Source organism: Chamaea fasciata, unplaced genomic scaffold (assembly GCF_029207755.1).
Source record: "Chamaea fasciata isolate MVZ Bird 193981 ecotype frontalis unplaced genomic scaffold, bChaFas1.0.hap1 SCAF_17, whole genome shotgun sequence".
NCBI classification, from domain to species: Eukaryota; Metazoa; Chordata; class Aves; order Passeriformes; family Sylviidae; genus Chamaea; species Chamaea fasciata.
Window position 1 is genome coordinate 1,126,583 of NW_027094102.1, and position 127,041 is coordinate 1,253,623.

The 127,041-nt window shown below is 50.1% G+C and overlaps 4 protein-coding genes across 9 annotated transcripts; 1 reads left to right on the plus strand and 3 right to left on the minus strand.

Moving 5' to 3' along the window:
- Positions 1-9,482: 9,482 nt before the first annotated feature.
- ADNP (activity dependent neuroprotector homeobox) lies at positions 9,483-26,992 on the minus strand. 4 transcript variants are annotated; one of them, XM_066198599.1, is made up of 7 exons: positions 26,888-26,992; positions 21,725-21,878; positions 20,411-20,456; positions 19,084-19,390; positions 16,452-16,564; positions 15,438-15,530; positions 9,483-13,569 (listed from the first exon to the last, which is right to left on the minus strand). In XM_066198599.1, the coding sequence occupies exons 3-7, from the start codon at positions 20,447-20,449 to the stop codon at positions 10,441-10,443; spliced, it is 3,681 nt and encodes a 1,226-aa protein (XP_066054696.1). In that variant the 5' UTR covers positions 20,450-20,456; positions 21,725-21,878; positions 26,888-26,992; the 3' UTR covers positions 9,483-10,440. The 4 variants fall into 4 exon arrangements, with proteins under 4 accessions (XP_066054696.1, XP_066054697.1, XP_066054698.1 ...); XM_066198600.1 differs by having other exon boundaries at positions 21,725-21,881; positions 26,888-26,985; XM_066198601.1 differs by lacking the exon at positions 20,411-20,456.
- Positions 26,993-39,134: 12,142 nt separating this feature from the next.
- Positions 39,135-45,189, minus strand: DPM1 (dolichyl-phosphate mannosyltransferase subunit 1, catalytic). Its single transcript, XM_066198826.1, has 9 exons — positions 44,990-45,189; positions 44,365-44,464; positions 43,696-43,729; positions 43,212-43,288; positions 43,072-43,097; positions 42,672-42,767; positions 42,097-42,165; positions 41,695-41,809; positions 39,135-39,601 (listed from the first exon to the last, which is right to left on the minus strand). The coding sequence occupies exons 1-9, from the start codon at positions 45,172-45,174 to the stop codon at positions 39,497-39,499; spliced, it is 807 nt and encodes a 268-aa protein (XP_066054923.1). The 5' UTR covers positions 45,175-45,189; the 3' UTR covers positions 39,135-39,496.
- On the plus strand, positions 45,173-47,194 carry MOCS3 (molybdenum cofactor synthesis 3). Its single transcript, XM_066198825.1, has one exon. The coding sequence runs from the start codon at positions 45,173-45,175 to the stop codon at positions 46,775-46,777; it is 1,605 nt and encodes a 534-aa protein (XP_066054922.1). The 3' UTR covers positions 46,778-47,194.
- Positions 47,195-55,413: 8,219 nt separating this feature from the next.
- On the minus strand, positions 55,414-64,616 carry KCNG1 (potassium voltage-gated channel modifier subfamily G member 1). Of its 3 annotated transcripts, XM_066199051.1 has the most exons (5): positions 64,292-64,616; positions 61,092-61,205; positions 60,030-60,170; positions 59,036-59,840; positions 55,414-58,552 (listed from the first exon to the last, which is right to left on the minus strand). In XM_066199051.1, the coding sequence occupies exons 3-5, from the start codon at positions 60,065-60,067 to the stop codon at positions 57,782-57,784; spliced, it is 1,614 nt and encodes a 537-aa protein (XP_066055148.1). In that variant the 5' UTR covers positions 60,068-60,170; positions 61,092-61,205; positions 64,292-64,616; the 3' UTR covers positions 55,414-57,781. The 3 variants fall into 3 exon arrangements, with proteins under 3 accessions (XP_066055148.1, XP_066055151.1, XP_066055150.1); XM_066199054.1 differs by lacking the exon at positions 60,030-60,170; XM_066199053.1 differs by lacking the exons at positions 61,092-61,205; positions 64,292-64,616 and having other exon boundaries at positions 60,030-60,251.
- Between the last annotated feature and the right edge of the window lie 62,425 nt (positions 64,617-127,041).

A 127,041-nucleotide genomic window follows, 5' to 3' on the forward strand; every position in this document is an offset into this window, starting at 1 on the left:
CAGCTGCTGGGAAAGGGCAAACTCCTCGCTCCGAATGTGCACGAGTGTGTCTTTAACACCCGCACGCCGATTTACTGCGCCCTTTAGGGAGGCTTCTCTCCGAGTAAAGCGCTGTCCTGTGCCTTGGGATGGGGCTGTGAGCACAGCGGGGCCTGGGGGAAGTGCGGGTCTGTGGGGTGGTGATGGGGCAGTGAATGCGTGGTTACACCATGGTTACACTGCGGTTACAGTGGGGTTACACTGCGGTTACACCATGGTTACAGTGAGGTTGCACTGTGGTTACACCATGGTTACACTGCGGTTACAGTGGGGTTGCAGTATGGTTACAGTGGGGTTATAGTGGGGTTACAGTGCAGTTACACTGCGGTTACACCATGGTTACAGTGGGGTTACACTGCGGTTACACCATGGTTACAGTGAGGTTGCACTGTGGTTACACCATGGTTACACTGTGGTTACACTGCGGTTACAGTGGGGTTGCAGTATGGTTACAGTGGGGTTATAGTGGGGTTACAGTGCAGTTACACTGCTGTTACACCATGGTTACAGTGGGGTTACACTGCGGTTACAGTGAGGTTACACTGCGGTTAAGGTAGGGTTACAGTGCGGTTACACTGTGCAGTTACACCATGGTCACAGAGGGGGTCCACGGTGCGGTCACACTATGCGGTTACACCGGGCTTACACCGCGGTTACACCGTGTTTGTCCCCGTGTGCGCCGCCGCTGCCGGCGCTCCGAGCGGAGCGTCCCCAGCCCCGCGCCCCGCCGGGCTCCGGGGCTGTGTGACATCACCGGCGGCCAATCGCCCAGTGCTTCAGGGCACAGCTTAAAGCTCTTTCATAATATATTTATAGCCCGTGCAGATATTTTGGGGCTTCGGTAGCATTCATTTCGTCACAGAGTCCGTGTGTCAGTGTGGCTGGGGGGAAAAGAAAGGAGAGGACAGGTATGAGCGTGTTGGGTTTGCACTTGAGCCGGGCCCAGGCACGCCGGGGGAGCCGGCTCTGCTGGGAACGATCCGGCACTTGCGCTGGGGCTGCGCCCGCCCGGGCACGGCTGCAAGGGCTGCCCCGCGCTCTGGCAGGAACAGCCGTGCAGGACACGTGTGTGTCCGTGTGTGTGTCCGTGTGTGTGTGTCCGTCCGTCTGTGTCCATGCATGTGTGCATGTGTGTCCGTGTGTCTGTCCATGTGTCCGTGTTTCCATATGTGTGTCCATGCCTGTGTCCGTGTGTGTCCATGTGTGTGTCTGTGTGTCCATGTCTGTGTGTTCCTGTCCATCCACGTGTGTCCGTGTGTCCGTGTGTGTCTGTGTGTCCGTGTCTGTGTGTTCCTGTCCACCCACGTGTGTCTGTGCATCCGTGCGTGTCCATGTGTGTGTCTGTGTGTCCGTGTCTGTGTGTTCCTGTCCATCCACGTGTGTCCGTGTCTGTGTGTTCCTGTCCATCCACGTGTGTCCGTGTGTCTGTGCATCCGTGCGTGTCCATGTGTGTGTCTGTGTGTCCGTGTCTGTGTGTTCCTGTCCATCCACGTGTGTCCGTGTGTCCGTGTGTCCGTGTGTGTCCATGTGTGTGTCTGTGTGTCCGTGTCTGTGTGTTCCTGTCCATCCACGTGTGTCCGTGTGTCTGTGCATCCGTGCGTGTCCATGTGTGTGTCTGTGTGTCCATGTCTGTGTGTTCCTGTCCATCCACGTGTGTCCGTGTGTCCGTGCGCAGCAGCCCGACGCCCTCAGCCGGGCTCCAAATGAACTAGGGGAGGGATTTTTGACACGTGGTGTCTTACTGAAGTTTGCAACTCGCTGTTGCAGTCGTAACTGAAAGAAGATTTATATATGTTAAAAATCATCAAAGTTGTTCAGCAAAGTTTTCTATTTCTAGGAACTCTTATGCTGCAAACTCCTATAGGTAAGGGGGGTATTTCGGACAGGAATTCTGCATTCTTGCCCTGTTTTCACACTCTGAGCATCAGCTCTTGGTCTCAGCTGGAAACAGGCTCCTCAGCGTTGTTGGACAGTGCAGGCGTGCTGGCTGTCCCTGTGTTTGTGGGCAAATCTCTGCTCTACCACCACGGAGCAGCATCCCAGCTGCTCACTGGAGGCTGACATCCAAGCCAGCCCTCACTGATCTTGATTTCCTGCTGTATTACTCCTGGAAAATGAGAGTAATTTTCCATCTCCTGTGACCTGTGGGAGGGCCAGTCTCTGGTTGTCTGAATGCCTTCCCAACGAGCATTAGAATATTGAGTATTTTGCCAGGCTAAATCTGCCACTTGCAGTTTTCCCACACTTGCAGGATCTGCTGGAGTGTCCAAGGTGCTTCCCGTCCCCATTCCTCGTGTTCCTCAGCTGAGGGAGCAGCTCAGGCTCTGCTCATGACGAGTGTGCCCAGTGCTGGGCCTGCTCCAAGGGTGCCAGCCCAGCCCACCCTGCTGGCCTGGGAGCCGCAGACCAAAAATCAAAGTGAGTAATTGTTGATACCACAGTCTCAGTGGTCACCCCTCATCCTGGCTGTGCCCGTCCCCATCCCGTGTCCCCTCTCCCTGCCAGAGGCTGGACGTGGCAGCTGCTGCTGTCTGAGGGGCACCAGCCCTGCCGGCAGAGCTGCCCCTTGCAGCTGGAATTGGGGTCCCTGAGCCCTGCTCACCCTTGCAGAGCTCTGCTGACTCCTCCTGATCCCCTCCTTTCCTTTGGAGTGCTGGGGATGGATTCCAAAAGGTTTTGCTCCATGTTTTTGTTGGGACTGGGGTTAGGCTGAACATCCTGTAGCTCTTCCTCCTCAGCCTTGTGGAAGCTGAACGTGACATTTGGCTTTTTTCCAGTCATCAAGAAGCTGCTCTGATTGCCCTGACATTTTCAGCTGATTGACAGCAGCCTCCCAGTGTTGTGAACCAGCAGCTTTAGCATCCCCAAACGCACTGCCTGCTCCCAAAGGTTTTGTTAGTGTTTGTTGCTCTTTATTCCTCTTTGTTTCCCAGCTTGCTGCAATAGTCCCTCTCCGGATCTGCCAGTCTTAGGCACTTGCTTAGATTGTCCCACTGGACAGCGACCTGGAAGCTGAGAGCAGAGCTGGCAGCAAAAGCCAGGGCAAAGAATGCAGGGAGTTACCTGATAAAAGTTTACTGATAAAAGGAGAGCATTTGTGGCAGAGGGGTGTTGTGAAGGTCTCTGCCTGTGCTGCTCCTGAAGGTTGAAATGCTCAGAACGCTGGTCTTTCTTTGCCTTGGTCTGTCTCACTCCTTGTTTCCCTTTTGGCTTTCCCGAAGCCGAGCACGAGGCAGTTGGGAGCCTGGGCAGGCCACAGGCTGGGCTGGCTGCCCGAGGAAACCTCCCAGACACAGATTGTCACACCGGCCACGAAGGGCAGCAAAACTCACCAGACCTTCTGTGGGAAAGGACTTCTCCTCCTGGCATCAGCATCTTGGGGAGATGATTCTGTTAGGGAGGAGCTGAAGCCCTCCCCTGGCGCGCAGCAAACACCAAACCCGGGGCTGTGCTCTCAGAGCTCGTTGGGGGGAGCTCCTGGCAGCTGCCCCACCTCTGCTGCACCCCACACGCCTGTGAGCATCCTTGTCCCCCGTCTCCTTCCCAAGCAGCCAGTGAACCGAGTTCCCAAGGCTTCGGCAAGATTATTGATCCGTGCAGATCGTTATTGCAGCTGTTGAACGGCTCTGAGCAGATTGAGGGTGGAAAAGTGGGACGTGGCTGTTGGATTTTTTCTCCCGTGTTTTTTTCTGAATTCTCTTGACTTCGTGTATCTCATTATTATTTATGAAATACAAATAACTCTTTGGCAGATTTATTTTTTTATTTTGTATTCTCATGGTATTGTACTTCACAAGGGAAGCTTGATTTACACTTGCCTTGAGGAAATTACATGTTGTAAGTGAAAGGTTGTCATTAATGACCAGTTTCAGTCCACAGGATCCATGTGATGCTTTCTGGAGCTTGCATGGGATTGACTTTGCTCCAAAGTGCTTGCACAGAACAACAGGAAGGAAAGGACTTCTGTGTTTCTCCAGGAAGAAAACTGTGCACCTTGTGCTCCTCATTGAGTCATTTTGGGCTTGCAGAGCAGAGGTTTGATTCCTTTAGGCTGTGACTGTGAAGGTGCTCCACGTGGGGAATGAATCCAGCTCCTGCAAGGAATGCTGGATGAAGGATATGTAGTGTGGGAGGAAAGCACAAATTGGGCTCCAAGGCTTGTGCTCTGAAAGTTGGAGTGGTTTGACATTGCTGTGTTTGCCTTAGGGCAGAAACTGCTCCTGTCCTGAAGAGAATTTCCGCCTGGATGTGAAGTGATCACTCTGAGAGCCAGCTTTGCAGTTCTGATGCTGGGCTGTGCTAGTCAGAGTGACCATCCTGCCCTGAAATGGGTCATTTTCTCCCGCCCCTCGTGTTTGCTGTGTCACCTGGGGCCTGGGGGATTTCTCCAGGGTGCTTTCAGTGCTCCCTGTGTGTCACACCATTTGTCTCCCTGCATAACCTGGCCGCCGGTTAAAATGCAGCTGACTGAAGTCTCTGGAGCTGCCACCAGAAGTTTTATTCTTCCAGGCATGATTCTACATGCCAGTGCTTGTATTTGCCTGCAAGTGCAGAGTTGTGTGTACTTGATTTTTCAAAAGCTCTCGCAAATTTTTTAATCCTTTCATTACTATCATTTGATCAGGCCTCATCTGAACACGCCGAGCTGCCTTCCGAACGCTAAATTCCTCTGTAATTCCTCTAATCTTTATTTTCTCAGTTTATTCCCTCATTGTTGGATCTTTAATAGAATGCAGGGGCAGATCAAGAGAGATCTGCTTCCAGCAGCAGTGATCTGGGCACACACAGCAATCAGTGATCTGGAGGCAAAAAGCTCTTTGCCTCTACTTCAAACCTTTCTCTTTTGATCACTTCAACAGCCTTTGGAATTTCAAGACATTTCCTCCCTCGTCCCCACATCCCCCTCCCGCTTAGCAGGCAACCACCTCACTTCTCCTTTGAGTTTCCCAGCAGCCTGACCACAAAGGAATTATTTCATCTCAGCCTGTGATTCCTCCTGCCCATTTGTCCCACTGTGGAAAAGCTTCCCTTGGGCCCCTCTCTGGAAAACGCTGGTTTCCAAACTGGGACCTTTGCCCCTCGTTTCCCAGTGATTCAGCAGCTGAGCAGATGAGGGTGAAGTATTGATTTCCTTTATCTCACGCTGGTGACTCCTCCATCAGTCTGGTGGGTGCCACCAGAGGAGGAGTGGGTTTGGAAGTGGTTATGGCACAGCTCTGGGAAGTCACCCCCGAAACGCCCCATGGCCGGGGGTACAGAGAGAGCACGTGGTACCTGCAGGTCAGAGGGGAAGGTGGGAGTCAAAACAGCTGTAATATCATAGAAATAATAACGGCTTAGACATCAAAGCATCAGATTTACTACCCCAGGAATCTAAAAAAAAAAAATCCTCATTGCAACCGTGGCATCATCTGTTTGGAGGAATTTTGGACAGTAAGCGCTCTCAGTAACTCAGGTGGCTGGTGACAAACCGAGTGGGACGGGGTTTTGGAAAGCCAGAGGCTGATTTAAGGCTGGGAGAGGCTGTGCCCGTGGTCGGGCTGGGCTGCTCGGGCCAGTCCTTCCTGCAAACAGATCTGCACCCAGCTCGTTAAGCCTAATTACTGTAATTAACAGCCCTACTTCTGCCCCTCTGCTCCCGGTGTGACCACTGGCAGTGCTGCCCCAGAAATGAGGGACAGATTATTTTATTTGGAAAGCCGGATCTGTGATCTGTAACTTTGCCTTTATTTTGGGGAAGACAATGAAGGGTTCATATTCCACCGTGAATTATTACAGCTGGATATTCTCACAGCCTCTTTGCTTCAGGCTTTTTGTCCTTTCCGTTCCACATCCAGGACATGACCAGTAGCACCTCCAGGGTCAGTTCAGATCCTCCAGCTCGTCTCACCCAGTGCTTGTGAAGGCTGAGTCGGAGAAGAACTTTGGGGTTGTGTTACATTAAAAGTTGTCTGGAAGGAGGTGATGGAACACAGGGAGGAGAATTGCACACAAATACATGGGAGGGTTTAATCTGAATAGCAAACTGGCCTCTGGAAACAGGTGAAGTTTAGAGCCTGGAGAGCATCAGCCTCAGGGGAAAGACAGGCTCCTCTCCCACCGAGGCTGGGATTTTAGCTAGAGGTTTGGATGGCTGCACTACAGAAAGAAATCATTTTATCTCCTCAATTCATGATTAATCAATTATTTGAGTTCTTAAAAAACCCCAGAAGCAAACCCAAATCCCTTTCTGTGTTTCTTCTGTAGTCAGTATTTTCAAGTGGTACTAATTCATTTGCATTTCTCTGTGCCTTAAAAACTAATTTCCCCCGCGTGTTCTACTCTATTTTTGTCTGTTCAATATTAACCCAGCTGATTTCGAAGTCTGTAGAATCAGGTGTGAGAGTAAACAAATGCACATTTTCAGCACTGCTTACAAAGTCAATTATTGGAGAGCAACTTCAGTTCTGAGATGATAATTCCACCCCGTCTCCCTTAGCAGACAATTCCCTCAAGTCTTATTCCCTGTTCTCGAGCAAGCAAGCAGCCGAATTTCTGCCCTGTCCCTGTTTCAGAGACTCCCCCTGCAGCACCTCGGCCCTGACCTCCCCAGCTGGAGGTTTTCTCCCTGAACTGTGTAGGCACCAAAAATCAAAGTGATTCGTGATAACCAAGAGGTTTCTAGGAAAGGTGCCCGAGTTTATTTATCCTTAATGGTTCATACTTTAGGACATCCTGACTCTGCCACATCTCAGGGCTTGGGAAAGCCCAGATTTCTGACCCTGTTGGAGCTCTGTGGAAAGATTTATTCCAGGATTTGATCCCAGGAGCTTCCAAACTCCCTGAAGACAATGTCTCAAAGTTCACTTTGTTTTACCTTCCTGTTTTATATTTGAAATGACCAGGGGGTTGCAGGGTGCTCTCTGCAGTCCTGTGCCAACGCTGCCAGCTCCACACACACTCAAGATTTTGCAAGAGAATGTGAAGTCAATGGCAGAATTTTAAAATGCCATAAATTCCATGTGGCTGAAGCTTCCAGCACACTCTGCAGCACCACCAGCAGCAGGGTTTTACAAGCTGCTGTGTGATACAACCTGAACGACAGAAATAAACTTTCTGTGCAGCTGCTCTGGAGCTCTGGATGTGCCACTCTGCAGTGTGGGTGTGACTGAGCCAGGAGCACCAGCAGCACAGCCCATCCCTGCACCTGTAGCGTTTTTAAGGTTTTTACTTCAAAACAGGCCCAGGAAAACCAAACCCCCTTCGTTCTCTGAACAGGGAGCACAGGAGGGGACGAACCTTTCAGATGATTGGCTTTGCATCAAGTACAATATGGAGAAATGGGGGAAAAAAAGCTTGTTTTGAAAATGCCTGTGGAAAAGCTCAAGATGGAGAACCCAGTGCAAAGTCTGTAAAGGGGAAAAAAAAAGCACCAAGCTAATGGTGAAAGTAAAGCTGCATGGCTGTAACCATGGAGACCAAAGCTCTTCTGATGCAGAAATAAACGAACACAACCTTTTCATATTTATTAGTGGGACTGATGGTGAAAGATAAAGTCAAATTAAAATCTAAAGCAATGGAGAAGAGCGAGTGGCTGCCTCTGCCCCTGCAATGCAGGTTCTCGTAATGGATCATCACCTGTGAGCCGGGGTTACAGAGGCAAATCAGTTGTAAAAGGAACAAAATACTCCTGCTTACACCAACCTGCTTATGCAGATATCAGCTTCTTTATTAACAAAACTGGAGAGACAAAGCACATGACACATTCCTGAAATCTTCTGCTTCTGACTAAAATGGAAATGGATTTGTTTTCCTGCTGTAGCTGCGTGTGAAATGCGTGCTCTGCACAACGGGAAACTTTCCTGTAACTGCCCTAAGGAGTATTTGAAACCTGCTGATTTCTCAGTGGCAAGAGCGACAGAATTTCCCTATAAAACCACCGGGTGAATATTCAGGTTTGCCACGAAAATACGAGTCAAAGGGGTCAAGTATTGACTGGTGAGCTGCTGGGAGGGAGCTGTGCTGTGGGACACAGGGACAGCGGCAGCAGATGGCACCAGAGCTGATTTCAGCCAGAGCGAGGAACATCAGAAACGTTTCGATTGAGCAGAAATCCCAGAGCAGGGGAAGGATTCCGCCACGGCCCCACAGGGGCAAGGGCGGCTGTGGGGTGTGAAGCAGGGACAGAGCTGGGAAATCCCTGCTCAGGGCTGAGCCTCGGGGAGGAGGGAGGAGCGCACGGAGAGCAGGAGGAAAAGCCAGGGAAGTGCTGGACCACAGCATCCCAGGGCAGCCTGACGCCCCGGGGCCCAGCCCAGGGTCAGGCTCAGCCCGACCCCCTCCCCTGCGAGCACCGAGGGACGGGCTGGGGCTGTGGGCTTGTGCTCCAGGAGTGCAGAGGGGCTGTGAAATGCGGGTAATTTCCAGCCCCTGCAGCTCATTGTACCATATCCTGAATTACACACATCGGGTCAAGGTTCTTCCAGTTTTACTGAGCGATTTTCTTCCCCTTTCTGACTTCCCCAAAAGTGTGGTTAGCCTCAGAGCTGGAGAGGAATCCGTACCCAGCCTCAAAGCCAGATCTGAAGAGTAACTGGTCTGAAATACTAAAGTTTATGCCAAGGCTTAAAATAACCACCCTCCTTCCTTCTTGATATCCCGGTGAGAGAATGGTTGTGTGCAAGACCTTTAATTTAATCACTGTATAAAATGGCATTTCCTGGAATCTTCTGGCAAATGAAACACTCCTAAAGAGTTCACATTTCAGTCTCACTCTCCCCTGACTACACCCAGGAGTTCAGAACACTGTTAACTGTAGAGCTTGCTAATATTAAGATTACCTTGCCAGGTACATTGATAAAAAGATACCAAATTTTTCAGGTCAGTGCTGAACAGATAAAGGCTGCTGCACTTCCCCACTGCACTAAGTTTTTTTCTCAGCACAGCAGAGTCCCCTCAGTGAATCCCCTCCTCAGGTCCTGGCCTGGCCAAACCAAGCCCAGCTTTGAACAAACTGTTTCAGTTTTTCTGGTGTTTAATTTACTTTACCTGCCAGGCTGGCCCAGGCTCGTGCTCCTCCCTGCAGGAAGGGTCAGAATTCCAAAGCACTCTCCTGGCCCCAGGCTCCGGACACACAGGAAGGACTTTCCAGGTGAAAAGCAGATCTCTGTTCCTCGAGGATTTCCCAGACCTCCTTTCCCCAGGAGGCAGAACAAGCAAAGCAGTACAATGCTATTTATAACTGTGTTCTACAGCACTGAACAGGAACAACACATTTCAGCCCGAGTTATCCTGGAGATTCTCAGTAACCTGGAGGGAGATAAGTATTCAGTAAGAACTAAACAGAGAGGCCCCAGCAGGGCTGGGGAGCACTTGGAAGAACAGAGGTAAAAAAGAAGGAATGAATATTGTGAGGTGGGATTTACCAACCAGGAATGGAGCACTTGCATGTAATAAAGCAAATATTTACATTAAGCACAATACAGCAATTTATTTAGATGCTTAAATGAAGAATACAAAGGGAAATAAAGATCACAAAATTATACATACTACAACAGTGTGTCATATATTAGATGGTATAAATGAATACAACACCTTGCTGGTGTTAACTAAAGATAAAACTAAATATCCAAACCCAGCACTTTGTCTCAGTGTGCTGCTTCAACACAATACACTTTTATACAGATCTAAAAGGTGTCAAAATTAGTAGCTGCAAACTTGTTTCTTGCATGTGATTTTTCTTTTTTAGCTTAAAAGATTTCAGAAAATGGCTCTGAAATATGTTTGTCATCAGTTGTCATGTCAAGGATATTCAGAACAAGAAAATTCTATAATACAACAGAGCCCAGATATATTTTTATGTTGCTGGCCTCTGGTTGGAGATTGTACAAGGTTATGTGCAAAAACTAAGTCTGTCAAAATTGATACTAGAGCAGTCTCAAGCTTTGCTAGGGAAACTAGATACAGCATTTATTACACAGCAGGGCAACACTAAAAAAGAGAAACAGATCTATGATGGGTACACAAGAACAGTTCCATAAGCTTCACTTGAATAGGTCTAAAAGACTGTACAAATATACATTTCAACTATTCAGAATGATACATGAAAACTCCATTTCCCCAGAGTCTGCTATACAGGGCGCCGCGGCGCTGCCGGAGAGGGGCCTCTTGGAAAGACACAACTCAACATGGACAAGGTGAAAAGGAGGGTTGAAAACGCAGATAAAACAATCCTCTGCTTTTCTCTGTGTGCATTCTGGAGCCGCCAGCCTATCCGTTTTTTCACATGAAGTCACTGTGCTCATGCCCCTGGGCCGGCAGATGGGTAGGTGCCCCCAGGGCAGGGCAGGGCAGGGCAGGGCAGGGCAGGGCAGGGCAGGGCAGCAGGGCCCTCCTGGCAGTGCCCCCGCGGGGCAGAGCCTCTCATGCCTGCTGGCTGCTGAGCTCCACCCCGGGCAGGCTGCCGTGCATGGGCTCGGCCCCCACGGCCCCGAAGCCGTCGCCGTCCTCGCTGTCCATCGTGCTGCTCTGCCACTCCATCTGCTCGCTGGCCAGGCTCTCCTCCAGCTCCGAGGAGTTCTTCCATTGCGACTGGTCCTTGGACCAAAACCCTTCTACTTTTCCATAGGAACGATTCTTCCACTTTGACTGTTCTTCATCGCTTTCGGATCCACCCCCCTTGGCCTCCGCGGTGGGTTTACTGCTCCCGGCATCTTCGCTCTGGGAGGATTCATCTGTCCACACTTCTGGTTTTACCTCCAAGGCGTTATCTTCGAAATCCGAAACCTGCTGGGAACCAGGCCCGCTTTCAGACTGGGAAGCTCCGTCTTTCCACTCCACTGCGTCATCCTGGTCATCCTGGTCACCCTCACTGTCTGAAACGTCACCCACCAGTTTTGTTGGCTCTTCAGCAGCAATCATCTCTTCGTATTTAGAGCTCTCCTCTTGCTTTTGCTCAGCCTTCTCTGGAGACTGTAACGTGTTTTCCTCCATGATTTCCTTGGCTATGCTGTCCTGGGGGTTCTGCACTGTGCTGTCAGACGAGGCTTTCCCACCCATGTCAGAGACGTGCTGCCCGAAGGGACTGCGGCTCTCGTGGTACTCCTCCTCTAGGTTCTCGTAGCTGTCTGAGGAACTGTCATTGTCTTTTTCTAAGCTGATTTTTTTATCAACAGTCTTACTGGCATTGACTCTGGAATTCTTCTCGTCGTGGTTTTCAAACAGCCATTCAGCATCAAAATCCATCTCGTGCTTGACTTTGTTCAGCTCTTTCATGTTGAAGCCCAGCAGCACCCCGGGTTTGTATTTCTCACAATCCCTAACACACTTCTTCCTTTTGTTGCTGAAGTGAGATGCGATATCAGATTTCCAGAGCCACAAACTGGCCGCCAGCTTTTCGATCTCTCTCCGAGTGGGGTAGGGCTGCTTATTGAAATACTTGGTAAGAAACGTTTTCCTGGCTTCGTACGAATCGTCTTCGTGACCCTTGGGGTCCAGTGCTAGAACTACAGGTTCTTCAGGCTTCTCCTCAAAGGCAGAGGGGGAGTCATCGTCGTCCATCTTCCTCTTCTTCATCATGGGGAACTCCATGTGCTCGTAGGAGCGTTTCATGGGCGCGGCGGCGGGGGACTGGCCCAGCCGGGACGACGTCCCTTTGTCCTGCCCGTTCTGGGTCTTGCCCACGCCCCTGCAGTGCACCAGGTGCAGCGTTATGGTGGAGGCCGTCATGTTGCTCGTGTACACGCCCAGGCAGTGGATGCACTTGTAGGTCAGCTTCTTCTCCACGGGGTGAACCGTCTGAATCACCTGGTGCCTCTCCCGGAGGTGATGCGCCAGCGCGTCGGAGATGGGGCCTTTGAGGATCGAAAAGCACAGAGGACACAGAGTTTTCCCCACGTCTTTTTTGTAGGGCACTGCTGCTTGTGGAGAACTCTTGACGGGCACGTCAGATTTCTCCTGGATTTTGGGCTGCGGCTTTGGCGGGACCGGGGGCGTGTTCTGAGCGTGGTAAGCTACGGACTCGGCGGGAGCGTCGCGCAGGTTGTAGGTGGTGACGAGGAGGTGGATGTTCGTGTGGCTGCCCTGCTGCAACGTCAGGTCAAAGGTCAGCGTGGAGTCAGTTTTAGGTCCCATCTCCTCGTCCACGTGCACCATGCGCATGTGGGCGGCCATCTTCTCCACGTCGTTGAAGGTGGAGCGGCAGTAGGGGCAGGACAGCCCGTGGATCAGCATGTGATTGAGCAGCGTGTCCGTGGGCAGGTAGCGGTTGCAGTAGAGACATTTGCTCGTGAAGTTGTGGATTTTCATGATGTAGTTGGCCACCGCTGGCACCTTCTCGGCCTTGTGCTCCTTCTCAAAGTGGACGCTGTACACGTTTTCGGGGAACAGCTCGTTGCAGATTGTACAGATTTTCCACTTCTGCGTGGACGAGGTGTTGACAGCGGAGGGACCCGTAGCAGCCACGGGGGATTTGGAGCCAGACTGGCCCAGAGCTCTGGACGCTGCCTGGGACTGCGACAGCGACGTCTGTTTGAGCTGCGCCGACGACAGCGAGGAGGAGTTGGCAGACTGCAGCGAGTACCTGCCCGAGGCCTGGGACCTCTGCTCCCCTCCCAGGGTGTAAGGCCTTCCATTGCCACTCGCTGAAAACTGTTTCATGCTTTGTGATTGTTGGGAAAGAGAAACGGGCGCGTTGCCACTGAGGCTGAGCCTCCCCCCTGGCTGACCCACGTAACTGGGGGGCACCGATTTAACCCCGTAATTGTTCTGCTGTAGGTGAACGTTTGACATCATATTGACTCCTGCAGAATTTAACGTGGGCTTTGGTATAGTGAGTCTGTTCATCATCTGCTGCGACGAGAGCGAGCGGACGCTGCCGGCAGAGAGGGCTCCCATCCTCTGAGGGAGTCCCATAGGCTTTTTATCCTGGGGTTTGGGAGCTATGAGCATCAGAGGTTTAGACCTCGGGACCACCACGTTGGTGTGGCCTATCATTGCCGTGACCTGGTATCCGATCCGCTCGTGGTCTTCGATCACGTGCTGGACTAAAGCTTCGTAGGATTTCGGCATGAAAAGGCATCGTTTGCAGTGGATACCCCCCTCCTCTCGGGCACTGGAGCTCAATGGAACTGCCCCATTGAGGGACTTTTCACCTCCCTTGGCTATGTAAGGAGCAGCAACGTGCTGAAAATGTTCCCTGTAAATGTGCTTTCGAACGATTTCGTAGAGCGGGTCACGGTAAGTGCACTTCTTACAGTAATAAACAGCTTGTTCCACACTGTCAGCCTGCTTGGGTTTAAGGCTCTCGTGTTTGTTTTTATCTTTGAAAGTGCTGATGCCTCCACTCGGTGTATTGGCATTGGGAGCATGGAATATTTTAATGTGCGTTTCCAAAGTCTTTTTGTCGGCGTTGAAGGTACAGTAGGGGCAGTTGAGCAGGATCCTGTTCTCAAAGTCTTCGCTGTGAACATTCCGGAAGTGGCTCTTGTAGGCTGAAAAGAACTTCGAGGAGAAGGGACATGCACTGCAGCAAAAGGGCTTTGTCCGATAGTCCTTGAACAGAGAACAGAGCACAGACTAAATATCCAACAGCGATTCCCAGCAAAGTTACACCCAAGATAATCTCCACACACCCTTTCTAAACAATTCTCACGAGCCCCCCTGCAGCCGCCTCACACCTTCAATTCACTTCTCTCCCAGTTGTGGCCTGCAGACCAGGCCCTGAAAAGCTGATCACGTGAACACACACACGATGTGGTCAGTGCCAAGGGGTTCCTGCGGGGTTTATCCAGGACCTTGGCAGGTGAGGCTGAGTCAGAAGTGTCTTTCCCTATCAGTCACAAAGAGCCTCCTCCCTGCAGCTGGGCTGCAAGAAAAGGTCCCTCTCCTTTCTGGGGGAAAGCCCAGCAGGACTGTTTGAGGAAATGAGACTGTATCCAGATGAGATACTGCCCACCTGAATCTGCCAAACTTTGTAAATGCAATATGGATCTGTAACTGGAGCTATTTCAGCGTCTTTATCCATTACACACTTTAACAGCAAAGATGGAATTCCAGACTTTTTTTTGGTGAACAAAAGGATTTAAGCTTACCAGGACACAGGCTATACAAGCCCTTAAATCCACCAAGCCTCTTCCCTGTGATCAAAGCACAAACCTGATTTTTCAATCAATCTCAAATGAGGAACAAAAAGGAATTTGGGAATTCCACCCTTGCAGTTTGCCTGCAGCTTTTGTCTCATGTAACACGGTGCCAATGCAGCTCTTGTCAACTGCTACAGCACAGTCTGAAGTGCCACTGGCCTTGGGGACAGCCACAAGCAGCCTGGCACTTCAGGTGGGATACACAGGGAACTCAGAGTTACAGAGATTCCTCCTGAGTGTCAGAACGAGCCCTGTGCACCGAGCTACACACAGGTCACAGGTGAGGGAGCTGGAGGGCTGCACTCCCCCTCTGCAGAACAAAGCTGGAATATCTGCTCTGGCCACCTGCTGAAGCCTCACACTCCTGGTGGACAGGCCCCAACAAACTAACCAACCAACCAAGAGCTGTCTCCGTTTGTATCACAATTTTTATTCTGGGTTACCTAGGAAAAGGGACATCAGGGCATTTTAGGCAAGACAGTGCTAAGTGGTCATTTTCAGATTAACAGGAGGAATCCATCCCAGGATGGGTCACAGTCCCCTCTGAGAGCAGTCCCTGAGCTCCGAGGTGCTCACACAGGGATTCCTTTGCAGAGAGGTCTCTGACCTGTCACTGCTGGGGTGACCCTGCCCTGCAGCCCCAGCAGAGGCTGCTGCAGCTCACACCACCTGCTGGAACCACCAGCATCATTTCCTCCCTCCACTGCTGGCTCAGCTCAGAATTCCTTTATTCCTGCCTCAGAAACACCACACCAGCAGGACTTCCAGTGCCCCTGAGCTGCTGTGCAGAACTAGAAATGCCCAAAGCAGATGTGGGGCACGGGCTGTGGGACCCAGGGCTGCACTGACAGTGACCCTGCCCTGAGCAGCAGAGCATCCAGTGACACAGCTTTGGAAGGGATGGAAACCAGGAATAAAACATTTAAGGAAAGGTAAAAGACTCATTGCCAGTTGTATAAAGTTGCTGATCCTTTGGCCGGAAGGCCGGTGAACTGTGCTAGGCTTGGGAACAGGTGGGAATGGGCTCCTAACGTGCAGCTGTTTGACTTGAGCAAGGAGCCATCAGCTCTGCAGTTCTGCCCACCCAGGCTCTGACAAACACACCAGGAACAACTGAACAGGACTAAGAAAACAGCACGCAGCTTTTTGCTGTCCCTTGAGCTGCCAACACCTGAAAATCCCTGAGGAAAACTGCAGGAAAAGCTCTTGGAATGTGTGGGAAATGCCCTTCAGCACGACCCATCTCCAGCCTCAGTGTGAACCGAAACTCTTACCAACCTGGTTTTTTGTAAGCGATGGGTCCCACAGTCCCACATCCTCCCATGTAGTGTTTTTCAAATAAAAGTCATTAGGTTCAAACTGCTTAAAATCCTGGAGAAGGGAAGATGGGAAGAGAGGACAGAGAGTCAGAAGCAAGGCCCAAGGGCTCCCTGAAGCAATCCCTGAGCACCCCTGCACCCTTCCAGGGCTGCTGGCCAAGGCAGAGCCCATCACTGGGGGAGTCTGGGGGCACCTCCTGGCAGGGGGACAGCTCTGAATATTCTCCACATCACAAAACACCTGCAGAATGTCTTCACCACCCATCCTCCTGACCAAGCCAACGCTGTAGTTACAAACTCATCTCATTCCAAAAGCAATCCTCGGGAGAAGTGTTCCCAAACCGGTGTGTGGCTTTGGGGTTTTCTGGCTGCTTTTTCTGGGGCTGGTGGTGTGGTATTCATTTTGTTTGATTGGTTGGCTTTTAATTAATTTCATACAGGAAGCTTTTCGAGTTGGACACGTGTGGTGTCCAAGACATCCAATTCTTATTTAAAAAACTATCTTATGAAACATTTCTTTAGCATTTCACCTTTGGCATGAAGTCAGCAGCACATAAAGACTCAAAAATAACACTTCCACTGAAATGAATACTGCAAGTAACACTGTCCCAGCTCAGAATTCTCCTCTTAAACGTGAGACTTGCTCCACAAATCCTGCAAGCAGGAACTGACCCAGGCACAGAGATGATTCTGTAACTTCAGCACCTGCTGCAGCACAAAGACCATCTCAAGACCCATTTCTGCCCCAACATCTCACACCTTTCCTGAGTTCTTCCAGCATTCCTGGATTTCAGTAGCCACTAATATTTCCAGAAGTGTTTACATGTACATTCTATCTCACATTTCTAATGAACTACTTTGTGTGGAACCTAAACAGGACTAAAAATAAATCATGGCATACACAACACGTATATGAACTGTCCCCTGAACTCTGCAGCATTTTAGCTCCAACCCTTGGAGGTGCCATACTTACTTCTATATGTTCTTTACAGTATTCCAAACCAATGTCACTAAGTATTTTTTTCACAGTTTTCCGGGCCTTTCTTAAACTGCCAAGGTTGTTGACAGGAAGTTGGAACATAGTTTCTATTGGAAAAGAAGAGTAAGAGAAAAGGTTTAAGTCAAATGTGGTTTGTCTGATAGTGCTGCACTTTAATTATCAGTAATTCTGCCTCATTCCCCCACAGAACTGGTGAACACTGTTCCATTCTCTGGCTTGTTCCTTGCTGAGGCTGCCCATGCACAGGGCACCTCTGAAACAGCAACAAATTGATCAAAATACTGCTTGATATCAAACAGCTGATCTCAAAATGCCACTGAACTTCTTCACCAAAGAAACCAAATGCTTTCTCTTAATTCCTGTGTCTAATACGGCTGCACATGCCACAGGTACCATGATATACAGAAACTCAAAGAAAGCCAATTATTTACAACTACCTGAAAACAACATCTCTGCTCTATCTGCAGCATCTTCCTGCCTCTGCCCTTTGCCTCAGTCCAGTTTTAAAGACATGAAATTCCCTGGATCTTCCTATCACCACCCATCCTAACAGGATAGAGTTAGACCCTCACACCTGAAATGTGAACTTTTAAATGTCAGCTTTTAACATCAACCTTGCTTTGGCAATTCTGCTGGATAGCCTAATCCAGCTCACCTAATGTAACAAACCCCCTCACCCTTAGGCAAATACAGTTCATTTTATTTAGGAAATCTCTGGCTATTTGATCATAGTGAGTGGAGAGCCAGATACAGTCTGGTATTATTACAGGCTGTGACTACAACAAAAGCTTTTAGCATCTCCATCCATTTCTATTTACAGCAAGTAACTCCAATTGTAACGTAAACATCACTCTGCTGGCACCTCCTTGGATGGGGACATAAAAGCAGTTGGGATTAAGCAGCCTCTCAATAATCATCTAGGCATTAATGCTGCTCTGGAAATGAGGCATCCTTTATCTGACCAAAAGCTGATGTCTAAGGGAAGACACCTGGAGCATGTCTGACCACATCAATCCACACTGAAGTGCTGGGTGGAATGAGTAAATGACTGCTTAAAACCAACCCCAACAGCACCCCGACAGAAACATCCAGGCTGGATCTCCAGGTGCCTCAGAAGGCAGATCCCAGAGCTCTCCCTCATGTCCAGTGTGTGTGTACACAAACTGACTGCACCAGTCCCAAGGGAATGGCAAAGGAAGCACAGAGTGACTGTGAGCAGTGTCTGGAACCTTCCTTTGCTGTGTTTGTGCAGTTCCCAGCATAAAGGTCTTCCCACAGCCAGGTACTGACTCCTAGAACGCAGACTTCTAGAATTCAATAGCCAAAAGGAAGCAGAAAAGACAAGCTATGAAAGAGCAGAGGATGACTAACTTAGAAGCACCAAAGTTGTCATTTCACATTTGCAACAGTGAACGTTTCCTTCACTCCATTCCTGTGCCAGTGCAGAGATCCCTCCTCTGATCTCAGCCCCAGCAGCGCACTCTGACCCCACAGGAGCTGTGCCCTCAGAGACAGAAACACCAAACCCCCAGCAGTCACATCACCAGAGGGGACAGAAAGCCTGCACCTGTCTCTACACTGCAAAAGCTGTTTCAATTTAGTGTAACTGAAATCTTAATTCCCCGGTGGGTCCTTTGCACTTTGGCCCTGCTCAGGACCCCCAGTGATGCCCCAGGGAAGAGGTGCTGGGCTGTTCCTGCTCTGACCCAGGACACGGGGGATCTGCCCACAGCAGCCACACGGAACAAGGCTGTTGTGACTCTGGGAAAGGTGCACCACCTTCACACCAGCCTTTTTCTCTGCACTGAAATCTTCAGCCAATATTCCAGATGTGCCCCACTGTGTTACTTTCATGCCTGGACATCATTCAGGCTGCTCCCTGTGCTTGGTTGATGCCTCAGCTTTGGTACACAACAACCAAGCACAATGGATTTTCACTGTCACAGGCTGGAAGGTAAAACAATGGTTTTCAACCACAAGTAAAGACCTGAAGAAATCATCTGCAGGAAGATGCTGCTGTGTAAAGGAACCATGACAGACCTCAGAATAAAACTGTGGATGTGACTACAAGCCTCTTAGGAACATTATTAAAAAGAATGAAATAAAGCATCAGTTTTACCTTCTCTTATGGGCACATGAGGCTGACCCTTCCCTTCCTAATGCTCTCATTTATTCCTGTTATGAAGACTGAGAAAACCTGAGCTTTTCGGTGATCTGACAAGCAGAATAACCAGCTACAGTGTTGAACAAATCATGAGGTGTGAACAAGTGTGCAAAACAGATATTTGTATAAACAAGGTGCAAACCCAGCCTGTTCTGTCCCATCGTGACTGTGAGTTCAGACACACTCAGCTCAACCTTGCCTTATTAAAACAATCAGCAGTGTAAGAACCCTAGCCCATTAAAGCAGATTTTAAATCAATTTTAAACTCAAAGATACCATTAGCTGTTATTTCTGTGCATGCTTATAAAACACAACTGCTCTTCCTCTCTGTCTTCCCCTCTCCCCCTCACCATCCTCTGCTGCTTCACCAGGCCCATCCTTTCCGTGCTCTTTCCCCCTCTCCTCCTTCCTTTGCTGGTTCTGGGCCTCCTTGGTCCTTACCTCGCTCATTTTCCCTCTTCTCCTCTTCCCTGTGCCAATTCATAGCGTCCACATTCTTTCGTCGTTCTCTCTCATCCTGTCTCCACCGCTTCTTGATCTCTTTGTCCTTAACTTGCTCATTTTCTCTCCTCTTCTCATCATCCCTGTGCCACTTTATTGTTTCTGCATTTTTCTGCGGCTCCACGCTTCTCTTGAGATAGTCTTGTCGCCTCCTCCTCTTTTTTAACATATCCCTTTCCCTGGCACGAGCCTGCTTTTCTTTCTGGGAAAGAAAAGCTTTACGGGGCATCATGAGCTGCTGCTGTACCTGCAATAACATCGGATCCATGGGATAATGCACTCTGCACATGCACAACACCTCCTTTGGAGTTCCACACTTCACACACTCAGCCAAGGCAATGCCCTGCTCCTCCTGTGCCCTCCTGAGCAGTGGCATTTCTGTCCCCTCCCTGCAGCTCCTCCTCCCCCAGAGCCTTTGGCAGCCCCTGGCACTGCTGCCCCTGCTGAGGAACGGGCTGTGTGTGGACAGAGGTGTGAAGGGAACTTGGGGACCTTCGATCCTGTCTCCTCTCTTCCTGGAGAGATACATTTAATCCAACTTAAAGGTGCTCGTTTTTCTTTCCAGACCTCCACCTCCACTCAATTCGGGTGAAAACGGCTCTCCTGGCTGGGAGGGGGCATTAGGAGACAAGCCACAATCTGAAAAATTGTGTAAGCCTTGTTTCCTGGGGAAACCTGGCCAAAACATTTAACTGCAGTTAATGAAATAAGTCCTGACTCATCTACCCAGACTTCCTCCAAGTGTGTTGTGTCTTGCTATTCACAGGAACAAAGGGGAAAAAAAAGACTTTTTACTTGGAGTTTCTGCTGACAGCATTCCTGGGGTGGGGCTTCTTGGGGTTGGTGTTTTGAGGCTTGGGGCTTTTAGTTTCTAAAGAGGAGACTAAATTTAAATTTCTAAATGGACACTACATTGTAACAAACTGGTTTTACTTTTGGTCATTTCCCTGTAGTCACCCGACACATTCACATTTTCAAATGTAACAGTGTTAGTACCTGCAATTTTGAAATCATGGAAGAATTTATACCATTATTGATAGCCTTTAAATATTTTTCTGTACGCACTCAGCAATGTTTCAAAAATGGCAAACTGCAGTTTTGGGCCAGGTTTGAGGTTTTTTGGTTGAGTTTTTGTTATGTTTTGAAGAAAGATTTGCAGAGGGTCTAATCAAAATGAAAACTGCAGAAAGGACAAAATTACTAGATAACAATACTTAAGCAAAGCCTAAAACAAAATGAAACAAATGTACTTTTAAAATTTAGCTACCTTATGGAAAGCACTTGTTCCCAGCATGCAATACTCCATCTTTTTCCTACAGAAAAAGCAATGTTTCAAACCCTTATTCTAAAAGCTGTTCCTTTCCCCTACAATACATCCCACCCCACACACTTACACCCTCTACTCTGGTCCATTGCCTTTGTTAGGGCTGTATCATGATCCCATGGCTTTCATTCCAATAATTCAACCCCAAATTTCTTAATATCCATAATAATGCTAAAAGGGAAGGGCTGCAGCAGAGTCAAACACCATAATCAAAAAAAATCATGCAGCGTGGTAACACATTAGTACATAAAATTCAGATTATGCTAAAGATTACTTCATTAAAAGGGCAGCTCTCTACCAGACAGCCTGGGTTTGGGTATTAAATATTTCCCAGTAACAGTTGGCATTAAAATCAAAAAGCAACGGGAACCCAGGCTCAGCATCCTCAGCACAGCCCAGACACTGCAAATCTGTACCACAGTCTCAGTGCTCTGTGGGCCGGGTGCCAGGACATTACTGCTGTTTACTAGAGCAAATTTAACTCATTAACTTTGCAAATGTACATTATCATTACAATTTTATCAGTAACCTGGTTCAATTTCAATAACAATAACGTGAAGTCAATTGCAGGTGAAACACATCATGCAAGTGCTTCTTCCCTCCCCCAGCCAAGGCAAGTACCAACATCTCAGCCTGTCATTGCAGTATTTTCTTTCATTTGTTTTTGAATTGTTTGTTGTTGGGGTTTTCCCCCCTTTGGTTTTACCTTTTCCCAGGATTCTTCCCTCCCCTCCCTTTATACAGCCCACTTTGACTGATCAGTTTATAGACAAATGATAGAAAATACCTTAAACAGGAACATTTCAGCTAAATTTCCAAAACTAAACATTTCACTTGAGATTCAAATAAGTAATGACATATTCCAAGGAATAACTTAAAGGGACACCCAACTTAAATTGCAGATCTCTGAACTTCCTGTCCCAAGTCAGAGGGTTTCCCCCAGTTTGTTCAGAGTCATCTCTCCTGCAATCTAAACCAGCTTTCACTTTTACTTCTGATGGTTTTAAACCCACAGAGGAGGGAAAATTTTAAACCAGGAAACCAATTAATCTGCAGTGAAGCTGCTAGACTGATTGAACCCAAAGCCCCCCAACCTCTCAATTTTTCTGGAGTCCAAGCTGGTGTTCCTTTAAGTTCAAAATGTCCAAACCTCAGAAGTGAACGGCCAAAACTACCCTTGCAACTTTTTGCCCACAGTTAGCCAAATGCAAATCTTTCCTCTCCCCGTGCCTGCAGTACTTCTGATGAGGCATTTACCTCCGAAATGAATGGTGCTTGGGCGTCTCACACTCATTGGACAAGTTTGAAGCACAAGCCTCCACAGCCAATTCTCCTTGCAGAACGGCCCCTCAGGGCTCCGTCACAGCCCCCGGGGCAGCCCAAAGCCCGGGCTCGGAGCAAGGCTCATATCCTGCTGAGAAAACAGAGATGAGAGAGAAGAGCTGTGATAAGGGCAGTCTCACATTGATAGACCATGCACCTCACCTGAGCTACCAGCACCACAGCACAGCGCACCTGGGAACCTCAGGGACACTGCCACCATCCTTGAACACTTCCTTGGATGTTCCCACACAAACAGGTCCCGCCTTACAGGACAATGGGACATCAAACAGGTGACAAGGCCTCCAGCCACAGCCCCGGGGACACACAGTTCTCTGGGAAGCACTCAGTAAAACTGGCACAGAAATGATGACACTTTGGTGGAAGGCTGATCCATCACCCACGGACAGAAAAGCCAGTCTTGCACAGACTGGAAACGCAACACGGAACATGAAATCTGAAACCACCAAATCTAAAGTTTATAAAAGCAAAACTTGTTGAGTCATTAATAATTACTCTGCCAGGGAATAAGGCAATATGAATTGTTAGATTTTAATTTCTTGATTATTCACATAGAACATCCACAGCCTGAAGTACAGAGTGCTTTTCTTTGGCAAATACGCTTCCAGCACAAGACACTACAACATTTGAAGAAATTAAAAGAGACAACATTCTTAAAATACTTCATGTGGCAGCAGAACTGAATATTGCACGTGCTCTAACAAGAGCATCACCCACACCTTCAGCCATGCGAGGATGGGTTGTTTCACACGGGATCATTTCTGAGTGTGTCCCTGTGTGTCTACAAGTCCAAATGAACTCTCTCCCAGGGAGTCCTCCCCGCAGCAAACACACTTCTGGGTGAGGACCCATCAGCCTCGAGAGCAGATCAGTGGCAATTACTGCATCAGGTTGATGATACTGAGCTCAGGGAAGTACTTCATCCCATGCTGGGTCTCCCAAACGCTGAGGATCATTTCCCTGTGCTGCTGACAAGGATCCCCAAGCACCTGGCATGCTTCTTACTTCATCATCTGAATTCCTTTGATTTTAGCCAGTATTCTGCCAGCATTTCAAGCTGAAGAAGTCACCGGTTTATACCTAACAGCCCAACACAGAATCATACATCAGAGCTGGCAGCAGCTCTCCGCTCCTGGGCAGGATGAAACAAGACTTGGTTTCTTGATACTTTTATTCCCCTACTCCAGCTGCTTTTGAAACAAGGTAACTTTTAACAATTTGCCCAGCAAACTGCCTTTCATAGCATGCTCTAAAAGCCAGCCATGAAACAAGACTTGCAGAGAAGGCTGACAGTGCACCACTGAGTGAAATCTCCTGAAACACAGGGAAAATATGCAAGGAAATGAACCTGTGGTTCCCACAGCAACAGAAAGCCGCCTCTGGGTGTACGCAGGTTAAATGGTGCCCCGTGGAGTGCTGGTGTAGAATATTCTATATTCACATGAGGACAGCGATGGCCTGTCCCTGGGACTCTGGGACCTGACAATCCCAGGGCAGGTGAGTGAGGAACAGCCAGGGAGCACAAGGGTTATCTCAGGGAAGAGTGAGCAAGTGAGACAAAAAAGGAGTAGAAGTATGAGAGGGAAGAGAGAATTTGGGAGAAGAGAAACTACTGAGAGCTTCCTTGAAAGTAAGAGTGGCAATTAATTCCCTCTCCTCCCTGTAACGAGTGATTGAAGAGTCTGTTCCAACACACCTCTCACTGGCTGGCACTGAGCATTTTCACTCTCTTCCATTGGACTCTCCTCTTTCCTCCTCATTTCAGCATTTCTGGCCTAGTTTTGCGAGGGCTGTGCACCCACCCTCCTGTGAAGGTAATGAGATTTGCAGTTCAGCAGCACATCTGAAATGCCAGACAACTGAGGGCTCCCTCTGCAATCCACCGTAATCCTGGAGGGAGCCTGTTTTGTAACAGTGCCATTTCCAGCTGAGAGCACCTCCCCAGCCCGGCCCCCGGGCCACCTGCAGCAGGAGCTCCTGCCCAGAGCAGGGCGGGCCCTCAGCTGCCCACAGCTCAGCCCCAGAGGGGATTTGGGCTCTGAGTGAGCCCCAGCCCTCCTGCTCGGGTCTGGACCCAAAGCACAAGCCACAAAAGAGGAATCAACACGACCCCCCTGGAAACCTCAGCTCTAAAACTGAGATTACCGAACTGATGGAAATCCTCAGCTGCAAGTTGCTACCCGGACAAAGCACTGGAAGACCTGAGCCACGCTGTGCACGCTCCAGCTCTCCCTCACAGGCAAACAGGCAATTTGTTAACAGCCCCTCTGTCAAAAAGCCAAGGATTTAAAAATATTAAAAACCACTTCAGAGATTAGATCAGCAACTTCCAAAACCAGTTTCAAGTGGAGTGTCAAAACAAAAGGACCATTTCACACCACCTCACAGGGCACCCTACACAACCATGGCCTCAGGAGAGAAGTCCATCTAAAATGTGGTACTAGAGAAAACCACCTTAATCCTTGGGAGGAAATTCTGAGCCTAAAAACTTCTAACACCCTGTTTCAGTGGTTACAGGCAATTTTCAGCAAAGGCTTGTGAAACCCTGGTTTATATCAAGCCCTGTTTGGGCTTGCTGCCTAGCCTCAGCTTGACTCTTGCATTAAGAACTCCCAACTTCCCATCCAAGGAAGAACTATGGAAGGCAGCTGTAGTGAAAGGAATCAGTAAGGCTGATACACCTCAGTCTCCATTCATTCTTTATTTAAAGGCTAAAAAAGCACCTTGTGCAGCCCAGCAGACAGGCATCTCCTAAGTCATTCACACACTTCTCATTCTTGCTCAATTTCTGGAATTTTCCACTGGAGCCCGAAGCTCCATCTGGTGGGTGTGGACACTCACTGCAAAACTGAGCAGGAATTAACTGTTTCCTCATCAACTTCACCTCAGCAGGAGGAGTCCTGGGCTCTGAGGCATCTCTGCCCCGATGTCAAACACAAAATGATCACATTTTGACTGCTCTGGGAACCACAACTCCTTATTTCTGTTCTGATGAACAACCTGCCTTCCCGGGCTCTGCTGGGAACTCCTGGTGAGTCTTGAGATTTTGCTGATGTAGGCTGAGGTAGGTTAAAGAATGCTGGTAGCTGCAGTTCAATGTTTTCTGAGGGATCTTTCCAACACACATGATAAAGGCCACATCAACTCTGGCAACCTCTACTGCATTCTGAAAAGCACTTTGAAATCATGTCCATTCTCTAGGGCATAGGAAAAGGAGAATTAGAGGCACCAACAGCTCCAGAATTAGGCTTGCACACCTCCTGACATCTCAGAGAGAATGTCTTTTGTGACTGTTCAAGACCTCCACAGATAAATGTTTATATGCACACAACATGGGCAGTTAAATCAATATTCAATACACATCCTCAGTGTGAGAGCCAGGCTTGTTCAGGGCTATTTCTAAGAGATTTTGGTGTGAAATGCAATAAAGGCTGCACATCTTGCAGAAATTTGAAATCGAGACTGGAGATCATTGAAGCACAAAGGATATTATTTGCTTACACCAAGATATCCACACTTCAGTGATCAGGAAAAAAGGCTGCATGAATATGCTCTACAATTCCAAAATAGTCCTCATCTAGATTGGAGCTAAGCATGAACAATCCCAGAGTAAAGATAATTTTGGAAATGGAAGCGTGATTAACGAATGAGCAGTTACCATTTAAATTAAATCAAGAATCATCCTAAAATTTTCAACCCAAAGCTGACAAAAACATTTGTGTAATTAAACAAAGCAGCACAGTAGTCGCTGTATAACGTGCAGGAACAAAGCAAATAATCAATACACACCTAATTTATGATTGGATTACACTGACTGGGAAAGTGCAGCCAGATTAGACTGCAAGTGAAGAGGGTCCCCTGCCCCGTGTGTGTTCCCTGACACCAGCACTGTGCCCCCAGCCAGAGCAGAGCCCTGCAGCAGCCACAGCAGCGCTGTGGGGCAGGGCAGCTCCTTCCCTCACCCAAACAGCTGCTGGGCCCCGGCCAAGCCCCCGGGCTGCAGGAAACAGCTCCAGCCCTGCCCTGGCTGCTCCCACACACACACGGGCCACAGACACAGAGTCACACAGCCACACAGAGCCACACAGAGTCACACAGAGCCACACAGAGCCACAGAGCCACAGAGCCACAGAGCCACATAGAGTCACACAGACACACAGAGTCACACAGGCCACAGACACACAGAGTCACACAGACACACAGAGCCACAGAGTCACACAGAGCCACAGGCAGGCACACTCACAGACAGGCACAGAGTCACACACAACACACACACAGACAGGCACAGATACACAACACACACAGAGGCACACAGACAGGCACAGATACACACACACAACACAGACAGGGTCAGATGCACACTCACACACTCACAGGCACAGATAGACACACACAACACAAATACACTGAGACAGGCACAGATAAACACAACACACTCAGATACACACACGACACACACACACTCAGACAGACAGATACAACATAGATGCACACTCAGACACAGGCACAGATGCACACTCACAGCCACAGATACACACACAGACACAGGCACAGAGGCACACACACACAGGCACAGATGCACAGATACACACAACACAGACACTCACAGATACACACACGACACACACACACACTCAGACAGGGACAGACACTCACAGATACACACGACACACACACACAGACAGGCACAGACACACACAGACACACTCACACACACACACTCAGGTATTCACAGCCACAGCAGCCCTGCCGTGCCCTCAGCAGCCCCAGCCAGGGCTGTGTGCGAGGGGCAGCACAACCCAGCATACAAAAGAGCACACCAACACTTTCCCCAGCTCATCCAAAGCCCGCCAATCCAGGCTGTCTCAGACAGCAGATCCATCAGATACTGGAGGGATTTTGCCAACTGGCTGCATCTGAGTTTTCTGAGGGTAAAAATAGGCACTGAAGGAGGCTGGTGCTGCTTGTTTTCCCTTGCCTTACGCTCCACACACGCGAGGCACAAACGCTGCCATTACAACACGGGGGAAAGGCTGTAAACAAGAGCTCCAGATCAGTCTCACACTGCACATTTCTTACCTCTCTCCCTTTCTGTCTAAGCACAGCTCCCAAGGGCTCCAATCCCTGCCTACATCCCAGCGTTAGGCCACCTCAGCTACTGCTGTCCTCCTCAGGAACCTTCCACAGGCAAAGGGCTTCACAGCAGCAGCAACGGGGAAACAAAACAAAAGAGAAGATCACAAACTTGAGCTTGACTATTTAGGTGAAAAAAAGAAAAGAAAAAGCATTTTAAGCCCACTGATCTTGCCCACTTAGATTTCCAGAGCCATTTTGTCCCCTTACTGTTGCTGCTGTGAAGCTGCATCACCAGCAGCTTCCTTGGCCCAGCTGCAGCATGAGCACAAAGTGAGATCCAGAGTCCCATCAGAAATCTCTGCACACCACAGGGACAACAGGGGGCAAGAAGCATTGGCTGAGACCTGAGAGGAGCTGGGGCAGGGAGGAAACAGCCAGCAGTGAAGGCAGGCTCCAGAGCAGGCCCTTTCCTCCACCTGCAGGGCTGGAGGAGTTGGAGTGCTCCCTCAGGGAACAGCTGCTCCACAGTCGCTTTATTTTTGTTTCTTGTAAACTGTTTTAGATACTACTTGAGAAATAGGTGTTAAATGAAAGGGTTTTGCCATGGGATCTGCATCTATCTGCAGGTGAGATGTGTCCACTGGGTCAACTACACAGGCCTTGGACTCACCAGTCACTCTCAGTTTTCTGCTAAATAATCTTTAATGCCACCTTAAAAAAAAACCCAACAAAACCGTAAGGATATAAATGGCGTAACTGAAAGTGACTCACTGCAGAAAAAATGGTATTTACTCCATTCTTACTCCAAACCATCAACCCTCATTCACATTCAAGAGCACTAGAGAGAAATCAGAGCCACTAAGCACAAGTTCCTGTTTGCCTTTTGACACCAGAGCTGCACTGAAGCTCTGAACAATGCAGTTCTTGCCTTGAGGCACACGGCCCCCAGGTAGATAAAGAGGAGTTACACCCTCTCCCTCCCGAAGAGGTCTTTATTCGAATCTGGAACACCCATCTGATTCTGAAACCACACCTAAGCTCTTCCTGAAAGCTCCAAAGGAACAGGCCAGCTCGGCCATGCTGCCCAGGAAAGGGAGGGCATTCCTCCCAAATGTGTCAGGTGAGGAAAAATAAACCTCCCTGAGGTACAGGATTTCTTTTTAATAAAACTAAATTAACATCAGCAAGGGTTTTTTTTTTCTTCCGATGCACAGAGACTCAGAGCAGCACCTGTGTCATCTCCATCTCTTACATTATCAAGAAACACCTCTAGCAACAGACTTATTTATATGAGCAGAACTATCTCCCCATTAGAATCATCCTGTTACAATTATGTTCATAGGAACCATACCCGATATATATATATGTGTGTATATATAAATCTGGGCACAGAGCAGCTCTTGACTCAATATAACAAAAAAAAAAAAGGTGTGATGCTTGTTTAGATACAGGCCAGCATAGGCAGCTGTGGCATTTTTAAACAAGCATGGTGCATGGATCTCAAAGAAAAACATCTCACTAAATGTAGCATTACTAATATACAAACCCAGCTGAAATAATGACTTTTAAGAGCTCCTCAGTTTTGCCCATGCAGGCAGAGCGGCTCCAGTGACACCTGTGAAAACGCCCCAGAGCTATTCCCTGCCTCTCCTGGCACCTCTCCTCCAGGCTTTAAACTGCTCCTCCTCAGATCTGACACTGCTTTGTTCATTCCCAACGGAATTCTGTCTCCCTCAAAGACCTCAAGTAGTGGAGCAAAGATAACTTTCCCTTTCTGAAACAAAACCCCACAAAACCCACCCCAATACATTTCCTCTTAAGCTGCTAAATCTTCTTTGCAGCCACCTCAAAAGAAACACATTAACCCAGGAGCACCGTCTTTATTTCCACAAAATCACTTGTTTCTTTCTTTGCACCAATGAAATCAGCTGCCATCTTAATAACAAGCCATAAAATATACATTCGGACTGTGTGACTTACAACTACTGATAAGACTCTGATATGTTTCCGTATTCCAGGAATTCTACTGTAAACTTCAGTGTTTACTTTCAGTATTTATGTTATTACAGAGCGGTAAAGCTGAGCTGGGATGATCAGCCTTTATTGAGCCTGCAGTGTGTGAGCAGCACACCTCACCTGGCCCAGCGCATTTCCCCACAGCTCACAGCCAGCTCACAACAGCACAGGGACACAACAAATGAGTTTACACTTCACCCGCACGCCGTGGCAACAACAGGGACCTGTGTCAGTGACAGGGACCACCGGAAACTTCTGCCCTACACACACAGAAAACACATCAAGCTCCTCCTGTCAGCCCGAGCAGCACACAAACCTTCCCGGGTGCTGCGTTTGTGCAGCTGATGCTTCACACCGCAGGGCATGAACTTCCCAAAGCAGTCAGGAAGCTCCTCTCCTGTGAGGACTTTTCATTCCCAGGCTGACACCTGTCTGTCTCACCCTCCAGGCACAGGAGTCACCTCTCACCTTCCTGCACACCCAACAGCACCCACCTCCCACAGCCTGACACCAGGGAACTTCAGGCTGGCCATGACAACACACCCTGAAGCAGAAATAATGTTTAACATACAGAGATGCCTTCTCCAGACCGGCCTGATGGACCAGCGCTTCAATTGTAAACAAACAAAAAAAATCTTTTTAGGAACGGGGCACTAAAACTGTATCAGCTTTCAGTGATCTCAGAGATGTCCCCCGGGAGCACCTCATGTCTATTTGGATACCAAAAAGTCACTCTTGAATGCTAACTTAGAGATAATACTAAGTTGAGCAAAGGGCAGCTAACCACCAAAAATAGTGCCAAAACATCGAGCCTAGTGTCACTTCTGGAGAACAAGTTATCTGTTGTGTGCCAAAAAGGACATCTCTGTTTAAGTGAAGTTGGAAGTATTTGCTGTAATAATCTTCAGAAAAGGTGACCATTATATTACAACCCATCAGCATCTGGTGCAATTCCCTTAACAACAGGGTGTTTCTCTTCTGTTGTTTCATAAAGATTTCAGCACATATCATGGTAGATGTCCACCTCCTGATATCAAATTACTGCCCAACATCTGCAACCACACATCTGCAAAGGAACCAAGCTTTGGTTTGGTATTAAGAGCAGAAAAAAAAAAAGGCTTTTCTGTTTCTTAAGCAGACTGATCCATCTTTCTCACCTAGCACGATGACAACTTGTGATTATGAGCTCGCAGAGTCCTGAAGTGAAAGTTTTCCCGAGCAGGAGACCCTGCGGGAGGGAGCCCGGCTGGGGCACACAGGGCTCAGCTGCACAGCAGCCAGCTAAGGTCGCTCCATGCTACCCTGACAGGCGGGAATCCTCTGCCTCCGTTCCCTCACACCTCCAAACAGAAACAGAAGACAGCAGCAAAAATAAATAAAAACACGGCTAGGGAAAGAACCCCACAAGTTGAGAAAAAGGGGGATTTCTTTACAAGGAACGCAAACCTCTTTGACACCTACCAAACGGCTTAAACACACCCAACAAACAACGACCACCAACACCCGGGAGCGCCCAGATGGGAGGGCTCCAGACAAAGCCCCCCGAGGCCGGCCCCACACCGGGGGGGTTTGGGGGCTGCAGCCACGTGCCCAGAGCTGGGACAGCCACCGGCCCGAGCGGTGACACGACCCCGGGCCTGGTGGTGAGCCAGCCCGGGCCGAGCCGCCCGGTGCCCCCGGTCCGTGCCCCTCCCGGGCCGTGCCACCCCCCCGGTCCCTGTCCCCCGGTCCATGCTCCCCCCCCCCCGGTCCGTGTCCGTGCCCCCCCGGTCCATGTGCCCCCGGGTCCGTGTCCCCTCGGTGTCCTCGGTCTGTTCCCCCCCCGGTCCGTGTCCCCCCCGGTGTGTGCCCCCCCCCGCCGCCGCAGCGGTGCCCGCCGCGCAGGGCGCCCCCTGGCGGTTGCCGCCGCGCAGCGCCCCGGCCGGCCTGCGGTGGATTTCGGGGGGGCCGGGGGTGTCACGCCCGCGGCCGCTGCCGGGGAAGGCACCGGGGCTGCGCGGACACCCCGGCACCGAGCACGCACTGCCACTTGTGCCGGAACCCCCGCCCGGGCTGCGGCCGCCGCGGGAAGGGGGTGCGCGGCACCGGGGGTGTCTGTCCGGTGCGGCTGCAAGGCTCCGGGTTTGCTGTCCCCCCCGCCTTTGTCTGAGAAACCGGTGTCGGTAACGGCAGCCCGGGGCAGGGATGGGTGAGGCGGCGGCGCTCCATCCCGCAGATGCGGCTCGGGATGGCAGCGGCGGATCCCGCCTTTTCCCGCGGGCAGGGACCCCTCGGCTGCTCCCTCCCATTCATCGCATCCCCGGCGCCGCTCCGAGCACCAACTCCGCCGGCGGGGCCCGCTGCGGCCGCACACCGGGATGCCGGAGCCGGCCGGCGGTGCCGCTCTCCCGGGCTGCCGGGACACGTCCGTGCGGGAAAGGGAGGCGGCCGGGGAGGGAGCAGCGCCGCGGTCCTGAATTCAGTCCCCGTAGCCGCCGGGGCTCCTCAACATGTGTGCGGGCGGGGAGGGGCCGCCGCCAGCTCCGCACGCCCGGTGCGGCGGGCAGGGCGGCGGGCACGGCGCGGGATGCCCGGGGGAGGGAGGGAGGGGGCGGTCGGGCGCTGTCCCCGCCCGGGTCGCACCGCGGAGCCGCGCTCGCACCTACCTGACCGGGCTCTCCTCGCAGCGAGGGCGGGCTGGGGCGGGGGGGGGGGGGGCGCCGGACCCTCCCCGGCGCCGCCCGGTCCCGGGGCGGGCGGGCGGAGCGGAGCCGCCGGCGGCGCGGGGGAGACAAAGGGGGAAATGACGGGGGGGAGAGCGCAGTGTGCGGGGCGGGCGGTGCGGAGCGGCCCCGGGGGCGGGGGCGGCGGTCACTGGGCCGGGTGCCCGGGGCGGGGGCGCGGGCGGGGGCAGCGCCCGGGCCCCTCAGACAATACAGCCGGGTCCCGCTGCCCACAGCCTGCCCGGGCCAAGATGGCGGCCGAGAAAGAGCGGAAGTGACGCCAGACCCTCATTAGCATACGGGACTCATTGTCCGGCGGGAGGGGAGGGGGCCGCGCCCCGGGGGGGCGGGGGAGCCCCGGGGGTCCCGGCGGCACCGGCCCCGCCGCGCCCGCCGCACCGGGCGGTGACGCGGCCCCGCCGCGGGGGGGCCCCCGCGGGGCGCACCGGGCCGGCCGCGGCCATGGCGGCGGCGGCGGCGGCGGCGGCGGGATCTACCCCGGCCCCGCTAGGAGGCGCCGCGCCCTGCGGCTGGGTCCGGCGCGGGGATCCCTCCGCCGCGCCCCCGGCCGGGACTACATCCCGTCCTGAGGGGCCGCCGCCGCCGGGGCGGGGGCGCGAGCGGCTCGGGCCACGTGACCGCGGGGGGCGCGCACGTGACCGCGGGGCGGCCCCGGGAGCGCGCGCGGGCCTCGTGCGGCGGCGGCGGCGCCTCGGGGACGCGCCCGGGCCGACCCCGCGGGCCCCGGGGCCGCTCGGCCCGGCCCGGCCCTCAGGCCTGCCCCGGGCCGCCTTCCCACCCCGGCCACACCGGCCTTCCAGCCGCCCTCGAGGCCGCCCGCGCCTGCCGTGCCCGCCCGTCGGAGGTTGCGAGGATGCTGAGGGGCCTGGAGCATCTCGGCGCCCAGGAAAGGCTGAGGGAGCTGGGGCGGCTCAGCCGGGAGGGGAGCCCTCGGCCCTGCGTGTCCCTGTGTGCAGCGAGGGCAGAGCAGGGCCAGGCTCTGCTCCGGGCCCAGCAATGGCACCAGAGCAACTGAGCCCAGCAATTCCCTCGCACGAGAGGCACAGCTTCTGCCCTGGGCAGTGCCCAGCCCTCAACAGAGCCCAGAGAGGCTGGGGAGTCTCGTTCCAGAAGAGTCTGGACACAATCCTGTGCCTTGTGCTCTGGGGTGGGGCAGGGAGGTGGCACCGGCTGGGCCATGGAGCCCTCCCAGCCCGAGTGGCTCCAGGACTGTGCCCATCCCAGCCCGAGTGGCTCTGGAATTGTGTCCATCCCAGGATTGTGCCCATCCCAGCCCGAGTGGCTCCAGGACTGTGTCCATCCCAGGATTGTGCCCATCCCAGCCCGAGCGGCTCTGGAATTGTGCCCATCCCAGGACTGTGCCCATCCCAGCCTGGCCCCAGCCCAGGGAGGGAAGGAGGAGTCCTGTGAGGCCGTGGCTGTGTGAGATCCTCGCTGGGACACCACGGCCAAACCTGCCACAGTGACATTGATCAGGGAGTTCTGTCAGGTGACACAGGAACTGTGTGATTTAAGCACTGCTACGCTCTGAAATCCAAATCCATCACACATCCACGGAATATGCTGAGCTGGAAGGCACCAGGACCATCGAGTCCAGCTCCTGGCCCTGCACAGGATGGCCACAAGAATCCCTCTGTGTGCCCTCACAGTTTGGGTTAACACCCTGGAACAAGCCAGCAATCAAAGGCAGAGCTGTGATCTTTCTGGTGAGCCCTGTGCAGTGTGCTCACACACACACCTGTGCAGAGACACTGCCTGCCCCATTTCACAGCAGGAACATTGATCAGGACAAGACCCCACATGTGGTTCTTCCTGGTGGATCATGGCACTGCTCAAGATCTCTTCAACAAACGAGGACAAATTCTGTAGCGCAGTAAAAAAAGCCCTCTAGGAGTGAAAGGGATGGATGGCTTTTGTTACTTCAGAAAGACACAAGCTCTTGGAGGATGAAGTGAAGTGTCGTTCCCTCCATCCTCAGCATTCACACCCTTTCTGGCTCAGTGGCTCACTGGAGTTCAGCCTGACAGTGCTGGAAAGGAAAGTCCATTTCATTCCTTGCCTGAAGTATAGAAGCAGAGAAAAGTTGTCACCAATTCTTTAGACTTCGTGTAACTTAAGGATCTCAAGTGACTGGTGTCCTGACAATCTGTACATGCTGTTTGTCACAATTCACTGAAATAGCGTTTATGAAGAATTCAGTGACATTTTATTGTCACTCTGAGAGTGCTTTGAGACTTTCTGGCTCAATGGGACATGGAAATCTCCTGCTTGTCCCTGCAAGTCACACCTGGGTGTCACTGGGTGCTTCCATGGCATCTTCACATCTGTGCTCATAAGTCAAGAAGTCACAGAGTCTTTTTACATGAAAATGTAAATTTAAACCCCAGGAAATACACAAAACTTTGAAACCCAAGCTGGTGCTTTGGTGTTAAAGAGAACTGAGGTACTTTGAGAGTTCTCTGAGACGTGTGGAATCTGTCTCAAGGAAGAAAAGCAAAGAGACCTGGTTGGGTTTTCCAAAAACATCAGAAGTTTGCCTTCCAAGAGTAGATATTTTGTCTCTGATGGGACAATTATTGAAGTTGGTTGGGAAACATTTTGAAATGTTGCTAAGTCAGGACCATGTTCAGAAATTATTCTCGATTAACTTCATGGCTGCTTGAACCACTCTGCTCCTGCCTAAAATACACAGCCCCAAACCTGAGCACCTTCCTATTTCAACACTGTTTTATTTGTGCTGTACCACTGACCACATTTTAGCCATCACTTGGTACAAAAAATGCAACAGCTCCAGAAAAACAACCCACAGACCTGCCCTAAAGGCTGGATTTGAGTAAGCAGAAGGTTGGAGGAACTGAGTGCGGTGGGACATTTTGATGCAGCTGGAGATAGAAATGATATCTGATAGATACCTGAGGGGATGAACACAACACGAAGATCTGTGCAAAGGACACAACAGCTCAAACACTGAGAGTTGGAATCCAGACAGGAGAGCTGAACAGGCTGATGGGCATCATTCCCTGCCCTGAATTCTGGGAGCAAGTGAAGGTATCTGAGTAAATTTGTATCTTGCTGTGTCTACTTATCAGAAGACAAGATAAGGGAAGGTTGGGATGGAGATAGAGGTGGATAGAGAGTTCCCCAAGAGCAGCAATATCCAGGAGTTTCCAGCTGGGAACATTCCCAGCCGTGATGTTGGTACTCAGTCCATGGTTACTGTATGGACAACCATTGGTGAAGAGTTTAGAAACTGGAATTTGGCAAGGGAGGGGATGGATTAGACCCAGCTAGAAAGAAGAGTGCCGAGAGGCAGAAACACTCAGTGCACAAGAGGGGTGGTGGAGGCAGAGGTTTGTAGGGTAGGGGAGAGAACAGGAGGGAAAGGTGATGTGGCAGCAGAAGCTGGAGCAGATTGGAGCCACTGCCTGCCTCGGGGTAAAATCTGCAGTGACAGGGCTGAGAAAACGGGGGGAAGGATGAGAGTGGGTGTGAAAGCTGTCCTCAGTGATGGACAAGATCTTGTTCTCATTCAGCTCAGGGGGGCTCTCGTGGTGGTTTGCACAGTGTGACAGCTGTCAACAGAGAGCTGGGGAAGAGAGATGGGAGTTTACTAAGTTTGTGTGGCAAAATTGATGGTAAAGCTGAAATTCAAGCAGTGGGGAAGAAGGAGAAAAGGAGCCTTGGCATCATTTTTCTCGTGTGTGTACAGAGTGAACAAAATGAAACAGGAGTTGATGCTAATTGTCCTAATCTACTTTTTCTATTACAGAAGTGGGTATTGTTGCTCACAATACAGCCACTGGAAAAATCAGTAAAATCAGTGCATTGTAAGAGACTGAACACTTCAGACCAGAGGGGAGACAATTAGCACTCCCAAGCTGAAGAGGTTTAATTGCACATGCCTTGTGCTGCTGCCTCAGGTCAAAACTGTGCCCACATTCATCCTGGTACTAGTTCAGGGGCAGCATCATGCTCGGGTTTTATTCAAACACAAAATAATTAAGACAACTACCGATGGTTTTACACACAACATAATTAATTATATAATAAATAGAAGTAAGCTAATGAGCATTAAGACCACTGATCTCACAGTGATCCTTAAGACCCACAAATCCACCCAGCTCCTGTGCTGATCAGACACTTCCTCACCTGCCAGCATTGGTGCCAGGGAACAGGCAGTGCCACCACCTTGCAGGGAGAACTTCCCATTTTTATGCTCTCTGCTTTGTTGAAATCCCTCTCAGTGGCTGAGTTTTCACACCTAGTTTTGGATTAAAAGGTGCAGTTTGGTTTTCCCTCTCCAGTCCCAATATATTTCCCCCTGAACAGTACCAACCAGTCTACCAGAAGTTTTTGATTGCCACAAAGCCTGGACAGAGAGGGTAAAACGTTGCAGGAACAGAGGAGGAAATGATGATGCCCAAAGTTTCTGTGCTTGGCACTGGTTCCCTTTGCCCACGTCTCCTGCAGCATGGCCCAGGGGAGGTAGTAAGTGTGTTCTAAACCAGGGAAGAGTTTGCTAAGCAGTCCTGCCCCTGCACAGCCCCTGCTCCTGCTGCTCCTGGGATTGGCATTTCCCTCCCTCTGGAATGGCAGCCACCGAAATCTGTCGCTGAAGTCATCCCTGCACTGAACTCAGCAGGCAATCTGTCCCTGAATCCATTCCTGCCAAGATTTCAATCCAGGCTTCTGCTTGGGATCCTGATAGACCCTCAGATAAATATTATTCATTAGTCATCAGTATTTTTTGCTGTTGATATGCAGAAGGTTGTGGAGCCCTGCAGTTGGATTTCTACACAGTCCACTGGAAAATCTGTTTATTTATACTGGCAGCGAGGTTCATCTTTAATGCAGGCTGGGGTTAAACTCTCAGATTTTGTCAAAAAACCCAAAGCAAAAGTGAAGCTGACTCCCCTGAACCTCAGAGCAGACAAATCCTCACCAAAGGGAGCAGCTAGGGATGTGGGGCTGACTCTGGATTCACATGCCAGAAGATAAATACGCCAGGCTTTGGGGTCAGGGTGGTTTTCTGAGCTTCAGCACCCTCCTGCCTCAGAGGGACTGAACTGCTGGGCCTTGTGCACCCTAAATCTGTTAGGAACAGGGAAAGCTCTGGTGCCAAACGTGAGTTCCCTTCTCCCCCCTGCACTAAATGTGCCCAAGCAGCTCCAGCCCTGCTCTGAACCGATGGCAGCCAGGAAGCAATTAAAGCTCCTGCCAGATGATTGAGTGCTTGCAGACACAGATTCCTGAGAAAGTATAATAGAGAAAGTGCATTAGCAGAGTATTTGTGCCTTCGTAGGAAATGAATATGGATGTAATTAAGAAAAGCTGATTTATGGGGAACTGTAAAGCCAAGGACACGAAATGAAAAAATCCTCAGTAAATGTCAAGTCAGTGTTTTGTGGTGGCCACAACAAGGCAAGGAGAGGATTGCAATGGTATTAAGGAACTGAGAATTAAAATGCCACTGTATAAATCCCTAGTACATGAATATTTAAGACATTATATGGAGTTGCAAGCACCTGATCTCCAAAGATTATACAAGTGCTGTTCCACTATAGTTTGTTTCTAACATTTTGAGAACAGCAAAATCACAAGACTTTATTTTACTGGGAAAAGCCAAATGGTTTCCATGGCGTGTGGGGTGAAATGTTTGTTTGTGTATCCCACTAAGGCAGGAAGGCCTGGATGTTCCTGATGTTCCCCTGTCCATGGGATCCAGGCATTAGTTCCTTTCAGAGGGGCAGGTGGGTGCAGGTTGAGATAATTTTCCTTCTTTCAGGCACTTTTGTGGTCTCTGCTCCTGTCCTGACGCCATGGAGCTCTTGGGTTTGTTCCTTTATAGCACTTTTTTCCCCTCACAAATCCATCACCTTTAAGCACAGTGAGGAATTTCACCTATTTACCTAAAACCTGACTGTTGCCCTGTCACATTTCAAACCTCCACACACTGCAGCACACAAACCACTCCTGAGTTGTGACCCTAACTGATGTGTGAAGGCACCTTCCTCCAAACATGACCTCATCAATAAATGAAGGAATTTTACCAGGTAATTTTCATAATTAAAAAAAGGAGCCATGGACCTTCTAAAAGCTGAGCCCTAATTCACAGCAGTCAGACGATGAATAATTCATACACTGGACTTCAGGTACATATCCCTACATAAAAATGAGGAAAAGATGAACTTCATCAGGCTTAGTTTGCATTCCAGCAAATAATCAGCATTATGTAAATTTCAATAAACATCTAAACCCGAATTATTTGGTCATTAAAAACTTTGTAACTGTTTTTAACTTCAAATAATGCTTTTTGCTATTGAACCTCTAAATGAGACATAAATGGATAAAACCTATTTACTGCAGATTTCACTGGCCCCTAAATCCAGAGATGTCTCTCTGTGTGTATTATTGCTCTGATTAGTCTGCAGCAAATGAAATTATATGTAATTTTCTGAAGAAGTACAGGCAAATGTCACAGAATGTACAGTTCAGTCACTGTGATGCAGTTACATGTGGATTCAAAACCTGCAGCTACACCTTTTATTATTTTAAAGCAAATGATATCTGGAGCATTTGCTTTGGACAGTCAGCAAAGGAGAAACTATCAGAACCTGCCCAACCCCACTAGAGAACAGAGGACTAGCTCTAAAGCAGTCCACTAGAAAATAACCTTTATTGCAAGTTTTACTGAATTATTTTTATCAATGTGATGGCTCTGAAGTATAAACTCATTATTTATCTACAGACTTAAATTTTTTTCTGACATTGACAGCTGCATCTAGCATGCTGAAGGAATGCAGACAAACATGAGCCGAACAGGCAGCATTTGTAAAACACTTGTTGCTTCTCCTGTCACACCATTAATTTTCTGATCCAGGTGACCACAAACTCCACAGGTATCCACAAAAAAAAAAAAAAGGGACATATTTTTAATATAGATCTATAAAGCCATTATCAGAATGATCTCACCCTCCTCCCAAATGCACATTTGATTGCAAGAGCTTCATAATTTCTGAGTTCTGGCTCTATCAGGCCGTGAAACAAAACCCTGCACTGCTCTGTTTGTTCTTCCTTCCTCAGGATCTGGAGCAAATACAGACTTGACTCTGCAAACTGGTGCTCAACCTAAGGAAAAAAATCTGCAGTATCTTCCCTGAGGTGGAGGGGGTTTCTGTTCCCCTAAACCTGGGGAGGTCCCATTTCACAGACTCTAAATGTGCTTAATTTCTGGGGAAGGGAAGGAAAGGGACTCATCTCCTTCTGGACAAACACACAGAATCCAAAATTATCCCACACATATGGTTCCCTTTCCTATCCAAATAATATTCCTTCTTTCCAGTCTGGGCACAAAGCACTGAACTCTGATTTCCTCTTGAACTGCCCCAGCCATGAGCAGTTCTTTGGAGCTGCTCCATAACAATGTGAACATGTGCTGAGGGAAAGAAAGGACACTAATTAATATCTATTTAAATTAATATCTACAAACCACAGGACAAAGACAGGACACATTCCAGGGTTTTTGCTTTTGTCCTTGCTCATCTTTATTTCAAAATTATCCTTAGCTTCATGATTCATCTCCAAATGCAAAAGATCATTTAGCTTTGTGTTCTTTATTAAGACTTAATTATTTTTACAAAAATAGAACAGCATTAGCCTTTATTAATTTTTAGTTCAACATACAGTCCGTTTCTGTAGGAAGGAGCATTCTGGGCTGTGGAATGTTTGATTTATTGTTCATGGCTGTTTAATTGCTGGGTCACAGCAGGTCTTGTGGCCAGCACACAAATTATCAAGCTTTTGCTATTATATGTTAAAAACTACACAGATGTCAGAAAAGGTTTGTCAAGAGAAATGACTTTAGGATGAACTCTCAGGTCGTAGCAAACAAGGTCAGGAGCCCCTTTAGGAAGGAGACAATTTCATTGCCTCCCAGTTTGGATTCTCCATAGACACGGTCCACAAACGAGATGGGAACCTGTTGAAACAAGAATTGTTTTGGAGGCTCAAAACCGAAAGCATCAGAAATTCTGTGAACAAAAGAAGGGCTCCTGGCTGGAGCTTGTTGAGGCACGGGGAGGAGGCAAGCACCAGGCTGGCTCCAGCTCTCCCCAGAGCCTCTCGTGGTGCCCCAGAGCTGGGCAAGGACTTGGTTTATCGCCTTTAAAGCTGATCCAAAGACATTACTCATGGCTGGATGATCCACTCAGGCAGAGCAAACAGCTCCCAAAGCCTCCAGCATTTCCTTGTCAGCCAAACTCGGAGCCTTGGAGTCAGTCAGTGCCTCAGGCAGCACCAATCTGCCCCCAGCATGAACAGCTCACCCTGGCTGGGAGATGGCCTCGGAACATGACAGTGCCTCTCGTACACGACCTGTTTTTATCAGTCTTTGGCCATTTTATGGATTATTGGCAGGATTTATGGGCATGTAACACATTAATTTTGGTCTCCTTTCCAAAGTGACACTGTCCAGGTGAACTCACTCCTCGTGAGGTGTTGGGAACGTTCTGCTCTCACTCCTCTGAGCACACACAGGGGACACGTGACAGGACATTCTCCCAGCCCTGTGTTAGAATATTCAACCATTCCATCATGCTTGTCTGCAAAACTGAAATACTTCAGGAACTGAAAGAAAGAACTGCAATTGCAAAAAGCACAAAACAATTTGTGCTTTGCTGGCAGTGACAACCAGAAATCGTCTGGCAAGAGGAACACACAAATCCCCACGTGTGCCAGAGGGTCTCACAATTCCAGCAGGTCAGGCCAGGACAGAAGAGAGCCCAGGACAAGAAAGTGGGAAGAAGATGCCCAGAAAGGCAGGCAGAGAGACTCAGCAGTGACTCTGCTCTCTTAGCACTGTCACCTTGATGATCCCAGTGACAATCCTGGCAACTCCACACAGCTGGTTCAATGGACAGAAATCACAGAGTATGCAGCCAGGGCAGGATTGCACAGGCGGCATTTCCTGACCAGGATGAAGAATAATTAATATCTCATCTCATGAGGGGGCTGCAGTGTTACCCTTGAGCACAAGAATTAAGCACTGAGCTGTTTCTGGACTTCCTGCCTTCCTTGCACAGGAGGTTCTATCATTTCTCTCCCAGGCAGCATTTTCCAAGGCTCCACTCCGTGTGCTGGGGGACACTGCACACCTGGTGGAGCACAGCAGAACAGGAGAGATGTGCATGCAACCCTCCAGGTACAGCCTGTGTCAGCTCCCACCAGCCATTTATTCCTTTGAAACTGGCAGAGCTCAGTCTCAATCCTCAACTTTGCTGAAGAAATACTTTTTCCCTAGGATGCTGCTCCACAAGCAAAAAAGGTTTGAAGAGCAGAGCTGCTTTGTTGTGCTCTACCCTGTGTCGATGGAGAAATGCCACACGTGAAGTTTAGAGAGAGAAGCACAAGCACCAGAATTCTCTGACAATTCACAGTCCTGGAAATGAGGATGAAGAACTGGCTCTGAGATTCTCCTGCAGAGAGATTCCCAGTGAATCATCTTTAAAGAGACCAGCAAGAGCAATTCAATGAAATAAAAAAAGGCAGCAGACTGCTGGAGATAGAGAATCTAACAATTGCATGGAGTTTTTTCATTGACTGCACTTTCAAAGAGTTTAGAAGCAGAAAGTGGTGAGAGCTGAAAACTTGGCAAATAACAAGGCAATAATTGACAGTGAACGAATCTGAAATAGAAACTGGCTGCTGGAGAAAATGAAATGATTTGTAAAGACTGGAGCAGAGATGTCCGTACAACAGGAAGCAGGGAAGAAAAGGCTCTGAGCAGCTTTGTGGCATATTTTGATTCTTTCCCTCCTTTGAAGAACCGTGTAAAATTGTGTGCTGCTGAAGGAATGGCAACAGGAAGAGGGGAAGGATCTGAGAAGCCAGGGGAGTAAATAACTGCAGCTTGAGGTCTGGCATTCACCTGGCAAAGCTGGAAAAACAGAACTCGACACATGCAGTTTCTTTGTAGTAATCTAAAAATCTTGGCTGCTTCTTGGGAGAACCCAGGAGTCAGCAATGTGTGTGTCCCTTGGAAGGGAAGGACACTTCTCCCAGGCTGCCCCATACCTCTCCAATGGTGAATCCCATCTGCCTGGCCCGGACAATCATCTCCATCTGGAAGACGTATCCTTTGGACACACACTTCTCCATCAGCTTCTGTAGGACTTCTTTCCTGTACAACCTGCAAACAATTCCAAAGGAAATGAAACCTGAAGCCCCATTTCTGGAATTCAGAAATCCAGACAGTGTGTAGGAATCTGAACTGCAATCACTCAGCTCATTACTATTTATAAAACTCTCTAATGAGGTCATGGGAGCAGCAGTTCTTGCAATCTAATCCGCTGTTTCTTCCACCCTTTCCAAACAGATTTCACAGTCCACAGTTAAAGAAGGTCTGTCCTTACTCCAGTTCCTTGTCCAGCAGTTTATTTCCCAATATATTTTAGGAATTGCAAACCAGACTCCTACCTGAAACTCCCTGTTAGATCTGATGCCCCTGGCCTCAGCAAGACCTGAGTCAGAAAATTGGCTCCACGACTGTGAAAGAAAACATCAGTGTCAGAGTTGTTCAGTACAAAAGGACGGGCACTTACTCCAGCCACTAAAACCCAGGAACAATCCTGACCCATCCCTGTGACACCACCTCCAGATCAGACTGTAACACAGCTTGTGCTCCAGATTCTTTGCAGGATAAATGAATCAATATTAACTTGTGCCCATTTTCTGGGAGGGACAGGAGCATTCCAGCTGTGACACTGAGAGAGTCCCTCAGTGCTGCCAGGTCTCAGTCCCAGCTTTGTCCCTGGATGTCTGTCCCAACCTGAGGCCACTGTCGCAGCCCATTTTCCAAGCCCACCCATGTCATTCCAGCCCTTCTTGATGGGTTTGGACCAAAGAGTTGGCCAGTGGTGGGTGCTTCTGTTATTTAGAGTGATTCTGCAGTGCCCAGCAGGTACTGAAGAGTTCAGCTTACAGGGATGGAGTACCTGGAATTACTATTAACAAATAACAAATTTCTGTGTGAAGAGCTGAACAGCACTAACCTGATTAACTTTCTTTTCAAATCCCAGCCGTACACTCCTCCATTTCCTTTATATCTTGTTCCAGATACAATATCAAAATTGCCTTCTTTCTGCTTTCTAGAAAGAATAGGTTTTATCAGAAAAACCGGAGAAACGTTTCAAAGCACAAATTTCAAAGTAAGAACAGTCACTCCTTCAGTACAAAATCTGTATTTTACAAACTTCTGAATAAAGAAGGGGAGGAAAGCAGTAGTTAGGGTGGCTATGAGCATTATTCAAACACCTGTTAATTGTTCTCTTATAAAGAGCTGCTTCAGGGAATCTTGTAATTAATTATCTTTTACCCACTATGGCACAGAACTTCATAGACTGCCTCATAAATAATTTATAAAGATAAACTTTCATACCATGATGTACCTACCTGATAAACTCTGGAATAAATTTTGGCTGAAAGGAAAAGGAAGACAGGTCAGAAAAAAAGGGTGGGGGTAAAATAACAGCAAGCACTGCCAACTGAATTATTAACAGGCTGTAGCCACAGTCCATAAAATGCAGCCTTACATGGTGGGAGAGGTCAGCATCCATGATCACAATGAAATTCCCAGTGGCAAACTTCATTCCGTGGATGTAGGCAGTGCCTGGTGGAAACAGAGATAACTGCCCTCAGCCTTTTGGCACAGAAATGCACAGGGAAACTTCACTTGAGGACGGGGCGCTGCTAGAAATGTAATTTACAAAGCACCACATGCACTCAGGAGCCACAAAAACCAGGATTTGGGCTCCAGAGCATCACCTGTAATTCACAACCCACCCTGTGCTCAGGGTGCAGGGCAAGAGGGATCATCAGGTCTGAGGTTCTGGGGAATGTTTAAGGAAGACACTGGGATTTTTATAGCTTGTTTGTTTACAAACAACTTGATGAAAATGTGTTTCTGCTTTTGGGCTTTACTGTGGATTTTTTTGTGGATCTTTATACTCTGGATTGATCAAAGATTCCAGCAGATTTTTAAATTGTTTTTACTAATCAGAGTTCATAAGGACTTACCCAGGCCCAACTTCTTTGCTCTGGGTCTCAGAAGCTACAGGAGATATAGAAAAAACATATAAATTACTTGACGTACAGTTTTTAAAAAGACTCTAAAACTTCCTATATATATTTTTCTTGAAACAACTTTTATAAATGCAACTTCATCCAGAAATACTTTTAAAAACTTGGCATTTATGCAGTAACAGATTGGAAAAGTATCTGACTGCCACTGAGTAAATGAGAGCATCTTGTATATTATGCAGTAATATATTACATAGATAAAAATAGTAAATAAAAACTCCTGTTCTTGAGGAATGCAATGAGACAGATTAAAAATAAATTGTAAGCCCAGCCCAGCTTTCATCTTCCCAATTTCCTTTCTCCTGCAGTCAATTAAAATGAAATTAAATCTTATCCGAAGCCCATCCTTCCCTCCCCAGTCATTGCTCAGGAGCACACAGCAATGCACCAAGGACTGACAACAAACAATTCGTGGTTTTGCATATTTGGTCAGAATGCAGCATTATGAACGATCATGATCTTACACTTGTCTCAAGTGGTGAAAACAACTTGTTTAAGGATGTAAAGAAAGTGCAGAATCCAGGGAATCCATCCCAGTTCTCAAGGCATTATAGTGCTTTCCAACACAAAAAAAAATTAAAAATAATCACCGCATCCACAACTCACTATTTTATCTGATCCATATATTTTCTCCAGTTGTCGAGCAACCTCCTGTGTCCCATCCGGGCTTCCATCATCTATGATGATAATTTCAAAATCGATTCCGCTGAAACGAGAATGATTTCCCAATGAACCGGCGGGGGCTGCCCCGGAAGGTTTGGATCGCCATCCCTGGAGGTGTCCCGGGAATTCCTGGAGGTGACACTCGGTGCTCTGGGCTGGGGACAAGGCGGGCATGGGCACAGACTGGACTGGATGGGCTGGGAGGGATTTTCCAACTCAAATAATTTCTGTGACTCACTGCGGCTTAGGGATGGCGCACGGATGGCATCGCCGCCTTTCCCAGCCTGTGCGGGCAGCGGCTCCGGGCGCACCCCGCGCTGTCCCCGCCGTGCCGGCCGTGTCCCCGTGGAGCTGTCCCTGTCCCTGTCCCTGCGGTACGGGCCGTGTCCCCGTGGAGCTGTCCCTGTCCCTGTCCCTGCGGTACCGGCCGTGTCCCCGTGGAGCTGTCCCTGTCCCTGTCCCCGCGGTACCGGCCGTGTCCCCGTGGTGCTGTCCCTGTCCCCCGGTACGGGCCGTGTCCCCGCGGTGCTGTCCCTGTCCCCGCGGCCCTGCCCGTGTCCCCCGGTACCTGTCGCCGAAGGTGCGCGCCAGCAGCCACACGACGAGGGGCAGGTTGTCGCGCTCGTTGTATGTGGGCAGCAGCACGGACACCCGCTGCGGGCCCCGCGCCGCCATGGCGGCAGTGACGCGGGCCGGGGCCGGAAGCGGCGGGGCCGGCGGAACCGGGAGGGAACCGGCGGCGGCCGCGGCCATGGCGGGCGCGGCGGCCGCGCGGCTGAGGGCCGAGATCCGCCGGCGGGAGCGGGAGCTGCGCGGGCTGCGGGAGCGGCTGGCGGCGGAGCTGGCGCGGGGGGACACGGCCGAGCAGGAGGAGGAGGAGGACGGAGAGCCGGAGCAGGAGGAGGAGGAGGGAGCCTGCGGCGTGCGGCAGCCCTCGGCGGCCGAGCCGGCGCGGGGGGACGCGGGGGATGCCGAGGACGAGGACGGAGCCCGCGGGCTGCGGGAGCGCCTGGCGGCCGAGCTGGCGCGGGGGGACTCGGGGGATGCCGACGAGGAGGATGAGGATGACGACGAGGAGGAGGAGGAGGGAACCCTGGGCTTCCCCGCGGAGCTGCCGCCGCTGCCGGCGCGGTCGGCGCTGAGCGCGGCCGAGATCCTGCGCTACAGCCGGCAGCTGGTGCTGCCCGAGCTGGGCGTGCGGGGCCAGCTGCGCCTGGCGCGGAGCTCCGTGCTGGTGGTGGGCTGCGGCGGGCTGGGCTGCCCGCTGGCTCAGTACCTGGCGGCGGCCGGCGTGGGCCGCCTGGGGCTGCTGGATCACGACGTGGTGGAGACGAGCAACCTGCAGCGGCAGGTGCTGCACGGCGAGGCGCGGCGCGGGCGGCCCAAGGCGCGCTCGGCGGCGGCGGCGCTGCGGCGGCTCAACTCGGCCGTGCAGTACGTGCCGTACCGGGCGCTGCTGCGGCCGCGCTCCGCGCTGCGCCTCGTCCGCCAGTACGACATCGTGGCCGACTGCTCCGACAACGTCCCCACCCGCTACCTGGTGAGCGATGCCTGCGTGCTGGCCGGCAAGCCGCTGGTGTCCGGCAGCGCCCTGCGCCTCGAGGGCCAGCTGGTGGTGTACAATTACGGCGGCGGGCCCTGCTACCGCTGCCTGTTCCCCGAGCCGCCCCCGGCCGACGCCGTCACCAACTGTGCCGACGGCGGCGTGCTGGGCGTCGTCACCGGCATCATCGGCTGCATGCAGGCGCTGGAGGTGCTGAAGATCGCCTCGGGGATGGGCTCCTCCTTCAACCGGCACATGCTGATGTTCGATGCCCTGGAGGGCAGGTTCCGCAACATCAAGCTGCGGCCGAGGAAAGCGGACTGCGCCGTATGCGGGGACAGCCCCAGCATCACCTGCCTGCAGGATTACGAGGCGTTCTGCGGCTCCTCGGCCACGGACAAGTGCAGGAGCCTGCAGCTGCTGCCCGGCGGGGACAGGATCTCCGTGCAGCAGTACAAGGAGCTGCTGGATGCGCGGGTCCCGCACGTGCTGCTGGACGTGCGGCCGCAGGTGGAGGTGGAGATCTGCCGCCTGCAGCACGCCCTGCACATCCCGCTCGGGAAACTGGAGGAGAAAGACGAGGAGTCCCTGCGGCATTTACAAAAAAGAATCGGCGAAGAAAAGCAGAGGACTGATGACCAGACCTCTGTCCCCGTGTATGTTGTTTGCAAGTTAGGGAATGATTCGCAGAAGGCTGTGAAGATTCTGCAGGAGTTGCCTGCCAAAGAGTTTGGGTCTGTGTTAGCTAAGGATATTAAAGGGGGGCTCATGGCTTGGGCCGCTAAAATTGACCCAACGTTTCCTCAGTACTAGAATTTTAAGTGGTGGAAAAAACCCCCAAACATTTTCAGAGTAAGTTCTGTAGGGTTCCATCTCCTCTGTGTAATGGCTATATCACATGGTAAAACCAGACAGAAGTACCATACTTTCTCTTTTATTCTTTTTTTTTTTCCCCCCAAGGAAAATGTGTATTTTTGTAGCTGCCTGATTATTTTTATAGAAATGTAAATCCATCCATGAAAGTGGAAAGAAATGTGTTCCTTGGTTATGATTTAATAGTAAAAAACTTGGCATAACTACTGACTTGTGCACGTGATGATTGAGAATATCCTAATTAGCAATTGTAACCTGGAAAACGACAAAACACAGGAATCACGTTTCTACTCAGTCTCTAAACTGCTTAAGAGGTTGAAACAGTGCATGAAATGAATAAAAATCAGTTCCTGTTAATCTCTAGCTGGTCTGTAGCACTGTTAATGTGTCACAGGGGATTGCCAGGACAGCACTCAGGAGACCGTGGCGGTCAGCACCGTTCAGTTCTCTGCAGGAGCCCTGTGGATTTATGGACTAGAACAGCACCAGGGTGATGGGAACTTCATCCATCCTCGTTTGTTGGATGGCAAAGCAGTGGATTCCCCAGCCTGAGCAGAGAAACTGAGGTTAACCATTGACAAGACATAAGTTTGACCCTGGAAAGTTTGTAAAACAGTCAGGAAATGCTTTTATCAGTGCTTAGAAGATTTCAGAGATTGAGAGAGAGGAAAAAAGTAGCTATTTATCCTCCCTCCTGCAAGGACAAAGAGCTGTTTCCTGAGTTTTCTCCCTGTTGCTGTGGCAGTTGCACCTCCCCAGTTGAATTTTGCTCGCTGGCGTGAAGAGCTCTGCACATCTGGGGAGTGTCTGCACTTAACTGAATGGAAAGGAAGAGAAATAAATAGCTTCTCAACAGAGCTGCTTGAGGCCTCATCACCTCAGCATAGTAATTATCTCCTTATTTTAATTAAGGTATGGATTTCTTTACTTCCTGAGGAGGGTAAAAACACCTGTCATGACTAATCTTCACATTATACTGGAAAAAAAAAAAAGAATAGTGCCATTATAATTAGTAGTTGAAAAGGTGTATTTTGGTACAATAAATTTGAGAACAGCCACACTCCCAGCTGTATTATAACATGCCGTGGTTCTGGCAGTGGCAGTCTCTAGGGAATTTGTAAACAGAGAGTCAGGTCTTGTAGTTTAGAGGACAATGAAAACATGAAAGGCCAGGGCTTAAAGTAAACTTCAGTGTCTGTGCTGTGTGCCCGAGAGTTGTTGGGTTGTGGAGTCACAAGGTCTGCATTCTGGGGGTTTCCTCCCTTGGGAATTAGAAACCGGGGGGGGGGGGGGGGGGGGGGGGGGGCTTGTTTGAAATGCCTGACCTGGGTTTCAGTTTTTCTGTCTTCACTGTGATTTCTTCGCTGTGAGGTCGAGAAGAGACTGAAGTGTCAAAGGCAGCAGTGGCAGTAATTCTGTGATACCCACAGTGGGTGCTGTGTCACGCATCCCTCTGACCTGACAAAGGGATTCCTTCCAGTCATTCCAAGCAAGGTCAACCCAAGGATTTGGGAAAAAAGGGAAAAGCCCTTTGATTCTAAATCTGAGTGTGTAGGAACTGTGTGTGAAGTTTTTCCCTTGTTCCCGGGTTGTTTTACCTGTGTGTTCTCCTGTCAATGCAGTCCTTGGCAGTGCTGGACTCTCTGAAAACAGGCTGAACAACCAAGGGTGATAAAATCATAACTAAGCCCAAACCATTCCTGTTATTGCAGGCTTATCTTTTGTTTTGACCTGCTTTAATTCTCGACTTCCAGACGTGTAGTTGTTTCTCTGTTCACTGGGAGAAACTCTACTTAGAAATTCTAAGAGAAGCACTGGAAGTTTTTGATTTGTGTTGCTGCCGAAGCGCTGTTGAAGGGTTGGGGTGTGTTGACATTGTGGGTGCAGAGGAGCTGCTTTGGCCCAGGAGCTCTGGGCTCTGTTATCAGGAGGGATGAGGTCAGGACAAGACCTTGTCCTTCGCCCTCGATGTCACGGGGTTGCATTTTCTAATAAAAACTGTTCAAAACAAAACTTTGCATTAGATCCTTAAAATGCTCCAATAAATTTGCCTTTTTTTTTTTTCTTTTTTTTTTCTTTTTTTTTTAATGCCAAAGCTTTGAGCTGTCCTTTGTGAAACTACAGAAAGACTAATGTGAAGGCTGTGTGCTAGGTGGCACTGCAAGTTAATAAACCGCACAATTCCCGAGCTTGGGAGATGCAATTCAAGCTTAGCAAGAGCTGAGGTCACTTGTACAAATCCATCATTGTGCAGGTCTTTTGAAAAGAAAAAAAAACAGGGAAATAAAATAAAATGGAGATTAATATTAACGTGGATTATGGTAGCAAAATTTGGAGCAATGTAAACACCAGGGAAACGCACACAGAAATTGGTTTGTGGCATTCACCTTTTGTTGTTTGTGTGGCTTGGTTCAATGTCCCAGCCCTGCTGCTTTAGCCCACTCTGCAGCTTCAACATTTCGGTGGGGAAATACGTGCAGGGCAGGAAAAGAAGCAGAGAAAAGCAGAATAAGGCAAAAGACAGAGAAGAAATGCAGAGTTTACAAAGTTTTGTTCTGCACTTCTCTGGTGCACATCACTTTTCCCTCAGTCTCTGCTATCTGTGTGCTGTGTTGAAATGTTACTCCAGTGAGCAGGTTCCAAGGAGCCAATTTAATAAGGATGTTCTAGGACAGCTGTAATAGCTGAAATTCATGGACTTGGACAAGGCAGTGGGGCATTGCAGCTGCTCTGATGGGGGCACGGACAAAGCTGCACCCTCTGTGCTCCCCTGACAGCAGCAAAGCAACCTGGACACTGCTCTCAGCGTAGGGAAAGAAAATCTCCTCTGTTTGCCCATTCTCCGGGATTTTATCATTGACTGTGCTCGTTTGATCTTGCCTTTACGATATATTTCATGTGATTGATTCAGAGCCAACTGAAATGTGTCTGTGTGACGGTGCTGCCTTGCCCTCTTGTTCATTTCATTGTGAAATATCTGCAATTCTGCGGTTTCAGACTCCTGCTAAGAACAAAAACCAGCTGCCCTCCAAAATGATGGCTGTCCTGTGAACCTTACCAGAAAAGCAAGCTGATACGAGTTCATTCTAGCCCTGCTGTGGTACAAGTTTTCCAGGCTGACAAGAAACTATTCCTAGAGTACATTTGTGATAATTAAAGTGCTGGTGTGCACTGAACTGCAGAGTCAGGCTAGAGCTGCAGCGTGTGGAACAGGCTGTGACAACACCCTGTGCACAGCTCCTGCTCCCTGGGACCCTCCCCTGGGGGCTGGCTGTCACCTTTGGTGCCCTGACCCTTTGCTGGGCTCACTGGAGGAAGGAGCAGCCCCGGGATGTTCCCGGGGCCCTGCTGGGAGAGGAAGATGGACTTTGGTTCACAAGGTGTTCGTGCTGTTGCTAGGAGCCCAAATCCCTGCTGGTGAGGAAAGGTTATCTCCAAATTTAAATGGCTCCTTGGCAATTTGGCTGGGAAATGAAGCCCCTTAGACAAATGGGCGTTTACCTGCTCAGGAGCAGTGGGAGCAGTCATGGAATCACAGGATGGTTTGGGTGGGAAAGGACCTTAAAGCTTCATCTCATCCCAATCCACCTCCCAGCACCCCAGGCTGCTCCAAGCCCCGGTGTCCAACTTGGCCCAGCTTCTCTGGGCACCCTGTGCCAGCCCCTCACCTCCCTCACATCAATAAAAACCTTCCTTGTCATTAGTCTGAATCTCCCCTTTTTCATTTAAATCAATCCCCCTTTTCCTGCTGAAAAGTTCTCATTTTTGTGAAACGCACTTCTGACTTCGCTATGTAAGGGTTTCAAATTAAAAATCAGTGAAACGTTTAAACTTGCCCTTTGTAGATGTATTTATTTGAAGACATGTAGATGTGCACCCCCGGAGGTGTATTCAGGATGGGCGACAGACATGTTTTAGGCAGAATTTATAGAAGTCGTTTCCAGGACTTGCATGTTGTCATTCCAAACATGCTTCTGGAACTCCGCTCTCAGTTTCACTTTACTACTGGAGGGATGGGAGGTGGCAGGTGTGACAGTGACTGGGACTCATTAAAACACTCTACAGCTGCCTTCTCATCCTCAATTAGATTACTATGTCTTTTTTTTTAATCATTTGAAGTAGATTCTGTCTTTTCTTTTATAAATAAAACCATAACTTTACTTTCCAGGCTGCTCCTGTAGGAGTGATGGAGGTATTTACATTGCCCACGTGACCTTGAAAAAAAATCTTAATTTTAGTCAGATAAAGTTGCATTAGCCTCTTGAAAAGCATCACTTATCAATATGGCAACCAAATAAATGCTGCCTAAATATTTTTAGGAGTTTCACCCTTCCCAGAAGTGATGGTTGATGGTCTCTTCATCCTCGTGTCCTTGCCCGCTCTGGAAACGAGAGGCCAGGGCTGCAGTGCAACGGATCCGATATTTTCCTCTGGATTTTGAAAGGAACTCCCCAGAATTTGTTACCCGCGCTTTTAAAGGCGGCTGGTGCAGGTGGGTGCCTCGGGACGGGAATTAGCCGGGAGCGGCCCGTAGATGGCAATGTAAGATCCTTGGATCGGGCATTTCCCTGCTCCGCAGGGATGGAAAGCCCGTTCCGTTCCCAAACACCGGCTCTCAACCCGGATTCGGGGTGTTCCTCAGCGATTTTTGACTCTCCCGGCAGCACGGGGCCAGCTCTGGGGCTAGCTGGGCATTTGGGGCGCTGTCGCTCTCCTAGTGACAAAGAGAGTTATACACAAACAGCAAATAAACAGAGCGGCATTTACGGGGAGCTCCTGAGCTTCGGCTTTGTCAGGAATGCGCAAAAACGTAACTGTGCCTCCTCACAGCGTCCCAGAATTCCAGAATCCCAGAATTCCAGAATCACTGAGGTTGGAAAAGACCTCCAAGGAACGTCGAGTCCCCTTTGTGCCCATCCCCACCTTGCCCCCAGCACTGAGTGCCACCTCCAGGGATGGGCACTCCAAACCTCCCCGGGCAGCCCCTTCCAAAGCCTGGCCACCCTTTCCATGGGGAAATTCCTCCGGAATTCTCCCGGGGCTGTACAGGGGCTTGCAGCACTTCAGCTGCTGCCGGAGCTGCTGCTGAGAGAGGAGGCAGCAGGGACGAAACGCACCTGCAGCTTTGCCCAGGCCCCTCTCAAAGGAAAGTTTGCTCAAACCAATCTCAGGGCTCCTGGAATCCTCCCCTCACTCTGCCCGGTGATGCTTTGCAGTAATTTTACCCACGGGTGTTGTCCCCAGAAATATTCCTCTCCGAAACTGAAGTCACCTGCAACTGCGCAGTTTGGTTTGGTTTGGATGAGGATAATAATATTTATCTGTTTCCCAAAACGCGCTTTTCTTTAGGAGTGAAAGAAACGGAGTCATCTTCTCCTGGGCTGACCTGGGAGCTGCCAGCGCTGCGAAAGTTCCGGATGGTTTCTCTCAGCTGCTTTGTGACATGAGGTGCATCTCTAATGAGAATGAGAGCGGCACTTCAATTTATCATCCAGCACTTCTGTGTCAAAACTTCATTTCTCTGTAGAATTAACTACAGAAATTTATGCTGGTGCCTACTTTGTTCCTGAGGTAGGCGCCATTTAAATTATATTGTTACCTTTAAGGGAAAGATAAACATTATTATCTTGCTGACCACCTCACTGGCATGACTGAGAGCTGTCAACGGAGCTGGAAAGTTTTTTAAAAAACCCCAGTCTCCAGAGGATGGCTGGGAATTTCTTCCATTCCCTGTCAGTCCCTGGAGCCGGCTAATTACTGTGGTGCACAGCCCAGTTTTTCTGGACGCACGCTGAATGTAGGCTGTTCAATTATGACCGTAATTAAGGATGGCTACAAAGCTGCTGTCATTAATGAGGGGACCTGCCAAAGGAGGGGCTGAGACCTCAGCCTGACAGAGTCTCACAGGTTTCTGTGGCCTGCCTGCCTCTGGTGCTGCACGAGGCTCCAGCTCCTGTCACAAGGGCTGCAAGGATAACGAATGAATATTTATGAAGTGTAGCAAATATGCTCTAATTACCCTAATTGGCCTGCTGTGGTTCCAGTTATGGCGGAACTTTATTTCTGTTCAAGTGACATTTGCTTCTGGAGTAGCTCCTGCAGGCAAAGAGAAAGCGAAAGCCCTGCTGAAGGGGGCAGAAGATCCCCTGATATCCTGATCCTGCAGGTTCCTCTCCATGCTCCTGGCAGGCTCGTGGCTAATGACATTCCTCATCTCGTCTGGGATTTCTGGGGAGTGTTTCAGAGCTTGTGAGACACTGGGAAATGAAAAACAATGAGCAAAAAGGGAGAGAGGACTAGTTTTAATAATTAATAGGCCAAACTCTGAAAGTTTCCAGGGTGGCAGCACACAAAATTCTCCTTGGCTTTGTGGTGTAGGAATGTATCTTTCTTTGCAGAGTGACTGAGAGCCAGACGAGGAGCCCTGTCCTGGGGACTCCCACAGAGCTGCTTCCATTCAGGGAGCACTTTTGGATCTAACCTGGCCCTCACCTCCCTGCCTTGGCTCTGATCATTGCTGTGTCAGGAACGCTGACATCCTTAGGGATGCTGAAATGGGATGGCTGAGATGCCACAGAGGACGAGGCAAAGGAGTGAGTGGGGAAATCGGGTGGTTTGCAATTTCTGCTGTAGCAACAGGACTTTTGAGATGGATTTTTATTGACAGGGGTGACATTCATCTGCTGTCAGGTGTGGGACTCTAGTTCCATGCCTTCAGATCTTTTGGGGTTCTGTAGGCTGCACTCTCTGTGTCTGGGATACTCCACATCCACCAGCTCATTAGATCTGGGATCTTTTCCTCCTGTATTTTGGTACCACTGTCGTATTTTGGATAAACACATACTAAATCCACCGTCAAATCTTGCGTGAGGTGGCCAACAGAACTAGCAACACAGAAAGGATGGGCCATGCAGTATTGTACCAACTCCTGGTAGTAAATGGTGAGTAATGACGGGGCAAATGGTGAATTCTCTGACGCCCCAGCCAGAGTCAGCTGCTCAGGGCAGGGCTTGATGGCACCTGATGTGAGCAGGGGTTGATGTCATGGTCTTCAAAGCCACATTGGACACTTCTTTTATTGTGCAATTTCTTATTAAGCAGTCAATTCCCTCTCTGTAGGTTTAGAACGATCTACTCCAGTTTTTCAGCCTGTTGCAAACCCAAAAGAGGGATGTGAAATTTTGCAGCAAACAGCGTTGCTTTTGCATCAGGCTGAAGCCGCGGCGAAACTCTTCCCACACGAGTCAGGAATGTGTGGAGCACACCAGGTTTCCTTCCCAGACGTGCATCTGACGACGTGGGAATCTGTGATTCAGCCCTGCATGAGCTTTTTGTTTAATTAGGCATTGCTAAAGCCTCTGACTGCTCACTGACACTCCTGAAGGCTCTGACTGCGGAGATCTGGGGTCCTGAATTAAATGGGAACATTGTAAAGGGTCAAACGGAGACAAGCTCTAAAAATTCCCTACAGAGAATTTTTGAGGACCTTGACCTGTAGTGAATGTTAGCATGATCTGAAAGGTTTCAGCTCACCTTCTCTCATGCGCTGTTCGAGAAGCCACGTGGCTCTGCCTTCTTTTCTGTGTTATACCCACCCAGAGGGTTGTGCTGGTTTTGAGGGAGGAGGAGGCTGGAAAGGGAAGGGTTTCAGAGAAAGTAATTTAATGTACAAACTTACCTGGCAACTCTGCTTTCAACAGGGACTTTTCTTTCTCTGTTTTCACGGCTCCTTCCTGTTCTCTTCTGAATCTGACAGATTCTTTGTTAAAACGTTTTAAAGTTCTGTCCCAAAGAGGTGCGATTGTGATTCTTGGGACAACACGCAAGGAAGAGGTGTCCCTACACAATCCTGAAGCTGGATTTCCCTGCAGGGGGATGATTTCCTTTGCTGCCACAGCCCGGCCCTGCTCAGAGCCCCAGCCCCACTCCCTGTGCCACCCTCCACCCCTCTGTCCCTGAAGGAGCGCAGGGACATGCAAGGAGAGCCCAGCACTTTATTAATCCCAGCATTGCAGCTCCTGCTGTGGGATTGCAGCTGGCCAGAGCAGCCAGAGCAGGAGCCAGAGCAGTGGCAGCCCCTGCTGCTGCAGACATGCAGCTCACACTGCCCTCCTGCCTTCATCACAGCACCCAGGGCTTGGCTTGGAGCTGTCCTGCTGGCTGCACACGCTGCAAAAAGGCCAGAGGGGAATGACGGGAAACAGCCAGCTTTTGAGCCAGGCCAGAATTTCCGTGGATTTGACAAAAACCCCAGATAAGTGACTGTAGAGAGGCACCGTCACCTGCGAAGCCCCAAGGAAAGCTGAGCACAGCAGGTGGGGCCCACACTGGAGCTGTGCTCTGAGGCCTGTGAACTGGATTTATTCAGCACAGGGAGTGCAGCAAGTATTCCCCCCGTAGAACAGAGCAGGTACAGCCACCCAGAGCCGCACACACGGAGCTGCTCAGCAGCATCTGCTGCCAAGTACGACACGACACAGAGCGGGCACAGACTGCTCCCCTGGCCCTGCCTAGGCAGAACTTGCAGCAGGCAGGATGCTTTCACAGCTTTGCTCAACCAACACCCGACTCCAGGGGGATATTTTTATTTTATTTTTATTGGACAAGGGCTTTAGAATCAAGCTCTAGTTGTGGGATTAAAAAAAAATAATAATAAAATTAAGTGATACATGAAATAAACGAGCATGAATGTAGAGACAGTGAGAAAATGGACGGCCCTACAGCATTTATTAGCTAGCAGAACATGGAAATGAGCTTAGGTTTTATTTGGTAAGTCTTGATTTCTCCTTATATTCACATACAGCTCCTTATTTATGGCTCAGCCTGTCAAACACATTCTTAGATAAGCAACTGTTGCTCACAGGACTAATCTAATTACCAGTTCTTTTTATAACGAACGCTGACACAAAGGTAGAAGATGCATAGCACTTGTGCTGGAGCCAATGCTCCAGATGATCAAACAGTTTTGAAATTAAAAAAAAAAAAAAAAAACGGGCAGAAAATTTTTTTTGTCACGATGTTCCTGTTTTTTTGTCCAACTCCAATTAAAGATGAAGAACAAGAGTGAAAAGCTGGTTCATTTGCAGCTTTGGCACAGAATTAATTGCCAAGAGTTTAGACTGGGTATTTTAGCACTCTGCAGTAATGTTCCATAGGCACATTTCCCTACCACAGGCTGGAGAATTCTAGAGCCCTAATTATCTGTAAAGTGCATTTTAAAAAGTTTGGGAATTTTCCTTCAGGAACAAGCATATCAGAACAGCTTCAAATTGTATTTTAAAGACATTTGAACAGAAAATCACTGTGCTGTGGGTTTGGCCAAACCGCACAGGCTGAGAAATCAGAGCAACTGATTTTACTTTTTTTGAAAGGACAATGTTATGTCCTTGGCCTTCATTTAAACCATAGAACCATTATGCATTCTGACACTTCTCGCAACCTGCTCCAGAAATGCCAATAAGAAACAGTATATCTGAAAATTAAGACAAAGAAGCATTGGTCAGTGTGATGGGAACTTCTAAATCCTCTAAGCTCTTAACTGCTAGTAAGTCATTTTACTAAAAAAAGAGTGGAAAACAAGTGAAACTCTTTAAACCAGCTTTTCTTTGCCTCTAAGCACACATGAAATCAAACAAGTGGGTTTAATTGGTTTTTTTTTAAGTTCTGGGGTTTTTCTCCTGAGCTGTTCTGCGAGTCAGGGTCATTCCCTCTGGAACAAACGGGGTCTGTCATGAACCTGCACAGAAACCTGAGCCCAAGCCCAGCCCTGCCCTCAGCACAGAGCCTGGGCCAAGGTGAGCAATACCTGCTTGTGCTTTAGGGTGTTCATGGCTTTTTCCTGTCCCATTTCGAACCTTCCCCATTGCCACCACGAGTAACGATGGCAGAGGTGAAGTGAGTCCTGTCCTGGGTCTCTCCTGGTGGAGGACAGCGAAGCACAGAGCTGTCACTGCGCCCCTCCACGACTCAAATCGGGTTTTCTTTTTCCCTCGCTGGCAGCTTCCCACGGGCACAGATTTCCTGTTCCTGCCACAGAAGCAGAGCTCCGTGGGAAGGAGGGAAGGGGTGGCCCCAGTTTGCCCAGCAGTGCTGGGGCTCCCTGGAAACTGCCCTCTCCCAGTTCCCTTTCAGAGCTGAGGGAGAGCGAAGCTGGGAACAGATGGTGGGGAAGGCTGGCATCTCCTCATGCATATTTCATTGGGTTTGCAGCTAGTCACCTCTCGGTAATAACACTAAGTGCTACAAAACTCCAAGGTTTTGTTCCTTGGAATGTTGCATTTGATGGCGTCGGATCAATGCTGTAACATCAATTAAATTCTGAAGCTGGTGAGCTCTGAGTCTTTACATCTTTCGCAAGGTTATGCTATAAACAGCTCGATTCTTCTGTTCTGCTGTGGTTAGGGCTGACTTGCAAAGAAAGAGCTGGTTCTGTGGCGAGTGACGAATCTTACTTGATGTTTTTTAAAAGCACGATGGGACAAACAGCTGTGGTTATTTCCATTACTCTCTAAGGCTGGGAGAGAATTTAGCCATTAATTCTGATGTATTTACATTATTTGTATACAAGAAGAACAAGAAAAAATGGTAGCCTGTTTAATGATTATGTACATTGTGATTTGGTTGGAAAAATGTGTATTACAAATGGCAAAACAGCCTGTCAAGTGCATAATTATATGTTGCTCTTTTTTTTTTGTTGTTGTTGTTGCCAGAGAAGTTCTAATTCTTTAAATCCCACAGCATGATGTCAGCGAAAGTTCTGCCCTACACATTATATGGGGGGGAGGAAGGAACAGCATAATCAGAGACTCCTTAAACCACATCAGGTCCTGGGCAGAGCTCCTTCCCTTGGTTTTAATATGAGGATTACCTTCCTAAGGTGCTTGCGGAGCGAATTAAAGGATGGAATCTGAGACAGCGACAGGAAGAGAAACAGTGACGCGCGTTTCACTCATTGTCCCTGGCCTCGGAAGAGAGGGTGGTGAACAAAACCTCGCTGCCCTGTGACTCGTTGCTCATCTGAGACTTGGCCTTCAGTAAGAACTGCGCTCTCCTGTACATGATCCTCTCCTGCTCCTGCTTCAGCTCCAGGTAGGAGCGCGAGAAGGTGTGGAAGATGGAGGTGACGGGGAACGCCATGAGGAGGATGCCGCTCAGGATGCTGCTCAGGGCCACCACCTGCCCGGGGATGCTCCTGGGCACCATGTCCCCGTAGCCCACGGTGGTCATGGTGATGACGGCCCACCAGTAGCAGGCGGGGATGCTGGTGAACTCCTGCGAGTCGGCCATCTCGTTCTCGATGACGTAGAGCAGGGGCGCGAAGAGCGCGATGGCCACGCAGAGGAAGAGCAGCAGCAGCCCGAACTCGCGGGTGCAGCGCCGCGCCGTCAGCCCCAGCGTCTGCAGCCCCAGCGAGTGCCGCGCCAGCCGCATCACGTACAGGATGCGCAGCGCCCGCAGGATCCGCAGCACCAGCCCCACCTTGTCCAGGTAGATGTTGCCCGAGCTGGGCTTCTTGGAGCCCTCGGAGCCCGTGTCCACCAGCAGGGTGATGTAGTAGGGCAGGATGGCGATTATGTCGATCAGCGTCAGCGGCCGCCGCAGGAAGGAGAACTTGCTCTTGGCCTGGATGAATCGGAGCAGGAACTCCAGGGAGAACCATGCCACGCACACGGACTCCACAATGAAAATATTGTAGCACATCTGGGAGCACTCGCCCTGCAGGAAAGAGGAGGAGTTTGTAATCGGCTCTGGATAATAACTGTTTTAGTTGGTGCGGTGACAGGAGGAGAGGCTTCTGCGTCGGTTTTTTCAAACCCAAAATATTAAAGGAATTGAAGCTGTTGCTATGGGGAAACACGTTGGCAGTTTGGAACATGCTAAATGCAAAACTTAGAAGGGCACTGCTTATTCCACTGAAGAGATTGCTTGGGAATTTCAGGCTTTCTAAATACAGAGTCTAACAAGGTAATATCCAGAGGAGTGCACGCTAACAGAATTTTCTTTGGACGTAAAACTGGGCGTGATTAATCCTCTTACAAGTAATCGAAGAGTCACGTAACATTTCAAATATTGTTCACAATGTTTTCCCCCCGCTCTAAAGACAGCTGCAAAATCCCCATTGAAGTCAACAACCTCAGACCTTGTACTCGCTCTGCTCTTCCCAGCACATACCATTTGCCATCCTAAAAGCTAACTTACCTTTTCCTCCTCCTCCCTCAGGTCAGGCATGGTGCTGATGGATAAGTTCACTGCTGTAATAGTTACAAACAAAACAGACAAACACGCAAACACCTTTCCAGGAAGGCCAGACTGGGGCCTTTCCACCATGTCTTGCAACTTTTTCATGCACAAACCGATTTTTGTCTCCTCTACTGTTTCACCTGTTGTTTCATTTTCTAGGAGGTCATCCTCCCGTTCATTAATCTCTGTCAGCTCCTCCATTTTTTGCAGGTACCTCCTTTTACAACACCAGTCCAAGTTGTCTTCCTCAATGCCCCAGTAGAGCAGCTCCTCCTGGAAGGACAGCGCGCACATCTCCCTCAGGAGCCGGAGTTTGCCGACCCGCAGGAAGGTCAGGATTGTCCTGAACGCCCCCGGGTTGCGGTCGAAGAAGAACTCATTGCACGTCACGTCGTAGTCGTCACAGATGTTCAGAATGTCGTCGAAATTGGTGCAGAACTTGAGCTGTCCCAAACGTGTCAGGGGGAACTCGTCGAGCGTGGTCCAGGGGAGCAGGTACTTGATGCCCCCCACGTTGATGATGATGTGACGCTTGCGGTCGTCGGGGTGGAAGCCTTTGAGGAGATCCTCCTGAGGGTGGAGGAGCCTGGCTCTTTGGTAGAACACTCCCTTGAGGGTTTCGGACTCCGGAAAGAACGTGTGGTTGAAGGAAGCATCTGAAGTACAGCTCAGGGCACTGTAGTCATAGTCGGAATTCTCTCCAGGCATCAGAGTCATCTTGGAAGACAACTTTGCATCCCTTCGCTGCTTCTGCAAGTGTCTTCTGGAACAGAAAACAGACACGGGGGGTGAGGAAATGGCAGGCTGCCTTCAGGTTGTGAACAAATGGAGTGGTTGCAGCTCAGAAGCATTAATGGGTGATAAGAGCAATGGGAAAGGAAACAGCAGCGGCTGAGCGTGGTCAGAAGACCTTTGTGGGCAGGCTGGGGTTGTCCAGTTGGGCAGCACTGACCTGAGGGCCGTGCCCGGGTCAGGAGCTCTGCCTGGCATTTTTATCACACTGCAGGCTGCTCCTGTCTCAGATACAGAGGTCTCCGTTCCCAGTGGATAAAGAGGGAAACCAGGAATAATTCCTCCATGTGGCAGGATGTTTCTGGTTCAGAGTGGAGGTATAAAAATGATGACAGCATCACAATAGGACAGAGAATTCAAGTGTGTTTCGTAGAAAATGAAATTGCATAATTTTTTAAAGTATTACACATGAAACTTTTGAGTATTTTAGTACCCATGAAAAATATAGAAAGAATCAGAAGTCAATTATGTTGTAATTCACACACCTCTAAAATAAAACACACACTTCTAAAAGGCAGTTGGTACAAGACTAATTTCTAAAAGGCCATCTGGAACCAATTTGGGGGAAAAAAAGCTCACTTGTATTGGTGACCACATAAACATTTGTATAGAGTTTATACACAATTAATGACATGGCAACTCCCTTTCAATGGCCTCATTTACCAAAGATTGCAAAGAAATACAGGATTTCCATGCAAACCTTGGAATGTTGTTTCAGTTATCACTGGCACCCTACATGCAGCAATAGGGCTTTGTCCCTGCAGTACACTGAGCCAAGCTGCCTTTACCTCTGACTATGAGAACCCCAAAATTTCTAACGACAGCTTGGAAAATCCCGTTCAAATTCGGCTCATGCAACGCTGGCGTAAAGTCCAGGGAGTGAAGTGAGCAGGGTTCAACTGGGTATCAAACACAGGAGCTGGAGAAGTTCAAACTTCTGCCCTCCCCTAGCTCACTGCACTTAGAGTCAGCCTGGAATCTGCTCCTTCACAGGAGGTCGTGCAGCACTGCTCCAAGACCTTCCATCTGCACACTCAGTTTAGTGCATGGAGTCCCTGAGTTTCGCTTGCTAAGAGTATTTATTAATTTAGGAGATTTTACAATATAGAGACATTAAATATGCACCAGTAGTTTGGCTTTCTAGCCTCGGGTTCACAGGAAAGGAATAAATATTCCAGTTGATTGGCTTCAGTAGCAGTTTTGTTCTCCTGGCTGCACTTACCTGCCCTTGGATGTGCACCCCAGGGATACACCCCCTGCCAGGGCCACTTGCTGAGGCACAGAACCCTCCTTTTCAGGAGCTGGGTTTATAAACCACACCAGGAGTGGAACATACCTATTAGAGAGGAAAGACCCACGATTACACAACAGCAGAGGACTCAAAGGACACAGCTGCACGTCGGCTTAGGAGCTCTCCTTGCTGCAAGGGCACTTACAATGCTGCAATTCAAAACTCTCTCGGTCCTGCTCCTCAACTTCCCGGAGGGTTTGGGCTGAACAGAGCAGCTCTGTGCACACTCACAAGCAGGTCAGCTTTGGATGGAGTGTGATTTCCTGGCTCCCGCTCGTACAGAATCCCAGAATGGTTTGGGTTGGAAGGGACTTTAAAGCTCATCTTGTCCCAGCCCTGCCACGGATGGGCAGAGGAAATGCCACTGGAGTGCAAGATACAGATCTGATATGGAAAGCAGGACTGCCTGAGGGATGTTTGTGTAGGGCTTCATCTCTCAGACCAACTGCTGTTTTGTTTAAAAATGCCTTTTCCCTTCTGCCTCAGCCATGTCTAAGGCAGGCTGGTCCAAACAGAATGAAGATTATGACTGATATAAGATATGGATAAGTGGGAGCTGTTAACCATTTTCCCTTCTGTAATACCAGATGATGTTGGTTAGCAACAACTTATCCTCTGAATCTCAGCCAGGAAAAATGAGGAGGCAGCTCATCTCTGTCACTGGTTTGATCTCCCAGCACATCCACTGTTGACACAATGGGAAGAAATGGAGAGAGGGAAATGTAAATGTTCCGCGTGTGTCAGACACACGCTGTAACCCTGAGGCAGCAACTGTGAAAGAGCAGAGCAGAGAGAAAGGGATTTCTTTCCTCTCTGCCAGCCCCTCGACCTGTGTGAGGCAATAAATTGGACAAATGGATCCCCTGTGTGCCACACTGAGTGCCTGCACTTAGAAAAGGTTGCTCCTTGCCTTGCCATCACCAGAGCTGGCAAGCCTACAAATCCCACGTAGGATCTGATGCTCCACATGGGCTATTTTCATGTTCTTTGCCTCAGATACACGCAGCATCATATCTACAGGGGAAGAGTAGGAGGAGATGAAGGACAATAATAAACGTGGCCTGACTTGGAGGAAGGGAGAGAGGAGAAAAATAAATCAGTGCATTTCAATGTGTGTCTCTTCTTTTCCTCCTGAGGGTGCCTGGGCAGAATGATGGTCAGTGCTGCTTTGGGATGAGAGAGGTCTCCTCATGGAAGAGGACTCCTTGCCATTGAGCTCAAAGCCCAAGCAAGCTGCTCCATTCCTCCCTTTCCTGATGGCACTGGGGACAGCTGGTAAGAAACGCCTTCAGGGGTAAAGGCAGCACACTGCAATCTAAGGTCACACAAACACATTAGCCCAGAGCCCCAGCCTTCCCAGCAATCAAACAAGAGGAACTTTAGGGATCTGCTGGAACAGTAAAATCCCCTGCTCTGCTCTGGCTGAGTCAGGCCCAATGGTCACAGCCCTCCTGGCCTGAGGTGTGAGCAGCATCCTGCCCTTGGGATGCCTGGGGCTCCCTGCAGCCCAGCTCAGCTTCCCCTGCTGGCTACCTGCTCTCCTCCTGGGCAAATCCTTCTCTCTGAGCATCCTTGCTCTCATGTTCTGTAAACTCACTGGGGCAAGAACTGTCTCTTGCTACATTATCCACCCTGGGAATTGCTCTGGCTTTTAGAACCTGCGGTAACACAGAGTAACCAGCCCAGGGCAAAGGCTCTGGGTGACTGCAAGGGGTGGATTGTGCATGGGAAGTCAGAGAGGACGTATTTTCAAAAATCTGTCCTGCACAAGATGACATCCATTATGTCTGGTGAAGAAATCGAATTATTAATCCGTACTGCCCTTACTTGCAGCCAAAATTCAGGAAGGATGCCAGACTCCGCGGCAATGGGAAAAGAATTATTAAAGATGCCCTTCTGAGGGAAAGAAATAGAACTCATGAGAAACACGATAAAATTCCACTGCTAGTGTCGGTCCCCCCCCAGTGTCCTCTGCAGTATTTTGAATTCTGCAGTGCATCTCTGATGTAATCAGAGCTCCTGCAAGGAGTCCTGCTCCTGCTCCATGGTGCAGACAATTCAAAGTTGTGCCTGGATGATAACAAGCCCGCAAAGAAGATGCAGAACTGCCCCCCTAAGCCTTTCTGTCAATTCCAGTGCCTGCAACTCATCTCTGTTGCTTGTTACCATTTGCAAATTAAGTTAAAAAAAAAAAAACAACATTAAAAAGTTTCAGTTTTCAGTGCAGGTTGATTAAGAATACAGTGATTTTTTTTTGGAAAGAATTCAGTAAGAAACAATTCAATGATCCCTCCTCCTTTAGTCTCTCCTTAGTTAAGCAGGCAGCATCCCCAAGCAGTGCCACACTCAGCTCTCTGCTGGCACAGGATTTCCGTGCTGTGCCTCGCTGCCAGGCACCTCCTGCCGCACTTCCAGCCCCACTCCTGCAGCTCTTTACAGCCCAAGAGCAGATCTCAAACTTCAGCTCTGCTTGCAAAAGTGCACTTCCAGCCGAATCAAAGCAAAACTTAGAAAGGTCAATGTGTAACACGAAATAAAACTCTCCTGAAAAGCAGATAAGCCAAAAAAAAAAAAAAAAAAGCTCTATCTCTATCCTGCTCTCCCTGAGCTGGACAGTTGTGGCATCTTATGACAACCTACAAACAGAATCATGTCAAATACGTTACTCACTGTTTGGTTCTATAAAGCTGAGCCTTATTCTACTGCTAATATTCAGATAACTTACATCCCCAGGAGAATGTTCTGAAACACATTAGGATTAATAACTGCAGTTACTCTCCTGCTGTGAAACATGTTTATGTCAACAAATCTTAGCAAGTCACATTCATAGCGATCTCTTAAACATAGTTTTAGAAAGTAAAGGATCTGACATTTACTTGTAATGATAAATATATTTTTGCTACCGAAATGAAGATATGTAGTCACGGAAGAGTTCTTTCATGCTGGTCCTGTCCTCACCCCCTCCCCAAGCCTTTTCCAATGAAAAAAAAAAATTCTACCGGAAAGACATTGCCTATCAAGAGCGGTTCCCTTGATGTGTCTGTCAGTCACCAGCGAGCATAAGTCAGAAAACACACCAACACGAAAGACATCCCTTAATCACTTAGAAACGAGAGCTATAAATTATGGACCTTCAGATTAGGCAAGGCGGAAGAAATTGGGAAGGCGAGCCTCCATCCTGCGCTGTGCAGCCCCAGGACGCGGGCAGCGGCGGAGCCGGCCGGGGGAAGCCCGAGCAGAGCGAAGCGGAGCCTGGATGAGCCTGGATGAGCCTGGATGAGCCTGGATGAGCCTGGATGAGCCGTCAGCCTCCTCCGCGCCGGGGCCGGGGCAGGGCACGAACGAGCCGAGCGGTGCCGGGGAGCAGCCGAGCCCCTCCCGCTGCTGGCGGCGCGGCCAGCCCGGCTCCGGCAGGGAATGACGGCCGCTCCCTCTCTTCCATCCCTGCCGAGGGACACAACCTGTTGCTGCCGCTGCCGCTGCCGCTGCCGCTGCAGCCGCGGGGGCCCCGCCCGCTCCGGGGGCTCGGCGGCTCCGGCCACCCCCGGCCGGGCGCTGCCCCCGCGGCCGCCCCGGAGCCGCTGAAGTTGCCCGAACTCGCCTGCCAGGAGCCCGCGGCGCCGCCTGGGTCGGCACCGAGCGCTACCGAGCCGAGCCTCCGCCGCGCCCGGCGCCGGCACCGCGGGCGGGGGCGGAACGGGAGCGCTCCGGCCGAGCCCCGGCCCCGCTCATGGTGCGGCACCGGCACCGGCACCGGCACCGCGAACGGCGCCCCGGGCCGCGCCGGACCGAGGAGCGGGAACGGCGGCAGCGGCAGCAGCAGGAGCAGGAGGAGGAGGAGGAGCTCCGGGAGCCGAGGAGGAGCGGAGCCGGGCCCGGGGGCCGCCCGCAGCCCTGCCCGCAGCGCACAGGTGGCATCCCGGGCTGCCCCGGCCGCGGGGAGCTGCGGCTGCTGTGCCCCTGTGCGCTCCGCGGCTCTTGGGTTGGAAAAGTGGGATCGCGAGTGCCCATGAAAACATAAATCCCATCCCAGCTGTGTCCCCGGTCTGCGCGGAGGCTCCAGGAGAGCCCAGCCCGCGCTCTGCTCCCGGGGCACCCTTACAGCGATCGGCTTGTTGTCCCAGACCTGGAGAATACTGCCCAGCTCTGCTTTTTAGTGACATTGGTTTGACATCTGGGTGGGAGTGACTCTGTGTGGATGTAACCTCCGATCGAAAGCAGCGAGCTGAATCTCGGGGCCGGGTTAAGGAGTCACCAGCGGCCCCAGGCTCTGCCCCAGGCTCCGGAGTGAACGCTCCCATCCCGTGTGCTGCTGTCCCGCCGTGCGTGCAGAGATCTGGGCTCTGATTTCCCTCCCCTGCCGAGGGGCTGCTCTTGGAGGGGATTTCTGCGGGATGGGGACAGTCACCTCCCGGGGGCAAGGGCTGTGATTCCCGCGGGCACTGTGCCCTTCACCCGGGGTCTCGCTTCGAGCCAAGTCCTTTGTTGCTATGGTAATACAAAGGAGAAATCTATGCCACGGTAATTTTAGCAAAACACCTTTTTTCCCCCCTAAACTAAATGGGGCTGTGGCTCAGGGTTGTGTGGGCACACGGGAATAGTCGTGCTGATATTCCTCAGCCGGAGCTGCTGAACAGCAGTTGTGTAGAGGGCTGGCAGTGACTGGGGCTGGCAGCTTCTCCCTGAGAGCGCACAGGATTTTGGTTTGACTTTGGGAAGGTTTCTGAGCAGGCTCTCAGCCTGTGTCAGCAGCAGGGAGGTGGTTGGTTTTGCCGGTGACAGGTACGAGAGTTTTGGCTTTGGGGCAATAATAATAAAAAAAATCTTGCTAACAAAAGCCCGTATTCTGAAAGTTTGTGCTGTGAAAGAGGAAGGACATACGAAGCAGGGTGTCCCAGGGAGCAATCTGGGAACAGTTTTGGTCAGTGATGGCTGTAATAACTTGGGTTATTACAGAATGCGGGCAATGCATTTTTATAACACGTGCCGTGATTCCTGCAAGGCTGAGGCTTCAAATGACCCTGAGATACTGCAGAGCCTGTCTGAACTCAACACACCCAAACTGGGGGAGATAAAAACGATGTGAAGTGCCACAAAGGGGGAGAAAAAAAAAATCACACGTGAGGCACAAGCACCGCAGGGCAGACCCGGGGCTGGGATGCTCAGCCCGGGCAGTGGTGCAGAGCAGCCGCGCTGCTCCCGGCGCTCCGGGCAGGAGGATCAGCCCGGAGACATCAGAGGGCGGCATTTCTGCTCCCTTTGGCGCTGGCCGGGCTCGGCTGGAGCGCCCTGGCCGCTCTCAGGCATCGCACTCGCCCTCACAGAGAGATGGAGGCAGAGCAGGGAGGAGAACAGCAACCGCAACGGCGAGAGGCTGGGAAATGTGAGCCGTGGGGAAGGCTGGAATTCATTATCGGAGCTGGAAAAGAAAACACAATGTAAGGACTCGGCGACCGCCTTCAGATGTATAAACACATTTGCAAAGATGACAGTAAACACTTGTCCTGAGACCACAAACGATGGGACGAAAAGCAATTTGCTGAAGAGCAATTAGGGAGATTACTTTAGATATCAGGGGGGAAAAACAATCAAACCAGACAGAACTATTACCCTGCGAGTAGCTGCAGAGTAGCTGGAATCTCGGGAGGTTGTAAATCTGCTCAGTGGAGATTTAAAGAAAAGATTGGACCAAGAGCTGTCAGGACTGGCTGTGACCTGGGGCAGGGGAGGTTTCCTGCACCCTTCCCTTCCAGCCCCTGTTTCTGTGAGTTCTGGTTGCCCGTGGAGTCACAGCCCTCCTAAAGGGGGAGGCACAAAAGGACAACCCACTGCCACCGCACAGGATTAATGCAGAGTTTTGCTGCTGTTTGAGAAACCATCCGTGCCTGTGCTGTTTGGATCAGGATCCCTTTTCCGTCTGGAGACAGGCAGGAGTAGAACTCTCCATTTCAGTTTTCCAGCCCAGTTTTGAGCAGCCGTGACTGGAAATGGTTATTATGGTGGTCAGTGTGTTAATAGGATAATTAGCATTTCAATTTGCTGGGTAGCCCCTGTAGGACTCCCCCCTGCTCTGGGCTCTGGCCTGGCAGGTTCAGGTGGGGTCCAGGACTTGGTGGACATCGGTGTGAGCCGTGGCTGTGAGGTCACTGGTGCGGCCGATATTAAATCTGCTCTGGCAAATGGGGGTCTTCCCTCTTCAGGCCTGTCTCACCCACATCCCTGATGAGCACAGAATTCCTGGGGGGCTCAGAGGTGTCCCTGCCCCCGAGGGCCACCAGGAGTGCCCCAGCAGCTTTTTCTGCAGTGATCAGCTGTGCACGGAGGACCGGCCAAGGATTCCCAGAGTCAATCAACACTTCGTGCTCCTTGAGGAACTGGCAGTGCTGCAGAGAAAAATTTTAATCCCACTTTCATTGCTTTTATAGCCTGTGGCTGCTTTTCCTTCTGTTCCTTTGATTGCTGACATTGAAATCCTGTTCTATCAGTTTCCCTGGCTTTTAAAGATAATTCCAGCATCATTCTGCGCTCAGGAGCAGCGCTGCCAGCAAAACAGGGAATTTCAGCTTCACAGCACCTCTCACCTCTCCCCTCCCAAACAAATCTAAATTCCTTTCTTCTAAAGAACTGCATTCATTTTGGGCACTCAGCGCAGGAAAACATCCCCGGGCTGGAGTGTGTTCAAAGAGGGACACCGGGAGGGTGGGGCATGGAGCACCTGCTCTGCTGGGACACTGGGGATTGCACTTGTGCAGCCTGGAAAAGGGATGGCCTGGGGGGCTCCTGGTGCCTTCCAGTGTCAAAAAAAAAAAAAAAAAAAAACCTTTTGAAGGATTTCAGAAGCCCATTGGGTTGAACCCTGAGCAGCCAAGTCTGCTCTCCCAGCCAACCCTGCCCTGTGCAGGAGGCTGGACTGGAGCCCTCCTGAGGGCTGGGCTGGCCTGGGGTCATTTGGGGTGGGTGGAAATTGCAGTTTGCAATACTGCTGCCATCCCCTGAGACCCAGGAGACTGCACTGAGGGCAGCTCTGGCCCCTCAAGGTGAGCAGATTTCCTGCAAGGGGACCCAATTCTCCTGTCTCTGCATAGTGATCCAGTCCTTGGCTGATTTATGGCCCGTGCAGGCATTTTTGTTGCTCGCTCCTCTTGTCTTTTCTCATGAACAGCTCCATTACTGTCAGTGCGATGCCTCTGGAGTGCACCTTCCTGTGCACAGAGCTTCCAGAGCAGTCCCTGAGCTTTGTCACAAATCACCCGGTTCAACCAGCGATCCATCCTGTGCTGGGGCTCAGGGATGCAAAGGGATCATCACACAGGGCTGCAGCAGCAGGGGCTGGGCTCAGCAAACCACATTTCCCTGCTCCCCTTGCCTGAATTCCCTCCTGCCACTGGGATCAGCCCCCAGCTGAGCCCTTTGTGCCTGCAGACCATGAGGGACAGCTCTGCCAGCCCTGCTTGGGGACCTGTCCCTGCCTGGGGACCTGTCCCTGCCCCACTCCTGGGGACCTGTCCCTGCCCCACTCCTGGGCTCCTGCAGTGCCCAGGCCAGGGAGGGCTCTGGCAGCCACCAGGAATTGCCCCAAAACCTCAGAGCTGCTGTTCCAGGTGGGTCTCAGAGCTCCCAGTGCAGCTCCCCTCCAGCACACGGAGCAGGTTCTGCTGTGTTTGGGTTTGGTGCCTTTTGCCAAGGAATGCTCAAGGTTTCCTCACCTGCCCTGCCTGAGGTAAACATGAATTTCATCCCCCTGCGGGCCCTTCACCGGCAGCTGAGGTGCTCTGGGGCAGATGTGGTTGCCCACCATGAAGGACCAGTGTCTCAGTGGGTGACTCAGGCTCCATGCACTGCAAAGGCATTTTACGGAGTCCTGCGCTGGTGTTCACTCCTGCCCAGCAGGATCCCACCTGCATCACCTGGACTAGATCACAGAAGGTCTGCAGCAGACAGGGAATTGCTTTTGGGGATCTGACTCTCGCCTTTAATCATTAAACAACTCTTGGGTGTTTGTATTTGCAGCAAAGCTTTCCTTTAGCCTCATTCCGTGGACAGTTGGCTGGGAGTTTTGTGTTTGCGCACGGGCAGTTTTGTGTTTTGTGTCTGCAGCATCAGGCTCTCCTCCCATCCTGCTTCTGTTGGTCCTTGCTGCAAATCACCCAGGAGAGCTCCCGGGGAGCTCCTGCACGTCTGTGTGGTGTTAGTGGCACTGGGGGAGCGAGGAGTAACACATCCCTCCTCCAGGCACGGCTCTGGGGATGTTGTGCTCGTGTTTGCAAGGTGCCCCGTGCGACTAAAATTAATTTACAAACCCTGGGAGGTTTTACTCCAGTGCCTCGTGCTGCCAACCTCCCCCATGTTCCCTCTGCAGATCCACGGGGAGATGTCCTGGGTCCTCCCCTGGGACATGTCCTGGATCCTCCCCTGGGAGATGTCCTGGATCCTCCCCAGGGAGATGTCCTGGATCCTCCCCCGGGAGATGTCCTGGATCCTCCCCTGGGTGATGTCCTGGATCCTCCCCTGGGAGATGTCCTGGATCCTTCCTCGGGAGATGTCCTGGGTCCTCCCCTGGGAGATGTCCTGGGTCCTCCTCAGGGAGATGTCCTGGGTCCTCCCCTGGGACATGTCCTGGGTCCTCCCCTGGCTGCTGTGTGCTGGCACCTGGGGCTGCTGGGGAGTGTCTGAGCAGGAGAGGCCGGGGGTGACACCGGGATCTTTACTCTGCCAAGAGACAGGGAAACGAGCAGGGAATGAGCTGGGAAACAGAGAGGAGTCAGGTGTACAACTGGGCAGAAAACTCTTCAGTCTGAACAAGCGGAGAGCTGAGGGTGTGTTGGTTTCAGCCGTGCAGCTTCTCCTCCTCGGGGAGATCTGGAGTGCTTGGCTGTGCAGCCTCTGCTCCAATCCCGGCTGCATCCAGCCCTGGGAAATCCCGGGCTTGTGTGAGTGAGGAGAGAACCTCTGCACGAATATATCTGTGTGCTCAGCACAGCTCCTGCCTAATCCGAGCGTGTGATTGACTCCCCAGCAAAGGATGAGCAGCAGAATCTGTGTCTGCCGCTGATTCCTGTCCCTTTGGGTTCCTTTGCAGCCGAGGAATGTGACGGTAACTGCGCCACATAACCAGGAACCAGCTTTAAAAATGTTTATATTCCAGGATGTTTGGTAAAATGCAGACCTTGGAGTGTGTTTAAAGAACTAATTTATATCCTGTATCACCGACAGCAGTGAAAAGTGTTTACAGGAGAGGGAGGGGCTGGGGCTGAAATGAGCGGCAGGGAAGTTCTGCACTGGAACTATCAGGACCAGTGGATTATTTATCACAGCTCTGGCAGGCTTCCAAAAACACAACACGGGGGTTTTTGGTTTTTTTTTTCAGATTATTGCACTGCAAGGGTCTGAGAAATGCCGTCCCAAGATGAGCAGCCTTGGTCAGCTTTATGAGTGAGAATGGACAATGCTCCTAAATCCTTCATCCCTGCGTCTGCCTCGGGCCAGAAGCTGACAGAACCCGTGCCCTGCAACACTGCAGGGCCAAGAGGGGCCTCAACCCCAGATTCCATCTGCTGGTTCCCTGGTGATAGATCTCTCAAACTGTCCAGTGTCACCTGGCACACGATTTTCAGTCGTTTATTTCTGTTCAGAAACGCAGGAAAGAGGAGATCAACTTCCATCACATCCCTTCCTCTGGCTCAGTCAATTTTTAATGCCGGTGATACGTTCAGTGGATGGGAAATAATTATCCCAGTCATAATACTTTTGATTCACACGAAACTGTATTTTGTGTTGCAGCTTTTGAAATGATTTTGACAGCGTAAAGGAAGAGATTTATTAGGCAAAAGCCATCATGCATGACTCCTGTAATTGCTGTTCCTAAAAGCTGGGGGGATGCAAACACAGAGGAATTTCCCAGAGGTTCCCAAGGTGCTCCTACGGGTTCTCAGGGGGTCCCAGGTTCTCCCAGGGGGTTCCCAGGAGCTCCCAGGTGCTCCCAGGGGTTCTCAGGGGGTCCCAGGTGTTCCCAGAAGATCCCAGAGGCTCCAAGGTGTTCCCAGTGGTTCCCAGGTGCTCCCAGGTCCTCCCAGAGGTTCCCAGGTGCTCCCAGGTGTTCCCAAGTGTTCCCAGGGGTTCCCAGGTGTTCCAAGTGCCCCTTGGCCTTGCTGAGGGGACTTTGATGGAGTTTGCCTCTGATCTCTTCAGTTCTTCCATTTGTGATAAAGGTGCAGCTCCGTGAAACTCCCACATCCGTGAAGTTGTGGCGTGTTTGTCTCGGATAAACCCGGCAGTGCAAATCATGAAGGAACTCGTTCATTTGCAGCTGTGTGTAGCTCTGAAGGAAATGCTTTTGATCCTGCTTCTAAAACTTCCCAGAGTTACTCTTGGTTTTTTCTTTGGGAAGCACACAGCTCCAAAATCCTGTTTTCTGTCAAAAATAATAAACAAATCTTCCATATTGGCTGTGTGGTGAACCTGAACCATCTCTTTTGCTAAATCCAGACTATTCATTCCATCTCCTTATGATTCAATAGCTGCTGAAACTATTAAGAGCTGATAAAAGAAAATGCACTGGAGGCCAGGTAAGATATCTCAGGGAGAGGTTCAGCTTTCCCAGGATGTGATAAAATCAATGTCAATAAATTCAGTGTTTGAACCTCTGTGTGATTCCTACAATTCAGAAATGGAGCCGCGCACACAAGAAGCAGGACTTGCACAATGCAGTTAATTATCCCTAATTACTGCTCAGCTGCATGACTTGCTTACAGCAAAATCACCACCAAATGTGGAGCAGCTTTCTGCTCCACGAGATTCTTTCCCTCCTTATTAAGTTTATGAAATATGGTTCTGAGAAGAATTCCTGCGGAAATCGTAAATAACATCAGGTTCTTCACTGGCAGTTTGCTGGGGGTTGCCCATTCACAGCTGCTGAACTTTGGATGGATTTCTCTAAAAATAAACAGGATTTTTGGGGGGCGTTTCCTGTTTGATTGAGCCCCCCTAGCAGGCTGCAGCTGCAAACCTTTGGAACTCGGGCACGGCGACTCTTTTTTAGCTCGTTTTGCCCTTGGAATTCCTGCCAGGAGTGCCTGGGAGTGGTGTGGGCTCCCAGCTCCATCCTGGCCTGGGCTCACTCACATCTGAGGCTCTCGTGTCCCTCCTGCTCTCGTGGCCCCCAGAGCTTTTGCTGCTCTGCAGGACAGGAGGGAAGATCTCAGATGATCACAGTTCTTGTAACTTGGTGTCTTTTTTCGGCTCAGATTGTGAGCAAATTGAGGTTTAATTAGCATTCTGATTGTCCCGGTGCAGCGGGGATGGGCTCTGCTGCTGGGCCTCCCGGAGCTGCCACCAAACAAATAAAGAGGAGTAATTTTCCAGCACGACTCCGATCAATCTGTGCTTTTCTTTTTTGCCACTTGTGTGTTTAATGTGGCGCAGGAGGGGAGCTGGTGGGGGTGTGCACTGAGTTCTCTGCTGGATCTCCTGGCTGCTGGGAATCGAGGAACAACGTTAGCATTTGTCGTTTCTCTCATAAAATACAGAAAACCAGCACTGTCATGACAAACCTGTTGAAATAACTCACAAGTGGGTGGTTCCTCTGCAGGAACAAATACACTCTGAGGTCACTCTGCTCCCCTGTGTCTGCAGGCATTCCAGGACAACAAAAGGTAAAGATTTATTTGGTTTTATACAAATATAAAAAAAAAACCAAAACAAACCCCTCCGTGTTTTCAGTCTTTAAATGATCTCTGCAATGCCATGTCATGGCTGTAACGAGGTCTGATTGCTTTGCTGATCAAATCTCAGCTTAGCAGTGCCCTGATAAAAAGATATTAATGAGTTCTTGGCTGCGACTCGTTTTTCTGTCAGACAGGAAGATAAACTGGCCCAGTTTAATTGGAAAATGGGCACTAGAGCAGCAGCACAGCGTGGTGGGGAGAGATCCCATCTCCTGCCTCTCAGCCGGTGGCTGGCCTGTCCTCTCCAGAGAGGGTCTCATGGCCAGGAGGTGCAGAACAGAACAGAGCTGCAGTGAGGGATTTTCAGAACAGCCTCACTGGGGATATCTGGGAGTCACTTGGGTAGTTTTGCAATTTCTGGTGCAGAGTGTATGAAATTACTTTAATAATTAATTCAGGGTTGTTTTTATGGATATACTTTGGGGTGTTTCGAGCCGAATTCTGTCTGCGTTTGCTTTTCGGTCTCATTCCTCCCGGTCTGTGGTTTTACAGCCCCTGCTACCTCAGAAAGTCGGAGCAGTCATGTCAGCATTGCCCTCGACACCAGCACAGACAGAGCCAGGAGGGAATGGAGTGAACCGGCTCAGGTTTATTCCTGCACTGGCATTTCTGTCAGGATTCCATGGGCCAGCAGGACAAGCAGCAGGTGAAGAGTCCCTTTCTGAGCTGTTTGCCTTGGGGACACGGTGGAGTGAGACTGGAGCTGGTTTTCTCCAGCAAAGGCGAGCCTGGGTTTGTTATTTCTCCTCTCTGGCGTTTTGTTAACCTCACCTGCCAAGGAAAACACAAGGACAGGGTTGCAGGGTGTCCCTGGCTCTGTGCTCAGACGCAGCTCTCCTGCAGGCTCTGGTGTAAATCCTGGTTGTGTTTCCAGGAGGACGAGCACTGCAGGGCAGCTTTAGGGCTCCGTCTGTGCTCAGGGCCAGCAGCAGCCAGGGCTGCTTGAGCTGTGGGGCCTGGAGTGCTCCAGCCTCACTGGGGGCTGCTCTGGCTGAGGGGGATCTGTAATTAATAAACCATCAGTGTACAGGGGGATCTGCTAATTAATAAATCACCAGTGCACAGGGGGACAGGGAAAGGGACACAGACACATGGACAGGGACATGGATAAGTACAGGGATGGGACAGGGGACAGAGGGGAAGGGACAGCAGCAGGGACAGGGAGAGGGACAGGGATGGGGACGGGGACAGGGGACAGGAATGGGGACATGGATGAGGACACAGGGACAGGCACAGTGACACAGACAGGGATAAGGACAGGGCCAGGAGCACAAACACGGACACGGGGACAGTGTCACAGCCGTTGCGCTCGCGGGGCTGAGGCCGGCTGAGCTGAAGGACACTGACACCTGCCCTGCCCTGCCCTGCCCTGCCCTGTCCGTGCAGACCAGTCCCAGCGGTGCCATTGCAGAGCTGGCCGTGCCGTGCCGTGCCGTGCCGGGCCGGGCCGGGCTCTGTCAGCGGGGTTTGAGCACACACCGGTTCAGTTTTAATTACAGAAATTACAGCCGGTCTTCTCCTCTCGAGCTGGAAGCAGAAGTACTTAGGCACTGACCCGGAGACATCCAATTAGCTCCCTCTGAAAGCCGCCACTTAATGACTTGTTAAAAACTTCCCCGACGCCGCATTGTGGGCAGCGGTAATTACTCGCTGCACTCAGAGCATGACTCCGTTCTGAGTCAATGGAGAACTTCTCTCATTCCTGGAAAATGCCTCTGTGTCCTGCTGTGAGGCGCAGTTATTCCTTAAAGCGATGGTTTTGTCTGCGTGGGGAGTTGCAGCCCTGAGAGCAGAATTCCTTCCCCGGCCATCTCCCATTCCCACCTGCCCATCCCACCTGCCCTGCTGCTCCCAGGCCTTGAGATGGGCCCCCCCGTGATGCTGAAATCCTGCAGCATCCGCCACAAATGCTCATTCCTGCTGTTTGGGGCAGGAAAAGTGACGCTGTTTTACACCACAACAACACAGACTGAGCTTCAGAAGGCTGAAAATGACTCCTTTGTTTTTGGGATGTGTCTCCCTTTTATACTATTCTACACAGACCAATCCGATTGGTGACACAAAGACAAACCTCTTCAACCACATTGGTCAGAGCAGAGGGACATCAAGGAGAAGTTCCTCCGAGGAAAAAGAATGAAAACAGAATTACAGCTACAAAAACACTTCTCCTGTTTACAGAAAATTCCCTGGGAAAAGCATTTCAGAAAACCAAAACACCTCAGGCACAAAACCAAGGCTACAGAAAAGCTTCCCAATTTTTTCCCTGCTGCCTGGACAGTTCCAGCTCCTGCTGATATTCCAGAGGGGGCTGTGCTGGGCCCCCTGTGAGCGCTCCCATGGCAGATTTCTTACTGCTCTCCTCTGGCCCAGCTTCCCAGTGTGCTGCCCTGAGCACAGTTTATTGCATTTTTAACCAATTCCTCATCCCTCCTGAAAATCCCTCCCAGGGATTTTGGAAGCTGTTTTCACCATCCCATCTATTTCAGAGTTACCTGCGCTCCTCTGGAATGTAGCATCTCCTTTTTGTTTACATGTTTTACACAATAAAACGAAGACACCCTGGCACATCTGAGGTTCCCAGCAGGGGAGATTTGTTTGTCTCTGTCTCCAAACCCTTTCTCCCTGCGCCCTGAGCCCGAAGCTTGGCAGGGAGGAATGAAATGAACGATCCAGTTCCTCCCTGCCATGACTCAGAACAAGTTTTTCATCAAGCTGAAATGATAATCAGCGGTGACAAAGGTGGCAGGATGCCAGAGGGATGATCCATGGAGCCAGGAGGAGACAGGAAAAACTCCACCTGGAGTCTGGAGCCGAGAGAATCCATGGCCAGGAGAGGGTGGGAAAAGCACAATTCCCTGGTCCTTAGCAGCACTACCTGCGCTGAGTGGGCAGAGCTGCTGCTCCTGGGGCAGCATTCCTTGGATCTTTGCCTCTCTCAGGAATTTCTCGGGGTTCCAGCTCAGCCTGAGCATGAGCTGCCCTGGAAATGTGATTTCTGGGGGCAGGAGGAGCTCCAGCTGTGCTGTCCAATGTCAAAAGGCCCAAATTCTGCAGAGCGTCCCTTCCAGCCTGGGGCTGAGGCAGGGAAGTTACAGACACACCTGGAGGCAGGAATGCTGGACAACATCCTGCCCTTGTTCAGAGCAGCTGGGGCTGAGCCTGGTCTTGCTGTCCCACAGATTTTGATTTTCTTAGGCCTGTAACACTTTCTGGGTAAAGGTAGCAGTAACAATAACAGATTTAGGCTTGCTTTGATTTTTCCTAATCCAATATTTTCCTGCCTACACTTCCTGTAGGGTGAGTTTGGCCCACAGGGGAGGAGGCAGAGCCTGGGATGAACAGGATGAGAGTTTCTGCCTGGAGAGGGAAAAGTAAATTTACCTCCGGAGGGAAAGGAAACAAAAGCAATATTTATCCACAGCGGTGCTGCTATAGAGACCAGGCCGTTTCAGAGAGCAAGAATAAAGAGAGATGTGTTGTTAAATTATCTCTGCTTGGCTCTGCCAGTGGCAGGCTCCTTCCCATCGCTGCCTGCTGCCCTGGCTCTGAACAACAGCTCCGCCACCATTCCTTTCGAGGTTTAGCCTCACAAAAGAAAACTCTAGATTTGTGGAGCTGGATGATTTCATTTGACTTCGACAAGGAGGTTTCAGCCTTTAGAAAAAAAAAAAAAAAGAAAGAAAGAAAAAAAAGCTTTTCAGTCTCTTTCCCAGACTCCAAATTAAAAGAATAATTTGTCACGGAAAAGTACAAAAATGGGCTTAAGGAGAATGAAAGTAACATTGATTTTTTTTTCTTTTTTTTTTTTTTCTCTCTGGATAAAAATGTACCTCAGGAGTTGAAAGGAAAAGATGCAAATGAAGAAGGTTGATGTAGGCGCCGCTGCAGATTACGCACATCCCGTGAATCTTTGTTTATTTAGGGATGGAAACCGAAAATAAAACAAACGTGCTTCAGGTTTTTAAGTGGGTTTCCAGAAATCTTTGAGCCAGTTCTGGTTTATCCTATTTATACCCTGCCGGCACCAGTAGGTGTAGAACAACAAACTTGCACTGCCCTACACCTCTGTGCTCGTGTGTAAAGCACACCTGAGGCTCCACACACCTGGGAAATGTTCCTTCATCGACGTCTCAGCTCACCTGGCGGGGCCCAAAACCAGCCCTGGCCAAGCTGCAGGGGCTTTCCATTGGGATCCATCCCTGGGGATCCATCCCTGGGGATCCATCCATTGGGATCCATCCCTGGGGATCCACCCCTTGGGATCCATTTTGGGGGGGGCTGATGAAGACTCAGCCAATAACCAGTGCAGTTTTTATCATGGTAGGAGGTGGCAAAAAATGATTTAATCTCTTTTTTAGCCACCAGGCATTGGTGCTGTCAGTGAGACACTTCATACAACAGCTCTGAATTTGACTTGGCTGCTGAATAACCCAGCCAGAAGCGGTTTGGGGGTGAATATTCACATTTCACCTGAGATGGAAACGCAGAGCACATTCCTGCGGCCCCACTCCATGGACACAGGTGAGTGGAAAGCTGCTGGGATTTGTGAGCAACAGGTTCCACGTGTCAGAAGCCAAATCTTCCTCCTCTTCCTTTGCTTTTTGCTTGTGTATAAATGAAGGAGCCCAGGTGGTTTATGTAAGGAAAGTGGATGTGCCCGGGACGTTCCTGCACTGAGCTGCTCACTGCTCTCAGGGGTCACTGGGTGGGACTGGGGAGCTCTCAGCTTGAGGAATGACCTGGAAAGGATTAACAATGAATAGAAAACCGGGATATTGAAAGGCGTCAAGTGTTCCCCAGGGAAGAGAACAAGCTCCAGGTTTTAATTCAGGCATCCTGGAGGCAGGGAGGTGGGTATTTCCATGCTGGGAATCAGCTGGGAGTGTCACCCAGGGCAGGGCTCTGCAGGGAACTGATGGAAATGTTCTGAACATTTTTATAGGCACCTGTGAATTATTAACTGGGCTCACACTGTCACCGTGTCAGCTGAGCTATGGATGTAGGCTGAGCCCGGGAGCCGTGGTCTGAGAGCGCACTGCCCTGAGGGGCAGTCTGAGGGGGCTCCTGGAGAGCGGAGCCCAAGGCGCGGTTATCCGTGGCCATCCATGGCTATCCGTGGTCATCCATGGTTATCCATGTTATCCATGTTATCCATGGTTATCCACATTATCCATGTTATCCATGTTATCCATGGTTATCTATGGTGATCCATGTTATCCATGGTTATCCCTGTTATCCATGTTATCCATGGTTATCCATGGTTACCCATGTTATCCATGGTTATCCATGTTATCCATGTTATCCATGGTTATCCATGGTCATCCATGTGGTCCATGGTTGTCCACGTTATCCATGGTTACCCATGTTATCCGTGGTTATTCATGTTATCTGTGGTTATCCAGGTTATCCATGGTTATCCATGTTACCCATGTTATCCATGGTTATCCATGTTATCCATAGCTATCCATGGTTATCCATGGTTACCCATGTTACCCATGTTATCCATGGTTATCCATGTTATCCACGTTATCCATGTTATCCATGGTTATCCATGGTTGTCCATGTTATCCATGGTTACCCATGTTATCCGTGGTTATTCATATTATCCATGGCTATCCATGGTTATCCATGTTATCCAGGATATCCATGGTTATCCATGTTATCCATGTTATCCAGGTTATCCATGGTTATCCATGTTATCCATGTTATCCATGGTTATCTATGGTGATCCATGTTATCCATGTTATCCATGGTTATCCATGGTCATCCATGTTATCCGTGGTTATCCATGGTTATCTATGGTGATCCATGTTATCCATGTTATCCATGGTTATCCATGTTATCCATGTTATCCATGGTTATCCATGTTATCCATGTTATCCATGTTATCCATGTTATCCATGTTATCCATGTTATCCATGTTATCCATGGCTATCCATGGTTATCCATGTTATCCATGTTATCCATGGTTATCTGTGGTGATCCATGTTATCCATGTTATCCATGGCTATCCATGGTTACCCATGGTGATCCATGTTATCCATGTTATCCAGGTTATCCATGTCCATGTCCAAATTCCTGCTGCAGTCCCCCCCCGAGCCTTCCTCTCCATCACTGCCGAGGCCTGGAGATCTTCATCCAGTCTTTTCCCATATTGCTTTGGTTGTTCCCAGCTTTCCCTGAAATGCGCGTGTGCTCTAAGGAAGATGATGCAATCCATGTTAAATTTTGTGCCACGTTTCTTTGGCCAGCGTCAGAATTGAGGAGGATTCATCAGCCATCCGGAAGGGCGGGTTTGGAGAACGGAACAGCAGCAGCTCCAGTCCGCTTTCCCCTCACCATTAGGGGAATTACCCGATGTAATTTTGTGTAGGATGGAATTTTGGATACCTCAGAACATTCCAGTGTGTGTCTGTCTGCCTCTTCCGGGGTCGAACAGCCCCACAACACTGGCTGTGTGTAACAAAGTCACCTCTGCTCCGGAATTTTTCCTCCTGCATTAATCAGGTGTGTTGGAAGCCTTCACCTCACGGGTGGCTGGCTGGTTCACACCGAGAGTGTTGGTGGCTGTGGGCTCATGAAAATGCGCAGGACATTCTTCATTCCCGGGGCTTTCGCCTCTTCAAGGCATGATGTCATAGCAGGGCTGGAAAATCCAGACAAAAATCAGCCTCAGGCTGGGAAACATCACAGCCTTGGAGCCATACTGGGGGGAGTTACAGTTTTCCCAGTGGTTTTCAGCCTCACTCTCTTTGCAGCTTTTAAACCGTACGAAAAACAGCAAAGAAAGGCTAAGTTATCCGATTCAATTATTCAACCTTGCTGAACAAAAGCAGTTAATTGTATTTTCTCGCCATTCTCTTTTATATTTGTGAACTGAAGGCCTTGTCGAATATTTTCTGTCACCGGTCAGGAGTCAGCCCTGGTGGTCAGGATGGGGTTTCCACGCAGAAGGAGTTTTCCTTCCCCTCTTTTTCCCAATCCCTCCCATCCCTGCAAGGGCTCAGCAAGGCACAGGACGCTGCTCCCAGGTCATAATTCCCTGGTGATAATTCCCTGTGCCCAGGGGTTCTGGTACTCAACTCTGCTTTCTATTCGTGTTCCTTGTCCTTTGACCTGTGACAGAGGGAGCAAAGTCAAGTGCAGGGTAATTTCTTCCTGCCATACATGGAGAATTTGGGATGTTTTATTATCCAGCCGCAGCTGGTGTTTTCCTTGGTTTGCTCTGGGCTCCTGGCATGTTTTATAGCAGTGTCTGGAAAATCAATTTTTCTTCTCCCAGCTACAAAGCAGTAGATGTGTTCTTAAACAAAACCCTGTCATTCTGACCGACGTCTTCAGTTTTCCCTCCCTGCTGTTGTCATGAACTCTACTTCAGCCCCATATATTTGCCCTTTAATTTTAGTGTTGCTTTTCGTGATCTCACTTAGTTTAAGGATGCTGTCAAACAACAGATTATACCAAAGGGCTGCGTGTGTATCTAGTGCTTCTCCAAAAGGAGTTGCTTCATTTTAATTGGGCTTTCCGCACTGTAAAACTTCACTGGTTTCTTTCTTCTCCCTTCCTTGTTCACTACATATCTTCTTGTTTAAGGAAGTTGGATGGGTTAGTGGTGGGAGTCACGGTTTAACTGCCCCTCAGATGGGGATCTGGGGGGAAAAAAGGACCAGAAACGTTTTATTTCGGCTTTGCTGGGCTGCCAGGAGTGTCCCTGCAGCTCTCAGTCCCCATGGCAGGGATGTGGCACCGTGTCTGTGAGAGGATCCAGGACAATCCCGATCCAAAGCTTATTCAGCTGATTTAGGCAGGAATTTGAAGAGGTACTTTTGTAATAGCAGCCTCTTGAATTTTTCTTCAAACCTTTAGGACAAAAAAAAAAAATTAAAAAACAAATTTAGAAAACAAATTTAAAAGACAAATTGTGGAGGGGAGGAGGATATTGCTCCACGGACTCCCAGCAGCAGGGCTGTGCCACGTGCTGGCCCAACACTCCTCAGATTCTTTTGGGGGCTGGTTAAAGACATCCCCTCTGAAAAGGCCTTAAAGTTGTTTTGTTTTATCAGAAGAATATGGTGATTTCTCTTTAAAAATCAGCATTTTGCTTCTGCATTTTTGGCCGTACCTGTAGCTCTGCAGGGATGTTCAACCCTCGTTACTGAGCAGCTGAAAGCAATATCTTGTGTGTGGGACATGTGCTCTTCCTGCTTCCCTGTGCCCTTCTTTCCCACAAAAACTCCCAGTGCTGCTTTCCTCCACAGTGCCATGAGTTGGTCTCACTCCCCTGCTTTATTTTCTTTTCTTTTCTATTTCTATAAACTCCAGTAACACTTAAAATTCAGGCCAAGCCTGGAGCTCTGCGAGGGAACACCTTCAGCCATCAATTTCCAATTCCTCACACGGGAAGAGACTGAATCACTGCTGGTGAGCCTGGCGGATGAAATGAGAAGGACATCCCCAGTGCAGGTAGGAGGCGAGTTTAACATTCCAGTCTGAATGCTAAACTGCTTTTTCTGGTGCCACCAAACTCTCTTTTGGCGCAGCTTGGCAGGGCTGCTGCTGCCAGACAGGCAGGGCTGCACCGCTGCAGCTGCTGCAGGGGCGGGTTGGGATGCCAGGCTCCACTGCAGGAAAGCTGCAGGGGGTTTTTTGGGGGAGGTTTCCTTGCGAAGCTCTGCGTTTGTCCCTGTGCAAACACCAGGGACAGGCACCACAGCAGCTCTGCAGCTGGCACCTGGCTCCAGGGGAGTTAATGCTGTTCTTGGCTCCAGTGGAGGCAGAAAACCCCCCACCAATCCCTCTGGTGCGGGAGGCAGAGCCGTTGTTGATGATAACAGAGCTTTTAACTCCCTTTCTCCGTGCAGACCTCAGCCCTGCAGATAAGTGCTGTCAGTGAGGGGGGTATTAGTACATAACACAATTTCTTGCTGCTTGTCTCTTTTTATAAGAGCTCTTCATCTTGTTACCAGGCAGTCAATGCTATTAGAACCAAGCATGCAACCCCAGAGAGGCTGATCTTTTCTGTCCAGGCTTATTTGGAATTATACTGACACGAGCGTTTTGGTGGTTTGGGATTTATTTATGGCTCCTGTGACGGCGACAGCACACTTGTGGCTGGGTTTGGGGCTCTGGGAGCCTTTGGAGCCTCTTTGACTGGCAGAAACGCCCATCCCTGTGCTGCGGGCACTCCCAGAGGTGGCATGGGGAGGTTGGTGGGGACATTCCTGGTGCCAGGTCAGCTCCTCGCGCAGCGGGATGGTGGGTGGCCTGTTGGAGTTTGTTTGTCTGGTTTTCTCTTTGTGAGAGGGTAAAATTGTCTTTCGTTAGTGCTTTGTTTTCCCCTCTCTGTTCACATCCTGAACATTACCCCCCCCCCCACGGGGTCCTGTGCCCGCTGGGGCAAAATGACCATGGAAAAAGGCAGTGGCAGAGTTGGGGATAATCCATTTCCCTGGGACAAAACCTGTGCAGGAGCTCACACCCCTGCAGGCTGGGAGGGTGGATCCACCCGGAGATCCAAGACCTCTGCTCACTGCGATCAGCCATGTGCAGGGAACAAGGCCATGGGATTTACTGGAACTAAAAAAAATAAAAGCGTGTGCGTGGGGAATGTCCAGAGCAATTTAGGAAGGCCAACTCTGAACGAGCCTTTCATTTTTGGGTTCTGAGCCCCGTGGCACAGTGAGTTCAGCCCCATTTCAGTAATGAAGCTGATTCTGTGAGACTTCACACAGGCAGGAGGGTATTTTAGGGAATGGGCTTTGTATTCAGGTCTCATAGGATCAGGCTGAAAAGGCTTTAAACCTCCTCCTCTCAAGAAATTCGCCTCCAGCCAAATATTTAAGAAGCAATCAGGGCTTAACAAGCATCCAATTTATTCACCATCTTAACAAAACAGGCTTGGTATTTTTTTTTTTTTACTAGTTTGCTTCTCCAGAGTTGTAAACATAACCAGTGGAGATGGCTAATGGGAAATGTCACCTGCTTTATTATTCTGTTTGTTTGTGTGATTAGAGTTCAGGCTAGTAGTTTCCAGCTGTATTAAGAATGCAACTATTTTCCAGCCTGTGTGCTTAAAGTTTTCCTAATAATAATTAAAAAAAAAAATGCTTTCAGGAGGTTTTGTTAGTGCACGAGCCTGGGAATAGGTCACAGTTTGCCACCTTCTGGTTTTGCCATTTGGAAAAGCTAATTTTGTCTCAGGAATCGCTTCTGGCCGCTGGTGAGCAGCAGCTGCAGCGAAGGGGCTCCTTCTGAAGCGTTTCTGTGCCTTTGAGAGAGTGGATTTCTCTCTCTTTTCTGTGTTCATCACCGCTTCGGGAACGATCCTACCCAGTACCCAACTCCGCTCCTTCCCTAAGGGCACCTTCTGTGCTTTTAAACGAGTCCTGTAAAGCCCTGGTTGCTGCCTAGTTAAGGAGAGCTCTAATGACCCCATCTCATTTCCCTGATTTAATGAGCAGAGGCCGCTCAGGCGCTGCCAGCTCCTGGGACACAATTCCGCACCAAACCCTGCACCAGCCTGGAGTGGCTCGAACACTGGGATCGTCCCAGTGGTGACCCGGCGGGTGGGAAGAGGTGACAGAGCTGACAGTCGGGTTGGGCTGGACCCGAGGATTCTCTGTGAGTGCAAACAGGGTGAGTTTGGGGTGTCTGTGCAAGGGATGAGAACAAAACCCGGACATTTTGTGTTTCCAGGGGGAGAAGATGGGTGTGATTGCAGGGCAGGTTCCTTCCGGCCAAACCTGGAATGGCAGCACGGGTTGGATCACTGCTGCAACGCCCCAGGAGGTGAAGGTGGAGCCGCTTTGGGGTGGAGGTTATGAGGAATTGTCAAGTATTTGGGGAATTTGACTCGTTTGGAATAAAGAGATCTAAAAGTAGGATCAGCCTGTCCTGAAAGGAAGCACGGACACAGGACCTGCCTGACACCTTCAGCTGCGGCCACCGCGGCAGAGAGCAGCTGGAGTCTCTGGGTGGAATGTTGGCTCTCAGGGGACTGAACGTGGATTTTAAACCCTGCAACTGATTAAAACTGCAGTTTTAAACCCTTAGAGCTGAATTACTGAGGTCAATCTGAAGGGAGATGTGACTGGGATTTTTTGTAGATTCAGTGTAGGGCTGAATGAGGTAACTGAGCTTGCCAGGAGATGTTGGATGACACTGGAATGTGAGAAGTCTGTTAGTGCGGACCCTTCTTGGTCCTGTGTTTAATTTCTCCTTGGCTCTTTTCACCCAAAATCTGCCCACTCAATGAAAAGATTACAGTGAAAGGATCCCGTTGCAATTCCTGATTTACAGATTGTTCCTCTACTCATTAAATAATCGGAAGTGTTTGAAGGACGTGTAGGGAATGGTCGTCACCGGGAGGCAGCGCCCTTGAAAATCTGCTTCTAAAACAGTGATGGAAGGAGAGATGTAGAAATATGGGGCAATATGATCATGTAAGAGGTAATTAATTCTAGTGAGACTTATTTTCTGTCTTTATTAGAGAGGATATTAATTAAGTGCTGCAGATTTGGGATGTTTTGGATTGGTGAGACTTCCCTTTTGAGCTGCTGTTTGAGCTGCTCCAGGACTTGTACCTGGGACAGGTGTTCACTGTCCCCTTGGAGCTTTCATAGGTGCAAAGGAGGATTTGGACCTCGACCTGAAATGTTCATTAAAATGGTTTGGCTGCATTTTGTCCAGTTTATATTTAGCATTTCCTGGGCATGTGCAAGCAACTCCTGGCTTGAGCAGATTCCAGCCTAAGGCTTTGCAAGCAAACAGAGGCCAGGGTGAGCAGGACCTGTATAAATTAATTAGTCAAATTCACTGCAACTCACAATCTGTCAGCAGAGGAGTTTTAAGGTCACTCTCCAATGGTTGCCCAGGCCCATACAATGCTCTTTTGCAATTCTTGGTGGTATTTTTCAAAGCTCAGATAGTTCCTTACCATCATGCCTGGTACCTGGCTCCTCCAAAATTCCAGTTATGGGCTATCCCAGGTACATTTTATTTATTTATTTCAGGTCATTCTGTTGTGTCTTTAGTGGGGACAAGGACACCGTCGCTCTGCTCCTGGAAATTATTCCTTGAAGACATTTGAATGTGGACCGTCTCGTTGTAACACCTCAGAATGGAGCACCAGGAGCTGTGTTTGCTGCTCCTTCTGTTCGTAGCAGGTAGGAGGGGGCAGAGTGTGAATTAGGCAGGGTGTCATATTCAGTGTTATTCCACTGCATAGTTACAGAAATATGAAATAATTTAAAATACTTGAACTGGTGCTGCCGCAGGTTGGAGGGTGAGCTTGAAACCCCAGGCTTTATCACGTACCCCCGGGGGATATTTTCATGTAGAAAATAGATATTTTCTCTAAAGGACGGAGCAGAAATGACCCTTCCACTGGGGACGCCTGCACTGGACCTCTCTAAGGCACTGACACTGACACTAAAAACAGTTTTATCACCGATTTTTCCCTGGGTTAAGTGCAGTTGCCATGTGGCAGCCCCAAGCCCTGCACGTCACCACCCTGAGCACAGGGACCGTGCTGGGAGTGTGGCCCAGCACTGGGAGCACTCGTGGAAACAGGAATTGTGCAGTGCCTGAGCAGCTGCCCTTTGAGCCTGGCACCACTGGCAGGGAGTTAGCAGGGGGATTTCAGGTTTCGGCATCACGGGGAAAGTTTTGTCCTTTTCGGAAGCTGGTTTTGACTCTGAACTCAACACAATGGCCCCTGAGCACGATGTTCCTCTGCCTCCCATGCGAAATGCTTCAAGGTTCTGCCTGAAGGACAGTCCTGGGGGAGGACAGAGCTGGGAGACACTGCGGGTGTGCTGATAAACTCTGAGCTGATGGAAGGGTCAGTTACAGCTCCTTCCCCTTCTGGTGGCACCTCTGCAGGGGAGGTTCGGGTTTCTCGTGTTTGAGCCAACAATGAGCTGCCAAAAGCTCCCCGGAGGAGCAAAGGCTCTTCCCAGGAGAAGGCAAGGCAGCCAGCAGCCTGCAGGGCTGCTGGTGTCATGAGCGCGAGCATCTGCTGGGGGCTTAGTGTGGGAACTGACAGTGGTCAGAACAGGGATTCTCAGGCTCCAGGCAGAATCTCGAAGCCTGTGGGAAAGCCAAGGACAGAACTCTCTCAGTCTGGCCTGAGAAATCGTGAGGAGGAGCCCAAAACAACCTTGTAGGTCTCCTCCTCCTGACCCCTGGTGTTTTCCCAACTTGTTCACTGGTAGAGATGTTTACAGAAAGGTGCTGCCCTAAAGGACCAGTCCCATTCCTTGTACCCAAACACTGCGTAAAAGAATCTGCCTTTCAATAAACTTCGCTATGTGCCCTCTGAAGAAACCAGAGTTCTACGTGTCGTTACATGAGCCATCCTGAATCCTAAGGATAGTTTAGGGCTGTGGAGGGAGCTGTGAGGGAAAACCAGGGGAGAGGAGTGAGGAACAGAAGGGTGGGAAAGAAGGGACAGCAAAGGTCAGGAGCAGTGCCAGCGCTGAAGGTGTACAAACGGCTGCTGCTGAATGAATGGCGAGGCGCTGAACAAATAGTAATTAAAATCCCAGCTACTATGTAAATGCCAGATTAGAGCTGTGATCTTTTTGCAGACTCTCCTTGGAGGTGAGTGGGAGTCTGTTCGTTACCCCTGGGAATGCTGCAGCCTAAATATAAGCTCAGAGCCAGGGAGACTCAGACTTCTCCCTGGCACGAGCTGACGTCCCTGTGACATGTCCCAGCAACACCCCGAGGTCCCTCTGAGGTTTCAGTGCTCAGGGTTTCCAGCAGGGAAATTTCACTGTTCTCCTGCAGATGAAGGTGTTTGGTTGGAACCCTGGAGGCCGAAAATTTCAGGCTTTCTGTGCTAAAAGGTGCTGACCCTCAGACGGGCACCACATTTGGCCCGAGGCCTTGGAACAGGGTTCCGAAATTGAGTGATGGCGCTGGGGTTGTGGGTGTGTAATTTGAATGGTGTTGTGTGATCTCACAGGGTGAAAAACTCAGATTTGAGATTTTAGTATGTAGTAATACATGGGAGTCAAGATGGAGGATTTGAGGCGTTGTCTGGGTCCTTCTTCTTCACCTTCTTCTTCCTTCTTCTTCATGGGTTTGGGTGGTTTTCTGTAATTGGGTGGAAAAGGTCCCCACTGCGGGCCTTGGGTGGTCATTATTGGGTCAGAAATATAAATAATACAGGTGTCACCTCGTTATTGGGTAATTAGCGCTTAAATAACCTTGGAAAGAGTCAGAGGTGCTCCGTTTTACCTCATTTCTCTGCCTTGCCAGTCAGAGCTCACGGCTGGTGAGTCTGTACATAGATAAGAAAAAATAAACACCCAAGCCCAAACTCAAAACCTACATTTCCCGTGTATTAATCCCAACCCTGACAAGGAAAAAAGGAAGCCAGAACCTTCACAGTGTTTCACTGATCCTCTCCACAGTACTGGGCTGGATTTCTAACCCGACCCAGGGCTGAGCGTTTCACCTGCTCTGAAAGGTGTGGCCATGGGACCCTGTGAGGGAAAGGATGCTCTCACCTGGGCAGGGAGGATTCTGGGCTCCCACAAAATCTGGAATGTCCCAGATGCCGTGTCCACCCTGAGCTTGGCCAGGGCAGAGTGCAGGGGCTGGGGGAAAAGCCATTGACAACTTATTTGCTGAACACATCTCTGTGGATCTGTTTCCACGGCAACCCTGATGTGAAATGTGTCGCCAGAAAAAAACATTAGTTACTATAGAAACATCTTCCCTCTGAAAAGTTTACTTTGTAACACATGATACCTAATATTAGGGGTTTTTTTTTTAAAGTTAAACCACCCACGTGTGTGCTGGGGCTCCATAAACAGATCATTGTACTCGGGGTGACGGAGCTGGGAAGGGGCAGCACCTGCCCGTCCCCCCTCAAACGCTCTGCTGGCCTTGCCTGCCCCGGAATGAGCAGCAGTGTGGGCAACACAAATGTTTTATTGTGCAGGATGTGATGAACTCTGGGCGTATCTGTACCCGTGGTATCGGCTGAGACCCCTAATTTCGTGGAAAATTGGTAATTTTAGTTTTCAGTGGATATAATTTTTCATATTTAAGGGGAAAAATCGCCAATACCGTGCCGAGTTACTGGGCTGCACACTCCGACCCTCCCTGGTGGCCAGCAGAGAACTGGGGGAGAGGTTTGGTTGGCTTTGTCGGGGTCACCTTCTAGAAACATCTCGCCGGGAGTGAGGCTCGAGTCTGCTCCTGCACGGAATGGTTTGGGTTGGGAGAGACCTTTGAGGTGTCTCCAGAGTCGCCAAGGTGACCACCACCACCCACCCCGCCGCAGTTTCACCCACAGGTCTCCTCTCCCGCCGGTGTGAGACCCCCTGGCTCAGACGGGGTGCGGGTTTGGGATGTGCGGGATGCAGAGTTCCTCGGCTGTGCCTGGGGCTTTGCTCTGGGCGCTGCGAAGCTGCCCTGGGTTTGTAGCAATGCACCCACACCCCAGCAGGGCTTTCCAAATGAGGAAAAGGGTGTTTTTTTTTCAGTTTTACCCCTGACTGTCATGGAAAACCACCAAAGCTTTCCATTCTTTGCTCATCGGCCCAGCACAAGGGGCACTGGTTGGGCTTTGGAAATAATTCTCTCAACCTGCATTCGCTGGGTTGTGGGGGTTTATTCCTGCCTGAGCACGTGAGAAAACACTAGTAATGGCTGAACAAATGGAAAAGAACAATTGCCCGTTGTCTCCGCGCTCCCTCGGTGGATCACTGAGCTCCACAAATCGTTCCCACACGTGCTCCCAGGAAACAGGTTCAGCATTTCCCTATTTTGTGGTAGAGCCCATCAGGCTGCAGCCACAGGAACGCTGTGCTCCTCCTGTGGGGAGGCCGAGGAGGACCCGGCCCCTGCGGCTTTCACGGACAATAGATGGGGTGCCAGCAAATCCATCAGCTTTTCTCCCTGAATTAGCTGAAAGGCGGATTGAAAAAAAAAAAAAAAAAAAATCTTAATTTTGCTAATTGTACTTTTCAGTTCAGCCTGAAGTCTTCTAGGAAACGAGCTTGGTTCCGAACTTTCTCAGCTTTTTGCTTTGTTTTGTTTTTTTCCAGTTTAGTCATTCAATTTCCAGCCTAGAGGCTTCCCTCTGGGAAGATGCTGCAGGGCCATATGCTGCTTGCCTGGAGGGGGGAGTTGTTCCTGCAGGAGTGGTGGATGCAGCAGGGAAGGAGCATTGTTTCACACGATGTGGAGCTCCCGAGGTGTCACGGCAGTGAGGGGATGTGGCACAAATGGAAATGAGGCGCCCAGGGAAGGTTCTGCTGTTGTCTCCCCGGGGACAGAACACCCCCATCAGTGGCCTGGAGGTGCTGACTGCTCTGGAAATGTGCTGGGCTGAGCCCTGGGGTTAACTCCTGCCTTGCCTGGGGGCTGGAGGGATCTGGTAAACTCTTATCCTTGGCTGAGCAGAATTTCCAAGGAGAAATGGATCCCCTGAATGGACTTCTGGAGTGAGGATGTGTGCTTTTCCATCGTGGAGCTGGGGAAGGCTTCAGTGGGCAGAGAGCCCGGGGCTGGGATGGAGGGATAAATAGAGAAACTGGGAGATCTTCGTCCAGAAATGCTGTTTCTTGAGCAAGTGCCCCTTGTGAAGGTTGGAACCTTCTCACCACTGCTGCTGGGTGTCTTTGTGCACGAAGCCTCAGGTTATCTGACCTGCATGAATGAAGAAATGACATCTCTGAGGGGTTCCAGGAGGATTGTGGTGACTCCAGGTGTGGTTTAGGCCATTTTGGACTCTTGTGTCGAGGAACTTGTCCAAAACTTGAGTTTATGTAATTCTACCAGCCTGGTTATTTTTAACTTAAATGCTGCAATTGCAAAACTCAGGACTGTCTCTGGGTTTTTATCTCTTTTCCCAGTCTGTGCCAGCTCCATTTAATCACTGAATTTCCTGCTGTCTGATCACCTGCAAAGAGATCTCCTGCAAAGTCCTTTGGACTTCCAGGGCCTGGGGATGTGGAGCGGCCCTGGCACGAGCCTGGTTTGGAGGGACAAGGTCTGCGTCTCCTTGTCAGCCTGACAGGAGCAGGCAGCCTTCCTCCCAGCGATTCCAAGTCAAGAGGATCAGACTGGCCTCCTGTTTTCTGCGGGAACCTGAAGCTTGGAACAGACCCGTGAACACACAAGCTGTTGTCCCTGGACTCCCGTAATAGCCCCGCTGTGGTGCTGCAGGAGTTTTCCCCCCGAGCACGTTCGTGTGGTGCGGCCGTGGCACGGAGCGATTGGCGTGGCCCATTGTCCCCAGAAAAAACCAAGATCCGTCATTTGGGGGAAGGAGAAATCCAAAATGCTCTCCCCCTGGCTCTGGTGTGCCCCCAGCCCCTCTCTCCCCTCCCCACGCTGTGAGGGTGATGCTGCTCTGCCTGCCAGGGCTCACCTGGTGCCTCCCTGCCCTGACGGCTCTGCCACCACCTGCTCAGCAGCGCAGACAGCAAAAAGCACTTTTTGTTTGCTTCAGATGGCGCTGAGCAGAGCCCGTGGGACCGTCCCCAGTGCTCAGGAGCTTCCCTGGGAGGAAGGAGCCCAGGGAGCTGCGGCTGTGAGCAGGGGAAGGCTCGAAGGGCAGCGTTGGACAGACTCTGTGTCTCACAGGTGAGGGGAAAGGCCACAGCAGCCTCCCTGCTGCCCTGGGATATGGCAGGAGCGGGGTTCAGGTTTGGGGTACCTGGGCTGTGCAGCAGCCCCGGAGCCCTCAGCATCCTGAGATAACCCAGGGCTGGTTGATCACTGCAGCCACCTCAGCTGAGCACCTCAGGACACGTCCCAGGGGCCCTGAGACAGCCTGGGCCGTGCTTTGGTTTCCGTGTTTGCTGTGCTCCGGGGAAACAAAAAATCCTGGCTGGATTTTCCCTGCCAGCCTCGGTCAGCCAGAGCTGGGAATGTCCTGAAGGAATGACTGAAGGCACAGGCAGGCAGGCAGGCAGGCATGCAGGAAGGAAGGAAGGACACTTTTTTGTGTCCAAAAGACGCCCAAAGAGGGACTGGTGAATGACACTGCCTTGAGAAAATGGCCACGAGCATGGGCAGAGCTTCCAGTGCAGTAAATCTCCTACTCATTTGCTTTCTGCTTTGGCTTTCCTCATGTCCTTGCCTGCTCCTCGTGCATAACTTGATCTGTACCTGAGCATCTCTGGCAGTTTCTCCTTGGTGCCACCTCATGGATGGAAGGGCTCAGGTGGAGCAGGATGTTGGCTGGAGCCAGTTTGATCCTGTGGGTGGGCAGGAGAGATCTCCAGAGTCACAGTTCAGGTGTTTGTGGTGCTTGTTTGAAGTGTGAGCAGCCCTGGGCATCCCACTGAAGGTCTGGGGGTGAATTTCAGTGCTGCTCCGTTAACAGAAGGGGAAGGAGCTCTGCACTGGAACCTTCAGGACAGAATATTCTAATTTGGGCACCATAAATTATACCCATGAATAAGCATGTCCTGGTTTTTCAGAGGTGCTGAGCACTTATAATTCTATTGACTTCAGTGGAGACTGGAAGGAGCGCAGTGCATGCTTTGGATAAATCATGTTATGTAACAGCGAAATGATGGTAATTTATGTTCAGGAACTTTTCATCACGGCCCTGAGCTCTGTTCTTTGCAGTTGGAGAGAATGAAAAGTTTGAGGCGTTGTGCTGAGACTCTCAATTCCCCTGCCCTGGTGCCTGCACAGCATTCCTGATACAGGATACCCTGGGGTGGATTATCCCTTTTCTGACCCAGACATGGGGCAGCTCAGAGGCGTTTTAAAAACCTTTGTTCTATTTTCAGTCTCGTGTGAAGGGTGAGACAGCGCAGATGTTACAATTCACGCCATCACAATCAGAAGCCAAATTATTTCCTAATTACAATCCATTATAAGCGTTTCTTGGCCACACAGTTCTGTAAATGCTTTAAAGTCAATCATCTGAAATTATCCCTCGTGGGTCCTGCTACAGTGCACCTTTCACAGTTCTGTTTCTCCAAAGTATCCAGTCTTATTTGCAAGGCCATCCTTGGAACCTTGTTTCTGGTTCCTTTTCTCTCTCAGCGGTGTCTGCCCCATCCTGTGGCATTTCCGAGCCAGCATTTCTCATCTCACAGTTCACACACACATCCAGACTGTGTGAGCCTTCTGTCAGGCTTTGGGAATTCCCTACAAATCCACTCCCCACACCCTGGGTTGGCTTTTACCTGTCCCGTGCTGGGCTGTGCAGGGCACGATGCCACCCCGTGGTGTGACACCGGGGGAGTTTGGGGATGTAAAAACCCTTTGGCACAAGAGCCCCGAGCCTCTGAAGAGATCTGGGAGCAGCGGGGAGGGGTGTGCAGGTGGGAAATAGGAGAAGCAGAGAACTCTCACAGCTGTGCAGATGTAAACCTGAAGATAAAATACACAAGAACGAGGACACAGAACAATAAGGCTGCGTAGAGTTAGGCCTTAGCAAGTAGAAAAATATGTTAGGCGAGATGATAGAGTAATAACAACTTAATAATGAGGCTCTGTGCTTTGTTTATAGACGAGGATAAAGAGTTCCTGAGTAACGAGAAATACGAAACGAGCACCTGTAGTTAGATGTGAGGTACTCGTGTGGTTTTAATGAGTGGTTTATGCAGATGCCTGGAAGCTCTTAACGATTTGCTATTGGTTAGAAAACTTTTCAAAGGCCTTGTGACAGAGAGAATTCTCTCTTGAAACACAGAGAATTCTCTCTTTTAACAGAGAGAATTCCTCTCTCTTGTAACAGAGAGAATTCCTCTCTCTTGTAACAGAGAGAGTTCCTCTCTTGTAACACAGAGAATTCTCTCCTGTAACACAGAGAATTCCTCTTTCGTGTAACACAGAGAATTCTCTCTTTTAACAGAGAGAATTCCTCACTCTTGTAACGCAGAGAATTCGGGCTGCTGCTGGCAGACGTGAGCCGTTGCCATCTCTCTTGTCTCACCCTGCACTGAGGCTGATGTCGGAATAAAACTCGAGGAGCTTCTCCTGGCACTCCCGTCCCGTTATTTGGAAATATTTGATATCCAAGAGCTGCCGGTCCCAGGCCCTGCAGGGCGGGTGTGTGAGCACAGACACGGGCCAAGGCGAGGGCTGGGAGCCCCACGCTGCATTCCCCATCCCCTGGTGTGGAAATCAGGGCTGCTCCCAGGCCGGCCCTCCTGTCCCGTCAGGAACAGCACCAGCAGGACCTCGGTGCTCCCCCAGCGCTGCTGTTTGCTTTCAGGAAGGGTGCAGGGAACGTCAAGTGCAAATTTAAAACAGCAATGAAAATGAAGTGGGGAAAGCAATCAGAGCACCTAAAATCCGGCACTATCTTTAATCATAAGTGAGGGGAAAAAAATTGTATCGAGTGTTGTTTGATCACAATCTAAACACAGCCTAAACAACCCTTTGAATTTGTAAATGGCATGCAATCGGGGTATTTTTAGCTCGTGTTGCTCAGATCTTGAGGAGGATTTTTTGTATGTTTTAGCTTATCACATTTCTTGCATAATAAGCTCTAGTTTTGCACAGCAGTTTTAATTTTCTCCGAGCCTATTCTGTATGCAAATAACTTTTCTTTTGTGGTCTCCGGCGCGGCAAGATTATCTCCCCGCTGCGTGGATTTCAGGTGCAAAGAACTTTACTGAAGGGCAAGATTATAATCTCCTCCTTTACCTGGTTTGCCTTTCCCGGGCACGTTGTTATCATCAGTCTGCTCATGTTTTGTTCCCCCCGCTTGAAATTCCAAAGAAAACGAAACTTCTCGCACTTTCAGGGAGTGCCAAAAGGCCACAGTTCTTGTTGCGTTTCCTGATGGGGACGTGTCCTTTTCACTGCTCCTATATCTGCCCGAGTGTGCCGAGCAGGGTCCGTCGCTTTTGGGCGAGCAGGAAATGCTCTTTAATAAAAGGAATAACCTGGGTTTCTGCTGCACTCCTCTGCTGATAGTGCGAGAGCTGCTGAAAAGCTCAGCCTTACCTCCAGGGCATGCCAGGCTGGGTTGTGTCTCCCGGGAATGGACTGAGGACTTTGGAGCGCAGAGATGGGACAGCTCCAGAGGACAAGCGCAGCTTGGCCACGGTGGAAGGGCTGGGGAGAGGCCAGGCTGGGTTTGGAGCCTTTTCCAAAGAAACTGGAGCTCAGGTTTTGTTTTACAACCAAACAGAATTAATTCTCTGCTCCAGGGAGTGATGGGGCAGATGTTTCTGTGCTGGGCCAGATGTTTCTGTGCTGTGAGGGGCAGGGATGGAGGTGCCCAGGGCTGTGTGCTGGGGAGGAGAACTGCTGCTCCAGGCGACTGGGAGGGGGCAGGAGAGGCTGGGAAGGCAGGGAAACGTTAAGGAAGAGAAAGGGAAAGGCCAGAAGACAGGAGGAAGAGGTGGAGCTGGGCAGTGGGGCCTTTCCTCAGCAATCTTGGGCTCAGCCAAGCTCCTCTCCCTGCTTCTCCTGGAGAGCTGGAGCTGTGGGCCAGTGCCCGAGGAACAAGCCTGCCTCTGCTGAGCAATAAACCTGGGCATGGCAGGGCTGAGAGGGAGCCCAGTGCCCGCTGTGCTGGGGCCTCAGAGGATGTGCTGCCATCAGCACAGTGGGAATCCTGCGTTTTGACCAAAAATTCCAGTTCCCCACCTGTATTTAACAAAAAACACCCACAGCGAGTGTGGCTCCTGCTCCCTCACTGGTGATGATCAGTCCCAGCAGAGGCCTGCTGAAAGCAGCTGGACTGATTGCATCACAAATTTCAGGGTTCTGGGCAATTTCAGTGGAAATGGGGGTACCTGGAGAGCTGGAGGCTTTGTTGGATTACAGAGCTGGCTGGAGCTGGGCTGGAGCTGCAGCTGAGCACAGCTTTGGGGCTGACTTCTGCCTGGACTCTCCCTCCCCGTGTGCTGCTGTCCATCTGACATTTGGGGATCTCTGCCACCCCCTTGATTCATGGAGTTGTCATAGGAACTATTCCCCGAGCTGTGTTCTGACTTGTTCCGTGAGGCACTTTGTGTTATAAAGTGTTGACAGCAAAGCGCAGGGATAGATTTTTAAATGTCACCAAGGTAACTAGTGGCATTCAATTACAATTTCAGATAAAGATGAATCCCTTCTGCAGACGGGACTGTGTGAAAGTCAAAAAACTGTGCTGAGGATGGAGGTGATTTGTGGTACAGCACGGAATTCTCTTTGCGAGGTTAATTGTGCCCGTTCTGGGTTTGGTGACAGGAATGTGGCTCCATCCTCCAGCTGCTGTCTTGGGAGGCCCTGAACACTTGGGGTCCAGCAGTCTGGGGTTTATCTCTGCTCTGCTCTCTGAGTGAGCCTGTGGCAGGCCCAGGGCTCCTCTCAGCGATGCTCTGTAACATCCAGACTGACTCTGCTGCAAAGGGCGTTCATTTCTCTGGGCTTACATAAACACCCCAGAGACCAGAGCAGGACTTGTCTGCAAAGCTCTTGAAACCTCAGATTGTCTCATTCGTCTTGAGCCCGAGAAGATGAAAGTGCCAGGACTTGTGGGGATTAGGGAGAAAGGACAGCTCGAGGAAAACTCGTGCTTTGGAAAAGGTTTTAGAGCCTGGGAAAGAGTGAAAGTGCTTTTGTGCGCGGGGTCTGAGGGGTCAGGAGGGCAGGAGAGGAGGGAAAGGCACCAGCAGGGTGAGTGAGAGCCTGGCAGAGAAAACGCGTGGGTGGCTTGGTGTTGGGAGCGGTGTTGAGGCTGGGCTTTGGGTGTGAGGGCTGCTCTGGCTGTGGGCAGGAACCCCCTTGGGAGCTGTGCAGGATCTGAAGAAATCCCCTAAAAACCCCCCAGGGCTCTCATGGCCTGGGGCTGTGGCCATGGAAATGCTCCTTCAGCTCCCAGTGTCCGTGCCAGGCAGTGCTGCTCCTTCCCAGTTTGCCTCCCCCCTTATCTCACGTCCACCTCAGCATCTTTTCACAGCAATAATCACTAAAATTCACCCCGTTACACATTCGTTTTTCCCACTGAGAGCAGTCCTCCCTTCCTCGATGAACCACCTTGTCTTGCATTTGAAGTTTCACATTAAGAAGTGAAAAGAACAGAACCTGGCGACGCCATTTGAGGAAAGCAATTTTATTTTGAGGTGAGGTGTTTCTGTGAACAGCATCCTGAGTGCCTGGCAGAGCTAAAAATAGGTGCCTGGGTAAGTAGCTGATGCACAGGTGGGGACCTGGGAGTGATGCATTTTTACTGCTGCCCAGTAATTCCATGCCAGACATCCGTGTCCTGGTGCTGGAACTGGAATGGAGGGGGAGCCGTGGCTCCTCCAGAGGTGCCCATGACAGGCTAAACCAGAACATTTCTGTTTAAAGCAGCGTGAACAGCGGCAATGTGATTTATCAGCACAATCTGAGGTGTCAAGATGGTTTTGGGGTGATATTTGCAGGTGTTTTGTGTCTGCACAAACCCACGGGGCCCTGCTGAAGGTGGGACAGCAAACCTCAGGCAGCAGCAGCGCCTTTGATATCAGAGGAGAGGTTTGAGCCCCTGAATGACGCTTTCTGCCCTGTTCAGTGCAGGACATGCCCACCTGTGTGAAGGTTCTGGCTTCCTCTTTTCCTTGCCAAAGTCGGGATTAATACACGGGGAATGCAGGTTTTGAGTTTGGGCTTGGGTGTTTATTGTTTCTCATCCAGTTACAGACTCACCAGCCGTGAGCTCTGACTGGCAAGGCAGAGAAATGAGGTAAAATGGAGAGCTTCTAACTCTTTCCAAGGTTATTTAAGTGCTAATTACCCAATAACGAGGTGACACCTGTATTATTTATATTTCTGACCCAATAATGACCAACCAAGGCCTGCAATGAGGACTTTTCCCACCAAATTACAGAAGACCACCCAAACCCATGAAAAAAGAGGAAGAAGAAGGACTCGGACAACGGCCAAAGCTCTTCATCCTGACTCACATGTATTGCTATCCACTAAAACCCCAAATCTGAGTTTCCAGAACTCCAACACTCGTGTACCTGCTGCTCCAGGTGCTGCCAGCCCTGACCCCTGCAGTGTCCAGAGTCGCTCCCTGCCTGGCAAAGCCGCGGGAACACAGGCCGGGCTGCGCTTCCTGCCCCAAAAAAGGCCTTAAAAACCGACATAAAACTCCCTAAGATAAACGGGAAACGTGAGCAGACCCCGAGGCTGCACAGAGCACTTGACGGGCAACAAGAAATCCAAACAAAGGCCGGGATTCCTCGGGGATTTGCCATGTAAGGGGCCCGTGGAGATGCAGCCTCCTCTGCCAGGACAGCTCTGTTTGGGTTTGGGTCTCGTAACTCGGGCAGCTCTTCTCTTTGTTTTAAAGTTGTCTCCTCGAGGGCTCTTTAATCATAATCCCCCTTCCGTCATGAGCCTGCCTACCGACGGAATATTTGTCCTTCTTAATGCCTCTATTTCTATCCTTCCCCCTCCATCCTCCCTCCCAGGCACACTTTTCTTGGGATTTCAGCCCTCCAAGGAACCCCACGCTGGGAGGGATTGCAGCCCTGGGGTGTCTCCAGCACTGCAGAATTCCCCTGGGGAAAAAAAGTAATGGTTGAGGAAATTTTGCTGTTTTCTTTCCTAGAACATTGAGCGGGGCAGGTTCTGGAGAGCCTTGGCTCTTTGGGGAGGGTTTCTCTTTCTCTGGGAATGCGGCAGGAGGGGAATTGTTTTGGGAAGGGGTTGCAGGGACATTTCTGTGTGGGTACAGCCCTGGCACAAACCCCAGTGCCTGCAGAGCAATTCCCTCTCCCTCTGCCTCGCTGCTGGGGAAATGAGCTGTGTGTGTGTTGTTCTCGAGGTGATTTAATGCAATTTTAGGGCCGGGATCCCATTCCTGAGCGAGCTGCTGTCAATGGCAGAGAGCAGCCGGGCTGTGGGTTGTGCTGAGCTCCATCCCCAGGGGAGAAAAGGAGCTGGATGTTTTATTTGTGCCCCCTGTGAGGAGTGGCCGGGCCACCAGCACCTTCTGTGACAGGGATAATTGGGAATTTTGTGTTTCCATTTGGTCCATGGGAAGGACTCACTGCAAAGCAGAAGCTCTCTCTTAAATTCCCTGGAAATCTGTTCCTGGAAATGTTCAGCCTCAAGGGAAACCGGTGCTGTAGTGAGGGAATTAAAGTGGGAATGGGAATGTGATTGAAGGGTTGATAAACTGCCCTGGAACTTTGTGAAACTGAAGTTTCTGTGCAGCTTAAAGGCATTTCCCTGCTCGGTTTTAATATATGCAAACCACTTTAGATATTTTTTCTAATGTTTTGAAATATTTCCAGCAAGGGAAAATGGAAATGGTTTTGTTTCTCATCTCCCTCTTCTGCCTGTAGGTAAATTCTCTGGAGGTTCTGCTTGACACTCTCTGAATCTCAATTCAACAGCTCTTCAGGGTATTTGTGTTAAACACACAACTTCTTCAGAGGCTCAGTTAGGCTTGAAGTGATTCGAGCACAGGAGAAATCAGACGGGAGGATACACCGAGTGCTTTTTGTTTTTAAAAAATGCAGTGCTATAGTAGAAATAGTTCTCATTTTAAAGATGTTTAAGCCAGTGATTCACTGGTTCAGTCTGGAACTTTACACTCCATGAGACAGGAGGCTGGAGGAATCCTGTCCCCCGAGGATTCGCTCTCCAGGTCTGTGATTGTGGAGACGGAGCTCTGTGGGTTTGGGTGAGTCTCACTCTCCGGGCTCAGAGGCCCCGAATGACACAGGAATCTTTGCTTCTCCTGGTTCTGGTGTCCGTGTGTCACCTCTGGAGCCACAATCAGCTCCTTTCCTGTCCAAAGAGAGCCCTGAGTGTGAACCTGTGCACATTCAAAATGTTCTCTCGGCGTTTCTCTCACGCTCCCATGCTGGTCTGGAGGGTGGGATGAGCTGGGAGCGAAAATGCTGAATTTATCTCCACAAACACGAAGGGAACAGCTTCGTTTCTATTTTATCTGCCTGGCACGTGTTCCGAATTGCAAAAGCGAGAGCCGGTGAAATTTCAATTAAATCTGAAGCAAGCCAATTTATTAATTAAAAGGAAAACTGATGGTCTTAATTAGCAATGTATGAACATGCTGCGAGCACCAGAAGTTCTCCTGAGTTGGCTGGTCTGATTCACCTGTATTTACCACTAATTAATGAGACATTGCAGTCATTAGTGCTTTTTGTGATTCCTTGATGGGGAAGTTAACTGTGTGAAGACTCAGAGCTGCACTGAACAGTGTCAGGATAAGGTCTGGGGCGTGTGGGGCTGTCGAAATTATTCCCCTGGTGATGAAGAGGTGCTGAGCTTTTCTTCCCTCTGGTAGGATGAGGTGACTGCAGCACACCATTTTTCAAAAAGGACGTTCACATGAAGGTGTTTGGAAAACATCTGCTAAACACACACCTGCCACGGCAGAGGAAAAGCACTTTGTCAACAGTGGCTATAAAATTCTCAACTTTGATCTGTCCAGACAAGAGCTGGGGTGTATTAAAAGATGGATTTCATGCCAATTAAGACCTCCCATCCTCAAACGCTGTGATAAAATTGGGAAGCCACTTGAGCGTTCTCCAGAGCCCCTTTTTGATTTGCACCAAACGATGCATTTAATGACCTCTAATGAAGCAGATGCTGAGTTTCAGTTTAGATGAGGATGGTCCAGACCTCATTACTCCGGGCTGTGCTGTACGTTTGTTACCGTGACACGAGAGTTAAAGGCTGATGTTGGAGCCTGTTTGGTCTGGTTTTATCTCACTCTTAGGCTCATTTAACTGCCCACAGAGTCTCTGTTTAAAGCAGGATCAGCTGTGGATAAAGCTGGGTCCAAAGCTCAGGCTTAGCTTCACGTGCTCTGCAGGTGAATTTGAATCCGAATTACGTGTCAGAGGCATCTCCAGGAATGTTTTCCTTCCTCCTGCCCCCCCTGGGCAAGGCTGAGTTCGGGAGGTCCTGGCTGGGCTGGGGAGGGATTCCTGCCCCTCTCCTGTGCTCCTGAGGGAGGAGAATGTTCTCCAGGCCAGCCAAACCTCCGGGGAGCTTCCAGGCAGGAGAAATTCCAGCTCTGCTCTCACTCTGGGCTTGGCAGGAGGATGGAAAGAGCAAAGCCTGGTTCGGGGGGCTCTGAAGGGAAGCCCTTTGCTGCAGGCGGTTCCTTTGGGCGCAAAGGGAAGGCAGCACTCTGGAATGTTCCTCGCTCTGACACATGAAATGTTGTGAGGGATTGGCTTGGCCCTTCCTGGAGCTGCACATGAGCTCCTCCAGCACCTCTGCCTGCAGGTCACAGAACGCTGACCTTGTGAGCCAGTTCTGGCTTCCACCCTCCTGCAAAAGCTGCTGTTACTGCCTGGTTGTTGCTCGCCGAGACACACTTCAGACCTGCGCTCAGATTGGCAGGGTGAGGTTCTTGTTCTCGTCTCACGGAATTTCCTGAGCTTTGTGGGAAACCCCTGAAGTCTTTGGTACAACGCCTGAGTGATCCTCACATCTTCAATAGTAATAATGAAAATCCGTCAGAAACGGGTTAGGAACAAACATTCCGTTTCCCAGCTGCGCCGTGTTATTGGATCTGACTTGATTCTGGGAATGCAGCAGCACTGAGGAGATCAAACCATCCCCGCAGAGAATTCTGCCCGGAAAACACTTACAAACCTCAAAAGCAATAACATGAGTAGAAGTTTGTCTTCAGCACGGAGCGTATTTGCAAGCAGAGGATGGATGCTGCGTTTCAGGGCACCAGCTCCTCCAGCAGCATTTGTGTTTTCATTCCCGTCCATCTGCTGAGGGCTCTGTCGCTGTGTCAGAGCCTCCCATCACTTCTGGCTCCCCGAGTCCTTCAGTGCAAGCTGGAGCTGGACATGAAAATTTTAAGGTGTGTTGCAAACAAGCACAGTGAGCTGTCAGTCCCTGCTGGCCGAGAAGGGTTCCTGTGGCGTCTCCAGCATGGAGCAGGTGGGGATTGAGGGGTGCAGCTCTGTGCTGAGCCCCGCTGCTGGGCAGGGACCCTGAATGCTCCCCTGGGGAGCTCCTGGCCATAAACAGGAGAAATAATGAACCTCAGGTTGGATCTGGGAGCTCTCAGTGCTGGCCTGTGCCTCTCAAGGTGGACATCAAGGCACAGGTGTTTAACTTCTCGTTCTCATTTGGCACAAGGAGCTTCTCCCACCTGAACTGGATAGAGCTGGACGTTGCGTCTGAGCTCCTGAATGACGTTGGCTCTGAGTTTGTTCGGTGGCTGCCTGCAAGAGTTCAGTGGTGCTGGCCCTGAGCTCTGGAGTTCTCAGAACCTTCTCCCACGGCAGGGCAGCCGTGGGAGAAGGTTCTGAGGTGGCTCTGACAGAGCTGGATGGAGCCTGGCTGCTGGTGGCACTGTTGGGGGGATCCATTGCAGCCCCATCTGTTGTTTGCGGAGCTCTGAGCAGGGAAGCTCTGGGGTCTCCAGGCATGGGGAGGAAAACCATATGGCTCTGGGTTGGCAAAATCCTGCGGCACAGACGAGCCTAATGAGGAGGACTTGGGTTATCTGGAGGCTTGTAGGGAGATCTGTCAGCCTGGGCCGTCACACCTCGGCGGGGCTGAGCCAAGTGACTGCAGAGGGAGGCTCCGTGTGGGGGAAAGCTGCGGAAACCCACAGCACAGCCTAACCTGCAGCTCTGAAACCAGAGCTGTGGTGGGACCAGGAGTGAGCCTAACCCCGGGATTCGGCTCCTGCAGCCCAGACTAACCCCAGCGCCTCAGCACTGACCATTTCCACGTCAACACCTGGGCCTTTCTGCAGCTCCAACGCTCGGGTGAAGTCTGTGGGTGCCACGGACTCTGCTGAAGGTGAGGGAGGATTTCTTGCCTCCAAGTTCAAAGATGAGGGAGGATTTCTTGCCTCCAAGTTCAAAGATGAGGGAGGGTTTCTTGCCTCCAAGTTCTCGTGGTGGCAAGTTCAGCCAGGAGGTCTGTAGGTGTTCAAGGCGTCATTTGGAGCATCTAGGACACGGGGAGCAGTCCCTGTCCCCTGGAGCCCCCAGCGCTTGTCTGTGATCAGAATTGTCAAACCTCCTGTCTTTCAGCAATAACAAAGGCGTGTGCTCAGCAACAACTTGTCTGGGCCAAGCGCCAGCTGAGAAGTTCTAGGAGCTGTGACAACAAAGTGTCGGGGCTCCTCGGGGGAAAAAAAAATATCTCCTGCAAATGAACAAGCTGGATCAAGCTTGAAATGGGGAAGAAATGAGGCTGAATGCTGGGGAATCCATTATTGATGAGCTTGGCGCCTCTGAGACACAACTTGGTGTTTCTTGAACACCTGCTCGGGCTCCTCCAAGGCCAGGTGCCAGGTCCCTGCTCCCATCTGAAAGATTTTCACTTCTCTGGTGCTTGATGCATTTCGCCCTTTCACCGTTCAACTGCAAATTCTCCGAAGCGTGTTATGTGAGCCTGATGATGCCATTAAAAAATGGGCAGCTTCTGTTGTGTAAATAACATCTGATTTATTCTTTTTTTAAGGGAATCTTCAGCTAGCTGCATGTTTTCAGAACCAATTTTATTAAAATACACGTTCTGCACACAAACTGAGCAGGGAGAAGGCTGGGAGCAAACTTCTTAGTGCCCTGCCATGGGTTGTTTGATGAGTTTTATGTCTTGTCAGGGCTTCAATCACTGTGATTTAAATACAGTGAGTATTGTACAGAGTGCAAGGCCGGGAATGGTTTTGGTGCTGTGCACAGCTGGAATCAGGAGCCATCCACACCGCTGTTGGACATGCAGGAAAAAAGTGCCAGCGGAGGATTTCTGGTGTGGTTTGTGCAGCTGTGAAGCTGCCTGCGCCTGGCCTTGGCTCCCCGAGGGCTTCTCAGCTCCTTCTCTGGGTTTGGCAGCGTTGGGTGCCTGGGATTTTTGGGAAAAATCCCAAAAATTGGGTCCTGGCGTGGCAGGAGCCCCCTGGGACCTCTGAGCTGCTCCTGGCTGAGGGCAGAGGCGATGGGTTTGTCCCTGCCACAGGCACCCACAGCAGTCAGGGACTTCAGGTGCTGCCCACAGACCTTCCAGGGTCTGTGAGAGCCTTTCCTGGACCTCCTGTCTGTGAGCAAACTCTGCTTTTTAGTCTGGAAAGGAGGATTTTGCACCTTGATCCCAGGTGAGGCGGAATCAAGCCCAGCTGAATGCTTAAAACAGACACTGCAGTGGGGAGCACTTCAGTGCCCAGGTCCATCGTGCAATATTTGAAAAGTTAATAAATTCTAGTGCAAATCAGTGCTGCTGGAAGCCTCAGTAAATATTAAGACTCCGCTTTCATGAATAACTCCTGGCTGGGATATTATTTCTAATTCAAGAAACCACCCCTTTCATCTCCTACCTAAACAGTTTTTTATATTTGGATCAAGGTTATGTTTTACTACACGCTGCACAAATGTTTGAGAAGATAGAGTTTCTTCACTGAGGAGCTGACAGTTCTCTCCATAAATCCAGCGTTGCTAGGTTTGTACAAAAATATTTATCTGCTGAAGAAGAGGACTTGGGCTGATCACAATCACTGGCATGGACGGCTGTGGCACCATTAATAATCATTGGTTTAATATGCCAGGAAATTAATTGTTAAATGCAGGCAGAGGTGGGGAGGGGAGGGAACCTGACTTTGTGAATCTCAAGGTGGGAGCAGAGTGACTGGAGCCACTGGAGGGAATAATTACAGGTTGTGACACCTGTAAGGCTCCACTGTCTGGTTTTTTCCCTCTAGCTGTGCATCACCAGAGTTTCCTCTGGATCCACGAGAGAGCAGAGCCAGAGCTGCCCGGGGCTGATCAGCCGGAGCACAAGCACAGCAAATGGAATTGTTTTCCCCTTCACACCTGTATTGACTACATTGATCCCCGAGAAAATTAGGTTTCTGAAAGTTCAAGCGTGGTTCAATGTCCCGGAGTGAAATGGATCTTTTCCTGCAGCCCCAGCTGCTCTGTGACCGTTTCTGTGCAGATTCACCCTGCAGCAAGAACAGCCTGTGCTTCAGTCAGGGCCAGAGTGACCCCTGGGGTGGGTGTCAGCTGCACAAATCCCATTTAGTGGTGCTGCCTGCCTTGTCTTAAAACCCATAAAGGTTCTGGCAGGGAGAGGGAGCTGTAAAGAAGGTGGATGGGTGGTTGAAAGCAGATCTAAGACCAGTGGGCAGTTTGGAGATGTTTAGATAGCGGGTTATTTATTGCAGCCACTTCTCGGCCGTGTTTGAGGGGTTCAGGCAAGGGACAGCGGTTCAGCTGTGATTAAAAACTCGAGTTCACACCTAAATTCCTGCTTAAAGCTGAAGCTTTTTGGTTGTCATTGCCGTGACACACACCTGGGGGTCGGTAAATCCAGTGTTCAGCCCCTTGCCTGTGCTACAGACAGGCCTGGAGGGACTGGGATATAACCTGGAATAAACTGCTCTGCATCAGCAGAAAGCTTTGTTCCAAAATGTCCTGATTTCCTGTGAAAACTCTGTCCCATCTGGATCATCCCTCCAAACTCTCTGGGCTGTTCTGCAGAGGGCAGGAGCCGGGACTTTTCTCTGCCCACATGTAACAAGAGCTTGGTAAAGAGCCTTTGCTCAGGCTGAAAGATCCACCCCCAGCTTCTGTAAAATAAAACCGTCTTGCTCCTCTGAAATGGAGAAGTAGGCCTGGATTTCTCTTTCCTGAGGGGGCTGGAGTTCACGGTCTATTTGGAAATATTGTAATCTCCAATGCTCTTGGAAAGCTGTTACCCTCCCCTTGGCAGGAAAGGCAGGTGTCCACTGCACGGCACGGGCTCCAAATTCTCTCTATCTGCTCCTTGTCACCCATTTCTCTGCACATTCGGCCTCCAAAGCGTGAACCTCCAGCTGTGTTCCCATTGTCCAACCTGGGGTTTTCCCCCTAGAGAAGAGAACCTGAAGGCAGTCGTGACTTAGACGAGTCACATTTAATTAAAGCCCTGAAGAGATCTGTTCTTACATGGTTAGCTGCCCACTTTATTGGGCACTTAATTTAAGTCCCTAGAGAATCATGAGAAACTTGATTTAGTTGGTTTTGTTGTTGTTTTTTTTTTTTTCCTTCAAAGCTTTGTAATGATTGTGACTTGGGACTCCTTGTTCTTGTTTCTTCTTTTAATTAAGGGCTGAAAATACACGTTGTCGTGAAACATCTGGCACAGCCTGGCTCTCTGTAACTTGGTCTGGTATTTTGGACTTTTTCAGCCCTAAATAATTTAACGTCTCTCTAATATTCCCAGCTCTGAGGGTTTATGCACCAAATTTTATCACCCACACTTAGAAGAGAGACTTCAATAAAACTTTTACATTGATGCCCACAAAACTTCTGTCCCTCATTCAACTGCAAGTTTCAGACAACAGTGCTCAGGGGCTCGAATTCTCTGTTTATTCATTACAATATTTCATATTCTGTGCCTTTCACTCCCTGCACTTCTCCAGAGCAGCTGTCAAATCTCAGCATCCAGGTCCCTGCTGTCTTCCCGTTGGAATGCCAGAAACTTAGGTTTAAAATTTAGATTTTTTCCCCTCCTAAGTAGAGGTTTCAGGCTCGAGATTATTCAGCCACAGAATGTTTGTGACACTTTGGGAAGTTTTCCTTTTCTTTGGGGTGCAGCCTCATGAAGCCTCGGCCTCTGAGGGAAAGGATTTGGTGTGTTCAGGTTTCTGGAGAGGTGTGAAATGTGTGCTCGTGTCAGTTAAAGGACGACCTGGAGGAAAACGCTGGGATCTGTTCACAGCTGGGAAATTAAATCCAAATCGGGGATCAGCATCCAAATTTCCACACTTCTGTCCTAGGGAGCAGCTCCACGGCAATGAGGAGATGAAATGAAGCTTTGAGAAGATTCTGCTGCTGGTTCTGTTCTATTAATTTTGGGGTTAAATCAAACACCTCTTACCCTGCATCTCCCACTGGAGACAGTAACGCAGCTTTGTGGCCTTGCAGAGCACCAACAGAGCAGCTGCCTGGTTTGCAGGCAGCAGATTTTTATTTTTTTTTTCCCCCTTGTAGCTGTCACTAGAAAGCTGAATGCCCATGGAAATAATTTGGATCTGCAACTAACTAATATTTGCCTGTGGGAATGGAGATGTGCTCAGTTTCCAAACATATCGGAAATGGGAATTAAATTCTGGTGCTTGTCACGTTGTTCTGGCCTCAGAAAAGCTCTGCCTGTAAATAATTATTTGTTTTTCTGTGATGGGTGGGCTCGTTTGTAAGAACGTGGCTGGTGTTTGATTGGCATTGATTTCATGGGTGAGACTTCTGCCCGTTTTAATTCTCCCTTTATTCTCTCATTCTGTATAAATTGGCCAGCTGAAGGGGAAAAAAAGGGAAAAATTCGATCAGGAGCCAGGAATGTACCAACCCTCGCGTGCTTTTGTCCGTCTGCAGCAGCGTTTGTGGCGCAGAGGATGAGCAGGGACGGAGGCACGGGGCAGTGCGGGTGGGGGACGCTGCAATAAATGGGATTAGCGGGAGTTACTGGACAAAGGGAAGGGCCCAGGACAGGGAGAGCCCCGGGAGCTCCCTGGGGACCCTCCAGGTGTGACCAGGACCTGGGGATCCTCCAGGTGAGACCAGGGACAGGGGATCCTCCAGGTGTGACCAGGACCTGGGGACCCTCCAGGTGTGACCAGGGACAGGGGATCCTCCAGGTGTGACCAGGACCTGGGGACCCTCCAGGTGTGACCAGGGACAGGGGATCCTCCAGGTGAGACCAGGGACAGGGGATCCTCCAGGTGAGACCAGGGACAGGGGATCCTCCAGGTGTGACCAGGACCTGGGGACCCTCCAGGTGTGACCAGGACCTGGGGATCCTCCAGGTGTGACCAGGACCTGGGGACCCTCCAGGTGTGACCAGGACCTGGGGATCCTCCAGGTGTGACCAGGGACAGGGGATCCTCCAGGTGAGACCAGGACCTGGGGACCCTCCAGGTGTGACCAGGGACAGGGGATCCTCCAGGTGAGACCAGGACCTGGGGACCCTCCAGGTGTGACCAGGACCTGGGGACCCTCCAGGTGTGACCAGGGACAGGGGATCCTCCAGGTGTGACCAAGACATGGGGACCCTCCAGGTGTGACCAGGACCTGGGGACCCTCCAGGTGAGACCAGGACCTGGGGACCCTCCAGGTGTGACCAGGGACAGGGGATCCTCCAGGTGAGACCAGGACCTGGGGACCCTCCAGGTGTGACCAGGGACAGGGGATCCTCCAGGTGTGACCAGGGACAGGGGATCTGCTCTGCACAGCCTGAGAAACAAACACACACAGGAGCCTCCCACCCCTTCACGTGGCTGTAAAATCATTCCAATCTGAGCACAGGGGGTTTGGAAGTCAGAGAAAAAGGGAACTGCCCCATCACTGGGTGTGGGGACTGAGCGGGGCAGGAGCCCCTTCCCCCCGGGAACGAGCACGGAGCGTCTTCAGCTCCTCTCTGCAGTCTTGATCCGTTCCCTTCCATGCTCAGAGCTGGGTTTCCTGCTGGCTTCTCTTTCTGGTGAGGTTTTCAGTGTGGGAACACTTGCATTTCTTTGCACCTTGAAGGGATTTTTCTATTACATGCTGTTAAATATTCGCCTCAGTCAGTCGAGAAATAGCAAAAGCCTGTTTTAGAGCAAAAAACCTCCTTGTGCATCGCACCTGGGGCAATGAATGAAGGCTTCACAGGCAGCTGAATGGAAGCAAATACACTTGGCATGCTTTAGAGTCTAAAAAAAAAATCCCCCTGCACTTGCTGGGTGCCACCTGGGCATTGCCAGAGCTCCAGGTGTGCCCAGGGTGAGGGAGCTGCAGCTCTCGTGGGTTGGTGAGTCCCTGGGAATGAAGAGCAGGTCCAGCTGGCAGCGCTGGATGGAAATGACATCCTGTACAGGGGTGGGATGAGTGAGAGCCTGTGGCATCACCAGTCAAGCTGCAGCAGAGGTTGGCAAATTTTTTTTTCCCTTGTTAAGGTGATTAAAATATGTGTCCCAAACCCCTGTCCTGCCTGCACAGCTCAGTGCTGGACTGGTGATTTCTGCAGTCATGACTTCCTGCGCTGTCATAACTTCAGGTTTTAACTTCAGCTGGGAAGCGCCGGACCAGAAAAATTAACACAGCTGAAATAAACACAGGAAAGCAAAACTCCCCGCCCTCAAAAAACCCCTGCTTTTTGCTCATCGCAAGAGTGAGGTTGGTTTTACTTCCAACCTTCCACACCAGCCCCTCTGCTGGTGTGAGTGGACATCAAAACTGGAGGACAAATTAGAGGGGAAAACGAAGGGCAGGGGTGGGGAGAGCTGTGCCAGTGCCACTGCAGGGAGCAGTCCCTCTGTCTCGGGATGGAAAGAGCTGCTGGAAAAACCTCCACTCTTCTGGGTGTTTATCAGTTTAATGGGATCTTTTGGTGCTCGGAGCTATCATTTATTTGTAAGCCTTGAAGGGAATAATCTCCACCACTCCAAAGAGCTTTGTGAGGTTACGTGGCCCCAGTGGTGCTCAGCTGATCAGAACAACACCAGAAAATGGGAGAGGAGCTTGGCCAGACCTCCAGAGGAATTGCAGGAGAGCTGCAGCCCCCCCGGGAATTGCAGCTCAGTGTTCGAGTAAGTGCTGCTTGGATGGCAAAATAATTGAAACTTGTGGGGAGGAGGGGAGAGCTCCGCAGATGGGCCGTGCCTGACATCCTGGAAGATGTAAAAAAGCGAGAGCATTTGGCATCGAACAGGAGGCAAATGATGCTGGCTTTGTGCCAGGCAACTTCTGAACGCCAGCTCGTGTGGACGTGGAGTTGGAGAAAGCAGCAAACCCAGGGAGCCTGAATGAGGAGCAGTAAAGCAAAATCATCCCTCGGGTGTTAACTGCGACTTTCTCCTCCTCACAAACCGCTCCTGCCCGGGCAGGAGACTCCTTTGGCACCGGTGTGACACACATCAGTGGCTGCTGAGGGTGAGGAGGGCAGGGAGGGGCCAGATCCATCAGGAACCCTCTCTGCTCCCTGTGCTTACCCCAGTCGGGGTCCGTGGTCTTCTTTATTTGGCTCCTTTATTTCTTATTCCTTTTATTTCAATTTTTATTATTCTTATTCCTCATTCCTTTTATTTAAATTCTTTTTTTTTTTCCCCTCCTATTCACTCCAACCCTGGTGAGGACTGGCTGGACCTTTGCAGGAAACCCCTGCCTGGTGTGTGCCCTCCAGGCTGCCCAGAGCACAGCCCACCCTGCAGGGAGCTCTGCAGAACCTCCCTCATACTCTGATATTTCCTGGAAAATATTCTGGTATTTTTTTCTGAAAAATATTCATTCCAGGCGGGAAATTTCTGCTCTGGCTGCGTGGTTTTGTTTCACGGGCTGGAATCCTTGGCTGACACATAAGAGCCGTTTGGTTTATCTGCGCATGGACCAGGAGCTGCTCACACCCTGTGAGGACACACAACCCCCGGGAGCGGCCGTGGGGACATTTCTGCACCCAGCGCTGGGGCTCTGGAGGCTGCTGCTCCCGGGAGCAGGGCCTGGATGTGGCCACTGGGATAGAAAATATGAGAAAATGCGGCTCTGCTCGTGGTTTGGCTGGGTTTGGGCTTGATCTTACAGAACACATGCCGTGCTGCCGCATAAACCGAGCCCGTTGGGCAGCGGTTTGTCGGGGCCCTGGGACTGGCAGCACTGAAAGTCTGGAAATCCCCAGACAAACCATCGGGTTCCTCTCCTCCTGCATGGACACGTTCTTCAGTCGAAAAAGAGAGCAAATCAGTCAAAATGTATCCGCTGTCTTCTTGAGAAAAAACCGCACAATGGAATTTTCCAGAGGTTTTTTCCCAGCCATTTATTTGCTCACCAGATATCCGGGTGATGGCCAGGATGGGTGGGACGGATCTGGCTGTTCATTTTCTAGTGGCGTGGCACAAAGAGCTGTAAAAACCAGGGAGATGAGCACCCTGCTTTAATCCTGGGTGTTCTGGGAGAAGGGAAGGCCTCCTGTGTGGTGAGCAAAGGTTTCTGAGCCTTTCTGGTTGGTCCAGCAGGACCTTTGGGGCTTTTGGGGGCCAGAATAACACACCGGGGAGGACGAATGATATTCCATCTTCTTTAGACCGAATTACTTTTCTAAAAGTGGTTGCTAATGCTCTCTTGCTGTGATATTTTAAGACCTACTCAAATGAATAACTGCTACACTGGAGAGACTTAATTACTGGAAGATAATCCAATAATGATTCAATGAGTGACCTGTTCCATGAGACAGTGAAGTTCAATATGGTGAAAGATCTGGTTGTTTTCTTTTTTTTCTTTTTTTTTTTTTTTTTCCCCTTCCTAAACACAAATTACTTGAGGTTGGCTTCATGCAAATGAAAAATCACCAACAAATTAATGCCAGCGAGGCCTAATTTATGGATTTTTCCCATCTGTTAAGATATAGCTTTTATATATATATATATATATAAATATCTATGTGATTGTACATAAGCAGAGAGCTGAAAGCACCAAGTTATTTGTGAGGTGCAGCTCTTCGTGATGAAACCTCAGCCCATGGCTTTTCTCTTGGACGTGTTTTGGCAGACACCGTGTCCTGCCTTCTGCAGAGCTCTGTGTCCCCAGGTGCTGGGAAGATGAATGCCCGTGGATTATCATCTTTCTCAGCTTTTGACACCTGCACTTTTAACTGCAATAGGAAAGGTAATTGTGGGCCTCACAGGAGCTGTGTTAGTTACAAAACACTAAGAGCCAATATTGTAACTAAACTGGGACAAAGCCTTTTGGATAATAAATCATCTTCCTGTCTCACCCCTGGAGTGCTGGAGCTGCTGTCCCCTCTCCTGTGGTGGGCTGGGGTGGGCTTGGGGCTGCCCTGGCTGTGGTGGCTGCTTTAGTGCAGGTCTGCTCTGCCAGAGCCAAGGTTGGGTGTCCAGGTTTGGTGTTTGTGAAAATAAAACCTGCTTCTCTTTCAGTCCCACATGTCAGGGGATGAGGCTGGGCCTTTTCCATCTCCCCTCTGAAGGAATCTCTGCTTTGGGGAGCTCTCAGCAGCCCCTGTGTGCCGTGGTGGCCATCCAGAACTGCTGCTGCAGACCCCAGTCCTCTCTGCATTTCTGCTTCGGTCACCCAGTGCTGCGTCTTCTCTCACTTCCAGCTGCCTGTTATCCACCAGTTTGAACACATTTAACATTCTCCATCTCCACTCTGGAGAATGAACCTTTTCAAAATAATTACTCCCACTCATCTCCAGAGCAATCGATAGAGTGAATAAACCTGGAGGCTGCCAGGGGTTGAATTCAGTCCCATTTTCTAGAAAATGTTTTGAAAGTGAAATGAATGGACCCAAATGTAGGACTGAGTTAGTGCTGTGCTGCTGTGGCAGCAGGGACTTTCCTTTTGGAGCTGTTTGTCCTTGTGTCAGCACAGAAATGATGGGATGCTCCACGTGCGGGCTGCAGCTCAGCTTGGCTCGTGTTTGGGGCTGGGTGGAAAAAGGAGGGATGGCACCAGAGGCCTTTGCTGCTCCTCCCCGTCACAGGGATAACTTCTCCAAAGGATTATCAAAGAGCCCAGAGTCACCAGAAGTCGATTGGATTGGTGGATCATGGAAAATGATGGAAAATCTTCCATCACCTTCTGGTGTCTCTTCTTTTCCTCCCCTGGTGCCACACGAGCACCTTCTCCTCTCGGACTGCCCGAGGCAGCTTCTCATAAACACGTGGAGGAGAAAACCCGAAAAGGAAATATCCTCCTGCAACGACCAGCTCCTCTCTCCTTCCTCGCAGGAGAGTTTGGTGCAGTTTGGTTGCTGAATGTGCCAGCTAAACTCAATCAGATGAATTATTAATGCTTTGCAGGCTGCTGCTTTCAAGTGGCTGAGCCCAGGCAGCTTCGGTGGGGCGTGTGTAACTTCAGCTCTCAGCAGCAAAAATAGACTGCAGGCCTCAGAGGAATGGGAAGCTTAACAGACTATTTTTGTCAGCACAGTTTTAGTCCTATTATGTGTTATTTTGTCAGAGTGGATGGGGTGGATTGTTATTTTGGACGTAGTGGGTGCTCTGACTGAAAAACCGCTTCTGTTTCCTTTCTATATGTCACAAGCTGCTCCGAGTTAGGAGCCCCACATTTCCCACATCCCCGGGCTGGGTCCACGACCAGGAGGAGACAAACAGGATGCTGTGCCTGTTCTGCAGGGTCTCTTGCAGCCTGTCGTGCTTCCACCGGGCAACCACAGCTCCCAGGGACAGGATTTGCACTTCATTAACAGCTCAAGGTCAGAGAGGTCGCAAATCCACCTCTCTCTTTATTAACCTTCCTCACTGCTGGTATTTAATTGGATTAATTAATCTGAGCACACAGCCTCTCCCCTAACATTCTGCAGCCCCTCTGCTGCCCACAGGCTGTCTGGGTGCCCTGGTTTGGTGGTGAAGCTTTTCCCAGAGCTCTCGGTCACTGATCCAAGAGAATAAATCCAGAATCAGGAGGAATAATTCTCCTGCAGGACCTTTAGGAGTGTCCAAGGGTCTTCATACAGAGTTTATGTGTTTTGGGGGCTTTTTCCTGCGCAGGATAAATCCTTGTTTGCACCCTCTGCTGCCTCACTGCTGGCTCAGTTTGGGTCAGGTTTTGTCCAGTTATTTACTCAGCCTCATTTCTCAGGCTGAGGGTTTTGCTACCAGCATCAAGCTGGGATAGAAATGAACGCACACACATTTCCTGCGTTCCCATAAGCACATGGAAATGCATTTGGCAAAGCCAGTGGGGAAAGTGCTTTCTAGTCGTCGCCTTTCACATGGGATTTGTTGCATGTTGTGTGTGAACGCAAATCAATATTTGGGGATTTGTTCTGTTGGCAGCCCAAGAAGCTGCTTGCTCTGGGGGCATTTGTGGGTGACGCTGAACACACTGACCTTGTCACACTCGGGAGAGGTCAGACTGACCCTGGAGAGTTTTGAATTCTCCGTTTTTTTTTTTAATTTATGGGAAGTTTTATTTTCTGCCACGCTCAAGATGCTGGTCTCGAACACTTCCCTTCTCCTTTGAGGTAGATGGTGGCAGAGAAAATCTCGGTTTGTTTTGTCTTTGGTGTGTTTTATTCCTCTCCTGCCCGGGCTCTCAGATTTCTGGGGACTGGTAGGATAATTTCCTGCCATGCTGCGCTTTGCCAGAGCCTTGCCCTTCTCTTGGTGCAGTGCATCATCCCCTGCAGGTTTTGTGACATCTGGTGGCTGACATATTTTGAGATATTTCAAAATTCCACATGAATCATTTTATTTGCTTCCTTGTAATTTTGGATGTGCCATCTTGTCAGTGGTGCTAACATTTAAGCTCTCTTTTAATTTACACTATTAAGCCAGAAGGAAAACAATCAAATACAGCAACCAAACGTGGATTGTCTTTATCTCCAGCTTCTGTGTTTTGCTGATAAATTCCCTTACAAGCCACTCCAGTCAAGACATGACCTTTTTCTTTCCCTGTGCTTATTAAATGCAACAAATAATAGAAGTTCATGAACCCCCAAAACACTGCTAGGAGTAATTTTATTTTAATGAGTAAACAACTTTGCTCTGAATGGAGGGGCACGGAGAACAGGAATTTCATGAGGAAGCTCTGCAGCAATCGGAGTTGTTCGCTCTGCCTGTAACAGTAACCTGTCTCCCCCCCAAGCAAGGAACAACTGTGATAAAAATGAGAAAACAACTTATTTGTTTCCACTTCCCGTGTTTTTATTGTCAGTTCCGCCTCCCACTTTTGTTCTCTCTGAATTTCAAGGCTTCACATCTGGTCCTGTGTTAATTGCCCCTAAAAAAAAAAAAATAATCTGTCTTTATTGGAGGAATCACAAATCTTGCAATCTGCCATAGCTGCTAATTAAATTACAGCTGACTTTTGATGTTACAGAAATAAACATTTCCTTTGCGTTTTATTCCCTCTTTTCAAGATGAGCTATGGAGAATCTGTCCTTGCAGAGGCAGATTCCGACTGCAAATGCTACGGAATAATTTTACATTAAAATTATTTCTTTCAAGGCGAAAATATCTTCAAAGTAGAGGTGTGGAGAGAATTTGGAAAGGGCTGTAGCAGCTGACTTGGGTTGGGTTTGTTTGTTTTGAGGGGTTTTGGGTTGGTTTTTTCTCTTCTTTTTTGGTAGGAATGAAAACGTTCAAGATTTTCCTTTATTTTCATGGTTTCATGTGCCTGGCTTTCCTCTGTTGGGCTTGCTCTTCCAAGGGAGATGTTTAGAGCCAGATCAACATTAGAATATTCCTTTGAACTTTGGGGTCTGAGATAAGAAGAACTCTTGGTCTGATTACCAGTGGCTTTGCAAAATCAAAGCCTGACACGGGTTTTGCTGGTTTAGCTGAGATTGATCTGGGGAACTTTTTGTTCCTCTCCAAGCTGTGACCTGAAGTTCCTGAGCTGTTTCTGCTCCACACCACATTCAGTTTATAGATCTGAACTTTTTGTTCCTCTCCAAGCTGTGACCTGAAGTTCCTGAGCTGTTTCTTCACACCACATTCAGTTCATGGATCTATAACTGTTATTATTCAGGGAAAACGTTTCCCACAACCATAACAACATTTGACCAGGTTTTTTTTTCCTCTCTCTACAAGAACGTTCGCCGAAAAAGACATTGTTTAACCCACTCACTTGGTGTAAATAACAGTTTTAACCCACTCACTTGGTGTAAATAACAGCTACACCTTCAGTAGCTGGTTTGAACTTTGCCTTTCACCTCGGCTGAGTGACACAAAACGAGGTGTGAGCTCTCAGGTGAGCCATGAAGGAGGTGAGGGATGGATGCCTGCAGGAATTCAGGGATTCATTTCTCCAGGGAAAGGCCCAGCCAGGGTCAGCGTGGGAGGAGAAGTTTGTTGCAGCACATGAACTGCAGAGGGCAAGTTTGGACCGTGATGTTTTGAGGCCTCTTCACCAAGGTTCTCATTCCTTCTGGGAGGGCTGGGGGAAATTCCTCTGGCCAAAGTGGTCCCTGGGAACTGGTGCCCTGGGAATTTGCTGGTTGAGTCCCAGGGGATTTTTTCTGGCCCTCAAGTGCCAACTTCCATTTGGAGGAATGTAAGGATTATCCAGTAACAAAAATGTCATTGCACGAAGAGGGATAACGCTGCTGCCCATTGTTTTCCAATTTTCCACCCAGGGATCAGCTCCCAGCTCAGGCTTTTCTCTCCCCTGTGCCCCAGGTGAGGATTTCTGTTGGGGAGGAGGGCAGGGGGTGCAGGCTGTGCCCCCATGGGTTGTTGTCCCCAGTAACCAGAGAACATGGGGCTCTGCTAATGAGCTCTTTTCGCTGTTTAAAGCTGATGTTTTATTTTAATCCAGCCCGTACCGGGATCCTGTGGCAGTGCAAGTGCCTTTTGAAAGTCCTGTGATCTCACCCCTATGTCCCAGCACTGCATTTCATTGCGATTCTAACGCACAACGTGTTCTGCCCATCCTTTCTAAGCTTCTCTTAGAGAAATGTATCAAATTCCAGCCCAGAAGTATTCTGTCTTCTGAGATCCATCGATTTATCCCTCATTATGTATCTTGGAAAAGCTCTTCAGCGACCCTTGGGATGAAAATCTCTTGAATATGTAGAGAAATGATTTTGCTCTGGCTTCACACGCTTGACTTCAGTTGGCTTTAAGCATCAATGGAAGCTGCAGCTGCTTGAGAAATGAGGATCCAGGTTTTTCAGGTCAGCCTTCCCTGCTCACATGCCCGTACTCTGCTTTTTCCCTGCCATTTTTCAGTAAAACACTCAGATAATCCCTTGCCTAATCGACAGGAGGAGTTCGTGGCGCTGAATGCACAAGTGGTGCCGCTGTGGGTGAAAAACAAAAAGCCATTTGTAGGCATGCAGGGCGCACACAGATGAGGAGCCCCATCCTGTGCCAGTATTGTGCCCTCGGGTGGGGGCCTGAGAGGTCCCAAATCCGACCCACAAACCTGGGAATCTGCCCTTTGCGGGTGGAATTTGGGTGTTCACTGCCCCGCGATCGCGGCCGTTTGTCATGACACACGTTAATTTAGGCTCAGAATAGAGAAAACCAGGTGAGTGAGGATGCTGAAAACAGATTTTGAAAGAAATACTTAAGTGAAAAATGAGATTACAAAAAGCTGGTGTTGTCAACTTTCCCAGGAAGCTGGAGTATGAAATGGTCTAACGTCTACACGTATTAAATGAGATCAAGAGCAGAGTTTGCAATGGAATCAATACAGATTCCAGGGGATGAAAGGATTATATGATGAACGAAAAACAAAACCAAAGGTGCCAAGTAAATAAAACACTTCCAAAAAACCAGACTGAAATTTACATTGCCACGGACTTTCTGCCAGAGGATTTTATCTTTGGCTGACTAATTGTGTCCATTAATTACATTTAATGGTGGTGGGAAATGCAGCGTGTTGTTTATTTTGAAGTTTAGCCCAGGATTAAAGCAACTGCAGGAGTCCAGGAGTCCAGGGGACATCATCAGGTCCTTGGGAAGCTTTTTTATCATCTGCATGTCTCTCTGCACTACCTGGTGCAGGTGAGAGTTCCTGGGCATGGCAGAGTTGCCTGGGAAGTTGACAGAACCAGCTTTTTGTAATCTCATTTTTCACTTAAATATTTTTCAAATGCCGTTTTCAGCACCCTCACTCACCTGAGGTTTTCTTTATTCTGAGCCTAAATAAATGTGCATCACGACAGAACCCCTGTGATTACAGGGCAGTGAACACCCAAATTCCACCTGCAAGGAGCAGATTCCCAGATCTGTGTGGCCCTCCGCCTTCCCAGGGCTGCTTCATCGCATTGAAGGGACATGGAGAAGTCTCCCTTGTTCCCCTTCTCCCAGTCAGGACGTGGGGCTGGCTGCTGTGAAATGGGGGCGGTGTCAGAGCGGTGGTGCTCACAGCTGGGGCGGTCACGGGGCTCTGGGGACAGAAATGTGCTCACCTGGGCAGGTTCTGCTGCACACCTGTGTGTGTGTGTACCTGCGCGTGTTCTGCACACCTCTGTGTGCGTGTACCTGTACCTGTGCACATCCTGCTGCACACCTGTGTGTGTGTGTACCTGTGCATGTTCTGCACACCTCTGTGTGTGTGTACCTGTACCTGTGCACATCCTGCTGCACACCTGTGTGTGTGTGTGTACCTGTGCATGTTCTGCACACCTGTGTGTGTATCTGTGCATGTCCTGCTGCACACCTGTGTGTGTGTGTACCTGTGCATGTTCTGCACACCTGTGTGTGTATCTGTGCATGTCCTGCTGCACACCTGTGTGTGTGTGTACCTGTGCATGCTCTGCACACCTGTGTGTGTATCTGTGCATGTTCTGCACACCTGTGTGTGTGTGTACCTGTGCATGTTCTGCACACCTCTGTGTGTGTGTGTACCTATGCACGTTCTGCTGCACACCTGTGTGTGTGTGTACCTGTGCATGCTCTGCACACCTGTGTGTGTATCTGTGCATGTTCTGCACACCTGTGTGTGTATCTGTGCATGTTCTGCACACCTGTGTGTGTGTGTACCTGTGCATGTTCTGCGCACCTCTGTGTGTGTGTACCTGTACCTGTGCACATCCTGCTGCACACCTGTGTGTGTGTGTACCTGTGCATGTTCTGCACACCTCTGTGTGTGTGTGTACCTATGCACGTTCTGCTGCACACCTGTGTGTGTGTGTACCTGTGCATGTTCTGCTGCACACCTGTGTGCGTGTACACCTGTGCATGTCCTGCACACCTGTGTGTGCGTACCTGTACCTGTAAGAGGGGGGCTCCCGTGTACTCACACACCTGAGGAGAGGAACTGTAACTTTTTGTGCTCTCCTGGGATCCATCTCCAGCCCCTGACCACGGCGTGTCCTCCCACCACCACCCCCGAGCTCTGCACTGATGTTCCTCTGTGCTCCCTCGCCTCAGCATTGCCTCCCCGGCTCCCTGCTCTGCCCGGGGCTTTTCCTCTGACAGCCCTTTCCTCATTTTCCCTTCCTCTGCCCAGTTGTTTCCCGTCCTTGTGGGGAGCCCCGACCCCAAACCCAACCCCTCCCACACCCAGGCAAGGTGAATTCCTGGAGCTCTGTGGGAACAGCTTTCCCTGGAAAGGAAGGTCTCAGCTGCCTCACAAACACTTCCTGTGCTCCCACAAGGAGAAGGGGGACAAGGGAGACTTTTCCATGTGCCTTTAAAGGAACGAAGCAGCCCTGGAAAGGCTGAGGGCTCCTGGTCCCTGGAGGAGCTGCTCCTAAGGAAGCAAGAGCTGGGCAGGAGCAGCAGCTCTGCCATTTAGACAAGAAAAAATGTGTTTCATTTTCATAAAAACCTTAAAGTGCTGTGTAAAGGGTCTGGTGGCATCTCTGCAGGCGCAGGGGGAGTGAGAGGTGGGCACGACACAGGAGCCAAACCCCAAAGCTTTGCTGAGTTCTCCTGATGTTCCCCCAGTGCAGGAGAACTCCAGGGGGTGATCCCTGTGCCCGCTGTGGGGTGTGCAAGGAGCACACGCCGTGTCCCAGGGCTGCCTTCCCCTGGGGATGGATGGATGGATGGATGGATGGATGGATGGATGGATGGATGGATGGATTCTCAGTTCTAGGTGTTATTTTTGCTCATGGGCTTATTAAGGAGATTTTCTAGCTCATTTCTCTTGCTAACAGTTCCCAGGTTCCAGGCAGCGCGAGAGCCAGCTCTCAGCAGTCCCGGGTTTTGATGGCAGGGACTGCAGAGCTGGGCACGGAGATTTTCTTCTACAAATGGCTCTGAGGGAAGGATTTACTCTTGTAATGTGCTCAGAGGGGGAGAGAAGAGAGCAAATGATTAAATGAGGACTGCAAAGTCTCTTCCATTTGATCCTGACACAGGCTGGGGCACCCTTGGTGTGTGAAATTTCCCCTTCAGGTCTTTTCCTGTGCCATTTGCCAGGATTTCTGATCATCCTCTTCATGGGCGGTGGCTGTGCGTGCCAAAAGCATCTTCAGTGGAATTACCCACTGCTTCTGCATCGGGCCAATGGAAAGCTGTGCCCATTCTTTGTGCTCCGCTCTGATCCCAAGGCCTGTGTGAGCCTCGAATTCAATGGGGAAGAAAAGATCAACAATGGAATACTACTTCTGCTCGGGATTCAGGGACATCCGAGCTTCCTTTTGGTCTTCTTTCTAAAAACAGATCAGCTGCCTGCTCCTCCCTTTCCTACTCCTCCTCTCCTCGGCTTGGCTGCTTTCCTCTTCCCTATTTTGGAATGGAGATCAGGCTGAGTCAGAGTGAAGTTTGTCAGATTCCGAGGAAAATAACTCACAACTGCCTGGCCCTGCTGTGGTTGCTGCTGGGTAATGGCTCAGGGAGAGCTGGGACAGGGGGAGAGCAGGGATATTGCAGGGGAGAGCTGCTGGCACTCACATCAGCCTTTGCCTCGCCTCTGAGGCCGAGCTCAAATTAAATTAAATCCACTAAAACCTCATAAATCCTCTTGCACAGTTTCAGCGTGAGCCGCCCTGGAATGTTTTAGCCACCTGCCTTAACAAGATTCTTTTGGCTGTGCAGGCTGAGAGGATGAGACTCGTGGGGTTTGGATGGATGGTGGTGTTAGATCATCAGTGATGTTGGTATCAAAGGCTGCAAGTCAAAACATCCTGAGAAATCTGTCAGGTTTTGGAGGGCTTGGCTTTGGCCCCTGCTTGGAACTGAAAAGGTTTTGAAAAAACAGAGATTTTCTGTCTAACAGGAGCCAGGATTGGGAAGGGCACAGTGACCTCCAGCCTTCTACAGGAGATCTGTGATGATTCCTAAATACGAAAAAAAATATTATGGCTTATATGGACCCGTGGGATTGGCAGAGGCTGCAGTGAGAAATAGAATTTGGTTTTCAGTCTGCAGTCACGTGCAATTGCTTGTCTTTGGTTTGAGCAGAATGTATAGCTCGTTGTCATGGCAGTCATTAAACGCCGCTCTTCTCTTGGCTTTGCACCATTTCTTATCCCAGAGTTGTGTTTTATTCATTCATTATCATCCTCGATCAGTAACTGCAGTCTAAAATGTCACCTGTGGTTGCTGCCCTTTATTTTCCCAGGGCATCCCAAACTGTGTGTGCTTGTTCAGTGACCTGTAACAAAGTCCTGCCAAGAAACAACAGGAAAGCCGTGAAGTTCTATGGTTAAAACCTGCTGGATGTGATGGAGTTATGCAGGATATCCAACAAAATCCAGCATGGACATCGCTGTCTTCTTCATTTCCACCGGAAGCTTTGAAACGCTGAATTGCAGGAATTATTTTGCTGACAGTGCTGAGGATGAGCGCCCTGTGCCTGCAGAGTTTGGGGAGCAGCAGGGGAGGGGGTGTAGCCTTGGTTCCGTGCCTGAGGTGTTTTGGTTTTCTGAAATGCTTTTCCCAGGGAATTTTCTGTAAACAAGAGACGTGTTTTTGTAGCTGTACCTTTGTTATTCATTCCTTTTCCTAGGAGGGACTTCTTGCTGTCCCTCTGCTCTGACCAATGTGAGTGAAGAGGTTTTGCCTTTGTGTCACCAATCCGATTGGTCTGTGTAGAATTGTATATAAGGGAGACACATCCCAAAAATAAAGGAGTCTTCTGAATCTCAGAGTCTGTGTCGCTGTGGTGTAAAACAGCATCAGAGGGGGTGCCCCGGGCAGGCTCTGATCCCAGCAGAGCTCCGTGTAGCACAGGGTGAGTAACCTTTGTGTAGCGCTAACTCCATGTAACTCAATGTAACCTTTGTGTAGCGCTAACTCCGTGTAGCATAGGGCTAATTCGGTGTAGAACAACGTGAGTAACCTTTGTGTAGTTCTAACTCCGTGTAACTCAATGTAACCTTTGTGTAGCACTAACTCCGTGTAGCAGAGGGTGAGTAATCTTTGTGCAGCGCTAACTCCATCTAGCATAGGGTGAGTAACCTTTGTGTAACGCTAACTCTGTGTAACTCAATGTAACCTTTCTGTAGAGCTAACTCTGTGTAGCACAGAGCTAACTCAATGTAGAACAACGTGAGTAACCTTTGTGTAGCGCTAACTCCGTGTAACTCAATTCTGTAGAGCCAACTCCGTGTAGCAGAGGGTGAGTAACCTTTGTGCAGCTCTAACTCCGTGTAGCACAGGGTGAGTAACCTTGGTGGAGCTCTAACTCCGTGTAGCACGGGGTGAGTAGGGGCCCTGCAGGACTCTGCCCGTGCCCAGCCCTGTGTCAGCGCCAGCAGCTGAGGTTTGTTTCCGTGCTGGAATCTCACAGAGCAGCCGTGGTCGTAACCACGCCGAGCCTCTCCGCCTTCATTGAGAGAAAAATCACTTCATAAATATTGGATGGAGCTGCTACCTGCAGCACGCGTTGTCGTGTGCGATGGTGATGCAGAAAGAAATCGGTAGGAATTAGGTGATTATCACTGGTGGCATTCGGGAGAATTTCCAGGCAAATAAATAATGGATAGAAATGTCACTTTACTCAGCTTTAAACCTAAGAGCAGCGTCCTCATTATTCTATTGACTCAGTGAGAGGGAAGAGCTGCGTGAGGGGAGAAAATGGGAAACTAAAGGCAATCAAAGCGTTTCAGAAGCTTCCTAAACTCCCCAGTGGTACCAATTTAGGGCTGGAGAGCCCAGGGGGGGATCACTGCTGGGTAAGGGGTTATTTAGCAGCGTTATCACAGCACTTGCATTGATCTGGTTTGAGAACAGGAAATATTGTTTCTCTCAGGCCCAAAGCTGCCTCTGGCAGTGGTAGCCAGCTCCTGGGGAGCTGCCCCACCACTGCCACCCCTGGGACTGCCCCTCTGATGGTCAGGGTTGAGGTGCTGCATAAAACCCACCAGACACTCAATAGCCATCAGTGCTGCTGGTTCTTGGAGAAGAGATCAAAACCCGGGTGTGTGTTGGAGTTCTGGAAACTCAGATTTAAGATTTTAGGATATCGTAATACATGGGAGTTAAGATGGAGGGTTTGGGGTGTTGTCTGGCTCCTTCTTCTTCTTCTTCTTCACCTTCTTCATGGGTTTGGGTGGTTTTCTGTAATTGGGCGAAAAAGGTCCCCACTGCGGGCCTTGGGTGGTCATTACTGGGTCAGAAATATAAATAATATCGGTGTCACCTCATTACTGGGTAATTAGCGCTTAAACAACCTTGGAAAGAGTTAGAAGCTCTCCATTTTACCTCATTTCTCTGACTTGCTAGTCAGAGCTCACGGCTGGTGAGTCTGTAAATAGATAAGAAATAACAAACACCCAAGTCCAAACTCAATCCTTCATTTCCCAACCCTAGCAGAGAGAAAAAGAAGCCAGAACTGTCACAGGCGCGTGTTCTGTGTCCCAAAGCACAAAACACGAGTTTTTGGGTTGGTTTCTCTGGGCTTTGAGCAGGTGCAGTGTGACCCTGAGGGCAGCGGTGCCTCTCTCAGGCATTTCTGAGTGTCTGGGGGCCGCGGGTGGGGTCTGCCAGCTCCGGGCTTTGTCACAGGATCCTTTTCAGTGTCACAGTTTGGCCTTGAGCTGCTGCCCTCCCTGCAGTGCCCAGTTTGGGAATTCCATTATTCAAACCCTGATAAAAATGCTGAGCTCTGTAGTTATCTGCTGTCAGGTAATAGGTTTTTTTTGCTATCTCCCTTGCCTTCCACTGCTGATTTGTGGCTCGTTTCTCCAGCTATTTATTTTCTGAGCCCTAGCATTCAGTGGGAGAACCTCTAGGAGAAAATGAGGACAGTTATTGTGCAGTGCTATTATTTGTCTAAAAATACATTTTAATACTTAAGAAAAAAAAAAAAGTGGCACTAGACATTTTCCTTTGAAGTGTGTTTGTCCTTGGGAACCCCCCCCACCATTTCCAAAAGCGTCTTCTCCCTCTGACGGTGTGTGCTGAGTTAAAGTGAGGACGGGAACATCTGAGCATCTCTATTTGTGTTGCTTTTGCTCAGTTGCATCCACTGGGCTGGAGGTAAAAGGCTCCGCCTGATGCTTTAAATCCCACTGAGGTCTTGTTGCAGCTGCATGGGATCATCTGGGGTCAAAAAAAAATTAATAATTTTCTCCTATTCTTCTCTATTAAATGACTTGTCCTTATTAAGAAAGAAATGTGTCCTTAAAAAAAAAAAAAAACCAACAACAAAAAAACCCCAACCAACCCTCAACTCTGTCCTTTTTCTTTTTTTTGTGGTCAGTGGCTTTTCTTTCCCAGTCAGTGCTGAGATGTCACTGCTGTCACAGCCTGGGTGAGCTCTAATTCTGGAGTTTGGCTGGTGGGTCGTGTTTACCTTGTGAAACAGAGAAAAAACAATCCCTGTCACCGTGGCCTGGCTTACAGCAAGTCACAGAAGCACTGGGAATTCAAGGAGTAGAAGTGGCTTTTTTGGCTTTCACCATAAATTCAACATGAGGACAACGGCACCGTCGTTAAGTGCAGCCTCATTCTCAGAAAGTTGCTGGACTTGTGAATAAAGGGTGAATTGAGGTTTTCGCCGTATTGGAAATGCACCATCCCAAAGGTGCCACTCCAAGAATTCCAACTGCTCTCCGTTGTCTCTGGAGAGGAGATCCAGTGTGGTCCCGGCAGGTGAGATCTCGGGGAGGGGAGGTTGTTTGTGCGCAGAGCGTCAATCTCCTCCCGGTAAAATTCCAGAGTGAACCAATTCTGTCTAGCTGACATTCCTCTGTGTTTCCCTGCACAAAAAGGATATTCTGGGTGTTCCAGCGTTTAGACTTTAATAGTGATGCTATTTTAGCACCTGGGAGTGGAACAGTGGGACGTCAAACACCTCAGGAAATGGGGGAAATGGGATCAGTCGTGGCTTGTGTGGAGCCCCCAGATCCTGCAGAGCAGCAGCATCAGCCCTGCTTGTCTCTGTGCCTGGATGGTGGGGGGGGTGCTGGGGGTTCCCAGGTGCCACTGGCTGGGTCTGGGGTGAAATCTGGGTCACCTGAACCCCACAGAGGAGGGCACCTGTGGGGGCTGGGACAAACCGCCCTGACCCACCCACAGCAGTGTCCTCAGCCAGGTGACCCCTCTCCTCCGGGGCCTGGTGCGGGGAGCAGCAGCGGAGGAAGTCGAGCAGCCCAGCTGGGTGATGATGAGTCCCAGCTCAGAGATTTGAACCCTGAAGAGTTTTTTTTTTTCCAAGTGCTGTTGTGTTTGCAGAGCTGGAGTGTCTCTACCAAGGCAGTGCAGGTGACAGCACGAAGGTGCACGCTGCACAAAACTGGCCTTATAAACCCCTATTGCAGCTGATTCTCGAGCTCTAACCCCTCAAACTTCCCCCCTTCCATCTTGCAGGAGTTCTCTCAGGGTGGCCTTTCCTGCCAGCCTGGGCAGGGTGTGAAGGTAAATGTCACTGCAGAGCCTGGACTGCTCGGTGCTCTGCGCGCTCCCCTCTGCGAGGGCTCGGCCTCAACTCAGGTGTCACCCCCCAGTTGTGCCACTGAGATCATTTCCCTGCCATGAGACAGACACAAAAGGGAAATATTTATTTTCTGCTTTGTTTTTGGGCCCAGGGGACGCTGGGCACAGCCATCCTTTTTCTCCCCACGACGACAACAGTTGTTCCGACAATCGAGAATTCTCTCCCTCTCTCATCCTATTAACCAGCACAGATTCAGTTGTTGTTTTGGTTTGGTTCATTTCATGTTGGTTTTTATTTTTTTTTTTTTCCTGTCTCGAAAATTCCATTTATAGAGTGGCTGGCACAATTCTGCTGCCACTTATCACGATTTAGCTGAGCTGATGGCAAATTCACAGATCTCGAATGCACGCTGAGAGGATGGAGAACAAAATGCCCGTAATGGGTACTTGGTATCTCTTGACCCCAAAAGAACCCTGGTTGATAAATTCTGATTTTCCTGTGAGTTAGGGTGGGGAGCACCTTGCTGGTCGGGGAAAGTGGCAGAAAATCAAAGCTGCAGTTCAGAGCCGAGGTCCTAATGTGGGATCTCAGATTGCAATTTCTGCTCACACACGTGGTCATTTTTATCCCCACGGAGCATCTGATGGAAGCAGGAGTTGCTGTAATTGGATTCTCTTACCCTTCCTGTTACTGGTCATGAATTTAATTGAAATTCTGGTCTTTTTAATAATTATTGAGAAATCATCCTTCCCCCCCCCATTATTTATGCTTCTAATGTGAACACGATGTTCATGTAAAAATTGAATTTAAAAACCTTCTTTCTGGAGCATGGCTGGGTTAATCACTTTAAACTATCCTTTCAAGCTGAGCAGAAGAAAATACTCTGCTGTCTAAGGGTAAAGCTCTGTCCAGCACTGAAGAATTAAACAACTTAAAGGCTCCCAGTCAAGTGGAAGAATGAAGGGAAAGAAGGAATTTGGGGGCTGGAACTGGATGATCCTCAAGGTCCCTTTGAACCCAAATCGTTCTGTGACCTCAAAAATAGCGGCAAGGACCTCTAGGAAACATTGAGATGAATTCCTGTTTTACTGTGCCGCTGATTTTGAGCTGGAGAGGCGGAGTGGCTCTGCTGAATGTCGCAGGCTGGGGTTGGGGGATTCATTGTGGGACAATTTCACGTGTGAACACACTGGGAAGGAGGAGGGAATGTGAATGTTTAGCAGGGAGAAGTGGCAAAAAAAAAAAAAAAAAGGATAAGAGAGGGGAAAAAACAAGTGAAACACGAATTTCTTGGAGGCTTTTTGTGCTGCCGGCAAAAGGGACGGCACGGGGCAGGCAGAGTCATCTGTCAGCTGCGACAGCAGGGCCACAGAGCACCGAATTATCTCATCCCGCTGAAGGGACACGGATGCCCCGCTCTGCGCCGCGGAACCGGGAATTACACGGCCCCCGGTGCTGAACAAAGCCCCTAATCACGCTGTGCCCGTGTAAATGCAAATCAGCAGCGGTAATTAACGGAGCCGCGGCAGATCCGCGCTGCGGGAACACGAACGCGCAGAGCCCCTGCAGCTCCGGCTCGGGAAATCCAGGGCTGTGGGAGGGGAAGGGAAAAGGGATTGCAGGAGGAGCTGCTGGGCCAGGGACAGCCCGGAGCGCAGAATTCGGCTGGTCCCGGTGATCACCCCCTCCCGGTGATCCATCCTGGTGATCCTTCCAGGGGATCCCTCCAGGTGATCCCTTCCCAGTGATCACCCCTCCCGGTGATCCATCCTGGTGATCCTTCCAGGGGATCCCTGCAGGTGATCCCTTCCCAGTGATCATCCCTTCCCCGTGGTCCATCCTGGTGATCCTTCCAGGGGATCCCTCCAGGTGATCCCTTCCCGGTGATCACCCCTTCCCGGTGATCCATCCTGGTGATCCTTCCAGGGGATCCCTCCAGGTGATCCCTTCCCAGTGATCACCCCTCCCGGTGATCCATCCTGGTGATCCTTCCAGGGGATCCCTCCAGGTGATCCCTTCCCGGTGATCATCCCTTCCCCGTGATCCATCCTGGTGATCCTTCCAGGGGATCCCTGCAGGGGGTCCCTCCAGGTGATCCCTTCTCGGTGATCCCTCCTGGTGATCCATCCTTTCTGGTGATTCATCCCGGTGATCCCATCCTGGCGATCCTTCCAGGTGATCCCTGCAGGTGATCCCTTCCCGGTGGTGATCCCTTCCCCGTGATCCATCCTGGTGTTCCCTTCCCAATGATCCCCTCCCAGTGATCCCTGCAGGTGATGGGTCCCCTCCTGGTGATCCCTCTCCCTCCAGGTGGTGATCCTTTCCCAGTGATCCCATCCCCGTGATCCCTCCTGGTGATCCTTCCCAATGATCCTCCCCATTGATCCCTTCCCAGTGATGATCCCTTCCCGGCGATCCCTCCCAGTGATGATCCCTGCAGGTTTTGATCCCTCCCAGTGATAATCCCTGTGGGTTTTGATCCCTCCCAGTGATAATCCCTGCAGGTTGTGATCCCTTCCCAGTGATCCCTTCCCAGTGATGATTCCTGCAGGTTTTGATCCCTTCCCAGTGATGATCCCTGCAGGTTTTGATCCCTTCCCAGTGATGATCCCTGCAGGTTTCGATTCCTCCCAGTGATGATCCCTGCAGGTTGTGATCCCTCCCAGTGATGATCCCTGCAGGTTGTGACCCCTCCCAGTGATGATCCCTGCAGGTTTCGATCCCTGCCAGTGATGATCCCTGCAGGTTTCGATCCCTTCCCAGTGATGATCCCTGCAGGTTTCGATCCCTGCCAGTGATGATCCCTGCAGGTTTCGATCCCTCCCAGTGATGATCCCTGCGGGTTCTGATCCCTCCCAGTGATGATCCCTGCAGGTTTGGATCCCTCCCAGTGATGATCCCTGCGGGTTCTGATCCCTCCCCGGCTGCCCCGGCATTCCCTGGCTGGGTCCCTGCAGGACCAAGCCTTGCAAACAGCACCGGCCAAGGCAGAGCAGTTACCGAGGTGCGTGT

Coding starts and splice junctions, on each gene's coding strand:
- ADNP (XM_066198598.1), bottom strand. CDS start 19,672: ATGTATCTCTCCAGGAAGAGAGGAGACAGGATCGAAGGTCCCCAAGTT. Junction 16,565..19,083: donor GAAGAGGGAAAATGAGCGAG/GTAAGGACCAAG, acceptor CTTTTCCAATAG/AAACTATGTTCCAACTTCCT. Junction 13,570..15,437: donor CATCGCTTACAAAAAACCAG/GTTGGTAAGAGT, acceptor TCTCTGTTCAAG/GACTATCGGACAAAGCCCTT.
- MOCS3 (XM_066198825.1), top strand. CDS start 45,173: ATGGCGGGCGCGGCGGCCGCGCGGCTGAGGGCCGAGATCCGCCGGCGG.
- DPM1 (XM_066198826.1), bottom strand. CDS start 45,174: ATGGCCGCGGCCGCCGCCGGTTCCCTCCCGGTTCCGCCGGCCCCGCCG. Junction 43,289..43,695: donor AGCAAAGAAGTTGGGCCTGG/GTAAGTCCTTAT, acceptor TGTTTCCACCAG/GCACTGCCTACATCCACGGA. Junction 42,166..42,671: donor TTGAAAAGAAAGTTAATCAG/GTTAGTGCTGTT, acceptor TTTCTTTCACAG/TCGTGGAGCCAATTTTCTGA.
- KCNG1 (XM_066199051.1), bottom strand. CDS start 60,067: ATGCCAGGCAGAGCTCCTGACCCGGGCACGGCCCTCAG. Junction 59,841..60,029: donor GACCCGGGCACGGCCCTCAG/GTCAGTGCTGCC, acceptor TTTCTGTTCCAG/AAGACACTTGCAGAAGCAGC. Junction 58,553..59,035: donor TGAGGGAGGAGGAGGAAAAG/GTAAGTTAGCTT, acceptor TCTTTCCTGCAG/GGCGAGTGCTCCCAGATGTG.